At 40.4% G+C, this 110543-nt stretch overlaps 7 protein-coding genes across 14 annotated transcripts; 5 read left to right on the top strand and 2 right to left on the bottom strand.

The window, feature by feature from the left end:
- Positions 1–4876: 4876 nt before the first annotated feature.
- Positions 4877–41356, top strand: LOC103719900. Of its 4 annotated transcripts, XM_017845915.3 has the most exons (23): positions 4877–4987; positions 6182–6873; positions 7133–7778; positions 9473–9542; positions 10705–10835; positions 10960–11014; positions 11158–11303; positions 13414–13586; positions 13693–13832; positions 13962–14249; positions 18574–18723; positions 23832–24086; positions 24305–24445; positions 24576–24896; positions 25072–25245; positions 26551–27589; positions 27697–27887; positions 30517–30621; positions 31649–32245; positions 32351–33019; positions 36059–36763; positions 36868–37078; positions 40158–41356. In XM_017845915.3, the coding sequence occupies exons 2-23, from the start codon at positions 6240–6242 to the stop codon at positions 40931–40933; spliced, it is 7617 nt and encodes a 2538-aa protein (XP_017701404.2). In that variant the 5' UTR covers positions 4877–4987; positions 6182–6239; the 3' UTR covers positions 40934–41356. The 4 variants fall into 4 exon arrangements, with proteins under 4 accessions (XP_017701404.2, XP_017701402.2, XP_008807607.2 ...); XM_017845913.3 differs by having other exon boundaries at positions 9485–9542; positions 31649–33019; XM_008809385.3 differs by having other exon boundaries at positions 31649–33019.
- Positions 41357–44175: 2819 nt separating this feature from the next.
- Positions 44176–48642, bottom strand: LOC103719888 (protein FAR1-RELATED SEQUENCE 11-like). Its single transcript, XM_008809365.4, has 4 exons — positions 48249–48642; positions 46210–47264; positions 45630–46076; positions 44176–45541 (listed from the first exon to the last, which is right to left on the bottom strand). The coding sequence occupies exons 2-4, from the start codon at positions 47218–47220 to the stop codon at positions 44837–44839; spliced, it is 2163 nt and encodes a 720-aa protein (XP_008807587.2). The 5' UTR covers positions 47221–47264; positions 48249–48642; the 3' UTR covers positions 44176–44836.
- An 11408-nt stretch (positions 48643–60050) lies between these two features.
- LOC103719880 (E3 ubiquitin-protein ligase WAV3-like) lies at positions 60051–65165 on the top strand. The gene is made up of 2 exons (XM_008809351.3): positions 60051–60615; positions 62845–65165. The coding sequence occupies exons 1-2, from the start codon at positions 60382–60384 to the stop codon at positions 64756–64758; spliced, it is 2148 nt and encodes a 715-aa protein (XP_008807573.2). The 5' UTR covers positions 60051–60381; the 3' UTR covers positions 64759–65165.
- A 999-nt stretch (positions 65166–66164) lies between these two features.
- LOC103719875 (pentatricopeptide repeat-containing protein At2g37230) lies at positions 66165–70311 on the bottom strand. The gene has a single exon (XM_008809339.3). It carries the CDS (start codon positions 68639–68641, stop codon positions 66383–66385), a length of 2259 nt encoding a protein of 752 aa, XP_008807561.2. The 5' UTR covers positions 68642–70311; the 3' UTR covers positions 66165–66382.
- Positions 70312–70607: 296 nt separating this feature from the next.
- LOC103719859 (pentatricopeptide repeat-containing protein At5g65560-like) lies at positions 70608–79711 on the top strand. 4 transcript variants are annotated; one of them, XM_026809697.2, is made up of 6 exons: positions 70609–73090; positions 78011–78289; positions 78401–78579; positions 78857–79000; positions 79099–79288; positions 79419–79711. In XM_026809697.2, the coding sequence occupies exon 1, from the start codon at positions 71279–71281 to the stop codon at positions 73028–73030; it is 1752 nt and encodes a 583-aa protein (XP_026665498.2). In that variant the 5' UTR covers positions 70609–71278; the 3' UTR covers positions 73031–73090; positions 78011–78289; positions 78401–78579; positions 78857–79000; positions 79099–79288; positions 79419–79711. The 4 variants fall into 4 exon arrangements, with proteins under 4 accessions (XP_008807548.2, XP_026665498.2, XP_026665496.2 ...); XM_026809695.2 differs by lacking the exon at positions 79419–79711 and having other exon boundaries at positions 79099–79348; XM_008809326.3 differs by lacking the exons at positions 78857–79000; positions 79099–79288; positions 79419–79711 and having other exon boundaries at positions 70608–73090; positions 78016–78289; positions 78401–78818.
- Positions 79712–85996: 6285 nt separating this feature from the next.
- On the top strand, positions 85997–92641 carry LOC103719853 (cytokinin riboside 5'-monophosphate phosphoribohydrolase LOG3). Its single transcript, XM_008809286.4, has 7 exons — positions 85997–86158; positions 87034–87131; positions 87300–87330; positions 88881–88980; positions 89508–89578; positions 90565–90708; positions 92383–92641. Exons 1-7 carry the CDS (start codon positions 86039–86041, stop codon positions 92473–92475), a joined length of 657 nt encoding a protein of 218 aa, XP_008807508.1. The 5' UTR covers positions 85997–86038; the 3' UTR covers positions 92476–92641.
- A 7072-nt stretch (positions 92642–99713) lies between these two features.
- Positions 99714–107168, top strand: LOC103719843 (clathrin interactor EPSIN 2-like). 2 transcript variants are annotated; one of them, XM_026809688.2, is made up of 15 exons: positions 99724–99948; positions 100960–101090; positions 101335–101466; positions 101715–101766; positions 101984–102063; positions 102143–102221; positions 102458–102541; positions 102670–102815; positions 102896–103261; positions 103548–103589; positions 103713–103808; positions 103923–104104; positions 105032–105234; positions 105651–106305; positions 106432–107168. In XM_026809688.2, the coding sequence occupies exons 3-15, from the start codon at positions 101432–101434 to the stop codon at positions 106878–106880; spliced, it is 2469 nt and encodes an 822-aa protein (XP_026665489.2). In that variant the 5' UTR covers positions 99724–99948; positions 100960–101090; positions 101335–101431; the 3' UTR covers positions 106881–107168. The 2 variants fall into 2 exon arrangements, with proteins under 2 accessions (XP_038971220.1, XP_026665489.2); XM_039115292.1 differs by lacking the exon at positions 100960–101090 and having other exon boundaries at positions 99714–99948.
- The last annotated feature ends 3375 nt before the right edge of the window (positions 107169–110543 follow it).

Raw genomic sequence — 110543 nt, 5'->3', positions numbered from 1 at the left:
CATGCGTGTCATGGTGCCGTTCTTCCGCCAGTTTAATGGCAGGTCGTCGTTGCTTGAACACCAAGAAACCGGAATAATATATTGCTGTTGATAGCTATTCATTTTCTAGCAGCAACGACCGTTATCTTCTATTAAGCTGTATGATCGAAATATTTTTAAAAAATATTTAAAAGAGATTATGAATTGGATCTTCGTATTCCTTTTGGATACCCACTCAAAATGATCATACATCCCTCTATTTAGCAGCCAATAATTCTTGGTTTAAATCTTGGATGGTGAACTCCAATTATTTGGCGTGGTGATTAGAGTGGCTGGCTCTCCCTCCCTTGCTATCGCAGAAAAATTAAGATGGCGAGGACCGTGTTTCTTGGTGCTCTGGTTCGGCAAAATTTAACTCCCGTAATTAACATACAATGGCACCTAGCTCTCACACAATCATCAATTCTTTTCTCTTGAGCCAATTGAGACAGAAATCCACCAACAAATTCAATCCCCTGAAAACAACATGTGCATAACTAAAGATTAGAAAGCTAGATTCTTTAGAGGAAAAACTGCATGACAGAATGATGCAGATCATAATACACAAAATTTTATGCAAACTTCATCCCGTCTCCACCTCCATTATTCCCATCTTCCAAAAGCAAGAGTCCTATAAAGACTAACATAAAAATCCATACCATCCTCTTCAATTAATATCAATGTTGCGTGAGATAAACATTTGGCTTGGAGAATAAGGGTGAAAGAGAAGAGAGTCACAAAAGACCTGAATTAATGCTCCAGTTTTCTGAATTCTTAAGATGTTCGGATTAATAGCAATTTGCTGCTGACAAGTTGGTAAAGGACCAGTTCATCAATCAAAGAAGAAATGCCCATTATGCAAAAGGGAAGCGGCTGTTGTCTTAACCACATAAAGGTGCCACTTGAAGTAATATGAACTGACCATCAATGCCTTGCGGCTCCTTAAACTCGTCCAGAGTGAAAATAAATAACATTTGTTGTTGTATATTTGAATCGAAATATAACAACTTAGTTTGGCAGAAGAATCCTAGGCATCAGGGGAGATAATTCAAGATGAAGTCTTCAGATATTTATATAAATTCTACAGAAAAAATCATCCATCACCATTTTAACTCCTTAATATTCTGACGACTAGATGGACTTTGGAGGTCAAAGGATTCTAATTCCTAGCACTCATTAGATGAACTATATTAAATTACTCACTTAGTTCTCTTGCATAATTTCTAGATACTTGCACTACTACCTCTATGTGTGTTCATACTTGTTATTACCTAACTAGCTAATCCAAACAGCGTTGCCTCAGATTGTATCACAAAATCATTGCCTTCAGATTGAATTTGAAGAGATAAAATGTTTTAATAATAATAATAATAATAATAATAACGCACATGATCAAGTGCCTTTTACCTTAACCATTCTTGTCTTTCTATTCTTAAAAGGCTATAGGTTTGCATCCGTGCTTACTCATGGAAAATTTTGTTGGATCAGTAAGTGCCGAGGAGGAAAATAATTGAATAGAAAAAATTGCAAGATCCAATCTAAGCTTGTGCTCGGATCAGTTTATTCATTAACAAAAAGGGACTGATGTTGACTTTGATGACAATTGGAAATCTTAAAATTTTATAAATAGGAATCAAAAGTCAAGAACAAAAACTAAAGTGAGAGAGAACATTGGTTCTCAAAACACACGAAAACTCACTGGCCATCAAAATTAGAGTAAAGAAGTCTAAGTGCTAGGTATGGATTTAAGATGTAAAGCCCCAATAAAGCATTCCATTTGCACCAAGAACTGACCTTAAAAATAAAACAACAAAGAAAAACTATGAACAGCCAGATTTCTTTAAGAACCCTTGATAAAAAGCCTCCATTTTAGAAGAGAAAATGAATATCGTGATTCATATGGATATAAGACCCCCATCAAGTTTGCAAAGATATCAGAGTTTAAAAATCTTGCCCGCAAAAAACTTCGATTTGCATAGGGTGAAAGCTGAAAATAGCACATTTGAGCTCTTGAAATCATGCACGATACTTAATCTTCATATTTTGGAAAAGGAGCCACTTTAAGAGTATGTGATGCACATGTCATGGACTTACCTAATGTATACTTAAGCCAATATATGTCAAAAGATGACAAAAAAACAAAGATAATTGGTAGTAAGTTTGGACTACTATAGATTAAGAGACAATTTTAAAGATCTAATTAAATAAAGTTGGTACGAACAAAATATATATAGAGTTGGAAGGACTTGATGTCAAGATGGATCAAAGATCTCGAACAATACCAAAATGAGTGGAGATTTTATCTAATCAAGAAGCCTACTGTAAAGAATATTCTTTTTTTCCTTATTTGTAAGACTCTTTACCTTCTTAGCAATAAATTAATACGAGCATATTTATAGCTAGGTTTAAGAGATCCCATAAGCATACATAAGTGCTTCCTAGTTTTTGTAAAAAGTATATTGAATTGATTGAAATTTCAAGTTATATTCTCCATTGTTTTGTGAGAGTTCTTTCTTTTTGCTCCTTCCTCCTATCTTCTACTTTATTGTTGTGTGGATTTTCTTTCTCAAGGAGAAAGATTACTATGTGCACTAGTATATTTGGTTGCAAGTAAAACCATGAACCATAAAAATGAAAACTAAGACTTTTCCATGAAAATGAATAAGTTTTTTAGAAGAATAGTTATAAAATTTTCCAAATTTATTACTTATGTAGTGGAACAAATAAAAAGAAAACTGGAGTTTAATTTTTAAAAATGGTTTTTAAAGTAGTTTCTTAATATGTATGTCAAAAAGTCAAATGCTAAAGCTAATTTGTTCACTGCAAATCAGTGTGAAAACTGCAAAATCTTGAAGTGTTTTTGGGAACAATGTGATCCGATCAGAATCAACTTTGCCGAGATACTGATTTGCACCATTCAAGAACTAGATTTCTTTTAGGTAAGCTAGAAACTAGATCATCGATAAAAAAACAAAATAAATAAAAAACCATCGGAGCTCTAGAATCCAAGAAGTAGCGTTAATTTTGACAGGACAATAGATTTAAAGCCTAAAAGATAACATAAAATCGCAACTAAAAAGAAACCAACCGCCGAAAAAAAGGAAATCAATGAAAGATGTCAAGGATAGGAGGGAGGACAACTGGCAAGTATATTTACTTGTTAACGAATTGCTCACGGACGATGAATGCGATGGCAAAGGTATCGAGATGGGAGAAGATGGATGGATGGTCACGTGAATGGATGGAAAGTGAACCTATTGCAAGTTCTAGCCCTTTTCTCTCTCTCCTTCTCTCTCTTACATGCGCACGCATATGCATACGTGTGCAATTGGAAACAAACAAGGCTCATAGCTAAGGTAATAGAAAGAATATTTTTAGTTTGCTATTGATTGTATTGCTACTTCATAAAACCATGCAACATAAATCATGCAACATATGACCACTCATACTTCTAAATTTCAACGGAACCAAATCCTCAAACCTCACCTAGATTAAAAAAAAGTACGGTTTAATAATCTCTGATCGAGGTACTAGGCCGCTCATTTTAAAATTAACACGTTGAGAGAATAACATCTCATCATATGGTGAGGCTATAAATCAATAGTAAGTCCCTAAAGTCATTGTTATACTTAAAATATTCTAGGTATGATGCTAAATAAGATGAGATCAAGATACAATTTAGATTGCACTATCATGTTATTGCCTTAAGTGAACCATGTTGCTTGAATAAGTGACACATGCCTCTAAATTGTATGGTCTTTTAGTAATAATTAATTTTTTGATTTTTAGTAAATATGGGTTATTTAAGTGGCATATATATGTTCTCTAGATACAGGTACCTAGTTGTTAATTAATTTCTTAAATTTTAGTAAATGTGTTGTAATTGTTGGAACCAACACATCCATCACATAGTTGATTGGTGGTTTTATGAGGGGTAGTAGTATTTAGCTTCGTAATTTAGGTTGCATACCATCTATTCCATTATAAATGTAAATATAATGATTGAAAGTTATCGGGGTCACACACATAATGGTTTTGACAAATATGACTTCATATATTATTTAAGGTAGGTTATTATCCACCAGAGCATTCTGATGTACATGGCTTAATGATGTAAGAGACAGCAAACTACAATCACGCTTGCATTTTTGCGAAGGATGCTCATTAAATGACACTTTCTTCTGAATAAAAATTATCTTTCTTCTCAAATTTGATATCTCTCGTCTTACATACATAATCATCTAATTTAATTTTCTAATTAATTATCTTTTGCATGCTGGAGAGTGATATGATTAAGGATTAATTCCTTGACAGATGCTAATCAAATAGGATTTGGTTTAACTTGTGGCCATACTGCAAGCATGATTTGAAGAGTTAAATTGTCAAAGCAACCAAATTACAACTTCTTAAAAATCTCACTTTTTTTGTTTGTGTGTGTTTATTCTTGCTGGAATCTACTATATAATTTTATTTCGAAAATATCCACTACATATTTCAATAATCTAAGCTATAAAGGATTTCACCCATATGTCCTGCTCAGGTGCCAAAAATCGTGAAGAGCGTCCCTTCCTCCCAACCCCAACCAAATGGGGGGGAGGCAAAAAAAAAAAAAAAAAAAAAAAAAAAAAAAAAGGGGAATTTAAAGGCCTGGACAGAGGACAGCAAAGGTGCCTCGAAAGTAGAGAGCATAGTACACAACAGACGGACGGTTGTGATTGGACTTGTTCCAAATCCTAATCTTATAGGCCAGCTGTTCTTTCCTTACTGACGGTCCTTCGTCAGGGGCGTTATGGTCAAACTAAATTTCATGTTAGTCCTCAACGTTATTATACCTCTCCGGTGGAAATACCTCAGATTTCCTTCCTCTCTTTCCAACGCCCTGCCCGCAGTTCCCTCTCCCTTCCCCATACCCCGCGCCCCTTCTCGCCAGCCGCGTCGCCGTAGCCAGGATCGATGTTTTCTCTCCATCGTAAGAACCCTGATTCCATCCATCTTCTATCCCTCTCCTCGCCAAATTTCTACAGATTTTTCGAGAATTATAATTCTTTGCAGTTTTCTTTTCCTTTCCAATAGTTCGTGGTCGACGTCAGTTATTTCTTTCCTTTTCGATTCCCGTCATTTTTTTTCGTTCTAGGGTTTCGTCCGAAACATGTTCATGTTTTTCTCCATAAAATCTTGGGGAAAGAGAGCAAGAACCGATTCCGGGTTATTGATTTGCCTTCCCCGCAGTCTTTTAGCGTGGATTTTCGCCGTTTGTTTAAGTTTGTCTCAGGGTTTTAGCGGCTAAAGGAGTGGTCGGGAAGGTTTGTCTTTTGCGGAGCTTCGTCATTGCTGCATACGACCTGTCCGACAACTAGGGTTGTTGTCTCCTTGATAGCCGTGGTTTTATCACGGCAACGGCCCTGGAGCTAGTGTAATCACTGCGTTGGTTTTCTTAGAATCTAGTTTGTCGCAGTTCAAGATCACTTCTTTTTCCTCACAATTTGTCGTCCTGGAATTCAAAGCAGTCGTCTAACGGTATTTGATACGCGAGTTTTAGATTATTCTCTTTTCTTGAAATTAAACACGTACATTTCTGAATTTAGGGTTCAGTGTTTTATCTCTGCATACCTTAGTTGATATTATTTTGGTTGACTGGAAGTGGAATGTAGATTTTCGTCTTGCATGTCTTGAATGTATTTCCGAACCAGTACAATTACCAATGTAGTTGAGGGCTTATATTAGTACTGCTTCTGATGAAGGTGATCCATGGTTGGAAAGGAGAGTGAACGTCATATTTCTTTGGATTTTTAAATTGCAGATGGAGAAATAGTTGTTAACCTTTAGAATGGATTAGAAATAAGCTTAAGTATTTTATAGTTATTCGGGTAGAAAAGCTGAATTGCACACATATGGAGACGCATAGCAAATTAACTATGCTCACTGAATTTGAAGGAAAGCCTTCAATTTGTTCTTGATTTAAGTTAGAGTTGACTTTCATTAATGACCATCTGGTTGCATTTATGGCAGGCTTATTGTGATCATACATATCGAAGGGTTGTTCTTTTATTTTGTTTCCCCTAGTTTCCTTTTACTCTTATGAGTTGTGGAGGGCTCACCACTCTGATTTCAATCAACTAACCTTCTATTCTTTCGATTACTATCAACCCATATAATTCTGCAGGTCACTTGGTCAAAACATACTGAAATTATGCTTTGTAGTGCCTTACAAGTGAAAATAGATGGCTAGTGGTACCCGATCAGGACGTCTCAATAAGGATGAAGGCACTAGCAACTCAAAGACGAGGAGTGCTGGGGGAATAGTGAAAGATATGAAAGGGTCCATTGCTTCTGGTTCAACAGCAAATGGCAGCTCAAAATGCAGAAATAATAAAATCAATTCAAAAGATATCAAAAGTCCGACCACCCTGGGCAATGCATCAATGGATTCATCTAATTTGAAAAGGTCTACTAGGGAAACACCTATGAAAAAAATGAGTGCATTTTCTAGCTTGCAAAAATCTGGAAGGCCTAAAAATCAAACTCCAGCTTCTTTAGATAAGAGGAAGTTGGAAGGAACTGAGAAGAAAAGGCCACAAAGTCCTTTGAGAAGGTCAGAGAGAATTGAGAAGTACAGTGCTTCAAGTTCATCTGGTTCAAAGATGTCCAACAAAAGCTCAAGTCCACTGACGGAGAAGAAGAAAGTGAAGGAAGTGAATAATGAAGAAAACTTAGGGGAATCAGTCACCAAAGAAGAGAGAAAAGACAAGAAACTTGATGTTAAGAGTGATGGATTATTGAAAAAGAGAAAGAGATTGGATGCACGCAGTTACAGGGCATTACTTAAGCCACAGGTGAAGAAACCCAGAAGTTCAGGTAATACTTAAACAGTTCAACTAAGTTTCTTTATTGTTATTTATGCCTATTCATTCAATTTTGAAACAAAACATTGTCATGTAGAAAACCTTTGCATGAAGCAGTATATGGTTCTCTTTATATCTGCATGATGCTTACTTTTGTTGTAAAAAATAAAGTAACTTTGTCTTCTAGCTATGCTTGTTCTGGCATCCTGCTTGATTTTACTTGCAAATTCATGCATTCTAATTTTTTTCTGTTGCTGATTTTGGACTTTTAGATGCTACCGCAATGCACCAGAAAGATGACACATCACACGGAGATAAAATTGATTCTGGGGCTTGTGATTCTATGGAGTTGAAAAAAGATGGACATGGATGCAGTGAAAGAAAGGAAGAGGAGCTTAGGTGGAAATGTTCCGATGAAAAATTTGAAGAAGCTGTGGAGGGCTCTAGTTCTGACTCAAAAGATCTTGCTGAGTTGACATTGGGAACTGTGGGAAACAGAAAGACACCTAGTTCTAGCATGAAACATGAATTTATTGAAACTAATGAGCCTAGAACTGAAGATGGTTGGTCACAATCAAAGTGCGGTGGTATTTTGTTACAATCTTCTCCAGTTGGGAGCACTGCCAAAGAGAATAGTGGTGGTGATGTTCGAAGAGAGAACAATGTTGAAGGCGACAGAATTAATGCATGTGGATTTGATAGAGAGGAGCTCGGAACTGCAGAACTGGTAGAGTCTTCCTCTGAAGATAAGGCCCTTGCTGGTGATCTTTATCCAGAAAGTGGGCCCATTTCAGTAAGACCATCAAATAAACAAATCCTTATTCTGGAAACTTCCACAGCAGATGCCATGTCCTCCTCTCCTTCCATGACTGAAAAGAAAAATTTGGAGCGATGCACAGTGTGCTCTAAACTTCAAAGGTGTGCTTTCATTTTTCTCGCTTCTCCCTTCATAATGTTGACTTCAGATTCTCCTTATTTTTCAAGGTAGTGTTTGTTTTATTTGGTTCTCCTCTTGATTCTTTATATCCAATGGTGGTGCCAAATATCTGATGGAAGCAATTATTTCCTGGAAATATTGTTCCCTTAGGGTGTGTGAGCAACTTGGAATTGAATCATTTAGTTCTACCCTGCTAGCCCTTTGGTTGGTATGGCTGTGAAATGTGAATAGACATTCTTGAAGTAAAAACAAAACCCAGCATGTCCTACAAAGCAGGACTAGTGATGTGTGCCGCCATGGTAGCCAGATTTTCAATGCTCTGCTCTTGTTGTTCTTCCTGTTGCTCAAACAAGTTTCATTTGTTATTCTATAAGACAAGATCACAAGAATTTATGGCTTCTGTGAAAAAATATGAGTTTTTTTTTTAAATACCTTGTTGGAGAAGGGGCGAGCTAATTCCTCCATTTTACCTTAGAGAAAGGTTGGAAAGACACTAATGTGCTATCTTTTAAAGGGATAAAAGTGAATAATACTAACTAATTCTAGCTTTCTATTCTAGTGAGGTTTATGGAACAGAATAAGACTGTAGGCCATTGGCATGTTTCTCTTTTTGGGGTCGTAGAAAGTGTTTCCCCTATGCCTTGCTGAATGTAGACTCTACCTTTTTATCTCAAGAACAACTTTTTTGACTACAGCACTTAATGTTCTCAACCATGTTTTGCTGAGAAATAAGTTTGATTCAGTTACAGCTTACTATTCAAAACAAATGTCTGATCTTGTTTATAGAGTGTTTTTCTTACCGCAAATTATCAATTTCTTGCTCTCATTTCTTTTTTTTTATTTTGATGGCAAATACATCTCAGACTCTTTTTCTCCATAAAAAGATATGATAGAATGTGTCACATGAAAGATGATAGGGAATGAATTGCTTAAGCATCTTGGAGGTCACCTAAAAGTCTAGTCAGGTTTTTATACGTAGCGGGAAGTTCCTTTTCCTCAAGTGGCTAGTTGGCTAAAAGTGACTTAAGATGCTTTCTAAATAATTTAGAGTGCTTGGGCAAAATTAATTACCATAATATGTGCCTATGAAAATCTTCTAAATCTATGAACAGATAAACGTAGTATATGAGGTTTATATCAAATGACATATAATCTTATTTTAACTTATTTTGAATTTACTTATTTTAATTTATATTTTTCTATTTCTAAATAAGTGTTATACATTTTTATTTTTAATAATCTTTTAACATTTATTTCTAAGCTTGCAAATTGCACAAAGTGCACATAATATGCTGAAAGGTCCAAAGTCCAAACAGTACAAATACTCTAAAATGTACTTAATGCATCTTCTTGGCTTGTTTTGATTCTATTTATATTCCATTTTTTTTGTCATTTTCTTTTTGTCATTTTCTTGACTTGTAAATGAACTGAAATCACTGAAACCGCCAAATTTGAATTTCATTTGGCCTGCCTTAAACCATCCTGAATTTTGAACCTTGAGAGATATATTCTTTATATGCTCCACTGAGAGTGTGGACATGCTTTTAAGTGGTAAAATATATTTGATGTGCCAAATGATTTTGTTCCCAAAGATCTTTATACAAGTCTGTAACTTTTGATTTTCATGGATGAATTCGTGCATATGAGATCAGAATTCTTATTATTTATATGCCAGTGTTTCGGGCAGGGTGCAAGACTCTGAAGATCAGGAATTATGTTCATGTAAACACACAACAGAACATGAGGTATGCTCTTTTTTCTCTTATAGCTGCTTGTAATCCTTTTATCATAATCTTTTTGTTTTGGTTTTATTTAAGTAGTGCAGCAAGAAGGTAGGTGGTAAGCATGCATATTAAGCTAACTAATTTTTAACAACAGTCCTTTCTTGTAGTCTTCATATTATAATGTGTTGGAAGTCTGGACTAAAATTTGGGAGTATATAGATTCTTATAGTCATAACCTGCTACAATGTTCCATCACCATACTGTTTTTATTCTGTGAGTTTTTCTGGTATTGTTCCCCCCTCTTATCTTGTTCTTGGATCTTTCAATTTGGAAGTGCATTACTACTGTATAATATGTACCACCTTGTTCATTTGCCTCACTTTGGTCACTTGTTTTCTTTGATCCTGTTCTTTGATCTTTGAAATTGGTAGGGCATTACTGCTGTGCAATATTTTGCACCTTGTTCGTTTGCCTTATGCTTCTGCTCTCTTTCATTTCATCTTAGAAAAATGTAATAGTTGTTTGTCAGCAAAGTCATCTCTAACTCTTGGCTTAACATGTTGGTCAGACTTTGCAATTTGTAATATGAATCAAGGATCGCCGAACCGGGCCGTACTCGGTTTAGGCCGAATAGAGCCGACTCGGTCACAGATCGGGTCGTATAGATAGCCGTCCGGTTTGACTCGGACTCGGTGCGAACCGGGGGCTAACGACAATAATTATGCTGATGGTTTGGCTATCTACGAGAAGCATTGCCACTCGACCCGATTTTAGATATTATTATGTATGTTTGTTGGACTTTAAAAGTATGTAATTGATTGTATCTTGATTTGAAGACATTTTATATTATTTTTTTTATAATTTGTATCATTTTTAAGTAATAAGATGCATCATCTAACTTAAATCGGGATCATAGAAACATCAGAAAACATCAAGAAAACATTAAAAAAATATTTGAAAAGAGAGAACTCCCTCCGCCCCCCCCCCCAAAAAAAAGGGCGTGCCCGTGCGTGAACCGGTACGCCCAACCGGCTCGGTACCGGTTCGGACCCTAGTATCGAACCGTACTGGTCGCCGACTGGTACAACTTTCGGTACCAGTTCGGTGATCCTTGGTAATAATTAATATCCTTTGGTTTTGTCGGCTGAAATATTTATGGTATGCTTATTTTCTCTTTCTGCAGGAAGTCTTAGAGACGGTTGTTGTGTTGGAAAATCCACACAAAGATGAGACTGTTGCTGGGTGCCGTCAAGGGGTTGAAGCTAAAGGCAATTCAGTGCTAGAAACTACAGAACAATTTTCTGGATCTACAATGTACGGTGTACCTTGTATCTATGTTTACACTTTATTTTCATGGTTATGTAGCTCTGCTGAATGTATGGCACCCAGGCATTGTGTACTTGTACAATTTATCCTAACATTGTTTTTATTTTTGAAGGCAAAGCTTCATACCATCAGCTGATACTATAAATGTCACCGTTCCTATGGATGGGGTAACTAAATTTTTGTTTCACCAGAAGTTACTTTCATCTAATTTTCTTATTGTAGTAGTTTCTTTTCTTTTCTTTTCTTTTTTTTTTGAAGTGTGCTATCTGCAAATTGATGTTGCCTTCTTTTCTTTAATTACTTGCATTAGGATAGGGGAAGACTTGAAGTCAGTGACTGCATAGGTGTTCCAAATGAGCAACTTAGCTCAACTTACTTGAAGGAATCCTCAATGGAAATTCAAACAGAAAGTGATGCCAATGCCTGCATCATCTGCAAGCATCCTGGACTGCTTTTGTGAGTGACCTTGTTTGCTATCTGTTTTTGGTTTTGATGTCAGTGTACATGCTAGCTCTCGTCTAAAAAGCATAAATACATAACTCTTAAAATCATAAATATGTGGTCTTTGTCATCCTATCATGGGTTTGCTTGATATATATATTTTTAAAGATAATGTTTCATTTACAAAAGGGTAATCTTTTTTTAATAAATTATTGATTGTAAGAAATGAACTTCATATTTCTGATTGTCGATAACCATGGTGCCTTGTTCACCTTAAGAATAAATTGATTTTGTGATGTTAATGTACTATTTTTGTTGCATCCATATTTTATGTATTTGGTATCTGTCATATTTAGATTCTTTAATCTTCTGATAAAATTTACTGAATTTACGAAATGTGATCTTGACTTTGAGAATTGTTTGTGCTCCTGGCAGTTGCCAGAGATGTTCGCATGACAGAAACTTTTTAGACTATAACTGCAAAGTTTGACATTTTGATCCTAGACTGTTGAAGAACAACTACTATTGATCCAGTTGAACCAATATCAGGGAGGGAAAGAAGGAGAAAATGCTTGATCGATACAAAACTTTTTCTTCTTTTTCTCTGAAAAAATGCAATACCTTATATAAACCTCATCAAGAAAATGGAGGGAAGGCATAATATGAAATGGATAGAAATTGCGCGGAAGGATTTGGTAAGACCAGTGTATGTTCTCCTTACTGGGAATAGATCATAATATGAAATGGATAGAAATTGCATTCATGAAGCCAATGCTAAATAATTGAGTAATGATTGATGATTATGATTTATGTTTATGGTTAGTGACCATATTAGATTCTATAAGTCCCTTCCAGTGCCGTTTATTTTACTGCTGTTGATTCAGTTTTTGAACTCCTATATTACATGCTAGTTTAAGTTCACATTGTCTGAAATAAGAAAGGATATTGGGATGCCTCTGTGCAGGGCCGGCCCGAGCCTTAGGCGACCGAGGCGGTCGCCTAAGGCCTCGGGCCAATGGAAGGCCTCCGGGAGGCGAAGGGAGCAGAGAGAGAGAGAGAGAGAGAGAGAGAGAGAGAGAGAGAGAGAGAGAGAGGGAAGTTCATCCTTGCCTCTGTGACCGTGACCAAAAGAAGCAAAGGCCCATATAAAATGGGAACAGGAGCTGGCTACGAGTCTTCCCCTTGATGGAAGGGAGGTGGAGAGTTTCCTGGCCTGCAGAGGGCAATTTGGAAAGTTGGGGACAGTAGATTTGTTTTGGGTGGCGAGGTAGAGAGAGAGAGAGAGAGGAGGGATTTGATTGGCTTGATACATGCCTGAAGCCACTCTTATCTTTCATCCCTTCTCTTTTTTGATTTTGGTCTTGGTTTTCCTTCCCTCACATTACTCCTGATCCAGCTGGGCCATCAGGAAGAAAGATAGGGGGATTGGAGATGGACTTCTTGGAGGGTGGAGATTCTTTTAATTTTCTCCTCTCGGTTTCTTCTCCCCTCTTGGGTGGTAGAGAGAGAAAAGGAGGGAGGGGGTTGAATGGCTGCTGTGCCGTGATGTTGCAGTTGCTGCTTGGGTACTCACTTGAAGGGGGAGATGGTGGGATGGGACTTTTATTAATTAGATGGAGTGAATTTCCCATAATGCCCCTACTTTCTCTTATAGAGAGGTTCCTTTCTGGACAAATTCTTTTCTTTACCTTGACCATGAAGTGCCATGGGATGCCCTTTTCCTATTCTGCTCTTGCTTGACATGGTAAACAGTATTGCCAAGCATTATCTCAGTTATTTAATCAGTTTCGTGGCCCTTCTTTTAGAGCAATTATATTTCTGTGCTTCCATTCAAAAATTATATTAAACTGAAGAGGCTTTTTGTCTAGATTCATGTATCTTTGTTGAAATAGTGTACTTGATGGCTATCTATTTCCATATTATTTTTTAAAGTATTTTATACTTATTAAAAAAATTATTATTAAAAAAAAGGGGCCTCATTCATTGGATTCGCCTTAGGCCCCCAAACGTATTGGGCCGCCCCTGCCTCTGTGTGTGTGTGTTTTGTGTGTTTTCCTTTGTTACATGGTACCTTAATTTCTCTTTTATGTAACTAAGAAATGGTAAATTATCTGTGTAATCTTAGATGTTGTGATGGGAAAGGCTGCAAAAGAAGCTACCATCTTTCTTGTCTGGATCCACCTCTGCAAAGTATTCCTCCTGGCCTTTGGCTTTGTATATGTTGCGTGAAAAAAAAGATAGAGTTTGGGGTACACTCGGTATCTAAAGGGATTGAATCCATTTGGGATGTTAAAGAGGGTGAGAATGATTATCAATCAAATTTTGAGACTTGCAAATTGATTTTCTGTTGAATTGAATTAATAATGTCAATCTTGCTAATATTGCACATGTGCTATGGTTCTAGGAATGCAGAATGGCAAGGTTTATCTTGTCAAGTATGAAGGTGTTTCCCATGTCCATAACCATTGGATTCCGGAAAGCCAGATGCTTCTTGAAGCTCCTACACTTGTATCTAAATTTCATAGGAGATATCAGAAAGAGAAGGTTCCCTATGGATATTTAATATGTCATCATGGACAATTTTGCCACTCCATTTTCTTATTAACACTTTGTAAACTATAAGCTGCATATTTTTTGCTAATTATCTTTCTTGTTTAATTTAATGTTTTCCAGGTCATAAGATGGAAGCAAGAATGGACTGAGCCTCACAGGTTGTTGCAGAAAAGGTTGCTGATGCCCCTGAAATTAGCTGATGAGTTTTTTTGTGGGCTTGGTAATAATATTTCATATTGTTATCATGAGTGGTTTGTGAAATGGAAAGGTCTTGATTATGAGCATGCTACATGGGAGTTTGAAAACTCACCATTTTTATGCTCATCTGATGGGAAGATGCTTATAAAAGATTATGAGACTCGGCGCGAGGAGGCAAAGAAAGCCTCTGATCCTTCAAGAATTGAGAAGGTAGGTTTGATAAGATTGATTTTTCCTCAAAGAGGCTTGCTTTAATTGTTAGTTTCATCTTTCTAGCATCACTGTTTACTGACAACATGAAGCTTGAATGCATTTTTTTTACATGTTTTGTTTTTCTTGACATGTCTATTCTAGCATGTAGTTTTGGATGGTTGTTTGTTAGAATTCATAAGCTAAGTTGCTAACTTCTAATGATCACTGTGTTGGGAGCTGAATTATTCCTTGAAGCAGCAATCACGCTGTTGTACTCAGTTTACTCTTTATTATAAACTATGTGCCATAATAAGTGAAGACTGAAAAATTTTATTGAGTATAAATTGTCAGGGGTAGGAATATTTTCATAAAAACAGGCTTCAACTTTCAAGTCTGAGGTGCACCGGGCCAGGCTCGGGCCTGGATTTTTTGTATTGATATGGGACCCCAACTTGGCCCAAACCTGGCGACCAAGCAGATGCTCAAGTCTACTGTAAGGAGAGATTTTAGTAGTGTTATCCCCGGATAATGATTCTAACTTCTCAACTCTTGACCACAAACTTTCTGTTGTGCGACATTTGCTCTACCATCCAGTCTCCTCAGCATTTTCTGGTCTCTCATGCCTTTCGAGAGGGGGAACCAGCCAGTGGACTTGCTGGCTTGTAATGGGTTCTGGGGGAATAGCCTTCTGTGGAGGAGGGGCCTCACTCTTGTCTTTATCTTCTCTTGTAACTGCTGATTGCTCCGGTTCTTCTTTCTTTACATTTTGAGGCCCGCGATTCTCCTTTCTACCAAAAAAAGGACTTTAGGAGTCTTCTCAGGATTCCAATATCACCTCTCTCTCTCTCTCTCTCTCTGATGTTACTTGGAAACTATCAGATGCATGGTCTGCCGTACCGATCGGTACGGGTCGGTACGTATCGGTACCGGACGGAATCGGTACGGTACAACTATATTTTTCGGTTTCAACTATTCGCAACTCGTACCGGTCGGTACCGGCCGTACCGACCCGTTACCGGCCCGTACCGGCCGGCTCGTACCGACCTCAATTTTTTTTTTGGCTTTTGGCCCGAACCAGCCGAACCGGTACAATACCGGTTCGGTATGGTACCGTACCGGTACCGGTGCCCATCGGTACGTCGGTATGGTCAGTACAGCGGACCTTGATTCAGATGTATTGGAGGTTCAGGCTGATTAGTTCTTTTTTGTTGTCAAACTTATGTTGAAAGAGTCTAGGGTCATGATGGGCAAGCTAAGAGTCCTTTTAGGTGAATGGTGTTGTTGAAGTAGGGGTTCATGTAGAGTGATGAATGTTGAAGAATTTTGAACCATGCATTTTTTGGAAGAGGAGAACCAAGTTGGGTTGTTCTTCCTCTTCTCTCTTCTTTCCTCTCTCTATATCTTCTTTTTGCTGCTTGTACTCTTTTAACTGTTCCTTTTCTTTTTTATTCACTATTCTTTCTTCTCTACTGTCAAATGATTGAGCTTAATCTGATGAGATTTGAATAAACCTTTGCATGGTTGTTCTTCCCACTTCTCTTATTTTGTCCTTTCATTTCTTTAAATTGTTCTTTCTTTTCTACTATTACATATTTGAACTTGAACTGATTTATATATGGAAAATTCTGAATCCTTTTTCATGCAACTTTGATTTCTCAAGACTACTTGAAACCAATAGCCTGCAATTCATCATTACTTTAATAATCAGTTAGTAGTCTATTTAGATCTGCATTTAAAATATTCATTTCTGAGAAAAACTGTCAACGTTACCTGAATTTTGACATTGAGTCAACTTTGAACCTACTTGGTTAGGCAAAAACCTTTAGAATCCCTTTACAGAACTCTTCTCTAACCTCTGATCCTAGGACTGTTTAATATGTCTTCTGTCTCTTGCAATATCTGGAATAACACCTCCATTGCAGTTCTGAAAAATTGGCCTTGATATCAACTTGAGCTTAACATCCTGGGCTTTCCTAATCCTTTAGGTTCACCATTGCATGCATACAGAAGCCTCCTGTCATCCTTCCATCAATGAGATGCTCTTAGACTGGGTTGTGATTGTTGAGACCAAATGTGGGGCATGTGACTATGGTGGTTCCACTTTATATATAAGTGTGTTCCGCATGCTCAAAAGCATGTGTCTGACCAATATTAGAAGAAACAGATGTTTAAATGTACAGTATTTTGTAGTCTATTGTTGTATTTATAAGGCAATTTATATAGAAGGCAAGTTTTGTAGTTTATTGTTGATAATGGCAATTTGGTAATATAGGTTATGAGAGAATGTGGAAAGGACTTTCACTCTATTTTTTAGATGACCACAAGAGACTTTTTTTGAGTTACCGGCATTTTAACATTTCTGTCATTCTCTATATTTTCGAAATTTTGTGTGATATGGTCATCAAATTAGCTACTAATATCTTTTTTTTTTTTGACTTTAATTTACACTAAAATCCGGTTTAATATGCTTGAGTTGACACCTGCAAATTTCATATATGGAATGCTGAGCCTCGGCAGTGCTAGGCCTTCACTGATCCATTTTTTCGGTGCACCAGCTAATAGACAGACTTTGAGAATTCACTGTAGGGAACCAACCCCACACCCCCTTGTGTTAATCTGTGGATCTATGGGCCTGATGCAGTTCTTGGGGGTCTTATCAGGTAAAACAAAGAAGATGGGCGGTGCTTCTTTCAGCTTATGAATTCCGATTCAGGTTATTACTTTGTCCTATTGTGGAGTTGCTAGAAAGTTTGTCTAAGGGTTGTTATGCAAAAGGTAATTGGAGGCATGTTTGATGTTCTCAGAGGAAGATGAGCAGTAGGTGATTTTTGACTGTTAGTTTCACTAGGATCTGATTGCATTTTTGTGTTATTTTAATTTTTTTAGATCTCTAAGAATCTTTTTAGAATATGTGCTTGTGCGGCTATCAACAAGAATTGGTTTTATTTTTTCTAACAAAAATTCTCTTTCTTCTTTTTTTAGTTGATTTTTAATATGGTTGTTAGCAATTTGCATTATGTGGCTAGCCACTTTTATTTGATTAGTTCCTGATTGCTATTTATAAGTTTGTAGGATTATTTTTTACAGGGATCTCTTGGAGTACCAATCCATTCCTTTGGTTTTTAAAACCTGTAGTACTTTCAGACTAGGCATCAAAGCAGGCTCTCAAGACTGAAATAGTGAGATATCTTTCTGTTGGGTGAAGTCCTTTTGCACTTTATTTCTTCCTTCTCACTTCCTTGATTATAGAAGATCTTAAAGCAGATCTCAGTTCCAATCCTTTTTCCAGATTTTCTCAAATTCTACAGATTCATCCTAAAGCTCCAAGAAACTTCATTCTTTATGTTAAGTTCTCCTTTTCTTAATTCCATGATGCCATATATCCCTAAATTTGAGCCTTTTCACTTCAATTCCAGATATATTTTCGGTTCAAAGTAACTATAATCATGTTTTTTCCAAAACAACTACCATCAACACCCATCATGCCTTGACCCAGCTACTTAGAGTCGGGTTTCTGAATGCTCATTTGTCAACCTTTACTATTAAAGGATACAAATGGTGTTATTTCAATCTTTTTTGTTCAAAATATGTTCATGTGTGTTTTAGTGGGTTGACATGAGGCTGAATGCTGGCAACAAAACTTGCCCAATCCTTTCCTTGGTACCTTCTCCACTTTGGGCTGTTCTGTAGCGCACCTCATATTTGATGAAAAAAGGTGTGTATGATGATGTTTTAAATACAGATTTGGACCCTAAACCCTTTGATCAAAAGTTCATCCTTTTCAAACAGTAAAGTTGCAGCACTAGCTTAGGCTGAGTCTATTAGGTTATTATATATCTGGAATGGCCTGGTCTTATCAAAACGTGAATTTATCTGCATAACATCACCAGGTTGGAGATTAATGGATACCATTATATTGTTTACTTTTGGCCTTGTGATGCTTTCTTTCAACCTTAAGCACTTCGTATAAAATGCTGAAATATTGGCATGTATACTTGCATGAGTTGCATCATTGGATTTTATGTTGATAATGTACTCTTGGCAAAAAAAATCATCCGCAACTTCTCCTTGTTGTCTGGAACTTTCATTTTTTTTAAAAATTCTTACGTTTTGATATTGTTTGCTTTGATAGTCTGATCATTTTCACATGTTTGGTTTATATATTTTTTTTAATAGAAAATGTTGCTTAATCCCTCTATCTTATGCTAAGGTATTTTATCCTTCTTTATTGATGCTGTCTAGAAATGATCTATCTTGAGCTTTTCCTTGTTGAAATGATATTTTGTTATAGTGGACTAATCTATGTGGTTCCAGAAGATATAAACTATGTATCATTTTCCAGGCTTTACAGGTGAAGAAAAATCCTTTCTATAAATTGCCCAGGCTGCCTGATGGGTGCCCACCTGGACTTGATAATGATCATTTAAATTCTGTTAACCGGCTTTGTGAGTTTTGGCACAAGTCTCAAAATGCTGTTTTCATTGATGATCAGGTAGGTTTGCTAAATTAACAGTCAAGATCTTGTTTTTCTGTAACAGAAGTTTTGTAAACTACTTATGACATGAAGTTTCTACATTATTATGTTATTGAAAAGTGCCTTTTCCCTCTGGATGTGTTTTACAAAATATTTGTGTGTATTATATGCATGCATGCATGTGTCATAGTTCTCTAGTGGATATTTTAATTGAGATTTGTTTATTTTGGTATAGATGTACTAAATACCCTTCTTGGTGCTAAATGCCCAACTTCATGAGATCTTTCAAGATTGCTCGCAAATGTTGTAGACTAAAATCATGCAATAAGTGACATTTTGAAGAATATTTTCAAGAATGCAATCATGAAAAAATTATGAGAAAGTAGGTTGTGCATAAATAACTATTTTGATCACTTGACTGTATTTAAATAAGTAGTATTCTTTTTTGATGCCATACCTTTTTTTTCCAGTGGGTTGGATTCACTACTAGTGCAGCCTTGAGCTCACCCACCCTTGCAAGTGAGCATGCCAAACATATATTTACCTTGTGGTTATGATATGTGCCAAGAATTGAAGTCATGAAAACTAAAGAATTTTGTTTGCCTAAGCATCATGTTTTTAGTAAAGTGTAAATTATTAGCATAAACAACAAACTTATCCTATCAATTTGTTTTTAACTTATTGATCTTACATCTTGCTTAACTATTGTTTTGAGGCTAAGGCTCATAATATTGGATTTTTTTTTTTTGTTAACTTCTTACCATGTCTTGCCATGTCCATCTATACGATCTGTGTTCCTTGCTTCATTAGGACTGTCTATATAGTTATCCTCTTTGGCATGGTTCACCTACCGGCCTGAACTGGGTGGTACGAGATGTATTGTACAATACCGGTTCGGTACAGGAGGTGCACCGACATTTGTTATGTCGAAAAAGATTCTATATCGTACCGTACCGACACAGTACTAGTGTGGCATTGGTATGGGATCCGCTATCAAGACGACGAACCTTGCTCTCCAATTCTTCTGAATTATTAGATATACTCTCTACTAGTTTGAACATACGGATGTTTCACTCTCATCATAGTTTCATAGCTCATAACCTTGACCATGACCTTATCGTATGGCCTAGCTCAACTATTTGGGATTGACATTACGGATCCTTGCTTGACCAACAAGGTTCACCAAACTGGTACCAAGGCTTGTATCGGCCAATGAGTGGTTCGTTTTGGTACCGGTCTATATCATATTGTGTTGGAGCTTATCGAAGTAGGAAGAGGGAGGGCAGGAGGGAGGAAGAGAGAGAGAGAGAGGGAGGGACAGAGGGAGGGGGGAGATAAAGAGAGGCCAAACTGCTTCCAGAGCTCCGGCTCCTGCGACGGGGATCGAGAGAGAGGGAGAGAGATAGGATGAGCGAGAGAGGCCGAACTGCTTTGATCTATCACGGGGGAGCTTCGAGAGCTTTGGATCCGATGATGGGGACCGAGAGAGAGAGAGAGAGACTTATCTGGTCGGGGTCGTCGTCATCGACTCAATGGGGATGGAGGGCTCCAGGGATTAGGGCTTCAAAGAGACCCAAGAAATGGGATTAGGGTTCCAATGTGGGAGGGCCTTTATATTTCGAACCTACCAGTTTAACGTGTTGGTAACCAATTGGTGCAGTTTGGTGTGCTTCGAAAGGATGGATCGCATGCCGTTCTTTGATCCAACAAAACTATGCCAGAAAAAGAGGATATAAAGATTGACCGGTACAAAAATCATCTCCATCAATCTACTCTCATTAAGGAGATGGTGAAATAAAGAAAAAAAATGGGGAGGAGAGAGAATACATGCATTGAAATTCTTTCTGTTGGAGGTTCAAGAATTTATGATGGGATGGACATCTAAGGCTAAGGAAGAATTCAAGGAAGTCCATTACTTAGAAGTGGTGATCTCATCTTGTCTTGCTTGCTGGGTGAGAGGAAGCTTTTGGACCACCTTTTTAAGCCAGATAGCGAGTGATCACTCAGCAGTGATACTGCCGGCTAGGAATAAGTACCTATTCCTTACGGGAATTGAACCCATGTCTTTGACATGAAATGACGATGTCCTAATCACTAGATGAAAGGGACCAAAAAGCAATTCTTCATATTCCTCAACTTCGAGAATAGAAGTGGTTCATTTTGTTTCTATATGAAATTCAACAATTTCTTTTGTGTTCATGTTGGCGATTTCTGATGTGAATTGGTTTCCCACCGACCAAATGACACATCAACCGTGCCCCTTCCTTTTCTTTGATCATAAAGTCCCTTGATCCGTTGCTTTGTCTTTCGTGCCCCTGTACCGTTCTTTCTAATTCAAAAAAGAAAGGGGGGAGATAAGGTCTCATTTTCCGTGTATCCAAACAAATAGATTGAAGAAGTAAAGTGGTTTGGTTGTTGTGTGTGTCGGAGGCGTACGGGATAGCCGAGTTGCTTACAAGGGGTGCCGTAATACCACCACTTATCAGGCTTGATGAGTGGTCCACGGAGCTGCATCCCTACTCGGTCCATGCACATTGCTCTCCTCTGGTGGTTGGCTGCCTATCGTAGATCTTCTCATTTCCAAAAAGATCCCGAGCTCGATTCGGTTTAGTATCAAGGTAATTCTTTTTCCGTTCCTATATATATGGGTCCGTGCAGCATTTCCACGAGATCGTTATGATTAATTAATAGGACTTGGCCGAAAAGTGTTCTTGCTTCTATCATTAGCTCAAGTAGTCCCCATTTCTAGTGTTTTAGGCACTTTTCGATGGCTCCCTTGATGTATGTGCTAGGAAGTTTCTGAATAAGCGAGCTACTTCCGGAAAATGCCCCACCCCTAGGTTTGTTTTCTAGGGATTCATTGCTCGTTCTACGGTTATCCATAACGTGTTCAGCTTAATATTTATAGAATAGGGCTTTGGGGTAGGAGGGCTTTGTTTATGCAATGTTGCTCGCAAGACCCTATCCTCTGCCGAACTTGCAATCGCCGTCTCAAATTGAATGCTCAACTAAGGTCATGTACAACAACCCTAACCGCACGAGACTGGCCTGGGCCTACCCCTATCCCTAGAGGAGCCGTATGAGGTGGAAGCTCCATGTACGGTTTTGAAGCCGAGCCTTTCCAGCAATGGGGCCTAGGGATTGATATTGTATGGTTTAGGTTAGGCAGTCGGCCTATTATGAGCTAGCCGATTCTGCATGGTTTGTGTAACCTTGGTCACCAATCTTCTGCTTTCTTATCTATTAAAGTTCTCTCACAACTATCTCCTTTCTCAGAGAAACAAACAAGTCCCTCTACTTTTTCTTCCACTTAAAATCTTCATCAAACTTCCGTATTGTAGCTTGTAATTTGGTTTTTTACCTGGCGCAGTTCCAATGCTTCTCTATGTTCATTCCTCATCTTTGCTCCCCTTGTTTACATATTATTATCCAATATTGGATTTACATATTTTTTGCTCATTTATTTTTAAATCTGCTTCATGTTAATCGCTTAATCATAAATGTTGATGTCATTGAAGATTGAATAACATTAGAGATGCATCCCACATAGTCACCTATGCTATCTCTATTTTAGAAATCCTCAAATATTTCTTCATTCTTTTGTGCAATTGAAGGAGCATAAACAAACGAAACATTTTGGAGAATTATCCTTTCTGCAAAGTTCTATACTTAAATATGTATTTGTGATCCTATCTATGGTCAAGGTTTTTTTTTTGTAGCTACATATATAATGCATAAGGTAGTGCTGTGCTTTCGTGAATACTCTGCTTTTTTACATGCTAGACAATTCTATTGCATCTTACTATATGGCTTCTAAATTTGCGGGAGCGAGTTGTTAAATCCATATTATTTATAATAGCCTTACTATCTCATTCATGTTGCCCCTTTCTCATCATCTCAACAATCACATCTCTTTCTTTGTGGGAAACAAAGTTCAATTGCTTAGCACCCTCTATTAATGTTGTTGTTTACAATGGGAGTAAAGTTGTTCGTAAGATGATTCAAACTCTTGAATTTTGTGAAGAAGAAATTAGCTCGAATAGTCCCCATTTCTAGTGTTGGCACTTTTCGATGGCTCCCTTAATGTATGTGCCATGATGTTTCTGAATAAGCGAGTTACTTTCCGAAAATACCCCACCCCTAGGTTTGTTTTCTAGGGATTCATTGCTCGTTCTACGGTTATCCATAACGTGGTCAGCTTAATATTTATAGAATAGGGCTTCAGGGTAGGTGGGCTTTGTTTGTGCAATGTTGCTCGCAAGACCCTATCCTCTGGCGAACTTGCAATCGCGGTCTCAAATTGAATGCTCAACTAAGGTCGTGTACAACAACCCTAACTGCACGAGCCTGGCTTGGGCGTACCCCTATCCTTAGGGGATTTGTATGAGGCGGAAGCTCCACGTACAGTTTTGAAGCCGAGCCTTTCCAGCAATGGGGCGTAGGGACTGATTGTATGGTTTAGGTTAGGCAGCCGGCCTATTATGAGTTGGCCGATTCGGCATGGTTTGTGTAACCTTGTTCACCAATCTTCTACTTTCTTATCTATTATAGTTCTCTCACAACTATCTCCTTTCTCAGAGAAACAAACAAGTCCCTCTACTTTTTCTTCCACTTGAAATCTTCATCAGACTTTCGTATTGTAGCTTTTAATTTGGTTTTTTACCTGGTGCAGTTCCAATGCTTCTCTATGTTCATTCCTCGTCTTTGCCTTCCTTGTTTACATATTATTATCCAATATTGGATTTACTATTTTTTGCTCATTTATTCTTAAATCTGCTTCATGTTAATCGCTTAATCATAAATGTTGATGTCCTTGAAGATTGAATAACATCAGAGATGCATCCCACAGTCACCTATGCTATCTCTAGTTTAGAAATCCTCAAATATTTCTTCATTCTTTTGTGCAATTGAAGGAGTATAAACAAACAAAACATTTTGGAGAATTATCATTTCTGCAAAGTTCCATACTTAAATATGTATCTGTGATCCTATCTATGGTCAAGTTTTTTTTTTTTGTTGCTACATATATAATGCATAAGGTAGTGTTGTGCTTTCGTGAATACTCTGCTTTTTTTACATGCTCGACAATTCTATTGCATCTTACTGTATGGCTTCTAAATTTGCAGGAGCGAGTTGTTAAATCCATATTATTTATAATAGCCTTACTATCTCATTCATGTCGCCCTTTTCTCATCATCTCAACAATCACATCTCTTTCCTTGTGGGAAACTAAGTTCAATCGCGTAGCACCCTCTATTAATGTTGTTGTTTACAATGGGAGTAAACCTGTTCGTAAGATGATTCGAACTCTTGAATTTTATGAAGAAGGCGGCTGCATAATGTTTCAAGTGCTTTTATCACATCCTGATGCAATTGTTGAGGTATCTTCGTTCCTAGTTGCTTTTGCATAGTATTTGCAAGCAGTTTTTGACATTTTAATGTTTTCAGTGTTGCTCTATGTCACAAGTTACTGCTCTATTTGTATGTGCAACCTGCTTTTTAAATGCTTCCAGATTTTTCATAAAGCTCTGCTGTCTTACTTGTAGGGTTCCTGTATTTGATGGTGTTGACCTCTTGGTTATGTTCTATTGGTATCCAGGACTTTGAAAATTTAGAATGCATCGGCTGGGAGGCAATTATAGTTGATGAGAGTCAAAACTCAAGAATATTCAAACACTTTGAACAACTTAAGAATCTTTCCACTGATTTCAAGCTTCTCCTTTTAAGTGCACCATTGAAGGTATGCAGGCAGGCGCATATGTATGTGTGGGTCTGTGGGTGTGCGCATGTCTATATATATTTAATGTATATGTTTTAGAATTTTGTTCTTTTAATTGAATCATGCCTTGTTGACTTTTGGAACTTTTCAGGATAACCTTGCTGAATACCTCAACCTGCTCTCATTCCTTGATTCAGGAGGAAAAGAGAATTGTATCAGTAATTTGAAGTTTGATCATAATGATCATGCTGGCACACTTGCTATATTAAAAGAGAGATTAACACGTTATCTTGCATATGAGCGCAAACCAGACTCCTCAAAGTTTATAGAATACTGGGTTCCTGTTCAGTTTTCAAATGTGCAACTTGAACAATATTGTTTCACATTAATTTCAAACTCCATCGCTCTTCGTTCATGTTCAAAAGTTGATCATGTTGGAGCTCTTCGCGACGTTCTTATATCTTCTCGGAAGGTAGACTCTTATCACTTTATGATTGTACTATAACCAAAATATCTGATAAACAATAGTTGGCACTTGGCAGCATGTGAGACCATATAGTACTATATTTCTCACCCATTTACAGATATCTACCTATGTATATTGCTGATAGTTTTTCTGTTATCATTAATTTCTTATTTTCTGGCAGTGCTGCGATCATCCTTACCTAGTTGACAAATTGTTGCAAACTTCACTAACCAAAGATATTCCAGCGGTCAATATTTTGGATGTTGGAGTCAATGCAAGTGGAAAATTACTGCTACTTGATAAGATTCTCAAAGCGATAAAGAATCGAGGGTTAAGAGTGCTGATACTTTTCCAGGTTTGCAATTTGAATTCTTTTTAAACATGGCTGTTCTCTGTGGAGCTTGTGCATCCTTTCATTTTGGTCAAAAGCTATGCAGATTAACATGCGTAGAATAAATTTCATCATATAATTCTTCAATCACTGCTGTCATTGTTGTGTTACCCCATCATTGATGACCTCTCAGGAAAAGCCACACTGTTCTATGTTAATCTGGTTTTATTAGAGATAAGGATGAGAGGTCTGATTGATTTGGTATTACTTTTTGCTGTGCATCATTACCTGTGTCTTAGAATTTATGATTCAAACCATACTATTTAATTCATTTAAAAGGATAGCAACTGCCATTTTATATGTTAATGAAGATGGTGGTAAATTGGTTGTTCAGAGCATGTGGGTCTGAAGGTTGCAAACAGTCTTTAATAAAATCTCTCAGATACTGCTTATGATTGTAATTCATAATCAGATTCTATTATTCATTAATTTCATTTCAATTTAAGATGCCAAGCTTTATTTTTTTTCTGGAAGAACTTAGGTGAAGACAACTCTGAAGCGGTATTTTCAATGCTCTGTCATGATTAGTTTCTGGTTTCAGAAGTGTTTTACTGACTTATATTGTACATGAGATAGATCCTCCAGTAATTATTTTCCTTTTATGCGTACATATATCTCTTTAAAATGATATTATTTGTCATTCAAAGGTGTTTGTTTCAAGGTGTCTATTAGTGGGAATGGATGTCTGCTGACACAGATTTTCCAAATCTTTCCTGATCTCTTGTATATCTTATCTTTAGGTCTTTCATTGTGAATATGGACTCTTCGATATTTATTTGAGTTCTTCATTGTGCAATATCTGCTAATTTTGTTGCACATGGTTGTTGTGTTTGAGATATGCAATATCTGCTAATTTTGTTGCACATGGTTGTTGTGTTTGAGATAGTCCACCACTTCATCCTCAATCTTTGTAGCCATTAGCTCCCAAATTTACTTATTCCTAAATTTTACTCTACATCCATCTGAAGTACATTCTCATCTCTGCAAATTTGTCTAACAACAGGATTTAGCGTGGTATATTTTATTTGCCTGAAATGTTTTATACACCAGATACTATAAAAATTGCATAATACATAAAGCAATCTAATATATTTTGTTGGTCCATATAATAAACCATCAAGTCTGGTTAACATGCTACATTATGTAGTGGAATGGTTATAGTCAACATATTTTGATAGATTCTACTGAATTTTTCAAACTCACATCACATGTTTGATTAGTTCTAGACTAGGCATCTGTGTACTGATTTACATCGTTTAAATGTGACAGTCTATTGGTGGGGCTGGAAGGAATTCTATTGGCGATATTTTGGATGATTTTCTTCGTCAGAGATTTGGTGCTGATTCGTATGAACGTGTTGACAGTGGATTGGTTCTGTCAAAAAAATTGGCTGCATTGAATATGTTTAATGATAAGTTGAAAGGGAGATTTGTGTTTTTAATTGAAAATCGTGCATGTCTCCCAAGTATCAAACTTTCATCAGTCGATGCTATTATTATTTATAATAGTGATTGGAATCCATTGAATGACCTAAGATCTCTTCAGAAAATAAGCCTTGAATCACAGTTTGAACAGGTAACAGTGTTTCGTCTATATTCATCCTGTACAATTGAGGAAAAAGTCTTAATATTTGCAAAGCAAGATATGATTCTTGAGAGCAATATACAAAGCATAAGCCCAAGTGTTAGCCATTCACTTCTCAGCTGGGGCGCCTCATACCTCTTCAGTAAACTTGATGAGTTACACCAGCAGGGGGAGCAGAACAATTTTTCTGAAAATTCCACTGACAATTTACTCTTGGATAATGTAGTGGTCGAACTGTTAACAAAATTGTACAGAAAGGCTGGAGCTCGTGATCCTAGCAACTGCTCAATTTTGATAAAAGCACGGCAGAGTGGAGCATCTTATTCAAGGAATATTATGTTAGTTGGTGAGAAGGATGGAATCTCCTCATTGGATAAAGATCCACCTAGCTTCTGGTCGCATTTATTGGATGGAAGATATCCTCAGTGGCGATATGTATCTGAGCCATCTCAGAGGAGCCGCAGAAAGGTTCAACATCCTGATGATTCTCTAAAGACACCAGAAGCAGTAAATGATGAGGTAAAGAAAAAGCGTAGGAAAGTAGCTTGCAGCATTGTTGATCCAACTTCTTTTCAAAGTTGGCTTCAAGATAAAAGAAAAGAAGCAGCTGAGGGCAAGGATTTTGTACTGCCTGCAAACTCGACTCAATGTGGCTCCAATTATCCATCCCTTAATTCTCCATGGAAAGAGCCACTTGTTCCAAGCACAATAACAAAGGAACCAGGTATTGCTGAGGGAGTAAGATATTGGATTCTGCAATTTTTCTGTCTGATTTGTGAAATTTTTAGTTTCTTTTAGTTATTGTAAGGCTGAATGCTGTTTAATTTACAGAATTATCTGGAGGTCGAAGTAATGTTGTGACACAACACACGGTCCATAATCAAAGTGTATCTCCCATGTCTCTTGATGATTCAGGAGTACATAGACCTGAAGGGAGGGAAAAATTGATGACTGCGCAGAGGAGCCTTCATGTCCAATTGAAGCCAGAGATATCAAAACTATGCGAAACTCTGAGACTTTCGGTATGCATCTTATGGTTTACATCATGTTCATTTGCTTTGTTTGCTTTGACTTTGTATGGTTAAATTGGTTTTCTTTTGGCATTATGTGATTCTGGTAGAATTAAGAGTACAAATTAAGGATGCACAAGCAATAAAACTGTAGATGCAGCATTTACTTCGAAGATACTTTTGATAATAATGGATATATTATTTCCCACTTAACAACTGTAGGTGTCAAATGTATCAGTCAATTGTTACTCTGTATCCTAACCCAACATTTATTAAAAGATGTTCCATCCAAATTTTCTCTTTACTTAAGGTTCATAATGTTGATTTCAGTTATATAGGAGCTTGTCTGCTTTTCTGTGTGAATTGATGCGACATATTTCCACATCATGAATGTTGCCACTTGAAATGTAAAAATTTATATAATTTGTCGTGGATGCATTCACAACATTACCCTTTGTTGTTTTCTTGCATTCTGATGTGCAAATGCTTTGCATTCTGTACACTGAAGCTCATTCCGTTACATTTGCTCAGTTATTTATGTAAGTTTTATTAATATATAATTTACATTCTCAGTTGCATGCTTTATTTTGTGTTTAAGGTTTTGTATTATACTTTGAATTAATTGCCAAAATAGTGATTGGAGTCATTCTCCAAGGAAAGTTTCCATTGTATTTACCTACTAGTAGTTATTTGTTTAATGATGATGGTTTGATGAGTGAGAGAGTTCCATATCAGACATTTCAAAAGTTTTGTTTTAAGCTTCTCATTCTCCTTTCGTTTCTATAGTATTAATACTTAACCAACCAGCCTGATTTCATCTATTCGAGTCAGCTTTATGGATCCATGTTTGGGAAGTATTCCTATTAAGGGCTGCGTTAGAGGCTTATATGTTGTTTAAGCTTTTCTTCATCCTTTCTCACAATTTCCATCCATTAGTTTGTAGGTCTTTCCCCCTTTCTTCTACATCCTTAAACACAAATTAAATCACCCTCCTTACTCTAGGCCCCGAAATCTTCACTATGCATGCCCTGACCATCTTGATTACTTCTCGACCACTTTATCTATAATTGTTGCAACTCTTGTAGCTCCTCTAAAATTCTAAATACTAATTTCTTAGTTTGTTCTTCCTAGTTTTACCACTATCCATATTAACATTCTTATTTCTGCCGCGTTCAATTTATTTTTATTACCCGACATTCTACCCATCTAATTTTAGGCCCTATATCATTCTATATAATTTTCCTTTGAGTCACTAGGATATGCATTTATCACATAAAATACCCTAGAAGCACCTCTCCACTTCATCCAACCAGCTGTAATTTTATTACAAATGCCATCATCTTAAAGAGAGAAACAAGTTTACCAGCTAAAAGTGGTAGCATATATATAAAGTTAACATAAATAATAAAAAAATGTTCGAAATGATAAGCTTGAAGCATTTCATTCATGGTGTTATGTGCATCACACATTTTAAGCACTAGTATTATATAGGTAACATAGAGTGATCAGAAAGGGGCACAAAGATTGGGCAGGTGAGGTTTTCATATTTGCTACAAAGTTTTCTGTTGCTATGATGGGGCAACATTAATATCTACGGAGTAGTGAAGGGCCCAAGATCATATGGAATGAAGAGAATGATGCTTTGTCGAGCCATGGTGGACGCGTTATCAGATAAAGGGCATATGATCATGATAGCCCATGATGTACCTTACTTCAAGGATGAGTTGGCTAAACGCTAAAACTGGGCGGACAAGATAGAGTTTGAAGATGGTGCCACAAAGGGCACAGCACCATGAAGGTGATAAATAAACACTGGTGGAACTTGGAAGCAAGGATTGCCGAATCAGTACCAGTTCGGAACTTGGAAGCAAGGATCGCTGAATTAGTACCGGTTCGGTTCCAAACCGGTACCACTGGTCCGGCCTAGTTCATGCATCCAAAGCCCAAAAAAAAATTGGATCCGGTGTCGGCCAGTATGGGCTAGTTCATGCCGTTACGGGCCGGTACCGTTTTTTAACGCTGAACCGGACCAGTCAGAAATCGGACCAGTTCGGTGTGGGCTGAACCGGCCGATATGGGCCGCGGTTCAACATTCCTTGGTTGGAAGCATGTGGAAGGCCAAAGGTTGTGTATGGTCATTCACAGATAGAATCATGAAGAAAGATTTCCTCAATAAAGAGCATAAAAGCAAGGAGAGTTCAAATTCAAGTTGCATAATTAGCGTGCCAGGTGGTCTTAACCAACAGTGGCAGTCGGGAGTTATTAAAGTACAGGCATGCAGAACTAAGAATTTTAGTATGCATGAGCAGTGCCTAGAAATTTATGTATTTGAATTTGTAACATGATAACCTTTATGTATTGGATGGTAGTATCACAAAATGTATTAAACTTGTAGAATGCACAGCTTTGTACATTTTGTACATCTAATGGCATGTTTAAATGTTCAATGATGTTCAGATATTCTTTCAATCATGATATCTATGTCTTGAGGTTTTCATATGCATAAAACTTTTTTTTTGCTATTTGATTTCTCCAAAAGAAAGAGAAAAATCTGCTAGTACTTTTGGCAAAGTATTCATTGCATATCACAGTTGGATGATGGATAGATCCCTTACTCGATTTTTCGTGGTTTCACATACAGGACGATGTCAAGAGCGCAGCTGAAATGTTTCTCGAGTATATTATGAATAATCATCATGTTAGTCAAGAACCAGAAACCTTATTGCAAGCCTTCAAGATATCCCTGGTAAAGATAACCTTCAATATTTTAAATGTTTGTCGAAACATTGAATTTCTTTTGTTTTTGATTTTTTTTTCGCAATGTTATACTGTCTTGCCTGTTTCTCAATTCTGCTGTTTCAAATGTTCCCTTGCACTTTGAGTGAAGTAGTTACTTGATGTAGATGTTCTATGTTTTATTTATAACAAATGTAATGGCATTTGTGGATTATATGATTGCATGCACTTAAATATCTAAAACATGTTGAAGTTTTGGAAAATTAGGTTTCTCTTTTGATGAAGGCCAAGTTCCTCATAAATTATATACACAAGAATCCGACTGAAATTACCTGTATGTATTAGGATTATTAGTAGAGACTGGCTCTTTTAAACTATAACAACTGCTTCTATTTTGCATCAGCGAAATTGTAATAGTTAAAATTGCAATTCTACCTCATTGTGGTAAGTGAGGCTATATTTAAGTTTTCTGAAAGAGAACTTGTTAGACCTTGGCATCCAGGTGAGGGTTGCCTTTGCTTCCTAAGGCCTGTCTATCGCCAAGGCTGGTTACCAGCCGGCAAAATCCAGAGATCCAAACAGATTTTTAGGTGCATAAAATCCACGCTATTTACAGGGCTATTAATGCGATTCCTTTTGGCAGGGTTAACATAATGCTGAAGAAAGAAATGAATGCACATTTCATTTACGAAAATACCATGTTTGACTTGCATAAGAATTACACCTTTTCTTTTTTCAAGTTATGCTTTTGTCTTTTCCAGGCCTGCATATATCCTCTAATTTATTCAGGATTAGTGCTTATACTGAATTTCCTTGAAATTTTAGAATCGATGCTATTTCAACATTGATTAAATCTGTTGGATGGTAAACTGTGTGCAACAAATTCAGGGTATTTCATAAATTAGATATTGTGGTAATTTTGCATGTCTCTGTAATAAAGCTTTTCTACGTATGTCACTTTGGAATTTTCTTTCTAGAAACCTGCCGTTGTTAGTGATATTTTCTAACTACTGTTATATGTCTTTTATAACTTTCAGTGTTGGTGTGCTGCATCTTTTTTGAAACACAATGTGGATCACCAAGAATCATTTGCACTTGCAAAAAAGTATTTGAACTTTGAGTGCAATGAGGAGCTGGCTGAATCTGTTTATTATAAACTGCGAAAAGTAAAGAAAAAATTTTCTCGTCGATCAGGTGCATTAAGGAAAGAAGATGAGCCAAATTCGGTGGAGAATCAGTCGTCTCTATCGGGGAAAGATGTTTCTAGAGAACCTGTGCATGAGATGACTCCAAATTCAGCAGCATCTCACCATCAGGAAATGGAAGAAGATGAACTCAGAGAAAATCCTGATGGTCGTAGGTGCCCTGAACAGAAAAAATTGGTGGAGCAGGAGCAGGTTCTTGTGACTCCTCCAATGCTTCAGCATAACATTGGGTCGTTAAAAGATGAACTCCTGAAAAAACGAGTCGATTTGATTCATAAAATTTGTTCGAGAAGGGCAGAAGATCTAAGGGTGAAACAACAACTCGAAATTTCAGATTTCAACATACACAAGGAAGAGGAGAAAATGAAATTGAAGAAAGCTCATGATTTGGATTTGGAACTCATCCGCACTATACATACAGATTCTACGGTAAGAAATGACAAGATAAGATTGCTAAATCAAGAATTCTCCAAAAAAATGGTTGCATTTGAGGAACACATGAAATGCAAGCGTAGTAATCTTGAAGTTATGCAGTTAAATGCAAGGAACAAGGAGGAGCAGATAAGGGATCACTGGGTGGAAGAAGCTAAAGCTGGTAAACTAGCAGAATCATTTGATAACATTCCTCTGCCAGATTCTGGTTTTGGGGTGGAAGAATTGACAGTGGTAAGCGAGCAAAGTGGAGTATGTGATGGTTCAGGAAACACAGTGCTTCAATCTGGGCCTTCTTCAGATCATCTATTCATTGATGTGACAACAACAGATGCTGTAGAACCTATTGATTTGATTGCCAAGTATTCTGAAAAATCTGCAAGAAATACCACTGGAGGGGCAGAGGGTGTACCCATAGAACTTGAAACCGTAGTTTCTCTGTCCAACAACATGAATGAAGGGGAATCTGTTGAACCAAGTTACACATCTGTGGAAATTCCGGCAAGTCTTTCACCTGGAGAGACAGGTCGCATGCCTACCAGAACTGAAGATCCAGCTCCTCAGGCCAGTATCATGAATTCAGCAGGTAGCAGGCCTGATGAAATTGTCTCTAGAGCAACAACAGCTGTTGATAGTGAGCAAGTTGTTGGTGTAGATGATTCTGATGGTGCATGGTTGATATCTGCCCATCTGCAAAACCATGCCAAGTCTGCTTCCCTTGTCAATGCTTCGACAAGCGCTGGCTGTCGAAACAGTGTGCCATCTAATCAGGTACAGCCATCAAACTCACGCTGCAAATCTTAAGAACATACAACAAATTGATGAATTATCTTCAGATTCATGGCATAGTCAATGGATTTCCTTGGAACTGTGCTAGGGGGTGAGCTTTCTGGAGGCTGAACTCGTATTGGAAACTGTGTTCTGTTTAAGCTTCTCTGAAAGGCAATTTTACAGTTTAATAAAGCTCTTCTATAAAGCAAGACCCTTATCTCCAGAATTCCTAGAATACTCACTTAAAAGTGGCCGGCACCTGAAGGCATGTAAACCTAGGTTCTAGGATACTCAATAAAGGGATAAGGGTGTGTGTGCTCTTTTCTTATCTTAGTGATCAATCCATCTTATGGGTCGCATGAGATACAAAAAAAAGGCTGTTGTGGCTTATACCTTGAGATTTGTCTTTGGTTCCAGAATAAGAGGAATTCTCCTCATGGACTAGTTATTCCTGATCCTTGTTGACTGAAGCTCTTCTATTCCTGGATGGAATAGATCTAGAACAGGGTACTTCTGCTCATATGGACGAAGTGTAGGAATAAAAGTGGGAATAAGTTTACTCTCAACTCTCCTTGGAATTATTATTCCAAGAATAAGCTGTTTGACCGGAACAACTATCCCTTATTCCCTTTTCTTAAACCTGTTTGGCAAAAAATTAAGGCCTATTCCAAGCCTTAATGCTGGACCAAATGTGACCTAGGTGATTGTATGGTTGCACTTGAAGGCGTTTACAATCTCTTAACGTCAACCCTTGAGTTTGACTCACTAGACTGCCCTCAAATGTAAAATAAACAAAAATAATTAATAATCAAAACAAAATTCAGTGATCCAGTGGCTGAAATTAAACTTGGAGATCATCTTGAATTAGGCTGCACTTTGTCCATCACATTGCCATCAGCACAACCATCAAGAACTGTCCTAACCTTTAAGGTTGACTTTAGAAATTTTGACTCATTAATCCTATGCATCACATGTCCAGCAATAATTTGATTTTGGGTAATAGGCCCCTTTACTACTTGACCTTGAGTTTTCTATCATTTGTTGAGGGAAGAGTGGCAAAGTGAATCTCTTTGATTTTGTCGGTCATTCATATCTGTCTGTTATGTTACCTCTTACGATGGATGTTCATCAAAAGTTTAATCATCGTCATTGTCAAAAAACTTATCTTCATTATTGTTGTACGTTGGTCATACTGTAAGATATTTGTTAATTCTCATGCTGTTATGGAGCTTCTTGTGCTCATCCAGCATAGGGTTGATAATTTTTTCCATGCTTTGTGTTCCGCCTTGTTTCTGGAACTTGAAGGCTATATTTATAGCTTACCGTGCTGGTGAACCTATTGCTTAATCGGCCATTGTTAGATGGACTCCCATACCATTGATGAGGCTAAGTATCAACCATCAATCACTGTCTCTTTTTATTGTTGCCTAGCCTTTTTGCTTTTTCTTCAAACTAAGGTGGTGCCAGAACTGCTCCAACTCCATTTGTTTGTCAAAGCCATAGTTCTTTGTACCCTACAAATCATGTGAGCAAATAAGGCATATTTAGATCGTCTGTCATGTAGTTTTCTGTCTCTGCTACGTCACTTGAATAAGTCTTTATGTTTCAGCTTTGAGACTTCATCATGACTACCAGTGGGTGTGGTATATGGGCGGTCAAGGGATTGCGTGGTACATATATATTATGCATGCTGCATATATGGGCCCCTATGCAGCTAGTATTTTTAATATTTAAAATAGATAAATATATTTTGAAATAATAGTAATTGCAATATTTTTTATAAATAATAGCATTGATAGTAACAATAACATCTAGTGACTAGTTTTTATACTTAGTGCTTGATTCATTGTAGCAATAATTATAGCATAGTTAAAATATTGACATTATTTATATACACACATCTGGCCCACTTAAAACCCACATGTTACCGAACCATTAGCTTGAACATGCCTCATTTGCATGGGCTACATAAGAGTGGTGACAGATATGGTCCCTCACAATGTTAAAAGGGCCTTGTATGCAGTTGTATGATGGTAAGTAGACTGCATATGCAGCCACACAACACTAATCCTACCATGATCCGCTTAGTGCTAAGCAAACCTTCTTCTCAGCTCATGCATGAAATGACCTCATATGGTAGCCATTCATAGGGCATGTGGTGCAGTTACACACCGATGCAGTCACATATGCAGCCTTATGCACTGAAAATTAAAAACACTGGTTTTCTGTTCTCACTCGTCAAGCCCTATGTTTTACACCCAAAAATGAGTTGAGAGAGGTCTTAGAGGTATGTATTGCATATTATACTATGTGCACTCTATGTATATGCTCAATATACTTATGTATTGCACACCTACTTACACGTGACGGATTATAGTCTACATTAAATCTATTGTTCATTAATGGCTTCTGTTAATGATGTACCCTGGATAAAATTGTTGATGTACTTAAAAACAAGGATCAGGTATGACTTGAAACAAAATAAAACTTGATAGGATGTTTAAAACAATCGACTTTCACATCATTGTTAGCCAATTTGGTTCATGTAACATGGATCAATTTGAAACTATATAGCTTAGGGTGGACTTTCAGTTTGCTAGTGTGCTGCATGGTTGTCAGCACTAAGCAACTATGCATAGGGTGTGCCATTACCAGTTTGCTATGATTTGTGTTGGTCTGTATCGACTTCCATCCTGTTACATCTCAATGATATAGGCTGATATGGGTCGACATGTGCTTAAACTACACATACATTTATAGGACCTACCGAGACAACTGTTTTATATGGGGTGGTTTCAACTTATTTCCCTATCCATTTTGAACTCCCCAATGTCTCTTGTTTCTTTAGTTTCTTTTTTATTTTTAACTTACTCCAATATAATTTTAGATCATGTTAGTTTGCAAGGTAAATTTCATTAACTAGTATAACACATATGTTTAGAACCTATTTATCAAAAACATTTCATCTTTAACATGATTTAAATGATTATTTGTATAGCCATTTGGTGGTAGATTCTGATTTTAGTTTTGCATGACCAGGAACACTTTATCTGTGAACATGAAAGGGCTGCAGCATCTGTTGGAGTGGTAAGTGATCAAGGCCATGGTTCTTCCCAACAAATTGTGGTACCTCCATTACATTCAGTTGATATCGTCCATTTACAAGTTGAACCAACCAATCGGAATGCAACCATCTCAGACACCCTTGACCAAGTCTCCAGTTCTTCCCAACAAATTGCGGATCCCACATTACATTCAGTTGATGTTGTCCTTTCACAACCAATCAATCATAGCACAACCATCTTGGACTCCCTTCAGCTTCAGTTGCCTCCATCAACTGACATGCCCTTAGTTGACCATGGTCGAGGAAGCACATCTATATGCATAGAAAGTCAAGAAGAGCCTCATAGTCAGATACTTTGTTCTAGCCAACAAACTGAAGCGCCATTACAACAACCGAATATTACTGCAGCTGTGCCGGTTGGGCAATCTGGTCAACTGGTATCGCAGTTATCACAGCCTCTTGTAGATCCATCACCACTGAATGCCAGTATGCCGCCAGAAAGACCACATTCTGGGGATTTGAGCACTAGTGTGCAAGCAGAATCTGGAAGCCGTCTTTCTCAACTTTTCCATATGGCACCATTGCTGCCGCCTCAAGGGCTTCAACCTGAACCACTTAAAAATGAACTAACTAGACTTCGAATACATCAGGACTCACTCACCAAGTTGCATGATGATAAGGTTTTTGTCTGGACCTTGATTTTAAATACTATTTTGCTGTTTTCTTTTGTTATACTTTGCCCCTCGTGCTTTATTAGTTATACATTTATTCCTTTGTTGGACAGAAACTGCGTCTTCAGTTAGAGTGTGATCAAGAGTTAGAGAGGGTAAGAAAGAAGTATGATGCTTTACTTAAGGATGCAGAAACAGAATTTCTTCAAAATAAGGAGATGATAGAGACAATCTATAACAAAGTGTACATGAATCAAATTTTAGCTGAGGAGTTTAGGGCCAAATTCATTGAAAATAAGGGCCCAACTTCTGCATCTTTTCATGGTATGTAAAGTGAAGCACCTTGACTATTCTGTTTAATTCTTTGCTTTTTATGTTGTTTGATTTGCTTGACTGTGGTAAATTAGCACTGTTACAATACAGGGCAACCCTCTTGGATGTTCCTGTTGCATGGTTCACATGCCTATTCTCATTTTCGTATGCTTTATGCTGAATGTTACTTAGAATGTCCCTCATATATTTGCTACATTTTATTATCATCAAAAGGACAACTATACACATCTCATCCACTTTTGGTTGATCGTAAATATCTGCAAAGAGGTAATTGTGTAGTCCCTTTAAATACAGAAATACAAATATAACAAGAAGCAACTAGGACATCCTAAAGCTGCCAATGTGACAGATGCATTTCTGTTAATGAAGTTTCCAGTTCTGTTTGGTGTTTACCTCTGGTGAAACTTTGGTATGCGAAATACATGGTTTCTTTCTTTCCTTTTTATATAATGTGGTTTGCTGTATGGCAGATTTCTTGTCTTATGCTTGTAGTTGGGGTGGGGGGGAGGGAGATAATTTATTGTTTAAGGTGGTTTTAGTTGTTATTTTTGGCAGGAGTTACAACATTGATCTTAAATTTTTTTCATATTTTTTTTAGACAAAATTCAAAATCTCAAAATCAATTTCAGATTTCATGTAGGAATCTGTGGGCCATGGGCACTCTAATCTAATCAGACACCTTCAAATAAAAGAGAAAAAAAAACATTGTAGGGAGGGACCAGTTGAAAGAAAGATAAGGGATTGCTAAATGCGGGCAACTTGTCCTCTTCTTTCTTTTTCTTTCCTTCTCTATTTTTGTTTCCCCTTTTTCTTCTCTCTTCTTCTTTCTTGTCTCCTTTCTCCCACTTATTATGCACTACATGAATGGTCATTCATGACCTCTCCCTTTGCTGAGTAGAAATGTGTATATTGTTTCTTTTTAATCTCTTACATAGAGGTGGTCCTTATCAGACTGGCCAGCTTCATTATTTGCTTATTGTTTAAGTTGCTGCCCTTTCAGCTTAAAGTTTTGGTCATCATTCAGAATGGATCATCATTACAAAATGAGACCATATTTGGGATCTATTCTTGGCTTTTGAGGTGATAGAAACCACTACATTTACAATTGAACCCCTAAAAGCAGCAAAGAGTAATGGTAATCAAAACTCTATAAAGATTGGAGTCCTAGATCTAAACTTAATCTAAGCCCTAGAATGGATAATGGGACTTTATGAAGACACCTAAGGTGATTAAGCACGAGTGCTTTACCCATTGAGGCATGTATGTGAAGTACAGCTAGATATCCTGAAACAGTGACCGTATAACAATCCCCAACATAGGTCAGCTGTGTTTGTCATGCTTCATTAGCCATTTGTTCTTTTAAACTTTAAAGCCATATTAATTAATACGGTTGCTTGTTCTGATATATTTTACCTACTATTTTGGATAATTGGGAACTTGAGATGTATATGAACCTCTGCACTTATTTAATTCAGTTTAAATCAGATGCTTTAAGGGATCATATAACCTCAAATTCAGATTGCTGATTCTTTGGAGTCTATAATGAACCTGCTTTATCTAATCCATTTGTACTTCAACTTCTCTTGAGAATGTAATCACAACCAAACACAAATATGCAATGAGAGTGGGCTTGCTAATTAGTTCATAACGACAACCTTCAACTTGAGTATAACATGAAATACTTGAATTGCTGAGACATGCCTTTAATGGACTACACCAATAAATTTTGCAGAAGCTTGATTTGATAAAAAAGTTACCGCATCTTGACATGTCAATTATTGGGCTAGAATTTATCATACCGGGTACCTTTACATATATATATATTTATTTTAAAGGAAACCTTCACATGTGGTATTATTGTTAGGTTTTGTTTGGAATTATTCCAAAGTATTTAATTGGGCTATTACCCTGATATGGTCACTGCAATCTGGGGTCCTCGGAGAGGTAGACTGGGAACAGACCGAACCTTTGACATTTTTTTTTGTACAAAGTAGTTTCTCCAGGACATTCTAAAATATTCAGTAGAGTTTTGCTAATTTATGAATTAAGAATTCTTTCTTTTCTTTTCATAGTTTCAGCTCTAGCTTTCCTTTTTTTTTTCCCTTTTTGAGAGAGGGTAGCCCACCTGCACTATAATTATCTTGGCCAGATATCTAGGTATGCACTATTCAAACTTGAACCCAGAATCTTTGGTTGCTAAACAAAGAGGTGATGACTAAGTCCCAGTTAGTCTAGCTTTGACCTAAGTTCACAAACTATAATTGGGATAAGCCCCAGTTCACAAACTAAGTTCTAACTTTGACCTAGCTATCGCAACATCATTCAATGTACCCGTTAGTCTTTCCTCACATTTGGTTCTTGAGTAGTATGACAATTCCTGTACAAGCTTTTAACATGTGAAATGTAATCCACAATACAATAAGAGTAGAAGTCTTTCCTCTAGTTGTCTGAATGAAACACAAGCAAAAAGATTCTTGTGAAGAGTGAAAAATAGCTTCAGTTATATGATGCATATATGTATATTTTTGTTCTATTTTTTAATTTTCACTATTTCAGTAGTCATCGTATTGCTGCATTCTATATTAAGTCTGTGAACTATTCTGTTGCTCACATCTTGTTGTTAGCTGGATAAATACATGAAAGGCATTCGAAACATCTCCAGTTTGTGTCAGCTGAAGAAATTCTCTCAAGTAACGGACAAATTTGGGCTCATCCAGGAATTTTAATCAAAAGTTTTCGTTGATTTATCGATGGTGTGAAGCGGTATGCCTCGAGATGTGGCATGCTTTTCAAAGTACTAAAACTTATGGTGAAAATCCATGAATATTAGCTTCCTCAATGTTATATATGTATCATGTCTTTTGCCATTGTTGCTTTTGTCAAGTTGATATCAAAGGACTAAGTTGTTAATAAATGTTATTGCCCTTTTATCCATGATGTGACCACAAGCTATATTTCATGATCCAGAAATAGGACTTATGAGACCCATAAGAAAATCATTATTTTGTTCCTCTACTACTAAGCAGAAACTAATTCAGGCCTTGCCCTTCCCCTCCCTTGTTTGTTCTAGGTCTATTTTCAAATTCTTTGCAGCACTTGCTTCAAGCATCCCGGGCGTCCCAGGCATCCCAGCCACAGGTTGCCCAGAGGCCCGTATCAGCCACAACGGTACCGGCTTCAACTCCAGCTTCTCTACCTCCTGTCCCTGGCCCAGCACCAACTCCATCTTTGCTTGCCTCGGCCAGAACTCGGGTCCCAGGTTCTACTTGTTCCTTGGTCTCCTCTGGTCAGATGGTCCACAATACAACATCCGTCATCCTGAGCAATGTGGCCAGACCTCGCTATAGTCCAACACTTACACCACGTGTGAACCTTCAAGTTGGAAATGAGACTCGTGCCCCTGCTCCACATTTGCATCGCTTCAGACCGCACACATCCATGTCAGTTCAAAATTTTGTGATGCCAACCAATGAGATGAGCAGTCAGCAGCAGGCTCTTGCTAATCTTGGTTCTGCAACTTGCACCAGCGCACAAGCTGCAGCTCCTTCCCATGTACGTCCATCTTTGGTTACAATTAGTGGAACCTGTCAGCCTATCAGTTCAGGTATATTACCTGTTTGTCGTGGTGCCACTCTTGCCCCAGTTGACTTGCCTCTAGATACTGGGGACTCCCAGATGGGGGCTGATCTGCAAAACCTGTCGCAGTTGGCAGATTTAAGCCCCAATTTTGATAGTTGTCTCTCATCCAATCTGGGTCTGATAGGAGGTGAATTGCCTCAATCTTGTATGGATGCTGCAAGGCCCTTTGCTTCCACAGATGTGGTCTGCATATCAGATGATGACTGATTGGTGTGGAGGAAGCAGTCCTGAGTGCAACTTGCCCATCCCAAAATTTTGTATTAAATTTAACAAATTAAAACCCTTGATGTGCAGTAAGCTGTGTCTTTCCACGTGAAATGGGAAGACAAGTGGTAAGACCATCATGGGTTACTGTGTCTGAAACTGCTGATATTTTATAGAGTTCATCTGAGAGGTGATCTTATATTCCACTGGAGATGTGCACTGATACTTCATAGAGTTCATTTGAGAGGCAATCTTGTATTCCACTGGAGATATTCACGTGTTTCAGTTGGTAGGATCCCTTTTTGAGGTCTGGGTATAGTGTGTATATTTCTTGACCCTTTATGTGCTGCGCTTTGTATGCTGGGATGTTGGCAGCCGGCTCAAGACATCGTTTTCCTTAACAAATGTGTATATTTCTTGATCCTCTGTCTGCTGCATAGATTTCTGCACTCTCTTGACCCTTTACAGAATTTATTTTCTTGAAAACGTTAAAATATTTGTGTGCAGATCTTACTACTTTCTTTCTGGCGTGTAACTCGGCAGGATTTTTATAGGATGGAGTCGAATTATTTCAGGGTTCAAATGAGATGATGGGGCATATGCTCTACTGTTCTGCATGAACTTTCTTAACAACAATATAGTGCTTGCACAAACAGTGGCAGATTCAGGTTACACTTTGTTTTTTAAGACGGTGTCGATATGCATACTGGTTTAACTACATAATACTATATAATTTTTTTGAAGGGAATGATACTATATAAATATACCCAGTAAATGGTGCTCTCGCAAACTGATGCATCGTGCTGCATTTTATTTGATCAGTATCAAGAGTACATCAAATAAATCAGCTTGTACGATCCCAGTCGAACGCTTTCTGAGGCAATCGATCGGCTCATTGGAAGTAATTGTTTCTGAATCTCGTTATATTTCGCGGTGTTTTTAGAGAGTGCGTTCTAGTCTTTTCTCTCCCAAAAGGACTGGAGTTGACTAAGATACTTTGACCTGCAAATTTAGATCAACTTGTCGAGTATATTTTAGGACAGGAGTCTAAGGAGCAACATGTTTGTTCCCACTTTTTCAGCAATGACATATTTTTCAAATAGTTCAAATCACAAGCTATTCGTTGGCAATTTGGATTTTTAATACTGAATTTATTAGTCAGAGTGGCGCATAACATCTTACTAGCAACAAGTATTCTCGCATGCTCCTGTTTCAATCTTGGCCTTCTTACTGGGCTTTGGGTCAATATCAAACCCCACTGGGCCCATCTTGATTGTTACGATTGGCTTGTGTTCCGTCCCAAAAAGATCAGTGCTGCGCGCATCTTTATCAGATATAAACCTTCTCTTCTTGGAATCTATCATAAAAATACCATCATACTTTTCTCAAAATAAAACAAGGATCCCATCATACATCAGAGGGATTGGGATAAATCTGTGACATGAAGATGGGGTATTAGAGTTCTGCTGCATCGGATTTTTTTATTTATTTATTGTGCGTTAAAGACACATTCTGAAGATTGCGGTGCAACTCAGCGACGTAGGTTCGACACCTCTAATCGCAAATTCCTAGCCAAGGCATCTTTGGAGCAAGGACAGCAGTTTGCTCAGAAACCTAGGAACCAGTTTTGCAGGTCAGGTCCTCTTGTCGTCCAGCATGGATGAAGAAAGCTGTGTATGACTGACAATCCGGTGTCAGAGATGTTTTAGAAGCCGAAAGGCGTTCTTTTGACTACAAACGTACGTGGGGAAGTTATTGTTGGGCTTGGAACGTTACCACCCGAACCCGTCGGTTCCCGCCGCTCTAGTTTCTGTGCTTTCTTTCTTTGCTTGCTTCCTCTCGGCGTCCAATTGATGCAGCGTCAGCAGCCATCGAATGCAATTACCGGGTAACGTGGTGCGATTCCAGAAGAGATCGGAGACCTCGCGGATATGGTTGGGCTGCAGTCGTCAAACAAAATGCTGTCCGGAGTCGCCCCTTCTTCTATAATTATTGGCAATTTGAGCAACTCGGACGTCAGCTCCATCTCGGGTCCGCAACCTCGGAAAAGGGAAATTTAGAAGACAAGCTTGCTCTACGACTCGACATAATTTCTTCTCTCCGATCTGCCGTAAGATTCCGACACCATCGAGCAACTTGACTGGCCTTTTTAATCCCAGCGTCGATGGAAATAGATTGTCGCTGGTCTTTTCCCCACCAGAAATCGGGAACCTGATCATAATCTAAAGGTTGTCGAATAGCTAAACCATTCCTCCGTCACTTCGTAATCTGCCTCAGCTGGTTAGCCTAAATATGTAATCAACTTCCAGTTCCAACCGCGCCAGAGATCGGACATCTTCGACGAGTCTCTTTTTTTTTCCCCGATGGAACGGCAAGTTTCCCCATCGAATCGGTCTTCGTGGCACTTCCTCTTCCACTCGGGTTCGGTGCATGTCCTTGGTCCGCGGGTGCATGCGAAGGCGGATTTCAACTGGTGTCCTAGTGGCAGATGATCAGACGGCTACGGAATTTGATTGGCTTCTTAGGGCGAAAGAAATAAGGGGGGAATTGCTGGGAACATGCCTAATCCTTTGATTCGGACCGCGCTTCTAGGAACATCCGGATATGATACGTTGCTCCGGGTAATTTATTCTGCATTCCAAGCAACTGTGTAACAAAAGCCAGCACAAGTATTTAAAGAAGTAACAGAGTTAAAAAATTCTGAAATATGATGAAGCATGTATAGATGCGCGCTAGGAGGCATTTGTTTTACTGCTGCTTTTTTTTGGGTACAATTCTACTGCTTTTCTGGAGTCAAGGTTAGGATCCAATTAAGAAGATGGCAACCGTATGGGAGGAATAGCTGGGAGCACCGGATAACTTTGCCCGGAGCAGAATTTCAATATCTGGCTTCTCAAAATTAGAAGACAAAAAATTATTTTTAAAACTCAAAAATGCCTCATCTTACCAAAAAAAAATAAATATTCCTACCATAAAGTTACCTTACCAAACTCTTCCGCTAGAAGATAACACCAATATCCAACTTCAACTAAAAAATAAATTCAAATATACCGAATCTGAAGCTCAAATTAATTTACTTAAAGTAGCACTAAAACTAGCAAAATTATATATCTATATATATAATGTTTTTGTGCCCGAAAATTGCAAGAATGCACGAAAAATGGAAAGGAATTCATTATTGGAGACGTGAAAGAATGCAAGATTAGAGGCAGAAATCTAGAAATTTAATTTGAGCAAGGGTAGGAAGGGAGAAAGAGGGAGGAATGGATACCGAACATAATCAATAGTTGTGTGTGTATATAAAGTATGGGCAGCTTTATGAAATCTGATCCGTTTCCTGATGTTGGACATTTTGCGGCATTAGCAACTTGAGCAGGTTAAAGATGGATCCGGAGAATAACAAAACCGGAGCTAGCTAGTGCAGATATATTATGTTTCAGGTGCTTGCTGCTGTCACCCTCTCAAGGTGCTGGAGTGCTGTTAAACACTTGTATAAACGGAAATGGCTCTCAGATGAACTATCAAGGAATTGAGCTTAAAACTTTTTCCCCTAGCATATAAGCAATAGACTAGACCTCGGAAGGAGAGTTGAGCTTAAAGCTCCTCTCAGCATACATACATGATATGGACAAGAACTCCTTTGGAGAGGGTTGCACCATGCTCAGCAAAATTACTTCTGGTTTGGTAACTTGAACCATTGCACGAACTCGCAATAGCAGCACATCCTGCATCTTGGTACCAAAAAGAGAGGCACCTTCTTTTTTTCCTTTCCTTTTCTTGCCTCACCTTCTTTTTTTTTTTTTGCCCCCTCTAGTGCCGAAGCCTAAGCGAGTATTCTGCCATTGATGCAGACACTTCGTTCCTCTTTCTGCTGTGACATTACCTCTTTCATCCGATCAGATCACCCTATGAAGATGCCTGTGTTTCCTTCGCTGCTTTGACAATCCCTCTAATTTTTCTGGGCCTTCCTCTAGTGACCGAGCGTGCAGGAACAACATCCACTGTAGCATCGAATGATGAGCTTGGCTCCAAGTCTGAAGCAGCCTCATCTGTAGCCGGCATGTCCCTCACATGATTAAGAAGCCGGCTCAAATGCCACTGAACATAATCGAAACGATCCTTTGTTATTGATGATTCCTGAATGATGATAGAAGCAAGGGACCTCAGTGCTTGCGAGCGATACTTATAGCCACTACTTTTTGGAAACAATGAACTTTCGCGACGCCATCGATGCAACAGATATTTCTCTGGAATAAGAAAACAATTCTTCAATGACAACACCCGAAGGGCGTGCCTGCACAATATTCCAGTGCACTCAAATCCTCTGCAAGTGCAACAGATATCTTCATTCAATGGGATGCAGCTTACCACGTGCCCTCCATCCGACTTCAAGTGGTGTCGAACAAGATAATTCTCTCTTGACGTCTCAAAAACTGCAAATTGTGTTGACAACATGATTTCCTTCTGAAACATCTCAAAAGCATAATGTGTAAGGATGGTTGATGCATGTTCTTCGATGGGCAAGCATGTCCTAATCTTGATATTCTGTTGACTTTGTTGTGTTGTTGCCTCTTCTCCTGCTTGATTTTGGAAATCAACTGCAACACCCACCTGCATGAAGCATTAAAGCACACATAGGTAATCGGACAAAACTGTCAAATTGCAAATGCAAAATAATAGTTCAGAAATATTGTATTACCTGCTCTACGATATCCTTAAGACGAGTTTGTGAGTTTAAGAATCCTCTGAAAAAAGACCTAATTGACATTGAATGACCAGTTGTCAATAATCCACCAAAAAACCAATTTCGCAAGTATGGAACTGCCCAATAGGACCGATGAGAAAAGAGTAGGGCTATATGCTTATTATCTGAGCCAAGTCCAAAATCAATAACCATCTGATTCCATTGATGCTCAAATTCCTCCTCAGTATCCAGATCATGTATTCTATAAAACTCAGACTTAAACTTCTCATATTGTGGACCCAGTGAGGCAGAAAACCAACTAGGTAGCTTGGACATTAAATGCCAAATAGAAAATGCATGCTTTGTGCTTGGTAACTCAACTGAAACAGCATCTTTCAGCCCCATATGAAAATCTGTTAATATTGTTTGCGGGAATTTCTTATCCATAAGCCGGAGAAATGCCTAAATAAACAGATAGTGGAAGTATCAGGAGGTGCACAAAAGATTACATGGTCATGTGAAACAAACATCCATAACTTCTCACACAAAAGAAAAGCAACACGTATAATGAGGGAGCAAAGCATGACAGACAAACCTGCAAGGCCCATTTGTATGAATCTGGCTTTTCGTCTAGCAGGACAACGCAACAAAAGAATATGGTATGCCCATGGTTATCCACACCAAACCATACCCCAGCAGGTCTGTCATATGAATGTAGATGATAAGTTGTGTCAAAAAACAGCACATCTCCAAACAATTTGTATGCACGAACCGATCCTGCATACGACCAAATAAGATGCTCGAGCTTATTATTTTCATACAATGTAAACTCATAACGGAAGTCAGGGTTCTTCTCTTTCATAGCCTTGCAAGCCTTAAGAAGTTCTGATCCTTCACTTTCTGGATTAATGCTCATAGAGGCCTGAAGGAAATTTTTCAAATCCTTCTCTGTAAACGTCAACTCACCTGGCCTCACTCCTTTTTCCATTTCCAGAGCCCTCATTATAAGATTGACATTGCAACCACCCTTTGCTAGCGCTAAGATACGCTCACGGTCAACTGCTGATATATAACGGTAGCCAGGGAAATATTGTGCATCATTGCTATCCAACAGCTCATGGTTATGCACATTATTAAAATTGACAACCACCCATCGAGTTACGCCTGCTGAGATGTTCTTCTTTATCACCATTTGAGCATCACATTTGCACCGTGATGGTTTCTTCTTTCTCTGGCGTTTTGCTTCCCCTGATTTTATAGGCAGAGGGGGGCCGGCACGATGGCAAACAAGTTCCCGCTTGTATACTCCCAATGGATGCTCTGGATTCCCCTTGGAGCGCTCTCGCCTGACCAGGAAACCATTACTCCGCGCAAAGCTGGTATAATACTCCAGGGCCTCATCATCACTCTGGAATGACTGTCCTACATATGGAGGTGCAACAATCTTGCTCGCACCTAAAGAAGTTTGGGGTGTTCCACGTGAAAGGTTCGGCTCCGTCAGTCCCATTGGTTCCACTAATTCATCTTCCTCATAACTATCAGCATCAAGATAACATTGATCATCCCCACATGGGCATCGCTGCTTGTGGGTCCAGTGGGCTTTCATTATTTTCCACTTAACGGTGTAATTTTACCAACTAGTGATAACTTCTGGAGTTAAAACAAGGAAAATACAGAAACGTGTTAATTTGAGGAAGGGAACAAGAAGAATGCAGAAATGAAATGCTAACAATTGCACATAGATGTCGGAACTGGACTAGATGCAAACTTTTTTAAGTCTATCACCAGCCATAAAACACCGAACAAATTCATGTTTTCGTGATCATGCTCATCTGCTTTACCTCCATACTACCGCTATAGAGTAAAAGAAAGAATGCTATGAAGAAAACATGGTGAGAATAAGGACCTAAGTCATTTGAGACGCAGTACAAAATGCATGAAATTGCTAGAAATAAATATTCAAGATGAACTTGGTGAGGTTTTCTTCGGAACATAGATAAACTTGGTGCTTGCCCAAGATTCATATTGGAACATAATCCGAAATTCATAAAAAAAAATTATAATGGGAGCACGGCAAACTGACTTGTTATATGAAGGAAACTTAGGGTCCAATACCGAATCAGAAATCATCCCCAACATCAACCGAAAGAGACCAATATTTATAATTTTCGCAATGCCAGTTTCCCGTCCCTACCGATCTGGTACTGGTTGCATTGTTTCTCTTGCGTTTTCCAGTCGTTCTTGTCATTCCTTCTTCTTGCTCTTCTTCGTCTTTTAAAGTTGCATTCAAGATTCGATAGAAGTTGAAAGAGAAAAAAAAAAGGAAAGAAGGGAAAAATTTCCCGTTGTACAACTCGGCCGATCTGGATCGGCCGTCGAAGACGAATCAGAGCAATACAAGAACCAATATATCTACCTCGAATTAAGAAAACCATCACCAAGCATAAAAGAAGCTCCTTTTTTTGTGTTATTGCGAAAGAACAGTAAGAATCCACGAAATAATATACAGAGTCTAATCATCCAAGGCGGCGGAATCATCAGACGTCAAGAACGCATCTAACAGAACTAAGCATGGAAGCAGAAAAAGACGAAACCCTAGATAGTTGAGGAAGAGAGAAAGAGAGGAAAGGATACCGAAGTAGAGGTCGTAGACGCCTGTTCCCATGGTGATGATGGTGATGTTGTAGGGCAAGGGATGGATCTTTTCAAGTTATCCTTCCTCTATTCCTCCGCTTCTCCGATCTAAATCCGATTCGTCCTCTCTTATCGATCGAGAGAGGGAGGGAGAGGTGAATGGGATTGCGAACGGAGAGGGCGAAGAATGATATTTAGGGAGGAAGAAGGGAATACGATCCAGCGATCAAAATAGGAGGGGGGAGTGCTTCGGATTTTTCTTTTTTCTTCTAATTTTGGTAGGGAGAGAGAGGCCGGAAGAAAAGAACTCACGGAGTAACAAGAGGGCCGCGCTAACGAGCGTTTGGGGCTACCGAGGGAGAGATGGGACTCAGCGGAGGCGGTTGGACGGATTCTACGTGATAGGCCGCGAGTGGTAGACCATCCATTTTCAGAGGACTAAAAAAAAAAAAAAAAAAAAAAAAAAAAAAAAAAAAAAAAAAAAAAAAAAAAAAAAAAGGCATGGTGTCTTTCATACTGTGCATTATAGAAAAGCGAACAAAACTGTAGATTGAGCCATCTTCTTTGCTGCTCATCATTTTGAAATTTTTTTCTAAAATCATCTGCTTCTCTCCACCACACGTCGCCGCTGTGAGGCCCAGCTTCATTGGGCCAGGCTGTTGGCTCGGCCCGGCCCGTTGCCTAAATAGAGGCCCGAAGGCCTGTTTCGAATCAAAAATATGGTAGAGCCCTGGTAGAACTCGGCAGATAAGAAAGAGTCCATCTCCACCCCGAGCTCCATCGGAGGTTAGGATAACCCTAGCCTCCACTTCTATTTAAAGCCCTCATAATTCCTAGTTCTTCCTCACCGAAGATCGTCGTTAGCCGTCGTCGTTTTTCTTCTTTTTCCTCCCTTGATTGCCAATGGCATAAACTCCTTGTTCTTGCTTAAAAAAGTAGCCAAGCTATGCCGGAATCACAGGTATGAGCTTTGATCTTCTTCTCCTTTGTTTCCTCGTTCACCAGCCTCATCGTTAGCCAAGTTTTCGTTAAAAAAAAATCTATGAAAGAAGGGGTTCCGTTTATCCCCTATTTTTCCATCGCTTCTTTCCCTATTTTGGCCATCAACGTCACCGCCTCTTGACACCGGACCTCTGTTCAAGTTTCTCAACCTTCCATGGACCATTCACGAGGAAGCCATGGCTGCCGGTGAGCGGCCAACAGCCAAAAATGAGGAAGAAGCTCTAATTTTTCTATTTTTCAAGCTTGCCTCTTGTTTTCTCGCCGGCCAATTATTGTTGTTGGTTGTCCACCACTGTCGGCCGCTCTTCGCTGCTTGCACTGCCGCTGATTGTCCACCATTGTTGGCTGCCTACTGCCACCTTGTCGGACCACTATGACCAAGCTGTAGTCTCACCCCTTTCTTCCCCTGTTTTGCTAGGAAAGAAGAGAGAAGAAGGAGGAGGAGGAGACTCGTTCTTCTCTTCTCTCTTCTATCCCTTCTATTTCTCTCTATTTCTCTCTCTAACCATGCCTAGGGATCCTCGTTTAAGATCCCATCTTCTTTTTGTTCGGATCCCAATTTACTCCAATGTGGAGACCTAGAATCACCTCGATACCTAGGTGATAGGCCGGCTAGTTATCTCGACCCTTGTCAGATCTCTTTAGAATTCGGTCAATATTGACCTTCATTGAGTCACTTAAATCATGTTTAATTTTGACCAATTCAGTTCATCTTGTTCAGACCAACCCATGCAGTCGGGTACTGCTGCCCGATCGACCTTATCTTTTCTTCATTTTGATTTGGGCATGAGGTCGTATCTCTAATAATATCTTAATTTTTAACTTTGCTTGGCTTTTAAAATAATAATAAAATTAATTGTATTTAAATGATATTAAAGCAGACGAATTTGACTCGTCTAATTAAAGCGAGATTTTGAAGCGAGAAAAGGTAAGTAACCTAGTGCTTCAAAGTATATTTTTAAAACTTTGGTAAAGTAATAATTAGATTATTATATTTGATTGTGAGATTTAATTTATACATGATTAAATGGGTTAGGCATGTTATTACAGAAATAACTATTTGAAAGTATATTATGTATTATGTTATTTTTGTAAGATGAAATTTGGAAAATATGATCGGAGAAATTATGAAATTTATTTGATATATATATATATATATATATATATATATATATGTAGTCTCAGCATAACTATGATTTGACTCCACCAATTAAAATTATTCATTAACCTTGTCGACTTGCAATCTAAGAAATCGATTTCGTCACCAAGCCACCGATGATTAGATTAGTAGTATATGTTATTTGGTACTTTGTGTGTCTTGTATCTATTATTTAATTTATGCCACTGGGTTATGTAGCCATTGCTTAATGTCGGATCTTTACTGTCAGTTTACAAAAGGGATATTTATATTATTCAAAATTTAATTTATTTTCGGTCAGCATCATGCTTTTTAATTATTTATTTATTTAGCATTCTTAGAATCCACTTTGTGGTGTTATGTTGCTTATTGAGCTAGCATAGCTTATTATTTTTTTAAATTATTTTTTAGATTCCAAATCATGATTGCTCGGGACTTAGAGGAGTGCGCTAGATCTTCTGAGGATAATCATACTTATTGAAGTTCTAGTTTAGACTATTTAGGCTAGTTTAGTTTAAATATTTTATTTGAATCGAATCATAATAATTAGCTACAATAATCAGGCTTATCAAATAATTGATTTTGAGAATTATTTGTTTAGATCTTGATTTAAATTGATCGAAGAATTATCATTATTATTTTGAGATTATATGATTTGATTAGTAGCCTTGCATGCTTGTAAGGTCCATCCTATAGGTATGTGGCATCTGTTATGCTTCGAGTCCGGGGTGTCGCAGTTGCCCCTCTTCACCTCCTGCCACACATTGCTGCCCCCGTCCACCTCCCGCAAGTACTACAACAGCATCCTCACTGGTGCTAATCTCTCCACTGTCACTATGGACGGCTTCTCCTTCTTCGCCATGCTCTCCATGGTTAAAGGCATCGGCACCTCCACTCCCTCTCCCTCCTCTAGAAGATTCTCCTCTCATCCGCTTCCTCCTTCGCTACCTCCGCTTTTCTTCCCCTCCCTCTTCGCCAACACCGACGTCTCCAGAAAGAATAAGGCTTCGGAATTTTTTTGCCCTTTTGAAAAAAATAAAAAAATGGGGTTGGCAATAGAAATGGTCGAGCCAGCCTGCTCCTAATTTGTTAGGTAGAAAATATCCTATTCGAACGATTCAAATATCTCCTAATTTTTTTATAAAATATTATAAAAAAATAAAATTTTTAAAAATAAATAATAATCATGCAAAATTTTTTGAACTATTTGAAAATTTTCAATTTTCTCCTAAAACTTTAATTTACTGCAATTATGCCATCGATTTTTTAAATTAATTCAATTTGAACCCTAATTATAAATTTCATATGGCTATCGTGATGGAGTTGTGTCCAACTTATATGGTAGAAGAGGATGATATAGACATGGTTTTGTGCCCTATTTTCATCCTTTTTTTGTTGGGGGTCTTGAACTCCAATTTCCGTCCAAATCTCTTATCTCCCTCTCGACAACTAAACAGCGGCAACGATCGTGAGAGTGGTGGTTGTCCCTTCGGCGAGAGGCAGCAGTGTGCATAGCAACCGGTCTTCCAATTTTTTGATCACGGATTCCTCACTCTATAGGAAAAAATAAGAAAGAAATGACTCAACATCAAATATTACTAATAATTTTGAGTGGAAAGTGGGGACTCATATGAAGACCTTCCAATGCTCCTAGTTGCCATCTCTTCCAACTCTACGCTATCTCTATCTCTTTCTCACACTTGCTACATGCCTAGCAACCAAAGCCAATCTCTAATTGCTGGATAGGAAGGAGGGATGGATTTAGAAAAGTGAAATCCTAACCAGAGAGAAGAGAAAAGATGGAAGGAGGACTATAAGATTTTCTTTCTACATCATCCTCTTCTGCTATATAAGCAGGTCACACAACATCACATAACACTTTGGTCATGGCAGCTAGATTGAATTTATGGTCTAGGTCCGAATTGAACGAATTTAAAAGATTGATGGTCTGACCACACTAAATTAAAGTTTAGAAGGAAATCAAAAATCTCCAAATTGTTTATTTTTTTTGTGTGATTATTTATAAATATAATGGGCAGGTTGCTTCAAAAATAAAAAATAAAAAAGGGTCCATCCTCTGGAAGCTAATGCTGGAGCGGTTCATGTCATTCGCCATGATTGAAGCACAAGAGATTTTGGAATTTGACAATTCACTGCAGTCGTTCATGTGAGATACCCTACCAGGAGCGGTGGAAATTTTGGGATTTGATAATCCACTATCCAACGATCGATATTCCTCCTATCTCTCACCCCTTTCTCTCGCCTCCTATCCAACGTAGGGGAGAGTTTGAAAACAAGAGGGTGCTCGCAAGTTCATACTCGCGTCACAATAATTTTTAGGCCGAATTCAAGGAAACCACTCTCGGAATGAAAAAGGAAAAATTGACAGCTCCGATAGTCATCCAAATACCAGCCGAACCCAATAATTGCGGTAGTTGCAACGACTCCAACACGAGCACTGGATACATTAAATATGATTTTTTTACTTCGACCTTTCAAAGGCAACCACCGACCAAGCAAGCACGAGTTGGGGAAAAAATGATCGGAGAATTAATGGTCACCAAATGCGGGCATAGAAAATAGTATCCGCACACTGAACGCCACGTGAACTTCAAACCGACGGCCCTCAAGAGTACCTGATGCAGTGTGCTTCAGCCCGAAGACCAAAGCACGAGTGAAGATCTCTATTATGAAAGATCCTAGGGATAGGTGAGCAGAGAGAAGTATTAAGGTACCTGGGATCTCGATCCTAGGACAGCGAATTTGCAGCAGGAATTGCTCCTCTATCGAGCTCAACATCAGACACATGATAGAATGTTGGCATATGCACTCACTTTTCATAATGGATAGGGTTATCTTGGCGCGGTCAGTACTATTCTCGATCCTGGTTTACCTACTATCCAATTCTATACTTCCAGTGGCACACCTTGAGCAGATTTTTAGAAATTTGGCATCTATTTGATATTCTGGGAGGTTATGTGTTAGCCGATCAGGACTGGCAGATTGGGGGTGCCATCCTTAGTTGCAATGAGGGAGGCTTTTGTTGCGAGACATGTTGCTAGATTTTTGCTGGAGCCGGATAGCATATGGTCCTCACTGCTGATGGCCAAGTATGAGGTCATTTCGGAGATGGTGAGCACACGGTTTCGACGCCACAGTTCACCTATTTGGAGGGAGATTTCTGCCAGAACTCCACTAGTGCTCTCGACAATCAAATGGGCCATCGGCGATGGACGGTTCGTTGATGTGCTTGAAGATAGGTGGGTGACGGAGATGCCGATTTGCTGATTGCTGACCATGGTGGACACAGCCAGGTTAGCTGGACTTAGGGTTAGTGACCTGCTTGTTCCTGATGAGGGTTGATGGAGGGAGGGACTAATTCGGGAGGCTTTCGGGGAGCTTTTGGTGAAGTGGATTCTGGCCATTCCTATTCCGTCCTGTGGGGAGTCAGACAGATTGGTATGGATGTCGACTAGGCGATCTAGGGTGCGTGCCAGGAACCTTCATGCGCTGATCAGTCGGGAGCCTGCTCGGTAGATCGATGGAGGTTGGATTTGGAGGATGCGGATCCATCCGCAGGTGGCACTGTTCATATGGAAGGTGGTGTGGAGCTGTGTACCGACCAGGAGGATGTTAGCCAAACGAGGTGTACGGATCTCTTCGTTTTGTGATATGTGCATGCCCGGACGCTGAGGAGACCATTATTCATGTTATCCTCAGGTGCCCCAGGACAGCTCAGATTTGGAAGTGCTCTCCCTCTCCTCCCCCATAGGCTTTGAAGTCAATAAATGACCTACTACACCATTTAAGGGACTCCATGAGGAGACCTGCTCTGTCGAGGAGGGGATCATGAGGGCATATCTGGCTTATCATATTTGGTTAGATAGGAACGCCCGTGTCTTCGAGGGCAATAGATCAGCGTCGAGGACGGTGGTGGACAGGGCCTTTCGTCATGCTGCGGAGATTACTATGGCTACCGCGTCGAGATCCTCTGGGATGGCCAGGAACATATGGGATACCCGTTTCGTTGTCATAGCGCCTAGGTTTACCCTTTTTTTATGGGTACCCCCAACTCTTGGTCATCTCAAAGTTAATTTCAATGGTGGCATGTTAGCGGATGGTTTGTATGGAGGAGTGGAATTTGTGATTAGAGACCATTATGGTATACTGGTAGTAGCAGGGGGTCGGCACACCCTTGGTCTGACCATCATTGAGGCAGAGCTTAGGGCAGTTTGGAAGGGCATCTCCTATGCGAGGAGAGTTCTCAGAGCATATCGGGTACACCTTGAAGGGGATTCCTCCACGGTGATTGACTAAATACAGAGAGTGGACCATTTCGGGGATGGTGACCCGTTAATTGGTGAAACTGATAGACTGGTCAGGAAGATAGAATACTTCCAGGCAGCATATGTGTTTCGGAAGGCAAATAGAGCTGCTGATTGTGTTGCTTTCTTCGTGGCTCGGCACTCCGGTAAATTTATCTGAACGAAAACGGTTGATATCTCTTCTAGATGAATGGTGGATTTATGCTGGACCTGCTGCTAACAGCTCAAAGGCGCCTTAGCTTGTATCCACCAACCCCATTACTCAGAATAAAGCACGATTTTGATGTAAGGATTTATTTTTTATTTAATTTTAGGTCTGCATGGAGCATCGAAGCGATATATTAATGCTCTAGATCGAAACTAAGTTGGTCGAGCTTATCAATAGGACTACATTATGCATGCTGCCATATGTGGTGACTACTCTCATTTGAACTTGTCGATCGACACACGCAAGTATCCTGCATAAGCATGCCTATATATATACACGTATAATTTTGCTATTTAACTATTAAAAAAATCTGACTGGACTTGGCTTAGCCAATTACACCGCTCTCGAAATGAAAGATTTCGAGAGTGCAAATTTCAGATGGAGGCATTCCCACCACAACTTTAATTTATACGGACCACAGTCTTTCCGGGCTTCGCCTTTAGCTTGAACGCAGTAGTCGATGTTAAGATTTCCACCACAAGCTTTAAAAGAAGGGTGTAAGAAATATATATGGCCATAAATTGTCCAACAATGCTCCTCCAAAACAAACAAACAAAAAAATGAAGGACTTTGGAAAGTCATTTTGACCGTGGAGAAACAAAAACAATACGATCAGTTTTAGCTGGAGACATTAAGGAATCCTAACTGAGTGATCATGCAAACCTAATAACAAAAATTTTACCAGCTGCTGTGACCGGCTGGCACTTGATGCAAGACTCTCGCGTTAAAATACGATATGTGTCTTCTTCGATTGACGTTTTAGTACGTTCAGTCTAGCATGTGTCGGGGTAAAAAAAAAAAATAACATTCAACCGATCGAGGGAAGTCATGTTGATGTTGATTTTTTTGTATGCTTCTTTTTGAGAATAACGACGGGCGGCCTGCTGTTGATCATAGAAGTATATAGGTGGAATCCCATGCTGCATAACATCAAATGAGATGACATGGAATCTCTCTATCTCTACGTATACGGGGTTATATATATATATATATATATATATATATACCGTGGTGGCGTGCGTATCCATGGCGTTGGATAAAAAAGAGCCCGTGGTGGTGGCGCCACTTCTGCTTCCGGTTCTTGCCCATGGGATGATGGTGGACCCCTTCCATATACATACATACATACATGTTCCTTCCTCCATGCATGTGACTCTTCTGAACTGGCAGCGCAGAAAACTACCAGATGAAGAGCAGATGGCAGCAACATGCGACATCATGCTGGTGGCCCTCGCCAGGTAGCCATCCTGTGACGGACCCTATGTACGAAGTAAGGACAAATAAATAGTTTTGACGATGCACCTCCGATGCCATGTACCCACTGGAACCTGGCCGGCTCGATGATACATGTTCGCCCCAACTTGGTTAATTTACACGTCCCCGCTAATTAAGTGGACCCGACCATTAATGGACTTGAATGCAGCCCGCTCTCTCTAATCCGTATGAGGCCAGGTTCCCTGAGCTAGGTCTCATGCTTGGGTCCACCCACCATTCATTCCAAATCAATGCTAAGAACAATTTTATGCATGCAAAGGTACGTCTTGCCTTGTCCCATCCTTGAGCTGTAATGATGTACCAGCAAAAACTTGGAACGAAAACTGATCATGTCAGCAATTTTCAAACGTTTCCAAATCCGAGGCAGGATGCAATGTATGGGAGCCACATGATTCTGCTCAACCAGTCTGCGTGACTGCAATGCATGGTTATCCGGGATTAGGATGAGGTAATTAACAGTTACGTCGCAATCCTTGACTTGTCTGCGGCAGGAACCATACGGTACTCCTTGAGAGTTTCAGCTAGCCAAAGCTGATTTGCTGCATTCATTTGTTTTTTTTTTCTAAAATGGAGAAGAAACAAAGACTTAATGCATCTGTTGTAGACTTAATTAATTACCATACACCATCATCCAAGGTTAGCCAATTTTATCCTTTACTAGCTAGCTAGCTAGCTAGATACCCTTGGACCATAGTATGGGCCGTGCTCGACTGGTACGAAAATATATGGGAGAACAAACTTTTTAAGAATATATCAAGGCTGGCACCCAGAAAGTTTTGTTGTAGATGAAACTACCGGCCAAGCAACCAGCCCGAGCAGGCTTTTTAACATTGACAGGACAATGATTCATCTGACTTCATGTTATGGCTGGGCATTTTTACCGCTAGAGTTTCCCAGCGGTGGAAAAGATCTGTCCAGCTTTTAACCGGCCTGCAAGGCTAGAGATACGTTTGATTGCAATGGATCAAGTTTGGTCCTGCGAACTCCAATTCTTGTCCTCATGCTGCCAGGATGGCGAGGACGACCAACTCCGCATTGTTGGCCAACTCGCCACGCTGGGTGACGTCGCGTTGACAAGGAAAAGAATGCTGCAGGGTTCCGGGTTGAATCAAATCAGAACTGCCGGGCCTTAATTCCCTGGCCAATAATATGCTGCGAGGCACGTGAAGTGGGGCTTCGGCACTGTCCCACGCACAGAAGTCAGATGCCGCATGCTTCTTTCTTCTTTTTTTTGTCTCTTTTAAGAAGAAGAAATTTCTCCTTGCGGGCTTTAGGTAAACCAACACTTGAGAATCTCTTTTTAGATGGATGCAATTAAATTAACCAAATCAATGGGCCAATGGATGCCCTCTTCCAATCTTTGTCCAGAGAAAAGCAGAAAGTCAAATGAAGAGCATAATTTACTAGTCCTGTAAAATTCATAATCCAATGTCAGCATCCCATGATCCTCGAGGAGACTAAAAAATTATTAAGATAAAGTAATAAGATACATTGAACGTCGCAATTGATGTACATAATATTCTATTTACCCCGCTTCAGGGCTGTATAACAATACAAATGTTGGATTACTGTGAAATGTGGAACATCCTTAATTTAATACTGCTAGCTGGCTTACAACTTTCTTTATCCCCTTGAACTAGTTGGTGGCCTAAATATAAAAGGTAAGATTTGGTGAGTCAAATAGAATGCAGTTATACCGCAGAAAAGATTCTATGCAAATATTGCCCTTATTTTCTTCGGAAAGCGCGAACCCTATAATAAATATGGCAGCACTTTGGCAGCAGCTCTTGCAATAAACTCGTCGACATGCCATTCTGATTCAACGATACTTATGTGATATTATATTATTCATGATCAAATAAGAGTGTTCACCGGTGGTGAAAGGAGAACGATCGCATGATGCAAGTAAAGTATCAAATGCTCTGCTAACACCAACCTGCAATGCATCAACTGGATTCATATATATATATACACCAGATGATCTATTAACATGAGACAAGAAAGATGCATATTATGATCAATTTATATCTACCACTCATTGACGATTATGTGCGGGACCACTATTAACATGAGACAAGAAAGATGCACATTATGATCAATTTATATCTACCACTTATTGATGATTATGTGCGGGACCACTTAGCTTCTAATTCAACTTAGGCTAAAGCTGCAGAGTTTTCTGGATTTTGAATGCCGGCTTAGATTACAATGGACAAACCATTGCATGTAGGAGTGGATAGTGGGGATGATTAGCAATCAAAAGTCGCCAATGACTCCCCACAAAAAAAAAAAAAAAAAAAAAGAAAAAAGAAAAAGAGGATTCTTCATTCTTGCAGGGAGATGATTCATTGTCTACTTGCATCTCTAAGATAAAAAGATGATGAGATCCCGACTTGCTTTGATTTCTCAGGCTTCTTTCATTTTGTTACTTTTGGAGGTGAGGGGGAGGCAAAGCCGGCTTTCCCATTTTATTAAGAATAAATTATGTACAAGAAAGGGCAGGGAATATACAAAGGTGAGCAAACGAAAAAGGAATTGCAATAAAGTAGAAGCAGAGGAAGGTGATGCAACAGAAATTAGGTCATCCAGAATTTTCTTTGGCGTAAAATGCTGGCCGGTTGGATGCTTTCAACATCGAAACAATCCTATAATGCAAGTTTCCAATCTAATCATGGACCGCCCATCCATTTCCAACCTCCATCATGTCCAGACAACTGAAGCGTCGCGGCAAGTAACGGTACCATCTTGGATGAATCACATCATATACCGATTTACTCCTGGCTCAAATGAGCTGTCTCGCTAACTGGCGAAGCAGACAGGTGCTTTCATAAAAAAAAAAAGCAGACAGGTGATGCGCTGGCCGATGCGGGTCATTTACCGTGAAACACTAGGCGATATGTCGTGAATAATTTATCCGAACAGCGAGCCGTATGGAGATTGGACGTGTCCGATGCCTGACTTGTAATTTCAGCACGTCACCGTCATATTCTAGGTAGAAATACAGGGATCTGGCCATCCATTTGTCGGGCCTCCGCAGCATGCCACGTTTCAATAGCAGATGCCGCATCGTCCACGTCATTTCGTACACCGAGCACACAAGTAAAACATGGGTTTCATTGCATAGATATTATATTATATTGTCTGGCCTCCGCTGCTTGTCGGTGCTGTAGGACTGAATGCGATAGCGACATCAAAGCAAGCGCCGTTGGACGCCTGATTCCCCTTGGAATGCTCTCCCCCCCATGCTCCCTTCAAAGTCCAAGGATCGGGGTTGTATCTTTCGCGCCGAACAAGGATTCACCTTCCTTCGCGCGAATCACCGTTGGTTCACCCATCGCACAGCCCTCGAAGCGCTCCGAACTCTCCAATTATCCGGTCGCACAGCTCTCAAAGCGATCGGTGGATGATCCGATGGCGCGAATCCTTCTTTTGCGCGGAAGATACGACCCGGCTCCCCGCGTCAACCCTGTCCTGTGAAAGGGCAGTCCTGTAATATTGAAGTGGTTTGGGAGTAGCTTGGAGACGGGTCCGGGGGCGTATCTTTCGCGCGAACGAAGGATTCCCCTTCTTCGCTCAGATCCACCGTTGGATCATCTACAGGTCGCTTTGAGAGCTGTGCGGACGGATGAATGGCCGAGTTCGCAGCGCTTTGAGAGCTGTGCGGTGGGTGATCCAACGGTGAAACGGGAATGCTAGACCGGGGAATAAATGAGAGGCAGCAAATTCCTATCTTTTCCAGTCCCAACTCCACTTCCCCCTCCTCCTGCTCACGCTTCCAAAAAGCTGCTCCCAACCAAGGTCCAAAAAGCATACCCCTTGCTTCTCTCTCTCTCTCTCTCTCCCCCCCCCCCCCCCCCCCCCCTCTCTCTCTCTGTAATGGCGGCTCGCCAAAAGAGAGGAAAGTCTTAGCAAAAAAAAAAAAAAAAATAGTGAGGAAAGCCGCTTCCGTCGGCGACCGATTCCCTCTTCTAGACCCGGCATCTGGAAAAACACTTCCATCTCTTCACCCAAGTCATCCACTGCTTCGAATCCGCCCTCGATCGCTTCCCCTTCGACCTCCGATCTCGAAACCCTAGCTCCGATCCTTCGGAATCTTGTCGGAATTTCAGATATGAAGCAATAATAATCCGCTTAAGACATATCCGAACCCTTGTCCCAAGCCTCTGGATCTCGTTTCGGTGGAAAATGGGAAGCAGATGGAGGAAAGCCAAGCTCGCCCTCGGGTTGAACCTCTGCGTCTACGTCCCGAAGGCCCTCGACGATGCCTCACCGTCTGATGACCCCTCCGGAAGGTCCTCGGAAGCCGCCGTGGTCTCTCCGCCGTCCGGGACCTCGGATCTCCGCGCCTTGATGCCCACCACTCCGACCCCGACTTCCTCCGGCCTCCGGCTTTCTAAATCCGGAAGCAGATCCTTCAAGGTCTGGCCTTTTTGCCTCCAAATAGTAATTATCTCTTCTGAGATCAATATACAATTGATCTATAGTTTTTTTTTTTTTTTTGATGATATTTGCGCGCTAATGACTGTTTATTTATTCTTTTGGAATCTCACGATCTGGGGGGGACCTCAGTCTGTAGTGGTGGAAGAATTACTTTTTTTGGATGCCTTATTCACTAATTTTTCTTGATGCTTCCGGTTCCGCTATTTTTAAATGGGATTGGGGATGTATAAGTTGGTGGTTTCTCTTTTGCTTTGGTGCTCCTTTTTTTTTCTTTTGTCTTCTCTTTTGGTGCTGTTCTATCAAATCATGGAATTGGGATGATGGCGTTTTGTTGCTTTCTGTCTGCGATCCTTTTTTATTTTTCTCCTCTTTGTAGGTGATAAACTTCACTAGTCCATCTCCCTTTAAGGCCCAGTTGCCGTTTGCTTATCAGGCAAGGTTGCTTCAGGTTGCCTTTTTTCTCATTACCTCCCTCTTAGCCCGAATAGAAAGTTAGCACTTTTGGCCAGGAACAGTTATTGTGTTTTAGGCCCTTAGGGCTAATGACAATATTAGATGTGAGGACTCGTGCGGATGTGTGTTTAGTCCCACATCGGTTATTTGCTGGATAAATCTTGGATACTTATACAGGATCAAGGAACCAACTAATACCTTGCGGTTAGTCATTTTGGGTGAGATTCTGGATTGTTACAAATGATATCAGAGCGGACCGGGCCCATAATCTATGTGGACTAGAGGACACACACTGGATCTTTTGGGGCCGACCACCTTTAATTAGTGGGGCAGCCTAGTTTAAGGCTTCATAATTACCCGAAAAAGGAAACTTAGTAGAGTTTACTGATATCCTCATTGTTTGGTATTCTGTTGGTCAAACATAATTGCTAAATAATTCCAAATTCCTGCTCCATCTGCTCTGTGTGGTGTTCATGCTCGGTTTAACAGATTTATTTTGAAGAACTAAAATAGGTAGCAGGATCACATATGAGGCTTATATTTGAATCTGTTATGCGAGCAACTTTTATTTTAGAAATCTTCGGCACATTGAATTACTTTTATTGATGATCCCTGTTAAGGTCTTAAGTTTGGCCAATTGTTGAAACTGCTTTGATATTCACCTCTAAAGCTGTTCATTATCTTACTTTTGATGGCTAGATCATGAAGCTGATGACATGAGTCTGGGGGTAGATATCCTAAGGTGAGGATTTAAAAATTGTTATGAGATGCTGCATATACTGGCCTGTGATGTACTACAAGGTGATCCATTGAATCAAAATGTCTGGCTTATTTGTGCACCCCAAGTCATCAACTAGAATAACCAGAATGATAGCCATTTAACCTTAATGGAACAGAACTTGTCATCCGAGAAAAGAAATGCTTTTATTGGTTTATATAGATGGATGAGTGTTCGCCATACTCAAATTGTATGCATCAGATATATTCGTATCAGTTACCTGATAGCTATGCTTGCTTCTATGTTTTCTGCAATTTTCAGTTACTCAGTGAATTTGCAAGCAATTTGAGGGTCTAATTCTTTTTTTCCCCAAGAAGTTATCTGCCTAAAATTTTGGCATTCTACCCATGTGGATGACCAGCAGTAGATTCAAGCTATTCTTATGATGTTGATCAAGCTGTCAATGACGACTCTTGAATGTACAGGATTTCAATCCAGTAGAGCACATCATTAATCTTGTTGTTGGAAAATCATAGTTTCTTTAATGCTTCAGTATTGGTTAGGAAACAGGGTAGATGGCTCTTGGAGCTTAGATGACCTGTTAGCTGATTGTCACTTTTGTCATCTCTACCCTAGTCCCTTCAGATTGGGCTATTTCTTGAGTATTAACTTACTACTTTCCTGATTAATTCTTTTTTTAAGGTGAATTAAGTGAAACACAATCACCAGAAATTTACTTCGTTCTTTAATAATTCTTGTTTGACATGAACTGAGTGGAACACAATCATCAGAAAACTTGGCCTGCTAAAATTCTTATCGACAATTATATTGCCGCAGCTTCTGATCACTCCATTTGTCCATCGGATTTTTTTCTTTTGATTATGTGCTTATATATTCCTAGTTCTCTCTTACTGTTAATACCATGTGACCTTGGTAGCTGCTCAAAACTATTGCTATTTGCTAACGCTTTAATGTGAATGTGCTTTGAAGTTTTACATTTTCTGAGTTTACTCTCTCTATATTTTTTTATTTTCCAGAAAACATGTGCCATATGTCTAGCTTCCATGAAACCAGGACATGGTCATGCTCTCTTCACTGCAGAATGCTCACATACCTTTCATTTCCATTGTATTGCTGCAAATGTAAAACATGGCAATCATGTGTGCCCAGTTTGTAGGGCCAAATGGAAGGAGATTCCCTTTCGAGGTCCCCCATCCTCCGAGAACCCTCATGGAAGAGCCAGAGTTAATCCAATCAACTGGCCCCAAGATGATGGGTATGTGAGTATGCTGCGGCAGCTCCCTCGGGTCGACTCTTCGAATAGGCATCACCATCTAACACCTCCCTTGCACAGTTCGGAGCCTATAGTCTTCAATGATGACGAGTCTTTGGATTCCTCATCCGAAACACCTAAAGATATGCAACATGGATGTATGAGAACAGTAGAGATCAAGACGTACCCAGAATTCTCAGCCATTCAACAGTCAGTTTCTGAAGAAAACTTCACCATTCTAATCCATCTGAAGGCTCCATGTGCTCCCACGGTGGAGACCTGTGGTGGAAATCCCCTTGGGAACACTCATCTCTCAAAAACATCTCCAGCTCCTGTTGACCTTGTTACAGTGCTTGATGTTAGTGGCAGCATGGCAGGTACCAAGCTTGCATTGCTGAAGCGAGCTGTGGGGTTTGTGATTCAGACCCTTGGGCCCTCTGACCGGCTTTCCGTAATTGCCTTCTCATCAACTGCTTGCCGGCTCTTTCCCCTTCGTCGGATGTCCGAATCTGGCAGGCAGCAGGCCTTGCAAGCTGTCAATTCGCTGACTTCTGGTGGTGGGACTAACATTGCCGAGGGCCTCAGGAAGGGTGCAAAACTGATCGAAGATCGTAGGGAGAAGAATCCTGTCTGCAGCGTCATTTTGCTCTCCGATGGGCAAGACACATATACTGTCACCCCAACTTTTGGTGGTGCTCGCCCTACACAACCAGACTACCGGTCACTAGTTCCATCATCCATTCGTGGTGGCATGAGTCGCCAGATACCTGTTCATGTATTTGGTTTCGGTGCTGACCATGACTCTGAGTCAATGCATTCAATCTCGGAGACCTCTGGTGGGACCTTCTCTTTTATCGAGTCTGAGGGTGCAATCCAGGATGCTTTTGCACGGTGCATTGGTGGGCTTCTGAGCGTGGTGGTGCAAGAGATGCATGTTGGTGTGAAGTGTGTGCATCCGGGCGTGCACCTTGGCCTCATAAAATCTGGTAGCTATGCCAATCAGGTGGCAGATGATGGTCAGAGTGGATCTGTTGATGTGGGGGACTTGTATGCAGATGAAGAGAGGGATTTTCTGGTGTCAGTCAATGTTCCACCCGCCTGTGAAGAAACTGTGTTGCTCGGAGTGAGCTGTGCATATAAAGATCCTGTGTCAAAAGAGACGGTGAATGTGGAAGGCTTGGAGGTGAAGATCTCAAGGCCGTTGGTTGTTGTGGAACGAATGATGTCCATGGAGGTGGATCGTCAGAGGAACCGACTTCGGGCTGCGGAGGCCATGGCTGAAGCGAGGGCTGCTGCTGAGCGTGGTGAGCTCTCAGTGGCTGTCTCCATACTTGAAGAATGCCGGAGAACACTGTCGGAATCTCTGGCAGGGCGACTGGGGGATCAGCTGTGCCAGGCGCTGGATGTGGAGCTGAGGGAGACCCAGGGAAGGATGGCTAGCAGGCAAAGATATGAAGCATCAGGGCGGGCATATGTGCTGTCGGGGCTTAGCTCACACTCATGGCAGAGGGCAACAACACGTGGGTACTCAGGAGATAGCAGCCTCTTGCAAGCCTATCAGACACCATCCATGGTCGACATGCTGCAGCGTTCCCAAACAATGAGTCCTGCATCTCGGCATCCCAATCCACAGATGCGACAAGCGAAATCATTCCCGGCAAGGCTGCAGCCCAGGTAATTTTACATCCTTATGAGGAGAGGAAACATCCCAGTTTTTTTTGTTTATTGCTGCTGTTTTTTTTTTGTGGTTTTGGGCAATAGGGAATGGTGGTGGTATAGTGCAGAAGGTAAAGAGAGGTGGATTTGGAGGGTTTTTACATTGGTGGTGGGATATATTGTTATCTTGTAAATGAATAAGTTTGGGTGATGGAAACTGAAAAAGTGCGGGGAAAGATAGGGTTTAGTTCGAGTGGGGAAAAAGGTGAAGGGTATTAACCTTGGTGCTTTTCTTTGGTCCTCTTGCTCTGGTTTTGGTGGTGTGCATAAGAGAAGAGAGGGGGTTTATGCTTGTGATCTAGGGAATACTTTGCCCCTGTGGGTTGCATTCTTCTTATGATATATGTGTTCCGCCCTTTATGATTTAAATCTATGGGTCTTCTGTTTTTTCCCCTCCTCCTACATAACATGTTGTGCTTCTTCTTCTTCGCTTCGAGATGGGATAACACCTTTTGACATGAGCCCAGCAGTTTGCTGGTTGGATTCTAGGGTTGGCAAGAGCATCCATATGCTCGATCCACAGCGGAGAACATAGTTTCTCAGTACATGCATTTGTTTCATGCTTCAACGCAGAAGGAAAAGAACAATATAGAAAAATTCAGTCAAGCGTGAGCTGCCTTTTGATTATTCACATTGCAAGTAGTCTCTGTCATCTTGATAAGTACAATTCTACAGAGTTATCATTGCAGATTACTAATCTTTGTGTTGGGCCTCATGAATGATTCTCAACATAATGTTGATCTGTCCCTTCCCTGACCCTCACATAGTCTCGTGCTGATGACCACTTTTGATATTGTTCTGTCAGTTATGCTTGCACCCTCACGTTGCAGTTTGCAAGTTCCATGAAGCGTGAGTTTGGGTACCCTGAAACATGCAAAGCACGCTCGCTCGGGGTTTTATTACTAGTCCATATAATGCTTTCCCTTATCCCTATTTAGAAATCAACTCGGATAAGTTGTATTTGCAAGAAAACTCCTGGTATGATATTAACTCTTGACGGATGTATGGAATTTATGGAGGCCGCTCTGCAAGGAAGATCAGCACACCAGTTAGGCAGGCAACCAACTCAGCGCACACAGATTGCTAATTGCTATGCGATGCTGTTTAGAGCCACCACCGGCCACCGCGCCCCCAGTCCCCGAGATCTGCTCGCCCGGCATAAGCATCCTCTCTGATGCATGAAATGCCTCAAAAATCTCTCGACCCCACACGGCACAAGATGAGACTAGATCTGCATCAACGGCCAAATGGAAATTATGGTTGTATAATGAGAGAATTTGGTCTCGATGATCATCACAGGAAAGGTCCTGGTTTTTTTCAAATAAGTAAGAACTAGAAGCAAGATGAGGAAGCTCGAACAGGGAGAACTACCAAAGAACCTCGACATCAATTCTGCAGATTAAAACAAACAATTTTAATGGAGCATGTAATGGAGAAACCGTCCATCTTCTAAAACGAAATCACAGCAGTTACCAGCCAGCATTCAACTGGTTCTAATGCTGCATTTCCAACTCCTGGATCCAAGAGAAACAAACAAACAAAGAAGCGCAAAAGGCCGGGTTGCAGACGATCCAATCCCAACCGCTTCAACATGGGTGGGCCGCAACCTTTTCACCCTTCCTAGATTCCAAGGGTGCCTTCCCCGCTAGAATCCTTGATAAGATATCCGCTTGCTTGGTGTTCCCCTGTTCGTTGAGTCTGGTTATCAGCGCCTCGCATCCCTTCTTATCGACGACCCCTCCCTTTGCCTTGATCTTGCACAGGATTGAATATGCCGGCAAAATCTTCCCTGCAGTGTAGAGCGCGTCCAGCAACCGGTCGTAGCTCGAGAAGCTGATGTCGCAGTCCCTCTCCAGCCCCAAGTCCGCCAGCTTGAGGGCTTCAATCGCCTTTCCGCTGTCACAGAGAGCAGCCAGCAGGCCATCAAAATCAGGAACGGAGTCGTTCATCATCATGAGATTGATGCGCCCCAGAGCCTCCTCCACATGACCCCTCATGAGGAGTGCTTCTAGGATCTTATGGACCACGTCCCTGTTCTCCTTCACCCCCTTCTCTATCATGCTTTTCATCACCCGACTCGCTGTCTGGACTCGGCCATCATCAAACAGCCCAACCATCACCGATCGGAACAGAGACGGGCTCGGCAGGTGCCCCTGCTCGATCATGCTATCCAATGCCGTCCTGGCGTCAGCAGGCTCTCCTTTCTTCAAGAAGCTCTCCACGAGCAAGGCGTAGGAATCGGCATCAGTCGCAACCCCGCGGCGGGTCATGATGCCGAGCATCTCGAATGCAGACTCCGGCACCCCCTCTTCTGCATGCCCCCGGATCAGATTGCTGAATGCGATCTTATCATCTATCCCTTTTTTCATCAACTGCCTCAAGAAGGCCTCCGCCTTCTTCGTCTGACCGTGGCCGCATAGATACTCGATCATCGGATTGTAAGCCGAGTCCCCCAGAGCCGGGGTCCGGGGATCCTGCAGCGTCCCCTTTTCAAGAAGCTCATCGAGCGTGGCAATGGCATCCTCATACTTCCCTCCCTTGCACAAGCTCTCGAGCAGAACGCTGTACTGCACCGGATCTTTTACCACATGTTTGAACTGCCCCATTTTCCGGTGAACTTCCAATGCCCCATCCAAGTCACCCGACTTGCACAGAGAAGATACCAATCTCAAGAATATCGACTTATCCTTTGGCGTAAGCCGGCGCTCCGCCATCTCGTTCCAAACCTTCCGAGCCTCCTCTGTCCTCCCGACATCATCGCAGAGCCCCGGCATCAGTCCCGCGAAAGTCTTCTCGCTGGGCCTCAGTCCCTTGGCGCTCATCTCGCCGAACAACCGCAACCCATCGTCGACCTTGCCCGCCGACACGTATCCCTTGATCATTATATTGTAGGAGATCGAATTCGGCGCCAGACCGGCAGCGGCCATTTCTTCGAACACCTTCTCGGCATCGTCCATCTTCTTCGCACGAACCCAACCGTCGAGCAAAGTGTTGTAGGTCGCCAGTTCCGGCGCTAGTCCCCGCTCCTTCATGTCGGCAAAGAACCTCTTCGCCGTCTCCATCTTGACGGAGAGGCAGAAACCCCATATCAATGTATTGTAGGTGGATGCCGCCGGCGCGACGCCATCCCGGATCATGGAGTTGAAGACCCGCTTGGCCATCATAACGCGGCCTGAGCGGAGGATGGCCTTGAAGAGGGCATCATAGGAGCGGACGGTGCGGGCGACGCCGAGCTCGGGCATCCTGCGGAAGATCTTGACGGCCTCCTGGGGGATGCCGGCGCGGCCGTAGCCGGCGATGAGGTCGGCGATCATGTCCTCGTCGCGTTCGACGAGGCGCGTCGGCATGTCCTCGAGGATGAGACAGCGCGCGTGGTTGAGCATCGAGTTGCGGGTGAGGATGGAAACGATCTCTCCATAGGTGGCGGCGTCGTGGCGGAAGCCAGTGCGCTCGACCCACCGGAAGAAGCGGAGGGCGTGGTCCGGGTGGCGGGCGCCGCGGAGGACGGCGAGGACGAGGTCGCGGTCGAAGGTCGGGGACAGCGAACGGATCGAGTTCTGGAGGCGGGTCGTCCACGGCCGCCGGGCCATCATGTAGCAGATGGTGTCCTCCAGCTTCTCAGGGCCCCGCCGCTCTCCGCGCATCGGCTGCCGGGGTGGGTCCGCGGGCCCCTCATCCGCGGCAGCGGCGGCAGTCTCGTCTCCAGGCGGAGGGGGCTCGGAGGAGGGCGCGGAGGAGAAGCCATGGAGGAGAAGAGGTACAGGAATGGGGCTTCTGGGGCTCAGGGCTTGGAGGAGGGCTAGGGTTTTGCAGGCGGGTTTAGCCGCGGAGGAGGCGAGGGCCATTTCTGCTGGTTGGCTGGTCTGCGAGGGTTTGGGGAGGAAGGGAGGGAGGCGGCATTCTGCTTTTAACCTCGCCGCAATCGGCAATTGGACCTGGACCTGGACCGGGACCCGGGGGAGGAGTTTTGGAGCTGGTTTAACCCAATCCCGTTCTGTGATCGCGAGATGGTCGAGTTAGGCCAAGATCACACGCACAGACAGACAAGAAAAACCCGAAGAGCCGAGACCCTTTCCATGTCAGGGTTGAATTAGGGAGGGAGGTTCGGTCTCAAGGAATCGATCCAATCATGACAAGTCACGTCATCACATGGATGGCCATGATTAGGAGGCGGCTGGATCTCTACACTACAATCCTATACTGAGGTAGAGAGCATCTCAACTACTCAAAAACTTATCCCTAACGAACAGAGGAAGTCCGGATTCTTCGAAGGCAAACATCGATGCGAAGGAAAGCCTCAATTTTCACCAAAAAAAAAAAAAAAAAAAGGAAAGCCTCAATCATCGATGTGTTCGACCGAATGCCTCAGAAGGACAACGTCTCGTAGACGGCCATGCATGGTCGCTGCCTGTATCGAAGCAGGGCTTCCCAGAAGAGCGGTTTCTCCTCTTTACCAGATGCTCTTCCCTGACACTTCAGTAAGAAATCTTAGCCACGTTAGCTTGCGTTCTCTGCTCGCGGCATGCTCTCAGGCCGGAGATCCGGCTGCTAGCCGTTGGATCCATGCCCATTTCACCAAAGCAGGTCTCCTCTTCTTCTTCTTTTTTTGTACATAAAGCAGGTCTATTTGGTGAAGGCCATCCACTGCTTTGGTTTTGGTTGAAATCAATGGACGAGCGCACCAGTTCAATGCTGGGGACAAATCACACCCTCAAGCATGAAAGGTGTATGCCTTGGATGAAGTGGTTCTCCCCAGATGCGGCCTTTCGGATCCCCGGTGTCGCGGATAATTACTTGGGAAAATTGTGATGAGCGAGGAGAGAAAGAATAGCCTCTGTCCGATTAGCACAGGGCCTGGTATGCCTCTTCGCATCTTCAAGAATCTTCTTCACATCTGCGCTGACTGCCATGCAGCAATAAAGCTGATCTCTGACATTTTCGGAAGGGAGATATAGCAAGAGAGGAACTCTCGATGCCGCAGATATGCACTGCCGTCAGCATTCTTTCCAGTGCAAAGGAAAGAAAGAAAGAATGACGTTCTAATTTCTGTGCTTTCTTTCCACTTGTGAGAAACCTCACATCATGTTGCGGACAAAACCAATTCGGTCATTATCAAATTTGGGTTCTCTGAATGATCTTGCATTCGATGCAATGTCTAGTTGTGGAGATGGAAACGCCCGCAAAAATTATTCTAATGGGCGTTTCATCCCTGCTACTGCAAGTGGTTTTCTGCTGCCAGGCAAGGTAATGGATTGATGTGGGGAGGATCAGAGCAGCCGTGCTGGACTTGGTGAGCCAAATGTGAACTAATGCTGCAAAATTGGCCTGTCAAGGGTTTCCCTCTATCTCCATTTCTTTTGCATTTCATTTTTGTTGAGGTAGATCCAAAAGTTGGAGTGATGCTATATCGGCCCCTGGGTGTAAATTTATTACTGACTTGTATACATTCATTGCCACTATCTATTAATCTGATATTTTGGTGGATCATCTTCTCAGCAACAATACTGGATGCAAGCCAAATACATCTTTTGGATGTATTGCCGAACAGCGAATTATTGGTTTTTGTTTTGGAGCGGCCTGCATGGACCGGTACGCTTGGAGGCGAAGATTTGATATACAAACATGAGAGAAGACACCGAAGACACCGAAAGGATGGTAGACTCTCCGATGCCTAAGTCAAACTAAGTTTTGGAGATCAATGGAGATCTCAGAGAGATGTAGAGTGGAATAAGATAAAAAAAATGCTATGATTGTCGGACATGCCATAACCGCTTATAATCGGTGGTAATTATTCAACGCGTAGGACAAGCTGTAATTGCCCATCCCTCGCGAATATATGGGGCGGTAATTGCCGGCTTTAATCGCTTTTACTGTACCTTGAATTAGGGATGCATAGCCCATTGCTGCTGGATGGTTGGCTTGGTCGTCATTATTAGTCAGCCAGTCTGGTTGGCTGATCTAGCCGGTCACAAGCTGATGAATCCAGGCCACATCACAAGCCAAACACATCTTTGGCATTGAAGTATTTTTGATGGCTTGGTCAGGATAAAAATATTGATAAGTGTTTGGTTTGCTAAGCAGGGCCGTAATTTGGAGCATTTCGGCTGCATCGCATCGTGTAGCGTCAATGTTAAAGCACAACTCTCGTCTCTCGACAGACTCGAGAGCAACAACTTTATCTGCTAGGCTGCTGGATCGGATCGCAGTGGGTCGAGCAACAGGCATCCGTTAGTCTAAGACTAGGCGAATCCGACAGCGGCAAGGAGAGGTCGTCGCGGTCTGGTCCTGGACTCGTGGATGTGGCTTTCTCTTCCACCGTGAAAAAGCGAGTTCCTTCTTTTCTCCGTGGTGCCGCCGGAACCGCTCCTAACGAGGCCGTTCCATGGCCTCCTCTTCCGTCGCCGCCCTAGCTCTCTACCCCGCCTTCTCGGAGGTCCCTCCTCTGATCTCCCCCATTCCTCCCTCTCCTCCCCCTCGCGCGCATGCCCTGGCCCTGGGTTCCTCCTTGCCCGCCTTCTATCACCCGCAAAACCCTAGCTTTCTCGATCGATTCTGGCCGTCGCATAAGCTCTAGCAGCTGCCTCTATCGCCGCCTCATGGCATCGCACGCCTCCGGGTGGCGCCAGAGGGAGACTTCGGCCTCCCGGAATGATCTCGTCATCAAATTCTCCGAGGTCGCGAAGCACTTCTCCAAGAAGGACCCTTCTTCTTCTTCTTCTTCTTCTTCTTGCGCCCCGGAGGTCGGCGCCCGGCCTCGTTGGCCCCACCCCTTCGACTATAATAGCCTGATGAAGGCCTTCAGTGATGCCGGCGAGGTCGAGGAAGTCCTCCGGCTCTTCCGCGAGATGAAGGAGGACTTCCACTGCCGTCCGGACGTCGTGTGCTACACCACGGTGGTCGATAGCTTGGCGACGGCAAACCGCCCGGAGGAGGCCGTGGCCGTTTTCGAGGAGATGGTTTCGGCCGGGGTGATCCCGGACGCCGCCGCCTACACTGTCCTGGTAAAGTTGTATTCTTGCCATCTGAAACGGTTCGATCGAGCGTATGAGGTCATTCGATGGATGGTGAAGTGTGGGTGCGCCCCTGACGTGATCACCTACTCCACGTTGATTGCCGGTCTCTGCTGGGCTGGCAGGGTCGAGGAGGCGTTGGGCGTTTTGGATCAGATGCTGGAGGAAGAATGCCGACCCAACGTCCATACTTACACGCCTATCGTCCAAGCTTATTGCTCCAGGGGAAGCATCGAGGATGCCAGGAGGCTGGTAGATGCGATGCACGCGATTGGCTGCCCGCCGAACACCGTGACCTATAATGTACTCATCCAGGCCCTCTGCAAGATCAGAGCATTTGAGGAGGTCGAGAAGCTTTTGGAACATAGCGATGCCAAAGGTTGGAAACCTGATGTGGTTACGTATTCCATCTACATGGATGGCCTCTGCGAGTCCGGAAGAGATGACAAGGCGTGGGAGCAGTTGCAGGTGATGCTCGAGAATGGATTGCGTCCCAATGCTGTGACCGTGAATATTCTTCTAGATTGCCTTTGCCGTGGTTCCAAGGCTTCGGAGGCTAAGTTCCTGCTGGAGAGGAGCGCAGAACTGGGGTGGGATGCTGATGTCGTTAACTACAACACCATGATGAGCAGGCTTCGTGATGCCGGGGAATGCTCGGCTGTTCTAAAGCTCTTCACGGACATGATAAAGAAGGGAATTGCTGCAGATAGCCGGACATTTAGCATTGTGATACACAGCCTTTGTAAAGCTGGAAGGCTTGACTGGGCAAAGCGCACCTTCGATAGCACAGGGTTTGTTGCTAATATTGTGACATATACCACTCTAATTCATTACTTCTATGTGGCGGGAAAGGTGGATGAGGCACGTGCCCTCTTTTATGAGATGGTCGAGGAGAATGTTGTTCCTAATCAGATCACCTATGGTGTCATGATTAAATGCCTTTGTAGAGAAGGAAAATTTTTGGAGGCTATCGGCTGTTTTTACAGATCCCTTGAAGATGGATTCTCGGCAAATCTGGTTGCATCTTTAACTTATTGGTTGGTCAGGGGTGGAAGACTCACGGAAATGATAAACCTGTTGGAATGGATCTTGATACAGGGTTATATCATAGATTTTTGTGTAGCCCGTGGGTTGATCAACGCATTTTGCAGGGAGGGTTATTGTCAAAGTCGAGATATGTATATACTCTGCCATGTTTTGGACAAGATACTTGGAACAAGATAGATCAGCTTTAGGCATTGCATTCTTTAGATCTACTTCGTGGGACATAATTGCTTATGAAAGGTACTCTTCTTTGTTACAACATTTAGTATTTTCAGCACTTACAATAGATATAGAGCTTCAATGGATGCCTCAGTGCAATTTTTCTTTTAATAACAGTAAGTTTCGTGCAGCATTTTTGTTTTTGTCGGTTGCATCATTCACATGCTGCATCTTGTAGTGTCTGGTGTTACAGATGAACATGTCTTGAAATTTCTCATCAAGTGTCATGTTATTATAGAACTCTAATAAAGATAGCTAAATACCAAGTCTCAGACATGAATTTTTGAAAGTAAAATCCTAAGCAGCAGTTAGCCTCTAAGCACTCATAAGTTAATCAGACCAATCCTAATGACCATGCACCAAGACTGACCGAGATATGACTAAATCCCTGTAGTTGGATACTTTTGACATTTGAGATGAAATGATTTTTTGTTGACTTGATGCTAAACGATTGATCAACAGTTTCCTGTTCTTCCATTCATATATGTGCAGGCCACCTAAATGAGAATGTCTTTTAAATTATGAAACCTCATTTTTTTTCCCATTGTGGAGTGCAAACATATCAAGCCTCTAAACTTAACTCCCAAAAGCGTTGACCTTATGCCCCTTGTCGTTGTATGCTGCCGAACTATTTTTAACTTGAACCTGCATTACCCATGACATCCCTTTTCATAATTAAGGTTCATAACTAATGAGTAAAAATGTCAGAGACTTGCTCAGAATTTCACATGGTGAAGGTTCTCCTCACAAAGCAGCATTTCAAGAAAAGGAGGAAAAGAAGAAATCTTGAATTTAAAAGGATTTGGAGAAGTGCAGAAGTCTGAAAATGGAGTCTAGAGTTTTTACACTGAAAAATTGGGAATTGGTTATTTTGTTATTCAGTTAAGCTTGAAAGAGAATGAGAAAGATCTCTGTAAACAATCAAACAACAGGGAATTGATTTCAGGGTGTTAGGAATATGGAGTATGGCAAATGTGACAAATTTTTTTTGATAAATATCAAGTTGATGGGAAAATAAAGAGTGTACTTATAAAAGTTGTTGAATAAGGAGAATGCTACAAACATAGGTAAGTGTTGCTCACTTTTAGAGTTAAAGAGAGATGATTGAGGCCTTAAATATTACAACATAAGGCCATTGGATACTGGGAGATGGAACATAAGGCCTTGTATGTTTTTGGTACTTAAGGATGGCATTTTAAGACCTTTGGATTCCCATTGAAGCAAAATTCGCAGCATTGGTTCCGGACTACGGCACAATATGTGACCGGTACGGCACCAAACTCTACCATTATACCAAAAAAATATATTTTTGTTTTTTGTTTTCAAAGTTTTCAAGCTTCCTTTATTTAGTTTGAGTGAAAAATAAGATTTTATGAGTTCATTTTTGAATGTTTAAATGTAATATACTTTAATTTTTTTGTTGTTACATACTTAAAAGAATGTCATGACTATATAATACATGTTAACTAAGTATAATATTTGAATGCAGAATACTTATATTAAAAAATTACAAATGCGACATACATACACATTTCCTTAAGTGTGGGGCTGCCCGTCATAGTGAAACCACCTCCAATAGTGATGGCCACTTACTATCTCATTGTGCTGCCATATGCTATTTTATTCTTTATTCTTTTTACCTTTTGGTTCCATTGCTGAGCACCTAATTCTGATTTTGTTTAAAACTACTCATCGTCAAAACCCCAAAAAAGGTTGCATCAGTTATACCAATGCATCTGCCATTATCCATGCGTTTTCATAGGTTATTCAATTTTTAATTTAAAATTACTCAAAAAATTAAAAAAAAGTGGATCCTTTTCTTCGTTCGAGAGAAGTGCTAGTTGCCTAAAAATTACTTCTAAACTATATTTATATGATTCTAAATTTTCACAAATTTTTATTGCATTAATATTTTTATATTAAATTTAAAAATATATAAATTGCACAAATATCAGAAAAATATGATGTTTGCTCTAAAAAACATATCTAAAACATTTTTATATGTTCTTGAAATTTCATGAATTTTTGAATTAATAATACATTTTACTAATTTTCATTAAAAATATGATTAATATAAGTAAAATCTCAAAATTTAATTTAGTTTTAGCCAAGGTCTGCCGTATCGGCCGGTACGTATCGGTACCGTCCTGAACCGGTACCAGATCAGCATGGAATCCGGTACTGGAAGCTTATCGTTCGAGAACTGGTACGAAACTGGTACAGGCTGATACGGGACCGGTATGTGAAATCCCAAAATTTGGCCATTCAACGGGACTGATACAAGCCGGTATGGGACCGGTACCGTACCGATACCGCCCGCCATCGGTATGCTGACCGGTACCAGTACGGCGGACCTTGGTTTTGGCTAATATATTCGGATAGGATTACTACATATATTTTTTTGGCCCATATTAAGCAATAGTAATCACATGAATTTAGGAAATACTTTAAAGTTGGGCTTTATTCATCGTCGCGGTTAATTTTTGAGCCCATATTGAGCACTAGCAGTCTAATGAATTTAGGAAATATTTTAAAGTTGGAATTTATTCAAGAAGCTGCTAATACATCAAAAATTAATCAAATTTCTACAAAAAAAAGACAACAGAGCATGCTAGACTTTGAACATGAGATTAATCTTCGGATCCTAGCATCTTCTTTACTTATTCTATTAATTTTTGTCCAAAAATAACTTTTTAATAAAATATAAAATAAATATTAAAAATTAAAAAAATTATACTATTATGTAGATTCAAGTAAGATCTATGATATATCATGAAATCGTAGTGAAATACAAAATTGTGTGATTTCTCTGTATTTTTTCAATTTTTGCCCATTTATAGAATGGAATAAAGAAAAAAGAAAATGGAAGACGAAATTTGGGAAAATACCTTGCTAGAACATTAGATCTGCCCTCTTTGCTCACCCTTCCACTCTCTCCCTCGTTCTCCTCTCCTCTTCTCTTTCTCCTCCCTTATATTGGTTATGGATGAAAGGGGAGAGAAGGGCATGGTGACCTTTTCTACCCAAATATTTTTTTCCAGAGGGGGGAGGATCTAATCGGGCTCATACCAGGTCCTAACTAGGCTAAACCACTTGAAACCGAGTGGTTTTGGGTAGTCAAGGTTCGCCAGACTAGTACCAAAGATCAACTGAATGATGAATTTTATAAGGGAGAGGGAGGGAGGAAGGTAGGGGGAGGGTTGAGGGAATCCCTAACCTTAGCAGGGGGTAAGAAAGAGAGGGAGAGAGGGGATGCTTAGATTTCGTGCCAAGATCATGAACCATCCTGGTTCGTAGTCGGTACGATATGGTATAACTGAACTGGGTGGTTCGGTTCGGTACAACAATCCTTGCATTGATATGGGTAGAATGATAGATGAATTTTATTATCATTTTTGAAATCTATTACATGAGATCATGAAGACTAAATGAATGCTTGATGATGACAAGAACATAGCTGAAACAATCTATAAGGGTGAAGGAGATGGCACATCAAGCTTGAGAATCACACTCTGAAATTATGGGAGAGGGTAGTAAGAATCAGAAGTATGGCAAAAAGGATTTGGAAAATGGATTAAGCTTTACTCTAGGAAGGGCAATTATCTACATTTAGTGATGAAAAATTTTGAACAAGAGAAAAAAACACCAACTTGCTTTGGGGTTGATGATACATTATTACAATGAGAAATTATTAGGTGGGTGATGTGAAAATAGGCATATTGAATGAGTTCATTAATAGTGTCAAGGGTGTGCATGCAAAAGCAATGATGGATGCTAGTCAAAGTAGGCCTTCATCAAGGGTGGGCTGTAAGCCCCAACCTTTAACCCTAAACCCTAAGCCCGAACCTTAGCATTGTTGTCTATTCACATACCTTCTAACATTGCAGAGGAGGCCCCTGGATGCAAATTGCAAATGATTGGTTTTGCTTAATGAGATGGGGGAAGGAGTACATTCAATTGGAAGTACAGAATGCTATTTAGAGAGTAGATCTGATGGATTGCATTTGTTGCAACTTTAGCTGGATCTTGGATAGCACTATGGATTTTTTATGGAATGCTATTGAAGTTAGTTTTGCTTCTTTCTGATTGTTCTAACAAAAGTTGAATTGTCGACAAAATGTCTCCATTGAGTTTAGAGCATTGTGGATGAAGTGGAGATGCGCCTCTGTGGTGTTATGCAATGAACAAATTTTGTCATGCCCAATGGAATATTTGAATAGCAAATGACTTCTTTCATCGTAAAATTAAATGTATTGTACAAGAAGGGCTCACAAGCATAAGGTGTGCATTGTGGAGATGAGGATGTTCAGATTGAAGTGTGGTAGAACTAAGAGAGTGGTGTTTGTTAGTAGTTTGCAGCAAAGATTAGGAATGAATCTATAGAAAACATGAGGGAAAAATTTGCTTGAGATGGTATGGACATATGCGTGTAAGCTAAAAATGGCCTCGTTTGGTTTGGAGGCGGCCTAGTTTTAGAGAAAGGGTGGAGAAATTGAGAATTTGAATTAAGATAGTGTGGAATAATCTGAAGAAACTTTTCATTTTGGTAGACCTGATCAATGACAAAGTAAGATCCATGTAGCGGACCCCAATATTATAGAAATAAACCTTGTTATTTGTATGCACTAACATGCAGTTAAATATGTAACTTTGCTAGTTACAGTTTTTCATACCGTGGAATTAAATGATCAAATGATAACTGCATCTCTATTTTCTTTCTTGGGCTATTCTGTTATATATTCAATCGTGTAAGTCACCTTGATGGCAGTAGTGCACAATCTGTTAAGCTTTTGCATTAACACCACACAAACTGATTCCAGTGTTCCATATTTTCTGCTGGATTTCACTTCATCATGTTTCAGCATACGTTCTTATCCCTATATTTGGGTCTTGATTAATCGAACTAACCTAATGTATTTTTTTATTATAACATTTCCATAGTTCAGTTCACAAATCTGAAGTTTGCCTGAAGTCTGGATTAGTCATTCAATTTTGTTGGCAAACTTTTGATATGATGAACCAAAGGGCAGCTGAAGAGACAGCTTAAGTCTCACTCAACGTGGTCATGTTGCGAAATGCATGGATGGCATGGAGGCATTTGTCATACATTATTTTGTTCAGAACCTGTCGTGCCATACTGGTCTTATGACTATAAAGATGGTATTTTCCGCTACTTAGGCCTCAGGGACTCTCCAGATTCACAGGCTAGAAATTCAATGGGTAAGGTGGATTTTTCCTGGAAAATCTCATAGACACTCTTGTATACATCTGAGCCTAATAACATCACGAAGTCATGAAAATCTTACACTGAAGTCATTTTTTGTGATCTAGGTGACACGGTGGTGGTTCAACCAGAAAAAGCGACTGCCTGAAGCCAGCAGTTGTTCTGAACTAAGGAAGATGTATACCGTTGGAAAGAGAAACCGCGGACAGAGGGCACACATCTTGAGCAAGTTATTGCATTACCGGTTGACTGGGCAAGGAGCATGGCTTTTATAGCAAAATTTCTGGTAGCATGCTCCTTGGCTCAAGCTTTTTGCAGGCTTATATTATGAATTAGATGCAGCAAGGATTCCCGATTAGTGGGAATATGTTCCTGCTCGGTGCTAAAAATAAATTTTAACATTTTCTTTCTTTATTGTGAGCTGGCCGGTCATAAGAATTGTGATGTCTTATTTACTTCTCATGTTTGTTTTTCTTATTACCTTCTTAGCCGAATAAAAAATTTATCCATTTCCTTTTTTTTAAAGTTGTGCCTGAGAAATTTATTTAATTGTATTTCTGCAGATTTTTTTCTATAGTAAATGCAATCTACCTAAAGAATCTGCCAGACAATGTGACTCAAGATTGTCAGGACAAAATAGTTGAACATAAAATGAGATAAATTATGTTGCCTCATGCTAAGTCTGGACATGAAAAAGAGTATAGCTGGTAAGTATACATTTTGCAGAGCAGCCGATGACTGAAAAGATGCTCAGTAGCAATGAAAGAAGTGATATATTCTGTTTGACATCAATCTTCTGATGCAGTTGTCCTACATGATTACGCTAAGTGGGTTGACTTCTGATTGTTTTCTTGCAACAACTCCATCTGATGAGAAATGGGCTCGAGGTCGACTGTTCATGATTCATTCTACCATCACTTTTTCCACCCTGTGCAAATTATCTTATTATTTGAGGTGCCTGTATTTCTCTAGCTGCAAGCTGTAGAACAAACATGGTATGCGGTTCTCTTGCCTTACTGTGCCCAAATTCTGAAAATGAATGTCCGTTGCATTTACCTGCTGTTGCCATGTTTTATTTCTTCTTTCATAATATTTGTTGATGATAGCACTTATAGTTTCTATCAGGTTGTCGTTATTTGCAAAATCATATCGCTCTACCGATTCTTCTTATACATTGTCCTGCTTTAGAAGCTGAAAGCCGGTGAAGTCTCTTTGCCTATGTCCATCTTATCATCATCTGTATTTTGTAAACGCAAAGACTACATCTCAGTTTCTTGGAATCATTGCTTTTTGAAGCCACTTCACATTGCAATTGCGCAGTGCCACTCTTCCTAATTCAACTGGTATTTTATCCTTGAGACGGCTATCAGGTTAATTAACATTTGTCTAAATGCAGCACAATGCTCGTGCTGCCTTTATTGCACGGATCTGATGTTCAGGGACCTTTACTCTTCTTTTTTTTCTTCTCTCTCTCTCTCTCTCTCCCCCCGCCTCTTTAATGTTCTTCTGCCGCAATATGTCCGTTATTTGGAGTGCCTTGTCAGCATAATCTATTACAATGCTAATAGCTCAAGCATTTCAAAACAGGATGCTGTTAGACATGGTTAAGGATCTAAGTTTCTTATCCCATCAAAGTAACAGTTAAAGGAAAAGTTATCCACGATACTGATATCCTTGATTTAGGGCTTCGGTGACATCAAGGGTTGATGTTGTCTGGCATACCTATGGTTGAGCAGAAAGAAGAAATTTTTTATCCTTTACAGAGTCTTAGAATCACCTTCTCATGCTTTCTAAACATATGAAACAAATCATAGCGGAGATATTGTATCTTCAAAGAACAAAATGAAAAAAAGAGAAAAACGAGCCAAGTATTCCTTTTAACCTCGCACGGAGCAAGATCCGGTGCCATTGTTTTTCATCCTCTTCACGCATCTATGGTTTCCTAAAGGGACAGGAAGCAGGACAGAGCCTTCCAAAAGGTCAGGCGCCATTTAGAGTAGGGTGATGAAGGGCTGTGGGATGAGGTTGTTGGGTTGGATTGCGATTCTAATCTCATGTCGCTGGTTTGGCCATCATAAAGTATCTAAGAATGTCATATTCCACGCCCCGCCAGAACCCTAGTTTTTCGGCCTGGCTCGTACTGACAGCATTTAAGCCTAACAAACAGGTTGCCAGTGCGAGTGCCTATATCCAAGTTGGGCTGCAAAAATTTTTCCAACTTCTCACCTTCTCATTTCCACGTTGAGCTGACATATTAAATCAAATAGGCATACGTAACACAGCTTGTATGTTGCTTCGGTCCACTGGAAACATAGTCGAGTTCATGAGTCAGCATAACAATTCAACTTGATCTCAGGCTGAGAGGCTTGAGATTTTTCTTTGGGGGGTCAAGTTCACTCCAAGTTCTATAGACAGACTATGTCGATTTTCAACTCGACCTCGTGCGATTAAAAAAGAAGAAATGATCAAAACTTCCAGGTATCATTAATTTTAGACATGCTAATTAACAAAATGTCTGCATTAATAAAACCTGGACCAAACAACATAGTATTTTGTAGCTTTTCATTTCACTAGTTTCCTGAAAAAAGTTGTGGTATTATCTGTCTGCTAGGGACAAATATGGAGGATGGTAACTTAAGGGGGCATCTGGTCAGCCCTTGTTGGAAGCTTTCATGGAAAAGAGAGACAACCACGGGTCAGTTGAAAAGGTTTTAAAAAAGAAAAGAAAAGAAAAGAAAAGAAAGAAAAAAGAAAGATGGGCTTTTGCAGTCCTGCACATCTACCTCAGAGATAAGGTTGAGATGGAAAAGGGTTGGTAGACACGTTGATCAGGACAAACCCTCTCTACCATAAAAAGAGAGAGACAAGACCAGTTGAAGGTAAGTAGTGATGGGTCCAAACTCATAATATCTTTCAGAGGTGGGTGGTTGATGGATCGGCGCCGTTATCATTGTAGAAGCCAACAAATTGGCTAGTCTCTGAAAATGTAGGTTACTAAAGATGATCGTAAAACAATAGAAAGTCATTCAGATTAATATAGAATCTAAAATTTGTTCCTGGTGACTTAAGAACAGAAACTATACTATGCAGGATTGCTGTGTAAGCTTATACTCCATCGCACTTAACTTGCTCTCGGAGTACTGTGGGAATGAGGCCTATGCTAGCATCAGAGCACAGTACTCTGATATTGGACTGTTCAATGGCGGCAATTGCAGACACTTAAAAGGGGGTCGTGCAATCTGTCAATCTTCTTGTGATTAATTCCAGTAATGGATTTCATGATGAACTGATCACTTTGGGATGGTGATTATGGAAAAGGGAGATAGACATACTCAGTATGCAAAGTACCCTGATAGTGGAATATGCACAGATGATTGCAACATTGTGGGTCATGACTCAGCTTAGCATATGGGACCGACATCATCAAGCTACCTACCATTTGAAGGCAACTGATCGGGCATGACGATGAATGATGTCTGATCCCTTCGACGGAGAGACATGAGGGTGCACATGGTTTGCCGCTGGGCATCGAAAATTCCAAATGGCGCCGTTTCCTATCCGATGGGATGAGGACGACGACAATAACGACGACGACGAAGAGGACAATAGGCAACTAGGGGCCCTAACCTTGGTGCCGCCCAATTCTGACCATATGTCATGATGATCGGGGCCTACATCAATATGCCATGGAGCTGTGGCCCGGATGCTAGCAAATAAAACAAAACCCTAAACCCTAAGGAGCCATCCTCCCACTATGGCCCATGTCCCCCCCTTCACCATCTTTGATGCTACCATGTGAGGAATAGCAGCAGCGGCCAGCGGTCCCAAATCATATCACATGACAAGATCACGGTCCCTGGATAGATTAGTTATTTTCTCACAGTTACGGCTTTTATCAATTCTGAAATTAAGAAGCTCTGTCTCTCTTTTTCGGTTTAAATCTAAGACAAAAAGGAGAACGACCAAGGGAAGAAAATATGAATCCTCAATTTTGAGTTTACACTGCAGAAAATCTCATAACTGACCTTATGAATATCCAAATGCGAGCCATCAATCTTGCATTAGCTTATGCGGTGCGGTGACTACTAACAGACCTAAATCCTAGCTGTAGTTTTTGGTATAATAGCCAGTCTTTCACCAATAAAATGAAATGAAATTTCTAATTAGGAACTACCAGACTTTATGGGAAGCCGATTAGCAACCGAGTTGAGTTACAGTAGGGAAAATTGCGAACCCATTATATACCAACGAATTGTCCTATTCAGTCTTCCATTCCAATGCTCGAGTCTGATATCTGAGTTCTTTTTTATATATATATAAAATAACTTGCACGACCCGGAGCCCACAAAATTTCCATTATCCCGTGCAATTTTTTCTGCACTCTTTCGACTCTCAGGTGCTCTCACTTTGCTGCTGATCGATCGCTCTTCCATCCTCTTTCATAGGCACGAGCATTTCGCGGACAAATTCGAAAGATTGGTCGGTGGTTATAGTCACAAGACAGGACAAACTGGCTTTGGTTCTGTCCTACTTCCACTTCCTTATTTTCCTTGAAAGGCCGGCAATAGGATATGGTTATGGCCCCTCCAGAACGCATCCCCATGGCCAGCCTTCATTCCGATCATCTTGGATGGTCATCACCAACGAGCTTCAACTACTTGGTTCGAACTCGCATGCCTGTAAAAGAACCCAGGGATGAAAAAATTAGCGACAATTTTGGGTTTGCGGATTGTGTTGAGAGATGGTGGATATCGCATTGCATATCAGTAAATGTCATGCTTAATTCTTAGGAGTAAAATGTTACGCTTAATTCTTAGGCGTAAAATGTTATGTTTAATTCTTAAAAGCGTATCTTAGAGCATTGTCGCACTTTGAAACAACCTCAAGCATGCCACCTTGATGCTCATCTGGCTGCCATCTTCCTCACACGTGTGTCGCAAGCTTTATTATTGTCACCCCTCATATCCGGAGCACGATATGACCATGCCTACGTGGTGCAACCCACGATAACACGAAGCCAACATTATATTCAGCTTCCAAATTTATCTCAAACAATATAGAATAAATCCCCTTCCAATTTTATCACACATTAAATGCAACCATTATTGGTTCAAAACTTCTAAATCTAATATAAATATCAAACCCATAATTCTCAAAATTTAAAAAATTACTAAGCTACAAATTCATCATCAACTACTGAAGAACTAAAGTTCTGCTATGTAAATCGCAAAGCTTGCTGGCACAAACTCTAAGCTTGCACCATTGTTCATCCTTACCGATTATATTCGCCTGGAGAGAAAAATAAAAATAGACATTTATAAGCGACATGGCTCAGTAAGAAAATCTTTCGTATAAATTTTCGTATGTCAATACACCATTTAAAGAAAATAACAAATATTATAAAATAAATCATTTCATAGTACAATATATTAAAATAAGTCATAAAGCCAATCGATGACGAACGCCGGTGGTGATGGTAGTTGGAAAGAGAGAAAAACAATGGAAATAGGGGACATGGACAGGGGAGTCTCGCGTCGATTTTCGGTCTATTCGAAAGCTAAGGGAAGAAAGATTAGAGCTTTACCTCAGCTTCGGCAGTATCTCCGACTTAGATCTTCGGCGGGCATAAGATCGAAAAATTGTGGATTTGATGAGAGAAAAGAGGTGCAATGGCACTCGACGAAGGTGGGGGCGCTCTCTTATAGAGGAAAACTGGTTCACACATGCATGGAAGGATTTGGCCTCATTGTCTTTCCTCCTCCTGGAGGAATTGGGGAAGAAAAGAACTCTTGTTCGGAGTCCAACTTCTTCCTCTTCCAGCACGGGCCGTGTGAGCCCCTGCTCACATGGGGTTGCGGCCCAATTCATGTGCAGGCCGATCAATGGACTTGGCTCTCACAATCATGAAGTCGGTCTTGTGCTTGCTCATAGTTGGATTTAAGTTGTATGTCAACTAACTACAAAGCTCCTATGTTAAGCCGTGGTAAGATGTACAGGGATCTAGACCTTCAGCTTCGAGAGATTAAGCTTTCACGTTCCTCTGAAGGACTTCTTCGTATCTCGTGGCTTGTAGTCATGTTATTGATTAGACTTTGTTGAGTCGCCGGGAGGAAAAATAAAGCTTATCAGGGCTTACTCTCTCTCTCTCTCTCACTCTCTCTCTCTCTCTCTCTCACGAGCAGCCATTAACGCTGGCTCGGCTATTGGAGGGCCTTATATAGAGTTATATTGCTGTGTTTTTTTATGGCTTAAAGCATATGGTTATTATCATCTAAGCACTAGCAGACAAAAGCTCAGCTCGAGCTAATACCGGCCTTGCTAAGCGTATGTTCGATCTCTCCCCTTCGGAAAGGGGCGCCTGCGTCCAGTGGATTAAGAAAAGGAGATAGAAAGGGAGTAGGCGGAGAGTTGAGTGTTCTGGGGATCTCAAAACATATTCTAAGAGCAGGGTTTAGTTCCTAGAACCTAGGGGGATGGTATTTGGATTAAAATATAGGAAGGGGATTTACAGAGGAGATGGGAAATGGGCTGCGATTTTTTATATGCACAGGTATTGGAGGAATGATGGCGGGGGAGGAGAGGCAAAGCAATCAGTGGAATGGATGGCGTGGATGGAGGAGAGCATGCTCGGTCTGGCGAGAGGGGTTGGAGGTATGGGGGAATGGGGAGGGCGTGTTGAATAAAATTTACAGTTGTTTCCTCGGCATGCGGCAAGGATGCCAACCAGGGTAGGCTGGCCAAGGATAAAACCAGACGAGCTGCCTTCAAAATATTGGAGCTCTCCAATACGACCATGCGTTTTCCTTCATGATTTTATATCCTCGAGCAGCATCGGAGCGCCAGCCTCCTGCGTGTGCAAAGGCTAGCATACAAGGGTGTGGTCCCGGCCCCTCCCATTCAGGTTTCCACAATCAAGTGAAGCCGAGAAGCACACGAGCATGGGCCTAGTCTCTTGTTCTCTCACTCGCGAGGCATGCTCTGCTCCCTTGTGCTTACCAAACAAATACGCCGCAATCGACTGATTAGCGGGAAAAGCCGATCATTTCTACGTACCAAATCCAACGTTAGAAGCGGACGGATTGACGCGCGCGGGGATGCAAGTCCAAAGGTCGGCAAAGAGAAAGATTTTTTTTATTATTATTATTCATACCGAGATATATACAGCCTTAAAACGGATGACAGAGCATGTTTCGTGACTCATTCAGAACGTACAAATTGCTGAGACATGTCGGACGTGTTGCTCTCTCGGTTTGCCTCCAATCTGAATTTTTGGAACGCTTCATTCTCCTGTCCATGTTTGCCATGGCCCGTTCCATCTGCTGGCTCCTTTCGGCAGCAAAAAGTTTCTTCAATTAAACTCTATTAGCATCCATGGTTGCTTCTGCTGCGCATGGAGGCAGAATGGGAGGGCAGATTTTATGAATGTTCCAACTTTCCTGGTGCGTCCAACTCGAGTCTTTTTAAGGAAACCCAGCCGCAGTGAAATGGACGAGATCGGCAAAGAGGGAGGGGGAACACCGGCCCCCCGCTCTTTCATAACCCAGAACCGCGCCCGTCCATCGTGTGCCGTGCCCGTGGTGTCCGTGCTGGACAGCACGTGTGCTTCCTTTTATATACACCCGCGGAGGGCGCACTCGAAAGTGGCCGAGGCATTGTGGCAGTTTGTGCTGGGCCAACGTCAAAATCGTAGCGTGAGGGAGACGGGAGCCCAAGGCCAGAGGTAGCGGAGAACGGAGGTAGGAGGAATGGAGGGGGAGCAGGAAACGAGACGGTCCAAATTCAAAAGGATATGTGTTTTCTGTGGCAGTAGCCAGGGTAAGAAGAGAAGCTACCAGGATGCTGCAGTGGAGCTCGGCAAGGAATTGGTATGCTCTCGTATCACCTTCTCAGAGCCTGGTGCGTGCTTGCTTGCTTGCTCGCTCGCTTTTTCCTTTCCTTGGCCGAGTACCTTCAGCTGCTTCTTCTTGCATGGTTCTTGCTGAAGTTTTGACCTTCTGCAGTTTTGCTAGATCTAGAAACTGGAAGGCTGATGATGGAAGTTCTTGGCCATCATCCCTAGCTTTCCTTCTGCTGAATAGACTGGTAAAATTTGTGTCCAGTGCTATCTCCTGATTCATGTTCATTAGCTTCTTGCAATTGGGTCTCTCTCTCTCTCTCTCTCTCTCGTTCTGTTTACGTGGGTGTGTCTGAGAGGCAGAATAGATTGGCATATTTCGCTGCCATGAACCCGACCAGACGATTTGTCTTGAAATGTGTATATTTCCATCTTTGTGACTCAAATGGGTGCGCTATATCGTGGTTTCGGATTTTTCATCAACGCTACTGTGTTATGTTGGAACTTCTCCTATACTTGTTTCCCCCTTCCGAAACCTCATAGCTGGAATTCCCACGTATTCCTAAATGAACTGTGTAACCATCAACCTGTGGTCCATTGCATTCATGAAACCCCATTAATGAAACGCAGCAGCCAGTGAGATACATTTAGCTCGCTCTTTCTCTTATCTCTATCTCTATCGCGGAAACGTATTTAAATGCTCCGTGATTCATTCAAGAGTTCTGTTCCTCTGTTAAAGTTTTCAGATGCATGTGGCAAGATGATTTAAAAGCCAGTGCACAATAAAGCGCTTGTGAGCTACGACATGGGTGCACTAGATCGCAGAGAACAACAGAGATGTGTTATAACAATAGCATTCGTATGCCTTTTTCTTCTTCGGGTGCTGAAAGGTTTGGTTGGTTTCAGGTGTCGAGGAACATTGATCTGGTTTATGGTGGGGGTAGTGTTGGTTTGATGGGCTTGGTTTCCCAAGCCGTTCATGATGGCGGGAGGCATGTCATTGGGTAAGTCAATATCCTCGGATGTAATCCATCATCTTATGTTCTCTGGGAAGAATAAAAAAAAAAACGCACTGGTTAATGGAAGAAGTACAGTGCTGTGAAATTTCATTAGTATTTGGGTTGTTCGCTCCTCAGCAGCTCATTTTGTCATGTTGCTGTCTCCCTATGCAGGGTCATACCAAAGACTCTCATGCCCCGAGAGGTATGTCGGCTATAACTAGAAGACCTTCTTATCTTTTCTAATAAACAAGCCTTTCTGCTTTCTTAGCGGACACTAAATAAATCCTTTCAGATTAAAGAAACCTTATCATCTCTCACACAAACGCATTTCATTTTCTGCCAGTTTTGACTCCTGATACTTACTTTTGAGTTTAAAACTATCGATGAATTTTGAATGTTTTAGCTGTTCTCCCCCCGCTTTTTTTTAACCTTTTGTGTTGATTTATGATCAAGAAATATGAAGGAAATAACGTAGCCGTCTTTCTTTCTGCTACACCCATATGGAGTTTTTTAAAGGCTCTTGAGGTTTTGTCCTGATATCAGTGAGTAACTTTTTTCAGCTTCTTCCCCCTAGCAGCTGCTGAGTTTTGGCTTTATATGACAAAAACAAGAATAGATCGATTTCACTTTTCGCCTTATATTTTGGTTCAAGTCCATGACCGTTTCTTTAATCGAATTCTAAAAAAGGTTCTAGTTTGCTATTCTGAATTTTGACTGGTATATTTTTTCATCCCTTCGGAGAGGCTAGTGATTAGGTCTTTCCCTGCCCTGCAACACCTGACATTGCTTCTCTGCACAGTGTCCATTAAAAAGCCTTTTGGAAGAACTTTTTTACAGCCTTATCATCTGTGTGTGTGTGTGTGTGTGTGTTTGGGGGAGCAGTTGTGTATTTGAGACCAATCATCTTCAATGAGAATTGTTGCGGGGACAGTCTTTGGCCGGAGCCTCACACAACAGCATAGCCCATATTAAGCTAGCAGAGAAAGAGGACTGTGTTCCTCCCGAGGTATTGTCCGCTTTGGACGCTCCGGCCCGCGCATCCAGCGCAGACGGGGGGAGACCACTGCCCTCACGGTTTTGCCCTTCAAAAGGTGCCTCGAGAGGAAAGGATTTCCATCCCCCATTTAAGGCACAGAACCTTTCCGCTATTAGCCGATGTGGGACTAAATTCAAGGCCTCCCCCCCCCAGCGGAAAGGTTCTTGAGCCTCCGCAGTCCTGAGGGGTAGTCAACGGTGGGAGGAGGCGCCCCCTACCTGGCGCCCATCTGTTGCGGGGACGGCCTTTGGCCGGAGCCTCACACAACAGCATAGCCCACATTAAGCTAGCAGAGAAAGAGGACTGCGTTCCTCCCGAGGTATTGTCCGCTTTGGACGCTCCGGCCCGCGCGTCCAGCGCAGACGGGGGAAGACCACTGCCCTCACGATTTTGCCCTTCAAAAGGCGCCTCGAGAGAAAAGGATTTCCATCCCCCATTTAAGGCACAGAACCTTTCCGCTACTAGCCGATGTGGGACTAAATTTAAGGCACCTCCCCCCCCATCCCCCATTTAAGGCACAGAACCTTTCCGCTACTAGCCGATGTGGGACTAAATTTAAGGCACCCCCCATCCCCCATTTAAGGCACAGAACCTTTTCGCTACTAGCCGATGTGGGACTAAATTTAAGGCACCCCCCCCCCCCCCCCCCCCCCCCAACAGGAATATATATTATGTAAAACTTTTATGTTCTTTTTTGGTTTGCTTCCTTTTTGCAGATAACGGGAGAAACTGTAGGAGAAGTGAAGGCAGTTGCAGATATGCACCAGAGGAAGGCGGAGATGGCTAGACACTCTGATGCCTTTATGGCCTTGCCTGGTTAGTGTATAAAGCTGCGGATTTCTATATATTGACCATCACTAGAGTTCCAAGGCAAATCAATGAAGGAAAAAGACACGATCAGTACTCTCGTCTCTATCTCTATCGCTGAACACAAAACACTGTCCCTGGTTCATCAACTTCTGGCACTGAAAATTTAGAATTCCTGATGAACGCCCAACATTTTCTTTGATTGAATAAGACAGTATGATTACTTTTTTACTATGCCATACTTTTGTATACTAAATCTGCCAGAACATCTGTAGAAATTGGCATTACTGGAATCCTCGTACTTGAAGTTTTGACTATGACTAGCTTCATATCATGAGTTATCTTGAGAATTTAGAGTTACAGATCTTAGTAATTCAAATTTATGCTGCTCACAGAGAAGTATTTAGATAGCCTAATCCCATGATAATTGAAATAACTGCTGCAGAAAAAATACCTAAAAATAACTGTTAAGTTTTTCTAGTATTATTAGATTGGTGGCTCATTCTATCACAGAGCTGATTAAGATTTTAATGCAGGAGGATATGGAACTCTTGAAGAGCTGCTTGAAGTGATAACATGGGCTCAATTAGGCATTCATGATAAGCCGGTAATGACTTTTTGCTGTCATTTTAATTATTTTAAGGAGAGTTCCTTTTGTTAAGTGAGAAAAATGAGTTATGACTCAGCCTTGCTTCCTCGCCTATTAACAATAAAATGAACAAGAATACAGCATCATCTGTTTAAAGGAAAGCAATTGAGATATACTAGCTCTACAAAAGTCAGAATGAATCATCTCTTATAGCAAGAGCACTGAAAATGGTTATGAAGGGCATCAGGAAGATATAAAGACTAACTGATCTTAGACAAGGATTTGATTGACATTCCTTTTGCCCTAGTTTTGTGGTGCTTTCACCTTTGACCTTCTCTACCTCTGCTTTTTCCTGGGCATAAAGGCCTTGTTTATCCCATATCTGCAACACGAAATTGGTTAGTATGAAATTGTGCATTTGCAAATTAATTGTGCCTTCATGAGAGCAATGAATTAAAGAAAACATGAATGCATCACAAAATTTAAGTTGTTCTCATATTCTTTCAGTCACTTGTTGTGTATGAATTCATGTGGTTCAGCATTGTCACTTGATGTTCTGCGTTTTTGTAATTTAGAAACTTTTCTAGCCAACCTGAAAAAGAGTCGTATTTCTTGATGCTTTCATTGCAGATCTTGTTTGAAAGTCTCAGGACTAGTTAAGGCACCCAGTTTTTGTTGAAGTGATTTAAACTTTATGCCTCAGTCAGAACTAGTTGGTTTTTTCTACATTGTTACATGTAGACATATTTTCTTCCTGATTTTGCATTGTGAGTTATCCATGCAGACATGCACATACACATGCACGCGTGCACAAGCGCACACATATATTGCATAACCAAATATGGGATCTGAAGATATGATCAAATATGCATCTTGAGTTCTCAAGTTTAAGAACTATGTTAGTCTTTTGTGAGTATTCAAAGAGTCATTGCATCATGATTGACACAGGCATACTACCATGGGCAGCTTCCTAAATCTCTCTTAAATCTGCATGAAATCCATAGGTGGGACTGCTGAATGTGGATGGATACTACAACTCCTTGCTATCTTTCATTGACAAAGCAGTAGAGGAAGGTTTCATTAGCCCAAATGCCCGTCATATCATTGTATCTGCTCCAACAGCAAAGGAATTGGTGAAGAAGTTAGAGGTGATGCATATGACTCATATTATGCAATTCTGTGTTATGTGTTTGAATAGACTGTCATACATTTGTTGCATTTTTTTGCTTTGCAAATGATATGGAAGTTCCTTGTTAATCTCTGCTAACAAAATTTGGACATGATGCAAAATTACGTATGTCCTCTCTGCAGGTGAAAATTCATGAAATCCCTAGAATCATGAAAAATGAATAATTCTACTTCAAACAAAACTTACTTTGTAATTGTTAAAATATTTGTAGAAGAGAAAAATAAAAGAAAAAGACAGCCAAAAAAGGTGTTATTTCTCTGTTCTATGACATTCAGTACATCTCATAGGTTATATATACTCGTCTACAGACTCCATATAAGTAAAATAATATAGATTGAGAGGAATCTCTAATTTATCTTTTCGGGGAAGGGACAATGGTGCAAAGGAATGAACTTACAAAAAAATATGGAAGGATACTTGGCATGGCAAGAGATGAGAAATCTAGGTAGTTATGGGTGTAACTAAAGGTGAGATGTAAGAATTTTTTAGAACGTTAAAGCGAGGATGCAATGTGGCAATGGTAACTATGAGAGAGATTAGGTATGCAAGTGGGTGTGATTTAATTGGTGAATAGAGAAGGAGGAGAATTCTAGAAAAAGGGACTATATGTCATGAAAAGATGGTGCCAAGTGTTATGATCCTAGGCAATATGATCTTAAGATCAGAGCATATGATAACTAATGGATGACATTAGAGTGATGATATCAAAGGATTCGCTTAAGATTTTGGGAACTTGATCAAATTAAGGAAGCAATGGTAAAATGTAGCACAATTTGGACTTTATTAGTCATGATGTGGGTCCAAATCAAGTAGAGAGAATGAGGTATGCATGTCTTAGGAGAATAGTATGCATGGCATAGGTTGAGATGGTGATTATTAGGGCAAGATAGGGGCTGCAATCTTAGATGGATGGTGATTATTAGGGCAAGCTAAGGGTGCAATCTTAGATGGAAAGGACAAGATCTATTGGCCCAATTAAGGAATAATCATGAAAACTCATCCAAAAATAAAAGGATGATATGGGATTTAACCATCAAGAAGGGTAGAACTTCATTGACTTGCAGCTGATGGGTGTCTGCACCAAAATTAGGACAAAATTAATGCGTAAAGAGTACACTGAAGGTGCATAAAAGGATGATATAGGATTTAACCATCAAGAAGGGTAGAACTTCATGACATTGCAGCTGATGGGTGTCTGTACCAGGATTTGAACCCAAGACCTCTCCCTTGATGAAGAGAAATGCCAGCCAAATCAGAAAAGGCTGGTTGGCGAGTCTCTCCTTTTTATTTTTTATGCATGTCTATATATTCATATATGCATATACGATACATCCGAATAACACATTCATTCACCTGCAAGTCCACATACTTCTCATTTACTCAGACATCTATAATTGCGTTCATTTACATGCACGTACGATTGCATGCACGGGCCACTAGAAATGCAAATAACTGTACAATTCAGTGGAATTTGGATAAATTAATGTGTGTGTATGTGTATATGGAGGCCTATTTGGGAACAAACGACCGTGTGGAAGCATGTCTACTGGTGATCTTTTATGGCTGTTAACAAGTTCCTAGGTCTCAAATTATAATTCTTATATTGACGAATTAAGCTTGTTCCTTCTGATAGGAGTACTTCCCTCGCCACGAAGGAGTTGCTTCCAAGCTAAACTGGGAGATGGAACGGCTAGGCTATTCCTCAAAACATGAGATTTCTAGGTAGGAAGGACAAGTATTCCGGGGCTAAGAGGCAAAAGAAATTGAACCACATATTGGCAAGTGAGAGCTTCGCATTGGAAAGGCAAGAAACTGTCTACTGCGAGAAAATGCTTCGAGATTCTCTCTCTTTTCTTTCAGTAAAATAGATAAAGCTTGACTTGCTCGTCTTTCATAGAATGTATGGTTTTTTGGTTTTCAAACAGTAAAAAAAAGACTGACTCTTGGATACATACCAAGTTTTCAAATTGGATTTGTTTTGCCAATCTCGTGTTCTTTGATTGTGCAGTCTCATTTCAAACATACCTTACTACGTACGCACAACAAGGCACTACACAATGCATTTTCGATACGAAAAGAACCTTGATGATGTTATTGCTAATATTTGCAAATAAGATTCAAAGGATTAATTGTAGAAGAACCTTGATGAATTCATTATACAAAAATTGGGATTAGAAACAGCATGCCTGGGTTCGAGGCATGTAGAATACACCATCCTAAGAATGAATTTTGCTCTTTCATGCGGGCATCTAGCATCATTGTCCCCGGGTTATAATTAACCTAGCTCAGTCAATATTCTGCTCAGCATAATCACGTGGAGGTGCGATCTGAAAGATTAACCTAGTCACCCGAGAAGACGTAGAAGGAAAAGAATAGAGAGCGGAAATAAAGAGAGAAGCTCTCTTGCAGAGGGCTCTCTTGCAGAAGTCTGATTCTTTCAATGTCATGCATGTACTTCGGGAGGCGAACGGTGCGGCGGACTGGGTCGCTTCCTTCGCAGCACATCATTCTAGAGCCGTCACATAGGAGGTATTAGAGAATGTGCTATTGGTACTAGAGCATATTTTGTACCGTGACTATTTCAGGCATACTTATGGCCGTATGTAGTGAGACGCCGATATAAAAAAATAAATAAATAAATAAATAAAAGAGAAAAAAAAACTAATAGCTAATCTATATCGAGAGCCTACAAATGAACCCGGTAACCCCCGAACAGGCCCATAAAGGCCTCAGCATTTAGCCCATTAATGGCTTGTCAGTTTCAAGCCATTAAAAGCCTGCCGACAGGTTAGTAACTGGCGAGTGCCCCATTAAAGCCTTCTAACAGCTAACCCGTCAACTTGAGATTAAACCATCATAAAAAGTAGGGGTGCAAATGGGTCGGGTCGGGTCGGATCCTAAGTGACCCCGATCCGACCCGATTTTTTGTTCGGATCCTAATTTTGGACCCAGACCCGACCCGGTTGAAAATCGGGTCGGGTTGGGTCGGGTCCGAGTCGGGTCCGGATCGGGTTCGGGTCCAAGTCGGGTCGGGTTCGGGTCCGATCGGATCCATTTTTTGTGTTTTAGAAAAAAAATTTGGGCAAATCTAATTTGGTCATATCATAATTATGAGATGCTGGGTGACCCATGACTTGCAATTGACCTCCGGGAAGAACAGATGACCCATGACTTATAACTAAGTCGGTCTACAAGCCAAATTTCATATCACACTATTTTTTATCTATATGACTGATTGGACGGAACTTGGTGTCTTCCAGCTCCCCTCTCACGAGGACAAAAAAAATCCCAGACCTTCTTCCAAAATCCACTTCCATTGCAGAAAACTGGCGCGACCCATATTCAGTTCAGTTCAGTGTTCCCTCACTTCCTCTCTGCAAAAGTTAAAAGAAACAAAAACCAGAAAACAGAAGGTAAAAAAAAAAAAGCCAGCTACCGAGACACCAGAGGTATCAACAGTGTAATAGATGGAGATAGAATCCTAACGGGCCGAGGTTCCTTTGGATTTTATGCTTGTTGCTATCCTTCCACGCTTGAATCCTACTCCCCCCCCAACCCACAAACACACACACAAAAAAAAAAATCTCTTTTGCTTCCCCCCCCCCCTCTCTCTCTCTCTCTCTCTTCGGGTCCATTCGGGTCGGGTCTGGGTTTCGGGTCGGGTCCCTTCGGTAAACCCAGACCCGACCCAGAAAATGATTTGGGTCCAATTTTAGGACCCGACCCGGACCCGCGGGTTCTAAAATTCGGGTCGGGTCGGGTCTACACGGGTCGGGTCTCGGGTCGACCCGACCCATTTGCAGCCTAATAAAAAACTGACTTATTATAGGAGAGTAGGCCAAAGACTTAACTTGGCGCCGACACCCAAAACCCATAAAGTGCCTTGAATAACTAGACTTCACTGCATGGGACTCCTGCTGCATTAATTATCCAGTAGGCGATTATTCAAATAATTAAAGCCCTAAGAGTTGAACCTTTCCAAATAAATTAAAATAAACAAATTACAAAATTATTAAAATATTTCAACAATCTTCTATAAAAGGTTCAATCTCTAAAGCAGTCATATTGAACTTTACTTCTTGTGGGCTGTATCCATCCGAAGCAGTCATAGCATCCTTAAAATAGTTCCTTGTGTCTCGGATTTTTACATACCATATGTATGGTACTAATCAACTGGATCTTAGTAGAGTGGGTGCATACCAATCGCCTTGCATTCAGAACCTTGTTTTTTTTATGAGAAATTATTAGGATTAAGTGCAAACCCCCTAGTCACATCCTTTATGATAACTCTTGCATAGATAATCCTTCCAAGGGTAATATGATCTACTTTCCTACCTTGGATGTATAAACTCAACTTTTTTTAAAATTTTTTTTTCATCACCGATGCAAATACTTATTGTAGAGATGAGAGAAAATATCCTTCGAAACTAATGCTTTAACATGACCACTCAATTAATTTTATTTCTACCATATTTAACCTCGTTTGAGAGATCTTTAATCATGGTGTTGTATACTAGTTGTTGATGACCTCATATTGGCTCTAGGACTCCGCTCCTAGATAAATCTTGATTTACTAATCCACCGAGTTTTTATATGATTTGACATATTCCAAAGAATTTTGTAAATGTTTTTCATACTTTCTTATTTATGGCATGTGTTTGTTCATCTTTTTATTCGTATTATTTCAATTTCTCACTTCAGTTATAATACTATTATTAGAATGGATTGATATAGTCAGCACTTGCTTGTATACCAAAGGAAAGCTCTGAAATAAAATTTTTGATTCACTTTATCTTAATATAAATTGGATTCGGAGCAATTAGCTCAACCTCCATAATACCTTAAGAGAGAACGGTTTGCTCGGATGATCTTGTGCAATGATAACATTGCTAAGAAAGAATAAATATCCAGTGGTTGATCTGAAATATAAGGAGTTGATAACCCAATCCACATGTTTGAGTTTAAACTAACCAATACAGTGCATAGGCTACTTGTATGCTCTGCGCAGCATGAGCGTGGACTTCAGTGGAAACTTATAAAACCCAACTAGGCCTCAAGCAAGAGGATTTCATTAAATGCAAGTCCCACTGCATTAAATGATGTATATGATTATTCCAAACCATTAAATGCTTGAGAATTGAATATTTTTAAAAGTAAAAAAAATAAAAATCCTACCAATATGCATTAAACGGCTGTTTGGTTCGAAAAATATATTTTCTCCTAAAAATATGATTTCTAAAAAATAAATTTCTAAAAAAAAGATATCTAAGAAGGTACTTTTGGCATGTTTGATTGATCATGGAAAAATAACAAATTTTCAAAGTGCTTATATTTGATTGACCATACACTTTTCTGAAAAAGTTATGTATAATTTTTATTATACTCTTAATAAAAATTAGATATTTAATGTCTTAATACTTCTTTAATGCCGAAGGATCTTTTGGAAAACAATAAAAATGAAGTGGTTTCTGTTTCATGGGAAAATAACTTTCTCATGAAGGGCTCGTTTGGTTTGCGGGAAGTATTTTTCCTCCGAATATGATTCATGGGAAACAAATTCCTAGGAAGAGGATGCCTAGGAAAGTACTTTTCGCATGTTTGGTTGACCATGGGAAAATGATAAATTTCCAAAGTACTCATGTTTGGTTGGCCATCCACTTTTCTGGAAAAGTTATGTATAATTTCTATTATGCCCTTAATAAAAATTAGATCTTTAATACCTCTTTAATGTTTCTTTAATGCTGAAGGGCCTTTTTGGAAAAAAATAAAAATAAAGTGATTCCCAACTTATGAAAAAGTAACTTTTCCATGTTTCTCATGGGAAAGACTTTTCCATGAAATGTGGAAATCGTATTTTCATGAAAATACAATTTTTCTATTTCTCTTTTTTGAAAACTTCAACAAACAAGAGGCATTTCATTACTTTTTCGTTGACCATACTTTTTCATTAAAATACAATTTTTTTATTTCTTTTTTAAAAAAAATTAATTAAATAAAAAATAATTTATTATTTTTTTTTTGTTGACCATACTTTCTCCGTCGAACTAAACGAGCGCTGATAGAAGCTATTCGGGCAAGTGCTGAGCGGTGCATGTGAATATTTATTAGCAAGTAAATTTTGGTTGGCCATTATTGAGACAGATGTAAGAGGGAATTCAGAGGACATCACGATTCAGGAGATTTTAGATTACCGTCGCTTTTTTTTTTACCTGTACGCGTGTGCGCCTGCGCGCCTGAGCGAAGTGATTACCCGTTCAATGGCATCGCGTCCGCCGCCCTCCTAGCTTTCCACAACGCGTGAAAGGTTCCGGGAAAGACAGTTAATTTCAAATCATCTTGTATACCTAAAAAAATTGCTAATTAATATTGTCTTCAAACTATAATTGTTTATGTTCTGATCATCATCATTTATGGCAATTAATCTCTAGAAATCTGGAAATCCACCCCCCCGAAAATATATTTATCATTTGAGATACTAAGACAAATAAAGGGAGTCCCAGAAGAGATAGGGAAGAAGCGACAAAAGATGAGATGTTGAGACACCGTCGTTCCTCTTCCCGTACAGGGAGGTCATTAGACGATGCAGCTGAGAGCGCACGCGCTCGCCAGCTTGAAGCATCCATGCAACCCAGTGGAATCCTCGTTTTTTTTTTTTAATAAAAAGTGTCTTCTTTTAGACTAGGAAAATTTTATCATTTAATCATACTAATTAACCGACCCATTAACTAATTATATAGTTAACCATTTTGGAGTCGGCTGGCCTGGCTCCAAGAGGACTTCAAGCACTGGTAGTGGTGAAAGGCTGTCCATGATCCGTCCGTCGTATGGGGATGCTAAAAAAAGACGCCGGACGTGAGCGGAGGACTTGCCTTTCCGTTCTGGCCTGGAAGGAACCCAGCTGGTTTGTCGTCTGCTCGCCGCGAGCTTTCATTTGAAAATGGACTTGTACCAAAAAAAAAAAATGGACGGTGAGCTAGCTGGGATGGCGACGGTTTCTGATCGCAGGGGTTTCAACCACCTCAGAGAGAGAGAGTGAGAGGAAGAGGCCGGGCCCGTCAAGATGCTGGCCACGTATCACCGTCACTCACCAAACTATAAAACTCCAAATCTTTTTCCCTTATACGTATGTGCGCGCGCACGTATATATACATATATACATATTATATATATATATATATATATAGGTACGTATGCATATGTGTGATGGAATAAATAAATTCGCTGATATCACCACCCCTTATATGTTTTAATCTACGCGCACCCCTGTCTCTCTCTCGGTAATATGAGGGTGCAAAAAAAAGAAAGAAGGGGCAAACACTTTGTCGAGTCCATGGTATTAAACGGCGTCGCCAATGGCGTCATTTATCCAGTCACAATACGCCTTCCTAATATTATTTAAAAAAAGGAAAAAAAACACCACCCTAATTATATTTATAATAATAATAATTATTTTTCTTTGACGTGTTATAATTGAGACTGGGTGAGAGAGTAGGTACGGGCGGGGCACCTCCATGTGTGTTTTTTTTTTTTGACAGGTCTTCGCGCTCTAGAAGACACGCCGACGCGGTCATCTCCCCGGTCCTTCTCATGGTTCAATGATGGATATGCCCTTCATCTGTTACCAGATTTACGCCTTTATTTCTTGGTGGTTATATTTAAATGGTTTAGGAGAAAGTGGTGAGTGAAGCAAAGGCCGCTCCTGGGAAGGGGTGGGGCCTTCTTAAGCATATCAGTACCGGTAGAACGCTAAAAAGTTCATGATTTCAGGGACTCGCCGTCACCATATTAATTTAAATGAATATTATGTATACCGACTACTTAGTTGCGGAGTCGTATAATATTAAACGACTTCTAAGCGAGCTTGGTTTTAATATGCAGGAACATAGTGGATTTCTAGGTTTCTTTTCTTCATAACTAATTTAATATTTCAAGAAACATTTTGTATAAAAAAAAAGCATATATGTCCGTAACAATACCTGTATCTTGTCTTCCATACTCCTTTTATTCATAAAATGGCATTCATTTTTTGTGTATGGAAAAGCTTGCTCTAATAAATATAGTGTTCTTCTTTTTTTCGAGTCACACGTGCCTGTGGATGCGATGGTTTTGTGCTGGGAGAATTGACCTTTTTTTCTTCTACTTTTAAAGAATTAATCAGAAACTTGTACATCTCTCTTTTCTTAGCTTGAAATTTATGTTGTTCTTATTTTCTTGCCAAGTACTGATTGTACGTGTTTAACTTTAATTTACTTGCTCTAAAAAAGTCCGACAATATAGCCGCTTACTTCATGCACCCAATTTTATTTTCAGGGTGTTGAAAAGACATGTATTTTTGAAGAAATTCTTTGGATCAACGAAAAAGAGCGGACTTGAGTGCCCCATAATTTTTATATTTTAACTTTTATGAATATATTTATATTAAAATGATATAAGTTGTTTGGCGTAGAAAAATAAAAAATAAAAAAAGAGCATCAACATGATATTATTTAAGAGCACAAAACTCCATACTTAGTGGTGTATTGTGGGAGCAAGAGTACTAGATGAAGATGCTTCAGAAGAAATTGTTTTTGAAGTCTTTGAGAATGAAGTCAGATTATTGCGATGCTTCACTCTCAAATAAAATGTCCAATATATCTTGTCTATGAAATTCAAGAAAAGTGGACGAAGATGGGGAAATTTGATGGGGCAATTAGCGCCTGCGACGATGATAGATTCCATTTGAGAGCGGAGATTGGTCCCACACACGTATACTTAGGAAAAATGTTCATCCGTCACAGGTCAGGAATCGGAGGATCAGTATTTATTATTTATTTTATTTACCGCGCTAGCCTAATGAGTAATGAAGGATATTTTGGTAATTAGGGAGCCCGGCAGGCTTTCCATTGCGCTCATACCGGATTTTATTACAGCGCCCGTAAAATAATGACGGGAATCTTAAAAGTCTCGCAGCTTCCTTTCCCCTTTCCTTCCGTTCCCTTATTATAATTATTCCTTCTTTATTCCACCGCAGGGGAGAGAGAAGGAGAAATCTCCGCTTTTTGCCCCCCATCCGTCGCTCCCCAAACCCTACGCTTCGTCGGCGGAGATCTTTCCTACGACCCCCCATCGGATTTCCGGCCTCCGCCCTCCATCCCCTCTCCCTTCTCCGAACTCTCCTCCGGCGGTCGCAGATCGGATCCCGATTTCTCCAATCCCCCAGGTTCGCTCCAGATCCCGTCACGACGTGCTTGTCCGAAATCACAAAAGCATTGCGTTTGATTTTTTTCCTTTCTTTTTAATTATTGATCTAACCTGTTTATTTCTGTATCTTTTTCCTTATTTCTCTTCGTGTCTTGGCGAATTACGTATTTAAATGAAAAAAATGATTTTTTTTTTATTATTCTTGGGTTCTTATTTCCTGATAAATGTTGACGGGGGTTCTTTTTGTTGGGTCGATCTAGCTGTATTTTGTTCTGGATCGGTCTTGATTGACAGAATCTGCTTATCCTCTGGTTCTTTTTGGATATCCCGATTAGGTATTTGCTCGGTAGAAGCTGGGACCGAGCTGAAATCTGTCGACCATGGAAGAATTTTGGGGTTGAACCTTGTCAATTTAAGGGTCTGTAGGCATTAATTGCATTTTGTTTAGATAACTTGGATTTTGTGGTGGCCTCTCTTCCCAATTAAGCCGTTACTTCCGGATTTTTGTCAAGAATTTTAGTCTCTTCAGTTTCCTGTCATTTCATCTGGCTGTTGTGATTAGCATCGCTTCAGAAAGCATTCTAGGTGAACTCTTTTTCAAGAATTGCTTGGGATTATGGAATTCGCTGTTTCTTTTTCCTTGTTAGGTAACATTTACTTAGGTCATACTTGTTTTCTTTTCACATCTTCCAGTTTGGTGTTTGGCCAGGAGGCCCAAGACAACCTACAACTGAATCAATTTTTTTTTTTTCAAATTTTAAATAATTCTTTGAGTTTACGTTCGGTTGGTTTGAGGGTCCAGATTGCGCATACCTTAGTTCGCTTTCCCGGTATATTTGTGTTTCAATTCAATCAGATTTTTGTTCAGGGATATCATTTCTTCGCAAGTCTTCATTTATTTTAATCCCAGGCATCCATTATTTTTCTTTTCCCAAAGTTTTCTTGCATTTGAAGGAATGGGATTCTATTATGGAAAATGCCTGACATTTCTCTTCGTGTGGTTGCTGCATATGTTCTTGGATTCACTCAGCCTTTTAAAGTGGGATGCTTTTAATGGCCTATTCATTATTATAATAAAGATCTCTTACCTCCCCTCCCATGCTTTAATAAGCGCATCCGTTTATAGGAATGTGACATTTGGATCAATCCTTGATCTCTGTGGTAAGTGCTTATCATCTGCTGCTTTTTTTTTTTTAGTCTGCTCTTTTGTTTTTTTAAATATGCACGAGGATGGTCCTTAACCATCAATTTTCTGCAATGACGCACTTGGATCTATACTTCAACCTTCTCTCCAGATGGTGCTAATTTAACAATTGAATGCTTATATTCAGGCATGCTTTATAAGATGGCACCAGTGGCATCTTACACCATTATCCCTTACTACTTCCTGTTTATCTATTGCCAGTTTTAGGACTGTTCTGTGAGCTCTTTGCTGGATCACGTGGGAAGGTTTCGTAGGAGTTGGCAGCTTAACAGAAAATTGAGTGTAATCTACAGAAACCATGAAGAAAGCTTTTGATCAGACTGTTCGGGACCTGTAAGAATTTTCTTCATTATTCTGATGATTAACCTGATGTGATTTAATTTCTTCTTCCAGTTCACGTTCTGTCTTGTGTTTATGACACTGCCGAAATTGTTGTTTTAGTGCTTTCAACTGAGTACATGCATGTTTTGGGTATTAACATTATGCTGTGATTCAGCTGGTTTATAGAATGTTTGCAGCAGTCTTGGATACTGAGTTATATAACTTATCGCCTGATGTAAACTTTTTCTATCATTTTGCAGCAAGAGAGAGGTGAATAAGAAAGTTTTGAAGATCCCGGGAATAGAGCAGAAGGTAGATTATTGGATTAATGACATATTCTCAAATTTCTTTTTCTTGATGTTGTCTTTCTTTATGCGTATGTAGTTGAAAAATGAGTCATTCATTTTAGCGTTATACCAATCACAATTTGTTTGTTTTTTGTCAAAGAAATATACCTTTCCAGCAACATGGCAATATTCTATTCACTAAATGTCAGATAAGTAATATGGATTTTTTGTCTCAATTTCAGATTCTTGATGCAACAAGCAATGAGCCTTGGGGGCCACATGGATCACACCTGGCTGATATTGCACAAGCAACTCGAAACTAGTAAGTGACATTTCTACCTGTCCTAACTCCTTTTTCTTTTTTTGCCTTTTCAGACATTTAATATACAGTACCTGTGCAGTCAGGAATACCAGATGATTATGCATGTGATATGGAAGAGGATCAATGATACTGGAAAAAACTGGCGTCATGTTTACAAGGTGCTGCATACAGTTTCCTCTCTCTTCATAAATGATACAGCCTCTACCTGTATCGTAATTAGCTATGCTGTGTTGGTGAATGAACTGTATAGCTGCTATGTTATATTTTGTCTTTTCATTTGAACTCATTAATCAGGGATATGATAAAAATCTATACTTTTCAAGCAATGTCTGATTCTAGCTTTCTCTTTACTAATATTTATTGGCAACTGATTGTTTGTTTCATTGAGCTTTAGGCACTGATTGTTCTGGAGTATCTAGTTGCAAATGGATCTGAACGTGTCATCGATGAAATTAGAGAGCATGCTTACCAAATATCGGTATTAAGTTATCCTTTACCTTTCTACTGCATACTGTGAAACCATATCTGCTTCAGTTTGTCTCCAGCATAACTTACTGCACACCAGGTATTCACATTTCGTGACTGGCAACTGTGTCCAATTTGCAGACATTATCCGATTTCCAGTATATTGACTCTAGTGGAAGGGACCAGGGAAGCAATGTTAGAAGGAAATCTCAGAGTCTTGTTGCTCTGGTGAATGATAAAGAAAGAATACAAGAAGTCAGGCAGAAAGCGCTTGCTAACAGGGACAAGTGAGTACACTTGCCAAAAACTAAGAACAACTTGGACATGATTGATTTCAATATTTAATGTTTCTGGTCTTGTTGTATAGGTATCGCAGTACATTCTCGACTGGTGGAACATACAGGCCCAGTTCATATTCAAGTACAGGAGGCTATGGCGACCGTTATGATGATGATCGTTATGGTAGTAGGGATGAAGACCGTAATGGGTATGGAAGGGAAAGAGAATGGGGATATAGGGATGATGATAGATATGGCAGAACTGGTGATCCATATAGTCGAGAAGGGGATCGGTATGGTAGAGATTTTGATGACCACTATGGAAGAGAGAGTTATAGAGATGATGATTATAGAGGAAGCCGCAGCAATGATGATTATCAGTATGGGTCAAGAAATAGGAGCTTTGATAGAGACAGAGATCGTTCCTTTGATGACGATGATCGTTATTCATCTCGGTATGGCCTCATATCTGCTCTCATCATATACTTGTTTAATTTACCAACTAGAAGCTGTTTGCTGTAATTAATTTTCATGACTCTATTAACGTCATAAACTTCAAGAGATAACTGCGCTATAATTCGTAATTTTTTGGTGGTTGCATGCTTCTAAGTTTTAAGCATTTAATGGATTTTTTTCCCTCATTCAAGTATATGGCCCTTGTAGTAGCTAGCATATGGTTTTGAAAACAATGATTCTATCGACATATCTTGAAGGCATGCTTAATCTGGTCTTTTAATGCAGAAGTGGTGGTGGCAGAGCAGATGACCCTTCTCGAGATGAAAGGTGAATTTTGAATTCTGTGGGCTTTATAATCATCGTAAATTGTGTTATTTCTGAAAGAATTTTGCTCAAGTTCTAGCCGAAATCAGAGCCACAAATTTTTGTCTAAACACATTGCATTACCAGGCGATTCGAGCACAAGCTTCCTGAGCAAAATGTTGGGGCAGCACCCAGCTATGAAGAAGTCACAAAAGATACCCAACCCCATTTGCAGGAAGAAAAGTATAAATTTTTAACTCTTATGAATATTTCTGTTCATGAGGTTGCAATGGCTAGAACTGGGCCACCCTTCTTTTAATATGCTTTTTCCCCCTCTGACGTCATCTTTAATTTCAGAAATGGAGGCATTGTGGCAGCAACTGGACCAAAAGCATCTCCACCCTCTGCACCTAAAGCAAGCTCTCCTAGGGAAAGTACAAGTCTTAGCCCAGACAATGCTGTACCTGGTGTGCTTGCATCTGCCAAACCTAAGGATATTGATGGTTTTGATGAGTTTGATCCACGGGGTTCTGTGTCAGGTATTTTAGATCATCTTTGAGAAAATTTTTCTATCAAGATCATATCATTCATTTAGCTTTGTGATTCTTTTAAGGGTTAGCGGTGGCAACCACCTACGCCATTAAGCATAATCTCTGCTTGAACCTGACCTGGTAAGCTAGTGGGTAGATTTTACTTAGTCATATTTAGTTTCAGGTTGATTCCATGACCCGACTTGAGTCCCAGAAAAGGTATGGTTAGAAAGCTTGGATTATTTATTATACTAGCAACCCTCCTATTTACTAGGCTAGTGATTAAGGATAATGAATTAAGCATGTTTTTGATTAACCAGTAATATCATCAAATTTTTTAATTTTTGGCCATTTATTAGTTTGTTAAATAACAGCCTTAATGAGTTTATGGAAAAATAGATTGAGCTAGCAAATTGTTTGCTTCTTTATCTTTAAATTTCTCTTATATGCATGCATGGACATGTACAACGGTACTGGAGCTTAGTGGATGAAATGAAGAGGTAGTTTCAGTGTGTTGGTTGGCTACACAATTTGGTAGCATAAGTTAACATTTTGTAAAATGGCAAAAAGATTGAAATTCTTTCATGATTAAAACTGTCGGGTGATGGAGAAGGCCTAAGCAAATAATGTGAAGTAGGTGAATGTTGAACTAGCATAGACAAGGCATAGGACTTGCATCAGTTAGAGCGAGAACCAATTGAGCTGGTATTGCATTAGGGGGAGGCTTGGAGATGGGAAGGTGTACCAAATATGTGTGGACAAGGCTTGATAGTTCTGTGTACCAATGAATGAATAAAACATCTAAGACATGCATGCATTTTTTAATTTCAATTTTTTCAACTGTCATGTTGTAAGAAGAACTAAATCCTGTTTCTACAGTGTCAACGATATTTGTTAGTCAGAAATAACAAGGTTTTTCTTTTCTCCATTGATCAGCCGCCCCACCCACCGCCCCACCTGCAGCAAGTGGCTTGGAGATGGACCTATTTGGATCTCTATCAGCATCAGATCCTATAAATTCATTGGCTTTGGTGTCAGTAACTTCTACGGCCCCTCCTCCTGAGGCTGATGTTTCAGCAAATTTGGGTTTTGGGACAAATTTTGTTGCTTTGTCATCAACATCCACTGTACCAAGCCAGGTATGGTTGATCATCTAGTTGCTAGGCTGTATTATAATTAATCCAGTACCTTCATATGAGTAACCGTGCTCTCAAAACAACATTCAAAAGCAAACAATGAATGCTTGATGGTTCGGGGGCATCTTCGTAAAATGAGATGATCACTGTTGATTTATGCATCTCGTGATGTTTATCAGGACTCTGACTGAGCTGAATGGATAATACTAGAATTCCTTGTAGAAAATATTATTGCAGATCTTTTGTTTTGTTTTTTTTTGGTGAACATCGTGCCAGGATTTCTCTGTTTCTTTTATGACATTTCATATAATTAGTCTTTCGTTGAGATTAACCATGTCAACTTTCTGTTTCCGTTGGTTCTCTCTTCTGGACACAGCATGACTCCTTTTTTTTTTGTTTCTTTGATACATTTTTCACAGCCTAGTGAAAATCCTTTTGGAGAACCTCCTTTTAAGGCTACTCAAGAAAGTTTTCCTGCTCAGCAACAGAATTTTGCACCTGTCACATCTGTCCAGCTTCCTTCCAGCTCAACTGGACGTGCTGAACCTTCTCTACCTGTAGCCCCCAGGATGGAAACAGCCGCAAGCTTCGACTTTGGTGACACATTTGGTGGTGTTACTTGTAATCCTAGTGTCCCTAATGGTCCACAACCTCTTTTTGCAAACCCAGCAAATTTGGGGCCTGTAGTGTCTGGGGCACTGGCAGGCAGTAACGTTCCAGGTATGCTTCCCCCAGAAGCAGGAATTGCGGCCTTTGTTCCTTCACAGGTAACTCAACCTGCTGCACCAGCAAATATACAAACAACCCATTCAAACCTTCTCCCTCAATCAGGGCCACCAGCTCCAGTTGCTGCACAGGCAGCTCAGCCTACTGCAACAAATATACAGGCAGGCCCTCATATGAATCTTCTTTCGCAGTCAGGGATATTAGGGTCCCCTTATCCTTTAGGTGCTGCTTCTACTTCGGCTTTACCTCCTGCAAGAACTCAGCCATTGAAAGAAAAGTTTGAGACCAAATCAACAGTTTGGGCTGACACACTGAATCGAGGTCTTGTTAATCTAAACATTTCTGGACGTAAGTTGTTCTTGATTCTGCTTAATGCTATGTATTTTTTCTGAGAAGATTTTAGTGAGTCCGTCAACTTCATGCACCTGCTTTTTTGTCTGTCATTGCTGACTATTAGACATCAATGTTGTGCAGCGAAAATCAATCCGCATGCAGATATTGGAATTGATTTTGACTCCATCAATCGAAAGGAAAAACTAAAAGAGGAAAAGAAAAGCTCTGCAGCTGTGACATCTACTGTTACCATGGGCAAAGCTATGGGAGCTGGTTCTGGAATTGGCCGGGCAGGTATGAGTGGCCTGGCACCCCCTCTGAACCCCATGATGGGATCTGCAAGGGGCATGGGTGGTGGTGTTGGAGCAGGAATGGGAATGGGCATTGGTGGTTATGGTGGGGGCATGAATCAATCGATGAGCATGGGCATGGGGATGAATATGGGTATGGGCATGGGTGTGGGAATGCCAATGCGGCCGCCCACCGGAATGGTTCCTTCTGGACCTGGTATGCCTGGCGTTGGCTACAATCCAATGATGGGTATGGGCAGCTATGGTTCACAACAGCCATATGGAGGTGGATATAGGTAAGGCAATGTCCATACGTAGGAAAATTGATACAGAGCGAAAAAAAAAGAAACCAGATACTAGGCTTGCCCGCACATCTATTGCTGTATCCGTGAGTTGGTTTTGGGTCATCTTTTTATCTAGTTGGGAGATGTATTTCTATATATGACTGATCAATCAGTGTGGTTTTGATATGTTACAACTGTCTTTGTTGTATCAAGTCAGACTTATTACTTCGGCTGTGAAGTATGACCAGATTTATTACAGCATGTTTGCTGAATAGAAAAATAAAAATTATTATTTGATTTAGTATGGGACTAGATGTTCGTTCTGATATGTCTTCTTTGTCATGTTCTGATCGGAAATGCTTTATGTATGCCTATGTTTTAATTGTTTTCTATCTTCCCATTTTGAATATATTTATTCTGTTTCCATAATTCCTTCTGCATATTTATCTTTTGTATGGATTTACTGCAAGCTTTACAGGAGGCTGGACATGTCTTTCATTTCTGGGCGCTGTTCCCCTCCGGTTATGTGATTGGCCATTAAAGAGTGTGAAAGTTCGGAGCACTTTGAATCCTGTAGCAAGGCATGGTCTTCCTCCGTAGTTGACCAATGTTTATCATCTTTATGGTTGGTCATATGGTGCATGCTCAAAGCAATTTTTTTTTTTTTAAGAAAAAAATCCATGTCGAGTACATCACTTAGAGCGAGCCTCGGGTAAGATTGCTCCATTATAATATTAAGTGTTCTGGGTACAAAATACAGAAACCACCTCGCCATGGATGGAGATAAGATTATCCTTTTAGTGGTGGGAGTCTTGTACATTAAGTTGCCTTTTTTTATCATTTTCTCAATCCACAGCATTGTGAGTACCTGAAGCCACTGTTGTTCAAGGTCCAATTTCAACCCTTTGATATGGTATGGTTTTGCCAGGCATTTTTAAGAAGTAAATCCAGCCATGATTTCTTACTTGCAGACCATGAGGTTTTTTTTGGGTGCCGAACCTTGGTGCTGCAAGTGAAAGTTCTCATATTCAAATCAGAGATAGAGCTTTGCAATTTAGTACTATTCTGGAATCAGCTTGTGTTTTTTGCCAAAATCTCTGACAATAGAGCCTGTACATGAACAGATGTTCCATATCGTACATTAATAGATGATTTATATTCGATCTTAACTTACTCAAGCCAACCTATTTGTGGTGGTAGTGAGACATGCCCAAGCCAATATCAGCATCAAATGCTTTCGGAACCCCTCTCTTTTTTTCTTTTTTTTGACCTTCGAAGAACGAAAAAAAGTTCTCATGTTTATGAAATTACCAGGCGCGGTGGAATTGATGCATGGAGAAGCGGCAAAAAGAAGAAAACTCCCCTCCCCATTGAAAAGAGTCCTCTCGAGATCTCCAATATCTCGAACCACGTTGTCTATATTGCAGCTAAACCCCGCTGAATCCGTGATGGATGGACAAGCTGTTGGCCCTGATAACTTATTCAAGTTCGGGCATCGAAGCTTCGAAAAATCAATCGGTCTCAAAATTTGTGTTCCCATCCATGACACCTGAACCGAGCCTGGATTTCATTGCAGGTGTCCACCATAGGCGGAGGTGGGTCGGGGCTAAACATTGCAGCTTGTGCAATTTGTCGACGACGATGGCTAAATTATTCCATTCCAAGCAGCGCCAGGTCCCAATTCACCTCACCTTTCAGGATCGGTCTGTAGGTTATTCCTCCGCGGGCCATTAAAATAAATATGCACACAGGCTTTGAGAGCCCACGGGATAAATTTTAGGAGAACCAAAAATTCAAGGCGATCTAGTAAATAAGGAGATTGGAAGATGCTTCAGGTCATGAATAAAGATCACATGAGGCAAGCACTATTGAAGGAAATATATGATGGAGCTCCTTTTTTGACATGTGCCCTCTCACATCGATCTTAAAAAGGAAACGTTAAAGTTAAATAGAGGCGAGAGAATTTCTACTAATGGAGTCTATTAGTCCCTTAACTTAAAGAAAATAATAATAATGAAAAAAATTGCACACGCCAAAAGAGACTATCTATGAAGAAAGACCATCTGCATCCCCTTTTTTCTTTGTCAAGCCTCTTCTTCTATCCTCTTCATCATCAAGCCATCTCTCTCATCTGCGACGGTTTTCTTCTCTTTTCGAGTCTTTTTCTCTTTTTCTTCTGAAAATTGCATATCGATTTACCTAAAGGTGTATGTTGGAATGTTGGATGACTATTTTTACTGGATGTTTATCACCTAACCATGCAGTGCGTACTATTTTTGCTTGATGTTTATCACCTAACCATGCAGCGTGGACTCATGAATACTATAGTCTAGAAACTATGCATCGATTTATCTAAAAGTATGTATTGAGTTGCTGCTAGGTGTGTATCAGAAAAAGCTTGCAATATATACTAGTAAGCTGATAAGTGTATATCCCTTGACCATGTAATATGTACTGATGAGTATCATATTCCGAACTATGGATCAATTTGCCTAAAAATATGTATTGGGATATTGGATGATTATATTGTTAGGTGTGTACTGACTAACCGTATATTATGTACTATGTATTGATTTACCTGGAGGTATGTATTGGGTTGCTATTTGAAGCGTTTGAAAGAAGCTTACGGTACATATCAGAGAGCTGATAAGTGCATATCACTTGATGAGGAAGAAAGAGGATGAGATGATTTTTCTTCGTGCACGATCTTTATTTGAGGTGTGAATTTTTTTTTTTTTTTGAAGTCATAGAATTAGCGGACTCCGTTAGTAGAAAAAGTTATATCTTTATTTAGTTTTTGAAATTTCTATTTGAGATAGGTATAAGAGAAAACATGGCAATAAAAAAAAATCCGACCCACATGATATATTATGGTGCTTGCCCCATATAATTTTTGATCATAGGTTATTCCTCCTCAGGATATTATTGTAAATATAAAAAGAGAATTTTTGGAGGTTTTCTTGGCTAATAAATAGAACTCAACTCATGCAAGCAATCTGACAAATGCATGAAGACGGGAAAAAAATAGGATCAAGTTCAAAAACAAAAAAAGTCTATGAGCAAAATTGCATCTTTGAGAGCTTCACAAGATATGTGGTTGAATTAGAAATCATTCTCATCAAAAATGGTATCTTGATGGAATCTTGTATGCCAAGTAAATGATCTGGCGGGTCCCTGTGGTTCAGTCGATCTCCATTTTGCGAATGATTGCATGCTCCTTATTTGAGCCACGAGACAAAGTGCCATGAAGATCAGAGGAATCTTGAAGGATTACTGTGTTGCATCAGGCCAATTAGTCAACCTAGCAAAATCAGCTATCCACTTCAGCCCGAATATCAAGCCTCAACTCAAGGTCTGCATTAGGGAGATTTTGCGAGTTGGGAGCAGGTTGGATGTTGGAGATACTTGGAGGTTCCTATCAAGGAAAAGCGACTGCGAAAGGTAGATTGCAGTGAGATTGAGCAAAGTATCAACCGAAGGTTGGAAGGATGGCAAGCAGGTGCCCCTCTATGATAGGTAGAGTGACATTGGTGAAATCGGTCTTCAGCTTAGTTTCGGTTTATCTCCTATCCAACACCAACACCATACTGTCGAAGACACCTTTGATGAGCTAGAGCGAAGGTTTGGGAACTTAATTTGGGGAGCGTAGAGTGGTAGGGGAGGTGTTCATCTGGTGGCC

This window comes from Phoenix dactylifera, chromosome 18 (genome assembly GCF_009389715.1).
Source record: "Phoenix dactylifera cultivar Barhee BC4 chromosome 18, palm_55x_up_171113_PBpolish2nd_filt_p, whole genome shotgun sequence".
In the NCBI taxonomy this organism is placed as follows: domain Eukaryota; kingdom Viridiplantae; phylum Streptophyta; class Magnoliopsida; order Arecales; family Arecaceae; genus Phoenix; species Phoenix dactylifera.
The sequence above is the reverse complement of the archived record's forward strand: the minus strand, read 5'-3'. Positions and strand labels throughout refer to the sequence as shown.

Bases quoted from the DNA above. Each gene is read 5' to 3' on its own strand.
- LOC103719859 (XM_026809697.2), top strand. From the start codon at position 71,279: ATGCCCTGGCCCTGGGTTCCTCCTTGCCCGCCTTCTATCACCCGCAAA.
- LOC103719880 (XM_008809351.3), top strand. From the start codon at position 60,382: ATGGGAAGCAGATGGAGGAAAGCCAAGCTCGCCCTCGGGTTGAACCTC. The intron at 60,616-62,844 runs GTCTGGCCTTTT...TTTATTTTCCAG, and splicing joins CCGGAAGCAGATCCTTCAAG to AAAACATGTGCCATATGTCT.
- LOC103719900 (XM_008809385.3), top strand. From the start codon at position 6,240: ATGGCTAGTGGTACCCGATCAGGACGTCTCAATAAGGATGAAGGCACT. The intron at 11,015-11,157 runs GTAACTAAATTT...TACTTGCATTAG, and splicing joins TCACCGTTCCTATGGATGGG to GATAGGGGAAGACTTGAAGT. The intron at 27,590-27,696 runs GTATTGCTGAGG...TTTAATTTACAG, and splicing joins CACAATAACAAAGGAACCAG to AATTATCTGGAGGTCGAAGT.
- LOC103719875 (XM_008809339.3), bottom strand. From the start codon at position 68,641: ATGGCCCTCGCCTCCTCCGCGGCTAAACCCGCCTGCAAAACCCTAGCC.
- LOC103719888 (XM_008809365.4), bottom strand. From the start codon at position 47,220: ATGAAAGCCCACTGGACCCACAAGCAGCGATGCCCATGTGGGGATGAT. The intron at 46,077-46,209 runs GTTTGTCTGTCA...CTGTTTATTTAG, and splicing joins CATACAAATGGGCCTTGCAG to GCATTTCTCCGGCTTATGGA. The intron at 45,542-45,629 runs GTAATACAATAT...TGCTTCATGCAG, and splicing joins TTAAGGATATCGTAGAGCAG to GTGGGTGTTGCAGTTGATTT.
- LOC103719853 (XM_008809286.4), top strand. From the start codon at position 86,039: ATGGAGGGGGAGCAGGAAACGAGACGGTCCAAATTCAAAAGGATATGT. The intron at 87,331-88,880 runs GTATGTCGGCTA...TCCTTTTTGCAG, and splicing joins AGACTCTCATGCCCCGAGAG to ATAACGGGAGAAACTGTAGG. The intron at 88,981-89,507 runs GTTAGTGTATAA...ATTTTAATGCAG, and splicing joins TGCCTTTATGGCCTTGCCTG to GAGGATATGGAACTCTTGAA.
- LOC103719843 (XM_039115292.1), top strand. From the start codon at position 101,432: ATGAAGAAAGCTTTTGATCAGACTGTTCGGGACCT. The intron at 103,262-103,547 runs GTATGGCCTCAT...CTTTTAATGCAG, and splicing joins GATGATCGTTATTCATCTCG to AAGTGGTGGTGGCAGAGCAG. The intron at 103,590-103,712 runs GTGAATTTTGAA...TTGCATTACCAG, and splicing joins GACCCTTCTCGAGATGAAAG to GCGATTCGAGCACAAGCTTC.